Source organism: Centroberyx gerrardi, chromosome 11, assembly GCF_048128805.1.
Source record: "Centroberyx gerrardi isolate f3 chromosome 11, fCenGer3.hap1.cur.20231027, whole genome shotgun sequence".
NCBI classification, from domain to species: domain Eukaryota; kingdom Metazoa; phylum Chordata; class Actinopteri; order Beryciformes; family Berycidae; genus Centroberyx; species Centroberyx gerrardi.
The window spans coordinates 25,307,258-25,427,814 of record NC_136007.1 but is presented as its reverse complement, the minus strand read 5'-3'; the positions used below and the strand labels follow the sequence as shown (position 1 = coordinate 25,427,814).

Below are 120,557 nucleotides of genomic sequence, written 5' to 3'. Positions count from 1 at the left end.
TAGATATAAAAATAATAGAACATAGACTTATACATTCTTGAAAACAATTACTGTCCCCAAATATAGATACTCATATAACCATTTTGGTTTTCGTATATTTTCTATATTTCTCGGATCTATAATATTAAATTCTTAAAACTATTTTCTAGCATGTAGAAGATGTCCGTCACTCACATATAGACGCTGGTCTGTCCCGTGTTATAATGTGTCACTGAGGCAGACCCTACACTACTCAGTTCCCACTCAGTCTTCAATATACTTTGTGTGCATCGTATTTTTGTATACAAAAAATATATATGACAAGGTATGCTTATTTTGAAATATTATTTACACTGTGTGACAAAACCTTTTTTTTTTTTTTTAAATGTGCATCTGAAATCTCTAATGCTTCTTCACACACTCAAGTTTGGACGTCTTTATTAGGTGCGGGGGGGCAAAAGGTGATACGTGATAATATTGCAATACTTTCCTCCATGACGCTGTATTGATGCACTGATGCCGAGTATCTGCAGTGTTGTCGCATGTCGAGAAAGACGTAATGGTGTTATTTCAGATGAATTTGTTTAAGTCTCATGTTTATGATGAGATATTACTGAGGTCAAGTCTTGCTTTGTTCTCCAATTTTTCTACAGGACCGCTATTCTCATGTTCGTCAAGTATGTTTTGTGACTTAGTTCCTGGTAGAGGAATGGTAGTCAAATGATGTTCTTGAAAATGAAGAAAAAAAAAAAAAAATGGTCCATGAGTGCTTGAAAGTCTGACAGATTGACTGATATTTTGTAATTGATTCATGGGTTTTTACTCACAAGAAAAATGTATCGTGACATTTTATTAGCCTATTATTTCAGCTAGTACATGTTTTGCAATATCGCAGTACACAGCCAAAATGTCATGATATTGTGAGCAGTACGTCGATTCTGTGCCAGTCAAAATACCAATATATCTATTTATTTACAGGGATATCACATGATATGATTAAAATATACATCACAATACATCATATTGAAGTGTAATTTGCTCATTAGGGCTCAATTTGACTCAAAGTACACTGCACCATGTCTTCAAATGCTAGTCTAGGATTTATTTTGTTGTTGCTTTGTTTTTTTGCTCTTTTTTGAGGGAAGAAGCAAAAATGATTTGGCATTTTTTTTTTTTTTTTAGGTGTCAGACCCAAGGGGTTCAGAGAGCGGTGCATTTCAAACAGCAGTAAGAAAACAATTTGCTTGTGTGTATTAGCACCAGAGACTCTCCTCTCTTAGCGTATGGAATAAAAGCCTCTTATGCATGTCAAAATCCAAATGACCTCAACACTGCGGTGATAAGTCTCGCTCAATGCAACTGAATCTGGAAACACTAAAGTCCGAGCAGGACAGCGAACCCAGGCTCTGGTTTCCCTCAGCTTCAAGAGTCAAGAGTGATACAGTACTGAGATTTTCTTCACAAATGATCATTTTCAGTTAATTAACGAGCGATAAAACAATGTGCGATATTTTTTCTTCAGGTACACCACAACAATAACTATTGCTAAGCTATCTGAGAGCCTCGTACAGCACCACCAACTGCAAGTCATCACTATTATCTCAAAATATGTATCACTATCGGGGCTCTTGTGACAAAGTTATATATCTGACCAAAGTGTCAATCATACGCAGAGCTATCCTCATTTTGATCCCCCTATTATAATCCATGTAAATTCTGAGCTAGGGTATATATCATAATGAATCAAGAATCTTCTAGATTTATATCTATGTACCGTACTTACACAAGTCAGACCGCACTTTGACAAATATAGCATCAAATCGACTTGCTTGTGTTTAAACCAGAGAATATGTGAGGTTACTTTCAGCTAACGTGGACTATAAAAATATCATTTGATTAACATCACAGAAATAGTAAAGAGCAAATCTAGCTGGCCTAATGTCCAGTCCCCCTAAACACACTTCTCCACTTGTCAAGCATGTGCTTTTATTGCATCTCAACGCTACTGCAGCAAAACTCTCCTACTGCTGATCTGTTCCACAAGAAGAACAATCTTTAGTCTCTTTGTATCTCAAAGTCAAATTTCACCTCTTTATGTTATATTCATTGAAATTCAAAGTCACTAGGGTGAATATTTCAGACAGAATAAATGTCACTTTTTCAGACTGACAATCAACAGCAGGTTGAATTGTGATTGTTTTTTTTTTTCAGGGTAACATTAGTATTGTATCTTCAATTAGGAGGTTTTCTGAACTGGTAATTTTTTTCTCTTGCTTCTGCAAAACAGCTGTTTATAGTCAGTTTCAAAGCTTTGACTGATTATAATCATCATCCTTTACAATGAGCATAGCTATTTCATTGGCATTTTCTTCCAATTTAACTCCAAAGTTTGTGATTAAACAGACCGCTGATTGTTTACTGTCTCAGAGGCATCTCCCCATTTCTGTCAGTAGCATTCAAATGTGGTAACCATGCAAATAATATCTTTCACTATACACTATGTACAAGTACACGTTTCTCAGTGGCACATGAAGAGGTATACAGTACTTCTCTGTTGGGGGCGTATCTGACCTCACACTCAACCCTCGCCCTAAGCTTTGTCCGCATGTCTAACTGTCCGCGTCCAGATGCCCTCACTTCAGATATTTAAGTCTCGTTTAAAGCCCTTGGTGATGAAACACAAAGCTACGATTTCCAGCCCGCCGCTGGTTTGAAGGTCTGTCTCGGGACTTTGTGGATGTTCAGGATTTTCTCTACCTTGGTGTCCTGGTAAGTGATGGAGAAGCTTTCATGGTTTTCATTCTCTCTACATTCAGCCAAAGCATGTGTGGAAACTAAATGAGACCATTGAACCTTCACTTTGTACAGTATGAATGTACATTGCAGTGCTTGGGGGGGTTTAGTAAGAAACCCTATTTTGCCATTTTGGGTTTGGTCTCCCCCAAGCGTTTTAGTTGTGATATGGAGGTTCAACCCTGTTTATACTTCCAGTGACTTGGATCTTCCTCATGCTCTGAGGGAGACTTCATCCTCAAACTTTAACTTGGAAAATATATATTGGCTTTGTGAAAACGCTCACCGAAGCAGCCTCTACATACAAATTATTACTTCCATATTGAAATAAAAAATATGGGAATATATTTCATATGAATTTCTGTAACTGCATGCATATATTGACCAATTTTATATAAAATATGCAATTTCTTATTATACATTTTACAGTATATGACTAATTATATGTACAAATTTCAATAGAGAATCTTCCGTATATTTTGGGCCTTTTACCACTTCTGCCTGTTTTCTTCTTTCTTTTAAATGGATGTTGGGAAAAGCCATCGTGTCCTGGACTCGACAAAATGTATTCAGTATTTACGTGGCAAAGCTCCTAAATTATGATTTCACAGACGTCTGTAGCATTAATACCTCATTTAAATAAAATGAAACAACATAATAGGCATATAGGGAGAATATGATGTATGTACAAGCATATATTATGGGTGATACAATTTGTTTTGTTTTGATTTCAAACATATTAAAGGAGGTGGTGGGAGTTTTTAAAGCCTATCCTATTGACCAAGCTGATCAAGCATTAACCTTGAATCTCTTAGGACATTCAAAAACTTGTTATTGTTGTTTTTGAGAAAATGGAAATAGCATTCAAGCTTTCCAACACTTAGTTTACTTAAATGGAAAGTCTTGTATGTAATGAAAATAATTGTTTCTCTGCATTAGCTTTGCTATCAGCAACGTTTTGCTAATTTGTCAGAAACTTAAAAACTTTTTGAAAGTCCTAAGAGGGGGATCGATTAGTGATCAATAACAATCACACTTTCCTTTAAGTGTGTTTACCTAGCCTTTTCATACACAGTGTTGACAGAGAAAGTATTTCGCAATGGCCATGAATTCTGTCTCTATCCTTTTAAGAAATTTGCTTAGGCCTAGAAAGCAAAATACAAAACAGTCAAAGTTTTACGCCAAAACAAAACCAGTGTCTTCATTCGTTCAAGTAAATCTATTCTACATAGTGTTCTGCTAACAGGACCCACAGCAACACAAAGATCAGAGGATGTGCAGTGAAATATTCAATAATCCAAAAAGGTCATGTTGAAAGGAAACCGGGGCACTTTTCTTTTATCTAAAATGAAAACACCTTTATTTAAACAGCATACCAGCAATGATATTTAAGAGCAACGAGGCACAATTACACCATTCACTTATGGAGAGCTGCTTGTGTAAGTGTGCCTGCAGTTTAAATATCCATGCTGGTGCTGGTGTGCCACCCAGATGAAGAAGAGGCCCTCGTCTCTCTTCCAAAGTGATTTTGACTCCATCTAACTCCATCTAACCGCAATTTTATTGAGGCAGCGATGCAGCTTTTTGTCATTCCTTCATATCCAAAAAAAAAGTTCCTAAAATAATACAAGAATACAGTAATTATGCAACAATGTAAAAGCGATATTGGCATTTGCAGTCCTCCGTATTTAAGGACCATTCGCGTTAGTACAGTATCACCTTATGGTTTTCTTACTGGATTAGCACCTTAGGCTGCTTAGGGGCCTGTTTGACACTACTGCTGGAGCACCTGTGATGACATGCCTTCTTTTTCCATACTTTTTGGTCAGCGTAACATTTAGTAGCTTTACGTTCTATTCCTCTTTCCTAAAATCTGTTTTTCATTTAGTACATTGTTGTAAAGAACGCACATAACAATGTGGTGTTGCAGGGGGAAATATTACCGGTAATTTCTTATTCCTTTTTCATTTCATCTAAGCAAGCCAAACCCTTGTGTGTGCAGTCTATCCAATATCAAGTCATTCATGAAAGTGGACAGTAGTTCTTATTAATTAGATTTTGCCATTAGATGGGACGTGTGTGTCAATTATCAATGATCTGACATGACTAAAACTGAAATTATTCATGCTGACTTTTATGTTAGCTTTGATGGCAGAGATCATAGTTTCAGTTTAGTTAAGGTGTTTAGTTTTAGTTACAATGAACTGTGATAACCTTGGTTTAAGCCTTTGAGTCTATTTCCACAATAAATGCCCTTTGGGATGATACGGACACAGAGAAAATACCTAACTATTGGCCAACAAATGATGTAACTTTGCAGACATGATAATTACAGTGTAAAAAAGACACTGATTTATGCATGTATTTAAACATCGGGACCATATTTTTCTATTTTCTTTCACAAAAGATCACACAACAGCTAATCATTTTCATACCACATCCATCTTCCGCATTAAACCTGTTGCACATTGGTGAAAAATGGTGGCTTTTCAAAAATGTTTATGTTGTAATTAGAACTGTCACAGTATACATAAATCTTTTTTTCTGGTATCCGAGATATGGTCATGAGTCAACACGTCATGGCACGTATTACAATTTGAGCTTGTTTATTCAGGTATGATTATTTCTGCCTACATCAGGTCAAATGGGGCACCTCACTGAATTATTTATTATATAGAAATTCAATTATTTCTGTGTGTGATCCACAGAAAGACCTTGACTAAAAGTATATGAAGAGAGTTCAGACAGATTTTGGAGAAAGTATAGAAACTTTTGTGTACATTTACTGTGGAAATAGCCTTTAATCTTTCCTAAACAACCAGCTAAATTTAGTCACATAAAGGTGGTTTATCACAGAAGGCTGTGTTGGAGTTGGAGCTGCGACAGTCGTTGCTCAAAACCACAATGCCAGAAACACTTCTGTCAAACAAAATTAAGATAAAACACAAAAACTTCCCATCACCACTTGCATCCCTATGGGCGATATCAGTCCCAACACACCTCAGCGGAGCACTGACACTGTCATGTCTTATTAGGAGCCCAAGATATGTTGATATCTACGAGTGAATACACCTTCATCTGTAGAAAATTGAGCACCTTTTGAGGAAAAACAGAAAAAACAGCAACAAAAACTTGTTGTGTTACAGCATACACTTATCCTTTGTTGATTTAAAATGTGTTTTGATCTACAGCATGTCTATTGTGTGATATATTAGATGTTATGGCACTTCCCTTGCCTTACCAATAAAAAATTCTGATGTTTTTAGCCCCTTATTATCCACATTTCCTTGTCATTTAGACATATTAAGCATATTTGATCATCAGAATCACTGGAATCTCTGCTTTCAAATACTAAATTTGAGTAAGATGTAAACAAAATTGATTGTACCAGTGGAGTTTATATGGTCAGACACAAACCCATTGGCTCACTGTGTGTAGCCTTGTTATGCCACATACTGTAAAGCTCCTACATGGATCATATGTTTCTTGGGACGAGTGTCTAGATATGCCTCTCAACATTGCCATTTTAAATGACGAGCACACGAAGAGACAAAAGATCAAGGCTATGAATATAGAAAATGGCCATAAAGGCAGTTACTTCCACACACACTCAGACACACACACCCAAAATAGAAATAGAAATAAAAAAAATAGACAAAAGTGAAGCAGGCAACCAACCAGAAGTTCCATTAAGGCCATACAAAGCCGTTGTTTTGTTTAACAAATTAGGCCATCCCATATGTATGAAAAAAATACTATCATATACTATGGCACAAAATCCTATCCTCCACTCTGTGTGGTTGTGGTTTCATTGATTTAAAGAAAATCCAGTGTTTTTGGCATTACTATAGTTCTTTCTGAATAGGATTCGGAGCCCTCTAGACTACCTGTAGTACAAGAACCGGACCAGAAGATAAAAAGGGACAGACACAAATACTACGGCGATGGGCAAGATTTTGCTCCAGTGCAAACCTTCCTTAGATGAGAAAAGCTAAAGACAAAGCCGAAGAGAAGCTGGAGCAATCGTGTGACTTTATGTTGTCAAGGTTAAGGTCAAAACAAAATGGAATCTGTAACCGATTACTGGTTACCTGCTTTAAATTGTAATCAGTAATGTAATCCACTGGATTACAGGATTAGTGAAGGTCAGTGACATATTACTTTCAGTTAGTCTTCCAGAGCTTTGCCATCAAAATCCATACAAAGACACACACCGCTATCATCATTCTCTACCACCATTATAAATCCTTAATTCAATATGTGTAAAATAATGTTTGTATTCAGAATGTCACAATCAAAAGATCTTTTCCCCTTAAACAACATTTCCCAGTAATCCAACTAACAATTACCCGTTTCTGGAAAGATCTGTAATCTGATTACCGCTTTTCTCCGTGCCTATAAATGATTACTTACAAGAAAGTGTAATCTGGAATTGTCAGCTCCTGGTGAAACCCTGTGTGGTTCACTGTTCTACCCCAATATTGGCAAAATAATTCTTTCTGCACGCAAAATATTGAATGAAAATTGAATGAACTCAAAGTAATAATACGTATGACAAATTAGAATTAGTACATATATGAATGGATGACTACAACACATTGCAAGTAAAGTAGAGCACAATGATGATTGAAAAGATGAGAAAGGCTAGTTTTGTTCTGCTGGCTGATCCTGGTGGTTGTGTGGTCTCGTGTCCTGTGCTCTGAGGTATACTTGGTAGGAAGTGAGAACACCCATATTTGTGAGGCGAGTTTCTCGGCAGATAGAGACGTTGCTGGCGGAGTGGAGCCGGTGGAAGGTGCTGTAAACTGAGACCCACAGGGCTTCATGGGGGATTGGCTCAGCACAAGAAACAAGACCCGAGCCTGCACAAGCCTTTCAAACAAAAACCATAATACTGTAGTATGAAAATGAGATAAAAAAAAAACAATAAAAAAAATAAACACAAACTGGTTAAGACAGGAGTTGCTAATGAAGTATTGCCTCTTTTTTTGAATAAATCTTTTTGCACTGGAGTAAAACTTTAGAAACCTCTGGCAGCTATCATTTTGATTTAAATTGCTAGAAATCTACAGAAAATGTTAAAAGGGAATACTACTCGATTTAAGCATACACATATGATATTCTTATGCCCCTGGCCATTCCAATCAGTAGTTGTAATAATTAATATTTTTGAGATACAAGTCCAGGAACCAGGACTCTAATCTGTGACGTACTTCCAATTTGAACACAGAATGTTTGTCTGAGCTTTTATACTGAAATAAGTGTATTTCATAGTAATACAGTAGTATGTAGTATGTAGTAAGTAGTACTGTTTGGTCTCAGAAAATATTCCCTCATACCCAAAGACTGATTGTGGGTTCTGTTACAGTCAGTCTATGTATCTTTTCCAATTCTCAGAGTACATTGCTCAGCACTTTTGTATGGCACCACAGACTATGATGCAAACTCTTCGCTCTTGTGTCTGGCTATTCGATACATGGCAGAACGTTCACTACTGCAGACTGAACTGTCCAAGGGCATATCTGTAACATATCTGAATGCTGAATGTATTCCCCTTTAATGATAGGAAATTGCAAGCATCGTCAATCGAGAGTGTTGTTTGTTCCAAGTGGGATGTAGCGAGTGGCATTTTGGAGTGGGGCCTATTGCGTGTATGTGACCTTGTCCTGAAGGGCTTTCAGAGGAGGGTGGCATGGTCCAGGTCTATGTTGTCCATGCTGGCCAAAATAGCCTTCTGGTCCTCCTGGGGCGGACGGCGGTACAGCAGGGCGGAAAAGCGGGCGTACGGGTCGTGGAGGATGGGCCGTTTCTTCTTCTTGCGGAGGTAGAGAGCTTCTTCGGGCTGGAGTACCTGAGAGGTGTAGGCCTGCTGGGTCTGAGAGGTGGAGACACCTGGGGGAGGGAGGGCAAGAGGCAGGTCAGGGTCTGAGGCTGCTGGGTCAGGAAATGAGGACAGAGGTACAGTAAGCACACTGGCTGCTATTGGATGGACAATGGATTGGCGGACATTCAGAGTGAAAGAGGAGACCACTGTCAGAAAACAGAGGAGTGAATTCAGAGCAAAACTGTATTAACTGAAGCTCTGGAGGCTTTCAGACAGAGCAGTGGATTTGCTAGCTGCTGCTCATTTTCAGTGATTTCAACATTAGCAGGGCCTGTGCTGTAATGTCGCCGCGCAACACAGCATGGACAGGAAGGCTTTGTGCTCACAGGATGCAGAGCTGCACGTCATTCCCTGTATTCCAAAAAAACAGGGGCAGAGCATTTTCCTGCAGGGCCCTTTGGAAAAAGCTTTCTGCCAAATGGATACTGTCTCAGTATTTAAAAGCAGACTGAAGACGCATTTACAGTTTACAATCTACCTTACTACAACTCCCACAGTACCTTACCATCCATTTGTTTCTCTTCATTTTCTTCCCTGCACTCATTTACTTTCTATAAATGAGAGACTGCAAGCAAGACTGCAGCTTAAAAACTGTGATGCTCCTGTTCTGTATTGTTTTTCTTTCTTGTTTTATGTGTCTTTATGTCCTTTATCCTAATAAAAGATGTAGTATGTGACCAAAAGTAACTATTTGGCTCTAAGCCAATTTATAAAGAGTTACTTTCCAAAACAATTTTGGGATGAAGATACCGACTATCCTTTAAAAAGAAACATGATTTGTTTCAGTTTTGTGCTGTAGGTATCACTTTATTCAAAAAGTGTATATCTTATTTTGAAAAACAAAACTCATCAAACGAACTGCTTTTTCTTGTTGGCATTTTTGCCTTTATTGTTGACAGTGATGAGAAACAGGAAAGATGGGGATGACATACGACAAAAGTCCTGAGCCGGATTTGTACCCAGGATGTTGCGGTTACATGGTACACGCCCCATTTCTTTTAGAACACCACATCTTAAAAATATCTTTTCAGATTTATATGCAATTCCCTACATCTGTTCCTTTTCTATTTCATTTTCATCTCTGCACCTCTTAGGAGTTCATGACTGATGAATCACCAATAGTGGCTGCTCTGGGACCTGAGACCACCAACACTACTTCCATTTTGAAAACCTTGTATAAAAACCATAGAACATTATTATCCTAACGGGAGATATTGTTGGAGATTGGCTGTTCCTTAACTTCTATGGAGATGTGTGTTGACACTTGTAAAAGTCCAATACCTGTGCAAGTGATACTACTACTAATTTCAAAAACGTTGCAAATGATACTACCACTAATAACTGTTATACACCCCACACATTATAACTTTCAAGGCAGCTATTCAGTAGACAAGCAACTTCAGATGTCATGATGCGGCAAGTTTTGAAATACTGTATATCACTGTCTAAAAAGTGAGAACTGAGATCACCAGGGTTCACACCTGTTTTCTTTCTGGTCTTGGAGTTATTGTTGTTCACTGTCATCTTCTTGGCCTTTTTAATACGTTGGTATCTCAGTGCATCAATCCTCTCAGACCCCGAAAGGGCACTCTGCGCACCTCGACGTTTTCTGGATAGAGAGAAGAGAGAGGGAAAAACAGGTAACTCCAGGCTACACACCGTCAGCGGACCCCTATCTATCTGCACTATGGAGCGCCACCAAGTCCAAGACCCAAACCACCTCAGCACAGCACTGCTCGTGCTGAGCTGAGAGGTGCAGCACATTGCCAAAGGATCAATGTGAGACACCTCAGGAGCTGCAGTCTGAAGTCCAGCAACAGATTTTCTCAAAAGATTGAAAAACAGTGTGATTAAATCTACTATTAGCACAACCTTATGAGTCATCTGGATTTAGCAAGTATTAAGCTTGGATTTATGAACATTATGTTTCACGATGAGTTTGCAAAATCCAGATGCTGTGTTTAGTTACTTCTAGCATTGTGCAACTTGAAAGTTTGTTGTCCTTCAGGGTTATCAGCTATAATTAATCATAAATTTCCATACTAATTATGTGATATTTTGCTCAAATTGATCCTAACAATTTTCATCCAAAGAGAAGTAAAGTATCACATGATTTTCGAAACCATCCATTCACCTCATAATGTAGTGCACAAGGTTAAGACAGTGGTCAATGTTATCCAGTACATATAGTATATAACAATATTTGCACTGCTGGCTTCAGAGGAAAATTCTCAAAAAATGAGAATATTTTGAATAAAGAGTAAACAAGATTTGGCTATTTATGACAGTTATACTTAACCGCATAGCAGATTGGATTTTTCTTTTAAAACTGAATCTCTGAAAATAACAGATGCAAATGTTTTCGTGGTGTGGAGTGTATATTTCTCAGCTGCTCATGATAGCATCTGCAGACCTCCTTCCCATTCACGGAGGCACATATGACATGGCAGCCCACAGATTCTGCCACAAACACACACTGGGTTCTCTCAAGGCACAGAAAACAAATAGCATTACAGAGAGGCCATCTTCCCACCGCGGCTGCAGAGAGAAACCGAAGGTCGTTAGTAGAGGGGGAGAATCACAGCTGAGCAACAAAGCATCATCGATATGTATTCATAGACATGGATACTGTCTACAATGGGCTTCACCATGCTGACAGGGGGAGAGATGGCGGGAGGGGAAAATGACTACTCGGGAACAGTCACATAATGAAAAATAAGCCAAAAAAAAGCGAAGCACTAGGACAACAAATGTAACAAGAGTTTATCCATATAATTGTTTCTTTTTTTGAAACGGAAGAGCAATATTTAGCGATGGCATGCATGGCAGTTTGCACATGGAACACGACTTTAAAGGGGAATACATTCAAAAGCACTTCAAAGGGCAGTTCACTCAAAACTAAGGGGGTCCTCAGCCCGCCTCCATGCCCTCCCCTCTGCATGCCCTTGGCAAAATCTTTGTTCCTCAGGATAAAAAGAAGTGCGTCAGCAGTTTTGGCAGGACACTTGCTTCACATGGCAGTGAGAACTGTTCTGCAGTCCAAACTTACAAGTGCAATTGTGAACTTAGGTGCTTTGCTCCATGCTCTATACAGATGCTCTATACAGGGGATTAAGGCAATGTGTCCACCAGGAATCTCTTTTTTTATCTAGTAGGGCTTAACAGATATATATGGGAAGTGCGGGTCATGGCTCTCGCTGTTGCTATGAGACTGTTGAAAAAAGTCCAGTGCTCTTCTGCTAAAAGTTTAAATATTTTTAACCTCTTGGAATTGGTGCTCTGAGATCTAAAAACATGCTAAGCTTTCAGCACTGTTGGGAACATGCAATAGAGTCTGCTCAATTGTAAATGAGAAAAAGAAGCCAGAGCTGTAAAGGACAGTTCCCGGTGGACACACAGCCAAAGGTGAGTTCATAACGCCAATCTTAAAAAATATTTCTGGGATATAGGGGTCCAAAATATTTTCAATTGGTGCCGTATAACATAAGCATCTGTAAATTATAAATGGCAGAATGTGTCACGCTTGAGAAGAATGCTAAGAGTGTTTTTAAGTAAAGTAATATTTTGAGACGGCTAACCTAAATCTATATAGACAACCCATTTCATAAATAAACTGAACACTACACCTTGTAATAATCTTCAACAGTCAATAAAATATTTACAGGTTATCGAATGTTATCGAATTATCACTGGCAAACACACAACCTAGGTGTGGCATTATCTCTAGAAAAAGTGATATCACTGACTATGGTTATATGGAGACTACCAGTGGATTACCTCTTGAGTTCTTGTGTGCAGCTGTTTACATGGCTGCAGCATTTAGTTGGTGTATACTTCACTTTTTGGCCATGCACAGTTGTCGTCCTTTGCTTTTACGCTAAACGTTAGCCTGAAAAGCATGACGGTGGCACTGAGGCCTGTGTATTAGAGGGAAAAAGGTCTTTGCACAGCACGCTACTCACATCAAATTGTAACAACATTCCTTTAAATACATCATCTTTCATTCTTTACTCATTTTAACAGGTGTTTATGTGTCTACCACCTACAGTGTTCTTCATTTGCTGAACTTATTTTAAAAATGCGAACCAGGTACCTCAGTCACATCAAAATTTCAGCTAGGTTGAGGCTGATTAGGTTACTGTAGTCTAGTTGAAGTGTTTATCCGAGGTTGTTTCATTTGAGGCTTGACCAATCCTACCCTAAACCTAAATCTTACCAAGTTGCATGTGAATGTGGTCAGTTAGCAAACCACTCAAGCATGAAATCATGTTGGTGATACCTCCCTGACCTAATCTGTTATCTACAAGATGGCATATGCATACCAGTCAGAATGCATACTGTACTAAAGACTGCAGAACTCAAAATGCATAGCCACTTTGAGAAAAAGGAAAAAAGGAAATAACTGAAATGAACTACAAGGTTGACTGAAGGAAGGAACAAACTAAACAAAGTAAGACTCAAAGTCTTGTATTCCCCTTTAAAGGACGAGGTGATCAAAAAAGTCCCACCTGCTAACCCCCCCCTTTCAGACATGGATCCAACCCTTACCTATTGTGGTGTAGAGGACCTGGTCACAACAACGCTGCCCAGATAGCTGAGATCAATCAAAAACAAAGCAGGTAAGACTCCAGGAGCCATCAAGAACCACCATACTGCCCCTAATTCATAATGATGGAGACATTGCATTACATGAGAAGCGGACAGGCCCTGTGACACACTTTGCCCAACAACCTTCCCTTGGTAGTCAGACCTGGGGGTGTCCCTGGGGGCAATTGAAGGGGTTGGGGAAAGGAAGGTTAGGGGGGTAGGGAGGTAAGGTGGGGAAAGGTCTGGAAGGGTTGAAGGTTGGGGAGAATTGGTCATGCAGTCAGGTTACTAAGGACGAGGATGGGCCGCAGGGCCTGCCGAGATGAACTCTCCTTAAAGCATCCCTCTGCATGATAAAGGCATCTTCAAAGGCTTGGAAATAGACATAACAATGAGTGTTTTGTCTGGGGAATCAATTGGATGCATATTATGGGATTCCTCCTGTTAGGTGAAAGCAGGGTAAAGCATGATACAGATGGAAAAACAGGGATCCTGTGGTGATGTCTCGCTGATTCCCAGGCTTTTAGGGGCTTGTGCCGAACAAACTATACAGCGCATTGGAAATGGTATTTTTTCTTCAAAGATGTACTGTAGCCCCAAAAGGTCTGATATGCAATCTGTGAAGCAAATGCATTTTCTTGTCAAGTCACAGAGGATTTGTTCCACAATATCTATTTTTTTTGTTCTTCTTACTGAAATATGCAGTGTATTTTTCAAGGTGATAATTTTGGAACAATGCTTCACAGATTCAATGGATGAATACTTCTAACTTGATGTCTGACATGAAAAGCAGCATTGACTGAATTTAAAACTCCCAAAGCTCATCAAATGAATCAATACAACAAAATGGTATTGCAAATTATGACCTTAAAATTCTTCGACCTTCAATCTTGCACATAGGTTTTCTATTTTGCACTTTACAATAAAGTGTTAACAAAATTAAATGAGGCTTTAAACTACAAACTAAATTACAGAACTAATTTGCCATAGAGGTGATTTTTTAATTTCAAAGATGGATATTAGAGAGCCCTTTGGTAACTCAAATGTCAGAGCAACTTGACACGTCAAAGCATTATGGGCTGGGGCAGATGACTCAAATGGTATCCCTCTCTGGAAGCCTAGTGCACCTACCCTGAAGCTGATAACTGGGGTGGAGAGGGCTCAGATGGAAGGATCTCCTCCTCAGTCCTCCTCTGAGATGGCATCTGCCCAAAAATGTTGCTGCTTTCCATGGGGGGTGACGGGGACTGGGACGGGTAGCTGGTTGCAGAGGTTGCAAAGGCCATGTGGGAGCGGTAGCTGGGACTTGCTCTCCTGCTACCCTGGCCTTGGGCAGGTGAGGAGGAGGGAGAAGATCTCCTTGAGAAGCTGGCTGTGGAAGGAGGGAGGAGGCTAATCTCAGACATCTCCGGAGGTATGGGAGGGTGGACAATGCTGGGACGAGGCCGAGGACGCACTACAATCTCTGGGGAGCCCTCATGAGAAGTAAGGGGGCTTTGGGTGAGGGGTGAGAGTCGAGAGGGTTGGAGGACCACCTGATGCATGCCAGAATCCATCCTACGAGCCTGTCTGGGACTGAAACGAGGGGCGGTTTCGAACCATCGAGTGTCCAGGCTACTGAATGTGCTAGGGACTATTTGGGCCATTGGATCGGTGTAAGGCAAAACTGGCATACCCATACCGTGGCTTGTGTGTCTTAGCTGCCCTAGATGTGCCTCTTGCATAGCTAAATGCTTGGCTGGGGAGCCATGAGGCTTGGCCTTGCTGGGAGACTTTCTTGAGTGGCTCTTTGGGGCCTCCAGTGGCAGAACAGCTGGGTAGGTGGGCATTGGGAGGGAGGAGGGCTGGAAAGCACTGAGGGGAAGAACATGAGGTGGAGGAGGATAGGGGGAGTCGTGGCGGAGATGCAAAGGGTGATGTGGTGGGAAAATGAAGTGGGGCCCCTCCAGACTTGCAAACGTGAAATCCAGTCCCTGCCAAATCTCCGGAGAACGAGAGGAAGAGGTGAGTGTCAGAGGAAGGGGGAAGCCAGAGACAGCATACTGTTGGATATCACCCTCCCCCATCTCTTCAGGAATCATGGGGTGACCAAAGGGACCTTCAGCAAGGTATGGAGGGGAGGACATGACAGAGCTGAGTGGGCTGGTATCAGGCATGTAGAAAGGAGGTGGGGGATCATGATCCCCAGGGGCGCCTAGGTAGCCATAGAAAGCCCTGTGATGGAGAGAGCCTCGGATTTGCCCTGTGGCCTGGAGCCGACTGCTCTCCATGATGGTCATACCTTCCAAGGGCCTCTGGAAGCGAGGGCTGTAGGCTGGAGGCTGCAGGTAGGACTCCTGACTGGAGATGGGGGAAAACTGGTGAGGCCGAAGGGTGGCCATAACTGGGGGCAAAGGCCTGGGGTCATCATTCTCTTCGTCTGACTGCCGGAATTCAGGATAGAGGTCTGACTCTTCCACAAAGGGGAAGCCCTCGATTCGCCGGGGCTTAACAGACATTTCTGCCTCAGTGGGGTCCATGACAAAGCGTCCATCTGGGCCTCGGCTGATGAGTTCGATGGGTGTTGTGGCTTCAGCTTCGTGCTTGGAGATGCTGTACTTCTTGCTAATTATTGCTCTTTTGGTCTTCTTGTATAAAGACAATTCCTCCTTCTTCCCTGGACTTGGGGGTGTCTTTTTGCGCTGGCCATCTTCAGATGATTCTGACGGGGTTGCCTTTGAACGAATGCTCTCTGGACTCACCTTTCCTGAAGATGACCTGTGGAAAAGAATACAAGAGACATAAACATTAAATCCAGTCTTGTCTGAGTCAAATAGCCACCTGCTTAAGTTGATACCAACATCCACGCATCTCACAACTACCACGGAATTACCATGGAAATCAGCTTGATAACTAACAATTCATGAGAGACTCTGGATGATATTGTATTTTAGTTTGACATTCTTCATCTCAAAACTTCCATGTTTTCAATGTTAGCATCTCTTAAACAAAACATTACTTTTTTGTTGTGAATAAAATTTGTATGGTATTTGAGGACAGCATGGGAAATATAGCTTTTTAGCAGGCTGTGTTGCAGCAGCATATGTACCACTGATTCAAGGAGCATAGTCTTGGCATAGGCAGAAGGCCCAATTATGAAGAGTAATGACTCATTGGGATACAAGGTAAACAGTCTGTGCAGTCCCCTGCTTATTTACTTCACTAAAATGCATTGCTTTAGGAATTCATAGAGTGCATTGTTGGTGAATTATTTTGACACAAATGATACTATTATTCCATTGTACACTGTGATTGACTGTGGCCAGTCACAAACTTTGGTTAACAGTACTAGAATGTAGAATGTTAGAATGTAGAACAGTAGAATGTTTTGGCTGCAGCACACCTTATCCTTTCATTTACCTTGTCTTTTTTATATACTCCAAAGGGCAGGATTTTAAGACCACATATCCAAACCCACAAAACCGATGGTGTGAAAGGGGCGCCTCATAATGCATTTAATACCAACACAAGGCAGAACCAAGCAGGAGTAAGATACACATCATGTGCCACATTTACGCCTCACTCTTATGCCACCAGGTTGATAACTTCACCTGGAGACATAGTTGAAGACTGTGATTTAATAGATTGCAAAGGCAGAGGTCTGGTCAGACGAGACAACTGGTCTCTTGTCAAGCAGTTGGGAAGGTGCACACAAAGATAAGAGATCACACAGTAAATGACTCAGATCTGTGGGAATCCCCTACATACTCTCAAAACATGCACAATTCCGTTGTCAACAGGTAGGAAAAAAAAGACAAAAACAAACTGTATTGTAAATACACACAGAAATAGGATGTGTGTTTTCCTATGTTTGTGCATTTACACTGACAACAAAACAATTATTTTGAGGGTGGACTAATGGCTAGAGATCATGTCTATAAGACCCTGCCCATCATATGCTTAAGCACAGATTCATCTCCTCGATTCCTCATTGCTCTTCAGTAAGCCCATCTAAGGGCTCCTTCAGGGAACAAGGCTTTTAGTCTTACTGCTGTGAATTATGTCAATGTTTTTGGTCTATCTGTCTGTCTGTCTGTGAATATATCTATGACTGTTAATTCCCTTTGGTTCCCTTTAGTTGGTACATTCGACACATAGCTATGGGGGTTGAAGCATCATTCCCCTTGCAGATCTGGCAGTGAAAAAGGAGAAAATATTGTTGCACCGCTATGTCCACAACGAGAGGACAGCATGCATCATACTGGGGACCGTTACATCCAAACAGCAGAACTTCACAAATGTATATAGTGGAGCCCAGTTGTATAAGGAATATAAACAATGCCCTTGAGGTGGCAGCGTGTCTTTTTGAGTGGAGCATATACATTTCAGGTAGCTTGGTTCCTTTCCCGTAAGCCTTGGAGATTTTAGTGGACGATTTAGTGGGAGAGATACTGTCTGGATAATGCCTGACTGGGTTAGCAAAGCACACAGAGCTAGTTCTATGAGCGGAAAGCCTGTGTTTGTACATGTAGTCTCTTCACTGCTAAGAGGCAAACAGATGGAATGAGAAAGGCCGGTAACTACTAGGACATGCTTAGTACTTTGGGCGAATACATTAGGTTACAACGTAAAGTGACTATAGAACAAGAATAATTTTGTAACAGTGGGGAGAAATTACAGAGAGATCGTTGAACCTTTTCAGTGAGTTCAGGGCCAAAAGCAGGGCAGGATTTTAAGACCACATATCCAAACTCACAAAACCAATGGTATGAAAGGGACATCTCATAATACCAACACAAGGGCCGAAGAGAAAAGAGCAGTTTCATATAGTAGACTTAATGATGTAAAAACTAGGAAAATTGGTTTCTAGTCTTTTTCTATCCCCAACTTTGAGTTTGAGTTTTCTGGACAGGCATCTGAAATCTCTCTCTCGTTATGTTAACTGAAACATCCATAAGCCCTACAATCTCAATTCATCCACATCAGTCTCTACATGTTCAGGTGTTGGCACAATAAGTGGATTTGAGAACATGAGCAGTAGACTAGGTAGATCATACACTTGGAAGAGAGAAAATTCTAAGTACATGCAACTGCAATCCCATTTAGCAAGATATTCATGTTACCAATGAATATAACAGCAATTTTCTAGTAAAGAGGAAATGAATACCAGGATTTGTTTTGAAACCACAATCACTTTATTTAGTGATAAAATACAATATCTGGGCAAGGTTTGTGCTTCTTAGCTGAATCACTAAGGCTTGTGCTTATCATGACCGTGTTGTCAGTAGAGCGACTGAGTTTCATGAGCAGCTGCCAATGAAAAACAATGTTATACTCTCTGCTGTATATTCCAAGTTTTCGGCCAGGTGCATTGTTTTTTCAGGTACAGTACATGATTTTGGGAAAACCACATCTGCTTTGTTAAGCTACAGAAACAAAGCCATGGTTAAGATATATAACCAATCTTTAGCATAATACTGAAATATCAAGTAGCTTTTTGTATTAAACTAGTATGATAATACATATAAAATGTAACAGCAGCACATGCATCACAATAACTATTCACTGCAGAATGTTATTTCAAGTCTTATAAGATGATGTGCTGGCTTTTTTGTTTCTTCCCATACAAGACTGCTCATAAAATACAGCAATCTTCATTTGATGTATGCTCAATATACATTAAGTAATACTGCTCATACTATGCGATACAGATTTATTCATACTGGCTGTAGCATGATAAAAATGCAAAATAAGGCAATATAACCACATATATGTTATCGCCTCATTATATGATTAAGAATCATTGGTTACTAATGATGCTACAAAATTATAGGTCCTGACCAAACAACATTTTGATTAAAAATTATACAATTACTATATAAAATACTCAGTATACATACTATTCCATATGCTTACACATTATGTCATTAGCAGTGGTTGGCACTGATGCTGTGATCTTTACAAGCTTACAAATGCATATTAACACTAAAAACTCTTTCAATTTTCAAGTACTGCAACAGGTTAGGTGAAAATAGATAGAGTGTAGGAAAAAAATGACTGTGAAGTTATCTGAGAGGGGGGAAGCATAGTGGTGAAGTAAATCAAACCAAAAAGTGTAAAAAAGAGCAGGAGGGTTTCAGGTTGCTTGTCGGTGGAGCAGTGATTTAAAGGAGCGTTGACTGCAAAATAACAGAAAGGACACAGGCACACACAGCTCAATTTTTTTTCAGTTGCACATCTAAATGGCACATCTCAAGATGCCATGATGCCATGCCTCTTAAATGAAGAAACACAATAGGTACTTATATTAAAGGTACATTAGTGAAACAAGAAAAAGTCCCTCAGTCAAGAATAATTTGGTAATATAGTGTTTCCCATATATGGTGCCATTTCCGTGACAAAACTCACAAGAATAAGTGAGAACGTATGCTCTAGCAAGAGGGATGGCCACAAGGAAATGGCCTGTGGATACTTCTAGTGCGTGTGCCAACAGCCTGACGCAGCACATCTGTGCTCCTTCGAGTTGTGGTGTGCCTGTGCCGACACAAACTAAATAGACAGATAGTTTGAAATGTAGCCTTCATAATCAGATGGAAGTACAATAGTGAGCTAATGTTGCAATGCCATTACCTTGTACTAAATGGAAAAACTTTAGTGCCTGAAAAAAATATGAGTTACGGGGCTTGCTAAATGAAACAAAAAAATTAGTTCTCTTTGAGTAGAAAGGGAAGGAAATATGTGTGGCCTGTGAATGAGATTTTTGAGAGACTGTGGTGGTAGTATTACTAATACATGGCATTGGACAAAGGTGAAACAATAGATAGTAGCCCAGATGATGAAAACCTAAGACAAGTGAAGGTTATATAAAAGGATCCTAACTTCTCCTTATCTGTCCCTGCTGTCCTGAATTGGGATGCAGCAAAAATAGCTGAGGCAAATTAGTGGACCGATTTTCACATCCTTCCCTGTGCCTTTGCATCTTTTCCAGCATGTCAAACATGTAGTCATCAATTATTTGACATATGCCCCCAAAAGTAGGCCTGAACCTGGAGTGTCCACCAACTCCTGGAGATGTGGATCCTTCTAAATAGGATTCTTCATCTTTCATGAATGAAAGACCCCGACCAGTATTGTTGTTGCCTTGTGGGGACATTTGCCCAGACGCATGCAGCCAGGTCAGCAGCCTGAGGAGCTGGGGCTGAACCAAGGTGCAAAGGGGTGTATGTGGTCAGGGTGTGCAAGAACAGGGGACAATGGTGGGCAGACTCACTGAGGGCTGGAGGGTGGGGGCCTGTACCTGCTGGGGTCCAGCCCCTCCCAGTAGGGCTCAACGCCGGGAAGGGGGCTAAGTGGACTCCTGTAGAAGTGGGAAGATGAGACAATAAGAAGTGCAGAGAAGATGGGGAACAAGGGGAAGGCTGTCAATGAGATATGTCTAAAAAAGCAAGGGAAAGAAAGAAGAGAGGAAATAGTAAATGTATGATAGCAATAAGACTGTTGGGAAAGACAGAAATAGAATGAAGCAAGAGAGAGTCACAGAGAAGATGAGATCTGAGAGAAAGGTAAGTGAAAAAAGCTATAAGACAAGAAAGGAGGGGGCTATCATGGAGCAAAAAGAGGGAGATAAAAGCAAGGAGAGAGACATGAATAAAGATGTGACCAGTGCACTTCGAGACAGTTCGCCATTTATTGTCTAATAGCATATATCCATAAGCCAGAATATTTGAAGAGATCCAGAGATTTGTTCAATTGATGCAAGTCTTCATAGCCATCTGTAGCTTTGCTTTCATTAAGCTCACAACTTTGTCCAATGACAAACTTCCTTTGTCCAATGACAAAATTGGTTTGATCACTTTTATATTATGTCTACTGGAAGCCCTCCTTGCCAATACCATAGGTCTTGTGGGCTACTAAGAAATACATTTTAAATGAAATATGCAAGACAAGGTAAAATATCTCCTTAGTGGTGTACTCTATATATGATCTACTCTCTATAATTTAAATAATTCTGAAGTGAAAAAGCTCCTAGGTCCCGAGAACTGAGCCATACATTCTAGTTATGCCTGATTCATTGACTACTCTCAAGCTTAAATATCATCTGAATATATCATATGAAAAGGGGTCAGATTGCTTTCTGTTGGGCCCTTGGGGGTGGTAGCCTAGAAAAGCAATTGTCATTCAGTCACTCACTGAGTTGTTAAGAGATAATTAAGGTATTATACAAGACTTTCAAAGCATGTCAAAATAGCTCTATTTAGCAATTATGTTACTTGTTAAGATCAATACCAAGGATCGATACTGAGCAAGGTGTATGCTGCATGATTGAATGAATGATGTTGAGACAGAAAAAGTACATCATGAGGTGCTGCATCAGCCTGCCTGGGCCAGTTGATAATGCGAACCCTAACCTTTTCACTTACTGCAGGCCTCTGTAGTGCACTGTAGATTTTTTTCAGCTATAGTGTAGCAATGTGACCATGTAGTCAATTCAAGAGTGTGAGGATCAAGGTCTTGTGGATACATTGTTATATCAGGATCCCTATACATTGTTATACTAGGATTCCTCGTAAGTGGGACGTTTCCAATAAAATGTTGATGACCAAGCAAAGAAAACAATGTATCCACAAGACCTTGATCCTCACACTCTTTATTTTAAAGTTGACAGTAGAGATAGACAGGAAAGATTGGGTGAGAGAGAGGGGGGTGACATGTGACAAAGATGTCACGGTTATATGGTACACGCCTTAGCCAAATGAGCCACCAGGATGCCCTGCACTGTTTCTTTGATAGTATTTGAAGCCATTGCTAATATGGTGGCAGTAAAAACTATCAATGGTGGATCAATTCATCCATCCTGCCATTTTCTTGCCGCTTCTCCAGGTCAGCGTTGCAGTGGCAACAGGGCAAGCAGAGCAGCCCAGGTGTCCTTTCCCCAGAAACTCCTCTAGCTCCTCCTGGAGGATCCGAAAGTGCCCCACACAAGTTGGGAAATGTAGTCACTCCAGCGTGTCCTTGGTCTGCCCTGGTGTCTCCTCCCACTCGGTTGTGCCCAGATTTACCTCCAAAGGGAGGTGCCCAGGGGGCATCCTTAGGTGCCCAAACCACCTCAACTTGTTCCTCTCGCTGAGCTCCTCACCCTGTGGAAAAACCTAATTTCTGACACATATATTCACAATCCAATTCCCTCTGTCACTACCCAGAGCGTGTGACCATAGGTGAGGGTTGGAACAAAGATTGACAGGTAAATCAAAAGCTTTGCTTTGTGGCTCAGCCCTCTGTTTACCACCACAGTCCGATACAACGGACGCATTACTACAGCCAGTGCATCTAACTGGCAGTCAATCTCATGATCCCTTTTACCCTCACTCATGAGGACCCCAAGTTACCTGAACTCCTGACAGGCCACTTTATTCTGGGAAAGAACCATGGTCTCAGATTTGACGGTGCTAACCCTTATCCTGTGAGCGTGTCACATTCGGCTGCAAATCACTCTAATGTGAACTGGAGATCACAGTCCAATGAGGCCAGAAGGGTGACATCATCTGCAAACAGCAGAGATGCCACCCTAATGTCACCGAACTGGACAATCTCCAGACCTCGAGTCCAGCGGCCACCTTAAATGAGCTTGACTTATTGCCAAGAATGCGAACACCCCTCTCACTCCGATTATATAAGGACTGAATGGCTTGGAGCAGTGGTCCTGGTATCCCATACTCGCATGGCACCTCCCACAGGACACCTCAGGAAACACAGTCATAGACCTTTACCAAATAGACAGGATTAGCAAACTCCAATGACCCCTTGATTGTCTGTGAGAGGATAAAAAGCTGGTGCACTGTTCTGCAACCAGGACAAAGTCTTTATTGTTCGTCCTAAATCTGAGGCTTATCCATTGGCCATTGCTCTCCTTTCCAGTACCTTGGCACAGGCTTTCCCAGGGAGGCTGAACAGATCACCTCCCCTGTCTCTAAGTCCAAAGACTGTTCCCAAAATCCATTCAATATTGAAAAAAAGTGTCAACAGGGTTCCCACACCTTCTTAAACATCAAATTCAAGGACTTTTCAAGGACTTTCCAGGCCCAATTCCCTCAAATTCAAGGACCCAACACGGCATAGTTTGAGACACGGATCAAGGTTAATTACTGTTACAACACTGAGAATTTTTATAATGAGAACTAGCAGGCTTTACAGAAGCTCACAGACAATTAAAAAGAGAGAGAGGCTTGAATGTGTGAACACTTCTCAACTGTGCTGTGTTACAGTGATGGCAGACTATGTGGTCTCTTGCCTTCTCTAACACAAATATATAAATTCAAGCACTTTCAATGACCCATGTCTATTTATGTCTATTTTCAAAAACTTTCAAGGCCTTGATTTTTTTTTCTCAAATTCACAAACTTTCAAGGATTTCAAGGACCCGTGGGGACCTTGGTCAACCACAAAACCCAGACAATATCCAGACAATATCCAGAGCGTTCTGCTTTTCAGCACAGATCTCGTCCACCCCTGGTGCCTTGCCACTGTGGTGCTTTCTAATCACCTCAGTTACCTCTGCTAAGACCAGGAGTGAGCTTTGGAAGAACTTAGTCCAAGAAATGCCACATGGGAACTTTGCGTCCTACAGCGATGATGCACCCCTGCATACTGCTCCCTTTGCTACCACCTCCAAGCAAGCTGGGCTGGGGCAAAGAAATTCCTCTCAGGTGTTGAGCTTCATTGAAGCTTTTCATTGAATGTCCTTGGGATAGCTCAAAAATCCTGGATAAAAAGCAGCAGGCAAGCTGTCCCTAATATTCAAAAGTATGTTCCTACTAATGGAAACCATAATTCAGAAGTACCATGAATTTTAAAGCAAATGTAAACAAAGAAGCACAGCACCGATTCACCATGGCTGTCAGGCATGCCTACCTCTTCACCATGGCTGTCAGGCATGCCTACCTCTTCACTTGTCATTGTTTGTACCACACGTAACCTTCAGAGGGAGAGATGCCTGACAGAACGACACTGGTGACCAGCGAGAATTCTCCATAGGTATAGTTAGCTTAGCTATTAGAATTTATGCATGGTGCTTTGCAATGTTTGTCCTTGGTAGGCATCCGTAGTGCAGTGGGTGTATATGGCTTTATTTACACAGTTGTTGCAGTCTCTGTCACCCTCTAGTGGTCAGAAAATTTTGCTTATTGCAGCTTTAATCATGGAAAATGTTTAAAATCCTGGAGGGACTGCTCTTTGCACTTTCCCAAATATTCATCAAAATATGAGTTACAATGGTATAAATCTCACTTGCTAAAGACAAAATATTTTCTTTGCTTTGCTAAGATTAATTCTATTTGGATGACAGAGAACTATAGTGTGATAGAAGTCATTCATAATGGTCTGATCGCTCACCAGTAAGCGCTGAGACTCTTTGATTAGGGGTTTGATAAGAAAGTCTGACATATGGTCAAGTCAAGTCAAATTTATTTATAAAGCACATTTAAACACAACTCACGTCGACCAAAGTGCTGTACAAACCAGAGCAGGCAGTAAAATCACAATAAAAAAGACTAAAAACAAAAACACCCACATAAGCATCAATACACACAGCGCATGGGTACAAATTGACAAATCACTGGCATAGGCACATGGTGCTGTGCAACAGCCTTCCTCTCAAACTACCAGGAAAAATGAAAAGCATGTGTGTCATGTAGGGGTTACTTACGGAGTTTCCATGCTTTTTCTGCAGTGGGTTATGGAAAGAGGGGGGTCTGGAAGATGGGAGAAAAACAGAAAAGACATTACTGCCAAAAAAGCAACAGTTCAATTTTGTGCATGATACCGAATGTATGATAATCATCGCAGAATTGTCTGTCTCTTGTTTCAGTTAAATCTTGCATGAAAAAAAGTTCATGTTCAGTATCAATACATTGGTGGCTACATTCTCTTGCCCTACATTCAGACAGAATGCATAAAAAATGTAGAGGTGGCACGAATGCATGCAAGGTCAATGTAAGGAGGCGAATGGAGAGAGATGGACGCAACTTTGTTCTTCATGCAAATTTACATTTCCTTGACGCAGTAAAGTGAAAGCCAATCTGCTTCAAGCAGGACTCTATCCAGGCACCTTTACATTTTGACAATGACATCTGCACAAAAAGCTTGTAAAAGCTAGATTCCCCCAAAGAAGACATTGATGGTGCTGCTGCCAAGGCTGGCGCAAGGTGTTTGAAATGCAGGCATGATAGAATAAAAAATATAATGCTGAAGCAGAGTTTCAAGCAATCTACACTGTCTCATCATTCCTCACCATTAAAAAAAAAGAAAGATGTCAACCTAAAACACTAAATATAATGGCTGTGACTGTAGACCTGGCTGCTTTTGTTGTGTCAATCACATCAATTTCATACTTGCTTATTTTTCAAGTCAAACGATCTAACTCATGCTTCCTGTCTGAACATAATGGTAATAAAACTAAAAGGATATGATTCAAATAAAGCTGCAAAATGTTGCAGTTTTAGTACATCACTTGGATGCTGCTGTTGGATGGCAGTACATTTGTTTCTGTAAGAAGAAATTAACGTAAATTGGGTGACATTTGTGGTAAATATGCTGTGGTAAAATAATTTCATAAATTACATATTGAGTTTTCATTACTAGCTTATTTTAGGACAACGACACACACATGATTTTTGAATACCACTACTGCCAAAGATGGGTAATTGGCAGCAAGATGAGTTTGCAGATGATAAGAGACAGCTTAAACAATGGCCCTTAAATAAAGTAAGAATGTTGGTTCAGAAGGTTGCATTATACATAGCAGTCGATAAGGGCTTTTTTCCCACGTTTGTATACTAATTAATATGTGCTGGTGAGTGTATCAGATATAATTTTATTACTGCCTGCTCAGCAATTTAAGGATTAGAGTGGAAGGAGGCCATCTGAGCCATAGTTTTCATTCCATATGGTTTTTGGTATTTAGAATTTGTCAAATAAACTCAATGGTTAGCCAAATCAAAGTCAATAATGAGTCAATCCGTTTTAGCCTTCATGATGTTACTATTGTTTTCACATCATGAAGCACAAATAGCTATTCATAACAGCCATAAAGGGACTTAACCAGAAAACAATCTCTTCCATAAGAGAGAACAATGTCAAGACCAAAAGAACTGAGTTTGTTTGTTTTTTTGGCCCACTTTGGGAATAACGTGTTTGGTTTATTTAAAAAGGGCTATATGTGAAATACTGCTCCAAAATTAACCACCTGGGGAGCAGATAAATATGGTTTTCAAATTCATCACATTCAGTGTTAGTGGACTCCTAAACTTCAATGTGAATGCTCTGACTTACTGGAGAATTTTAACTGTAAAGCAACTATATCTGTATGACGTCACCATCTCTTTGTAAGAACTGATGCATACATATAGGATCCTGCCCACATGGTGTTTTACATTCCTCCAGAGGTCAAACTGAAGACATTCGAACTCCCTCTTTCACTTCCTCTGGTGGCTATTTTGTGTTCTACAAGCAACCAAGAGCTAAATTCTGGCAGTGACAAGCATGCTGTTTACTTGGGTATGGCTTTGGTGAGCAAACATGGATATCGATTGTTGAAATCAGATTCAGTTCCTTCACTGCAGATGTGACTCAAAGCCCTATGAGATTCCTTCATCTTGAGGCTGAGATTGAAAAAGGCACTGAGACATATAAGAGATTTAAAATTTTTCAGAGAGTCTGTGGGATGATGTAGGGGATATAATATGCTTATATCTCACATTTGAGAAAATAGAGGAAACTCATTTCAGTTATCAGTGCCAATAAAAATACTTGAAAACCAATGAATAAATGATGAATTTGTCATGGATGTGTATTTTTGACACTCAAGACGCCTATTTATTTGCTCCAAGCGAGTGCAGAGTTCACATTTTATTTTTTGCAAACCTTTCAAAAGTTGACAATTGCATGGAACCGTCGTTACTTATGACCAGGGCTTTCCCCTCACCTCTCTTCCTCTTAAGTTTGCGTCTGCGCTGCTTGTTGACGAAGCAAGCAGCCAGCGTGCTGAACAGGACAGCCGCCGCCAGGAAACAGATGGTGGCCACAATGCCGGCTACCACGGGCCGCGCCAGTCCACCTTCCTCCACCATCTCCGGAGGGGGGAAGAAGTCTGGGGGTAGAGAGAGAGAGGAATGGGGAGGGGAAGGAGGGGCGGAGACGGGAACATAAAGGTTGAAGTAGCCGGGGAAGTCAAACAGCAAAAGGGGAATGGAGAGTGGTGATGGAGAGGGATGGGTGAGGAAAAGAGGGCCATAAAAGTTGGTAGTAGGGGGTTCGGTAGCCAGAGAGGGAGGTTTGGAGAGGTGGAGGGGATGGAACAGAATAATGGAGACAGAGTGAGAGAGAGTGTTTGTTAAATATAGCAAACACAGTAAAGAAACAAACAAATACAGACAAAAACACTGTACTGGTATTTAAAAATAGAATATGGGCTTAAAAACTGAATCAGGATATCTTGTCTCTTTTTTGGATGGATTTGCATGTGCTATTTCCTCATAGGTGCCTTGCGACCCTCTCCAACCTTACAGAGACAGTGGGTCAATTCTAACCCAGCAATGGGTGCCTGCACAGAGGCCTTTGAAGGGCATACGAAAGAAACAACCTCTGCCATATTCAGTGAGATTCAAATCAGTGGGGGCTGACTTTGCCCACTGCAATGGTACCTTCAAAATGGCCATTTCTGCAACGTATATGACATGGTAACATCACAGAAAGTGAAGCAAGAAATTTTCCCCAAATTCCTTGTACCTAAGATCTACAGAAGCTCCTAAAGATTATACATCTTTGTGCATTTTGCTTTTCAGAACCACGGACAGCACCCATTGTCCCAGTGTAGAAGACTGGGTTAACTGTTGATGGTAGTTACTGTTTCACCCCAATGATCTGCTGCACAGCCACATGTGCACTGCAATGCTGAATGCTGCTTTTAGAAACTAACATTATTCTTGGGGGAATACAACATGGTAAAAAACCCATGGTAACCCACCCAGCCTTGCACAAGAGCAAGCAAACACACCTCTAGGTGGCAGTATCATAGCATAAATAAATGCTTAATCACCATCTGAGGCAGGAATACAGTGGCCTGCCTTACTGTGAGTCATAAATATCCTTTGCCTCAACATTATTTAGTATAAGACAAGAAGACAACACTAGATAAAAAGTATGTCCCTTTAGAAGTGCAAGCTCTTTTACAGTCTGAAGGAAACTTGAAGAGTTAATAAGATGTAAAAGTTCAGTAACGAGCGCCTCAGGCAAGCTGAAAAGATGGATGTTAAAATCCAATGGTATCAGACATATTTAGACATAATATGACACAGCTGTTCATACAAGTCTTGAATGAAATCATTATTCAGCTTGACGGTGCCTTTCAGACAGACAGCAAGGGGCTTTACCATCAATTACAAAGTATGTTGTTTCAAAAGAAAAAAATATGTCCGCTTTGATTTCCTTCACTATTAATTCATCTCTTTCTTAATTATTAATTAATCGCCAGAAATTTATTTTTGGTTGTAAATATTTCACACATGTTCTGTTAGCTTTTGTCCTCATATAAAACACCTTCACTGGCTGGATAATAAAATATTGGCCAGACAAAAATTATCCATCAAGCAAACCCTTTCTGTCTACATGCATCTTAATTTACAAGGTGTTCGGTTCTGGGAGGTTACTGTCCAAAAGAAGTTTACCTATTAGTCTTATTTTGCACAGAAATGAAAAGACTGACTGGGTTTAGTGTTACTAATGTAATCGATACTCTTTCGCAAACAGGAATAACTTGCAATACAATCTAACTTGCAGCCTTCTCCCCATACTTTGTCCGTTTGTTTTAGTGCTGTGCCAGCACCAAGACTAGGGACGAAAAACATTCTGTACTGTAGACCTATAGATTTCTTAAACCAACCACAATAACCCAGGGAAATTGATACATATGGTCTTGTGAGCTAGTGCTTTGTGCACAGATGCAGTGGCTTCTACTGCTTTCCATGACATCGAGTAGATGGGGGGAAATGTGCTCAGCTCTCTAATAGGAGACATTCTCTTTTCTGTCCCACTCACAAGCACAGTAGCTGCACCTGTAGGCGCACCAGACAGTCATTTGGTTGAGTTTAAACTTCTTTCTGAAGTAGGATTTGGCAAAACCAGACTTGGTGTTTGTGCCACCAAAATGTGTTCTATGAGTAATATTCATAGCATGGCCAACATTGTGGGTAGGGCTGCCATACTGTCTAGCTACATTACAGTGGTTGTGCATTGTCCGCATTTTACATCGGAAAACATTGGAAAACAGTTAAGATTTCCAGCACAAACACTGCACTCTACCTTATTTTAGCTTTGCGATGTACTGTTCAGTCTTACTGGCTTGCACTCTTCAGTTTGATGCAGTCTAGACATGCATCAGAGTGAGACTCACTTCCACCAAGCACATATGTGCCTTAACAGGATAAATAAGATAATGGAAAGCATATCAATGTATTAGAGAAGGCAATGTCTATGCTGTGCTACACTAACTTTTGAGGCATGAGCGACTGCTATAGAGCTTCCAGCTTCTACAAATCCATGTGATTATTGCCCAATGTACATGGTAATCTTTTCTGGAATTATTCTGGTGAGATGCATGTAAGCGACTTGAGTCATGCAATGAGGAACAGGGGGTAGAATCAACTGGTTCCACTGGTTTATATGCTGCATCTTAAGTCATAGTGAGGAATGATGCAGCAAAATGCTAAATACCTTGAGCAATGCCTGTAAGCAATGCCTGTGCCTGTAATAAATACGGAGAAAAAATAAAATACCTCTGACATCTGTGACAGTACAGGGAGTATCTGCATCATATTTTGAGCACGTCAGTCAAGATTTACAGGGAAAGGACTCAAACCAAAATCATGTCAACATTGAAATAAGCTGCAGTCTTTGATCATCACATTGCATAGTTCTCCACTCTAACCATTGGGGGGCAGCAGAGTACTTCCGGTGATCCAAAAATTTCCTGAGAAATTTTCTGCTCCTCTATAAATGTTACCAACAGCTGCTCTTAGCAAATGATGTGTACTCAGTGACCTCTGCACAGAAGCAGCATCACATCTTGAGGGGTGTAATTTCAGATTTCAATTTTGGTATTGCAAAGAAAAAAGAAAAGAAACTGGCTTGATGAGTTTTTTTATCACAAGTCCAGTGCAATCTAAGGGCAGCCCGATGATGTCATACTTTCAGGATGGTACAAAGGAGTGTGCGTGTACAGCGAGCTAAAATTTAATAGTGCTGAATGGGCAAAATGCAAAGTTGGAGTTGCTGCGTGTGCAATACATTTACAGCCCTTCTTCAGCTAAGAAATGTTAGGCTAGCCTGAGGTTAGAGATGCGGACTAGTGCCGGAGGTTGTCGGTTCAAACCCCGGCATTGACGAGCAAAGCTCCCCTCAATTTAACCAAAGCTCCTGTGCTACATGAATTTGTGTGTATGTTTGGGTATAATTTTGTGTATGTCCACAATCTGCAAGTGATATCAAGGCAGTACTCTCCTCCTTTTTTGGCTTCTGTTGCATCTTTACAAGTCCATATAATTAACGTTTCAAAATTTTTATATTCCTTTTTTTCTGTCATTGGTGACTACAGGTATCATTATCCCTGAAGTTGTAATATATGATGTGATGTAATGGCTCACCTGTGCTGGACACTCCTACTATGTTACTAGGCTCGCTGATCATGTCCTCCATGACGGCCATGACGCGGAACTCATACCACGCCTCCTAGGAGCAGGAGAACAGCGAGATCAACATTTGGCAAAGTAAAGCATCCCTCTCTTATGTCTCGTCTCCATTAGCACGGTTTAGTCAGGCTGTGGACCGCTGTGGTATTGTAGGATTTAGTTTGTGTCTCCACTGATCGGACAGCTAAGCAACGAACATCAAGATTTGAAAAATAATGAGTGCATCTCACATACCGTGAGTTAACATGTAGTTTCAGTGCTAGAGTACTTTCCTAGACCAGTGGTTTCCTAAACGTTGGTTCTCAATGTGGGGTCCGGGGACCACCAGGGGTCCTTGAGAGGGTTCCAGGGGGTCCCCAGTAAATTGATGAATTGTTAAACTTCACTTAAACTTCATTTACAAGAAGTTAACACAATTAGAGAATGTAGAAGAATTACTATTTTGATCAAGGTTTCACTGTTATCTCTCTATCTACAGTACAGATAGTCATGAAATTTTGGACAAAATCATACCTAACAATAAAAATATTCTCAGATTTGGGTCAAATGGGGGTCCGTGGCTCTAATGTGTATTAAATTAGGAGTCTTTGATATGAAAGAGGTTGAGAATCACTGTCCAAGACCATCAAAAAAGGATTGGAATGAGATATACAGAGGAAAATGCGTGTCATAGCATTAGTTACGGAAACTACAGAAGAACACGCACTTCCACACATCCTTCCTCACACATACAAGCGCAAACACATGCACACAAACACACACATGGAGACAACCAAATAGAGGGTCCCTCGTGGTCCAATTACCTCAATCAATCCAGTAAAAATTAGCAGCAGAAAAGTTGCGTTGTGTGTGTTGTGGGAGAGCCAGAGAGAAGTGTGTGTGTGGGTGTTTGCTGGGGAATGGAAGGAGAGATAAAAGCATCTGCATGGCACTGACACTGGTGGTTAGATTGAAGAAAAGCTCAAACATGTCATGCCAGGAGAATTAGCCACCATGAGCCAGACGTGAGATGTTGAAAAAGACTATTGTGTCAGAACTCATAAATCAATCAAGGGTATATTGATTGTCCATGCTGAAAATAGCTCTCCCTTTACTAAAGAAAATCATTATCCCCAAACAGCTTATTCTGTTCTAATTTATCTTAATATTTCATTTCATGTTTCAACTGCTATTCTTACGGTCTTGAGTTTTTAAGCCAAAGAAAGTAGCTTAGATGATGTTTGCAGCAGCAAGTTTGCAGCTTGCACAAGAGAATGTCACATCACACAGCATGTTGAAATTTGTCAGCTTAGTGTTGCTTTGGCTAACATACATGCTGTACCTGTAAGAAGTGTTCTGTATTGGTACACATCAAGTCCATGAAACAGCACTTACTTTGATAAAGTTTCAACTTTTAACTGGTTGTTCTGGTTCATCTGTTATGCCTACCCCACCAAATTACATAGTGGGAGGTAGTGAACAGTACAAACCAATTTGAAAAGTTGACAGTTTAGTTGCAACATGCTTTTTTGACTTCATTGACCTAATGCAATCGTTAGCTTCTTGGTAAGCTACTGATATGAAAAAGATCTGTCTACAAACTCTGAAAAACTATTTTGCTAAGCAGTTGCTGCCATTTTCACATGTGCACAGTGTGACTTTGTCTGATGCTGCTGAGTGACCAACAAGCTAAAACAGAGGTCAAACATACGGTCAACTGTCTTGAGGAGGAGTGACATAATTGATATCAGTCATAATATAGCGTTTTATACAAGTACAAGTTGCCAAATCTTTTTTCTAAATCAATTTTATAAACTTACATCAGTTTGATACTACGTACTATGAAGTACTGTGAATTTACATCATAAAGATTTATGTCAGTCTAAAACGGTGAATAAACTCTATTCTGCAAATAAAAAGGTGTTTCCCCTCCACTACATCCTGGTCCTTGCAGAAAACTCTAGCAGACAGATACAGATCTTGTATATATCTATATGTATATGTCCAGTCTTTTACCTGGATGAGGTCTCTAGCGAGCAGCTCCGTCTCCCCGGCGGGGATGCTGTCGTCCAAGACGTCCCATCGCTCCCCCAGGCGGAACTCCATGACGTAATGCTGGATAGGTGCTGTGTGATTGGCAGGCGGCATCCAGGTGAGCAGGATGCCCTGCTGCGTGCGATTGGCTGTGAGGCACCGTGGTGGGGTAAGCAGCACCAATGGTTCAGGGGTACTTATAGGAAATACTGGAAGAAAGGATTAGGGTTGAGAAGATAAGTCTTGGGGATCAGTCCCATGGCAACAGTTTAACCGCTGTACCATCATGTTCAGCACGTGGTATCAGGTGGGTAGTTCCACCAGCATGACACCAGTGAATTAGGTCCCATTTACACCTGTCATTAACATGTGTCTTGTATCTGGACTGTGTCTAGATATCATTTAGCTGGATTACAATTACAATTTATATCAAAATGCGTCTCAGGTATACAGACTTCTCTTTCCCTCAAGAATATTTAAATCCTCTAAAACTGACAGTAAACATTTTGCCTCACTTGTTCCCCAGCCACAAAAATCAATTTTGACAAGGACATTACTATCCGAGCTACCTGCTATCTGTTTGATTTGCTTGCTTTCCTGATGCATGCTAAAGTTTATTTCCATTTATATAGTTGCTATGTGTCTCTGAGTCCATAAGTAGAAACCACTGAATTACCTTTGGGATTACTTAGCACTGCATTTTGCTTGAGTAATTAAAACTTCACCGCTGCTCTCGTTCATGTGAGCATTTTATAAACTGCGCTGGGCACGTTTAGAGAAATCGAAACAGGATAACACATACAAAACCTGGCAGGAGGAGCTGTTAGCTCCAGGGTGAATGTGAGCTGGAAGTGGACTCAGTCAGTCCACTTACCACCAACAAAAACACAAACACAAGTTTGCTAATATCTTATACTGTCTACAGTTTCCCAGATCGTCCTTTTTTGTTTTGATATGCTTCAGCAGAGAGGATTAAGCAATAAGTGATGTGGCAAGATATCTGAAAGGAATTGTAAAAAAAAAAAAAAAAAAAAAAAATTTCTGAAAGAGAAAAACACAAGTGACCCTGGGCTGATTGCCTTATCTTCTTAGTTTCTCCTCACAGACACAAACAAACGTGGTGATACAGCATGGATAGAGTTATCCTGCTTTTCAGCATGCCACACATCTTGAAGTAATAATCTGTGACATTTTCATATAAATCAATGTCAGTTTTGCTTCTCTCTGTCTCCGAATGATATAACACAATAATGATTCAACCTGTACCCAGTTCAGCAAAGCATTTATATTTGCTGTTCTAAACAGCCTCTAAACAGTTCTGAACAGTCTTCCCTGGGAGAAATCCTCTGGCGCACAGAGCAAAACTGATAAAATGGCTCGCCTTCATGGTGTATTAGGGAAATCTGTAAATACAACATCATTTTTTAGTTAAAAGTTTCTAGCTGAACACTGTAGATTTGAAGGTAATTTGAAATTCATGCTGAAGATGAGAAGCTTGTGAAACATCAGCATGATCCTCTCTTTCTGAAGCTGAAGTGTAGCCCTGGCATGTAAATACTGTGGCTGAGAAACATCAACAACTCACACTGCGGGTGTTGTTGTTGTTCGGATCATTCAGGCATGAAACATTAACTTGTAAAAAATTAACTTACTCTACAACCCCTTCTACAACTATTGCTTTACTACTGTAGTGTTAATTCTAACTAAAACATTGAATTGGCCAAAACAGGGTGGAAAAAATTGTTTTACATGAACTGATCTACCATTATATTTATAGTATTTTGGCTATTTTAAGTTGCATCTATGTTGAAAAACATAAAAGTTGTTCACCGCCAGCTATTTTTCCTTGTTTTAAGATAATTTATTATGCCAAGATTAAAGCTGTCAAACGATTATTTTTTTAAATCGTGATTAATCTCAAAATTTCTGTAATTAATTGCGATTAATATCATATTTAATTGCATGTAAAAATGACATGAAAAAAACATACAGTACGCTACAGTTAAATTCTAGAAAAATGTATCCAAAACAATCCCAAGAAAATCCTGCATTCCCAACATCCAGTGTAAATTGAGCCTGAACTGCTGATGACAAAAAAAACCCAAAAATAAATAATTTAAATTGATACAATAACTTATAACAGTGCCAAAAACAAAACAGGCTGGCATAACCTCAGCAGTTTTGCCTAAAAAGTCCAAAAAAGAGCAATGGGCAGGCCTACCGCAAAAAACAGAACATATTAACAGCTTTATAAGTCTGAATACAAGTTAGAAACACTAGGTAACACTGGGAAGCTGTCCAGGGTTTGGTAACAAAATGAATATCAGGGCCAAGAAAACTACATATTGCACAAATCTTTCTGATTCTGATGCTCAATCATATGTATGTGTGTTTTGTTTTTTTTATTCTGATGTTACCCTGACATATATGTTTTCTTGGCTTTGGGGCCTTGTACAGTACTTTCATATTATTACTGTGGAGATGGAAAAGAGAAGTGGAAATATGCCAACACTTATTGGGAAGATTCAAATTGATTCCGGGCAAAGGGAAAGTTTTCTGGTGAAAAAGGGCTGTGTTGAAAGGACGTGTTTTGAAAATGCTTTATTTTCATCAGCGAAAAATATCATTTAATTTAAGTCATTTGCGGGGTAAAATATTGGCCCTTATTACCCAGTTTTTTTTTTTGTTTCTTTTTTTATAAATAACCTTTCTGGTTGTTCTAGTTGCATGTCTGCCAAAGCCATTTTATTATTGGATCTCCTTGTCCCAGTTGAGCGGTAGTGAGTGTACCCACCTAGTGTGTTCACAGTGACAACCTCGCTGAAGGGGCCTGTGCCAAGCTTGTTTTGGGCCAGGACGCTGAACTGGTATGCTGTCTCTGGCTCCAAGCCGGGCACCACCAGCCAGCCCTGGCCTCCAGGCACGGGTATGGAAAGCCAGTCATGTGGACCTAAATGCTCCCTCTTCAGCCTGTCGAGGAAGCGGGTTGAGAGGCGGGCGGGCGGACGGGAGGGATAAAAAAATAACATAAGAAATTAGTGGTGAGGAAGATGATGCTACGTGATACTGGGAGTGCCTTGACTTTTTGTGTTAGATCCAGGTCTACATCACATTGGACACTGGACAGTGTTATAAACATTTTTTAGTAGTGTACAAAAGTCTCTTGAATCACATTTCAGTGTCCTCACTTAACATCATAATCATCTATCATCACAATGTGACGTCATTTCTGCAACACTGCCGGTCCCATCGTCGCTGTAACATCACATAATTGTCATTTCAGGAACACTTGAACACATGACATTTTGACACTTTTGACACACATCATTCACTTGATGGTAATAAGCCCATGCTGCGCTCAGCTATGCAAGTTGCCCATGCCACAGATTCAGCGTTGACTGGAACGGATCTCCAAAGAAAGCAGAAAACTGTATGCATGCAAGATTTTTTTTATTAGTGTCCATTCAAACTGTTGCATGTTGATCTTGATTTGTACTTACTCCAAATAGAAACTCTGTATCACACTGTCCTAGAATACATCTGGTTACTTTTTGACTTCAGTACGTGTCTCCATGGATGTTTTTGAAATGTTTGGACATTTTTTTGGTTTAGTTTCAGGAAATGTAACATTCATCATATAGCACATCCCCAATGGAAATTATTTTATTTGACAAACATAGCTATAATAATGTTAATTGTGTGTTTTGGTGGATTTTTTTCCACAGATATCTGAAACACCTGTTTATGGCACAAGGGGTACAACGGAGCATGCGATAAGAGCGTAAATATGCCGTAGCATGTTTAAACATTAATACATCATTGTCAAATTGATAGTGATACCTTGATATAATTACTGTAAACAAATGAGACCATGGTGGAGACAATTGGTAGCCTCTATGTCATGTCGGCGGAATTGTTTGCGCTAGTGTTTCTCAAAATTAAGACCACATTTCCCATAAAGTTTTCCCATACAGTGTCCTCTGAAATCTGACCTGGTGGCACACAATGGAAAATGCAGTGTAGAGGCTGCCAATCTTCTCTGCGATGGTATACTAATGTTTTAAAATGAAGGTGGTAATGGTTTATTGATGTTAAAATGCTTACATGTCATTACTTTAAGAGTGCTTGGGTTGAACAGTAAACCCTCTGTTGTGCCCCCTTGTCTCCTAATAAGGCACTTAGTATTGGCTTTGTAAATACGCTTGTCTGGACTGTCGTAGTTTTGACAGCTTCCCTGGACTTAGACACTCTTATCCCACAGGCTGAAGTTACTTGCCAGAAAGTGCGACTGAGCATGTGCAGCAGATTGTGCAGATTTATCTGCCTGTTCGTGTGTGTAAATGAGCATGCACGGATGTGCGTGTGTATGTGTGTGTGTGTGTGTGTGTGTGTGTGAGCACGTGTGCACCAGATCTGAGCCTGTAACTTATCATAATAGCACAGCAGGCTGCACCGTTATCTGGTGTTGATATTCAATTGTAGGATGTTTGTAGCAGAGTCCAGTGGAGCTATCTGAGGATTATTTATCTCATTGCAGTGGCAGGCTTGCCAACACTGGACATTTTTTGAGTACAATATTGGTGACATAAGTCAAGGACACCAACCACTATTATGCACACACAACCAAAAATGTCATGTATTTAACTCTACCATACAAGAGTATCGTTCCTGTTTCATTTCTATGGATTTACTGGTTTTAGGATTAGATACCATGAAAATTAACTTGTAGCAATGCCTATTACAGTCTTACATGGCCAGACTAGATATTCAGTGATGATAAGAGAATCAGACTGCGCAGATAAAGACATGGAAGACACTCAGCAAAGAGAAAAAAAACTTCCAAGGTATGGCCATGGCCATGTCTCTATTGCTCCAGCCGAACAATGCATTTTATACAGTCTGCAACACACATAATGACAGCAGTCACTAAGGAGCAGCTGTTAACACTATAACAGTTAAAAGTATTCAATCTTTCCTGCTCCATGCCTGAATTTCTGGATTGGTTCTGTTACATTTTCAAAGAGTCAAAACTCTTGTATAGAGTTTTAGTTGTTTTGGGTTTTTTTTTTCTGACAAAATGAGTGACTCAAAATGAGCGCACAATTGTCAAAATGCATAGAAGTTGGCAGGCATGCAGTAGACCATGGGCATGGCCAGTTAATTAAATAGCATGATAATATCATGTAGACAGAGATGTCAGCTTATTCTGTTTTAATAAAGATTAGGAAATTTAACCATGTTTTATCTGCTCCCTCTCTGCAAAAAACAAAATTCTTCAACATGTGGCATAGATACCTTTAGTTAAATCCTCCAAAAACTGTTTTTAATAATTACAGGACAACTGAAATCTTAAGTAGTTGCTCCACACACACACCCATCAGCCAAGGTGCAGAAGACTCCCTTGCAGACCTGGGTTAAAACAGTGCTTCATACTCCTTCCGGTAGTTGAAATATACTCATTTCAGCTTTGTAATTAAGTGATATTTCACTTTTAATATAATTTTTGTCTTTAATATGCATTAACCTAATGTGTTCTGATCCAATATTGGTTGTCACAGGTATCTGTAGCAAGGTGCCATGTTTATTTTGTGTTTCCCCCACCAGATATAAATTCCTATTTTCATCTACAAAGTAAATCTTGGCAACTGATTATCACTTAAATATCACTTAAATATTTTTGATGATTACTTTGAATCATACTGTGCCAGCCATGGCCAAATCAAGCACATCTGTACTTGAAGTAAACCAATCAGTAAATACAGAAATCAAACATTTTAACCCAGGTCTTTTCCCCAGTAAAGCAGCGGCAAAGAAGCAGCAGCAGCAGGGCAGAGAGCTCTGGGTCATGTTCAGTATAGTTGCAATTTAAGATTAGAGATGAAAACTCACATTTTTAAGAGTCACACCTGATCTCCACATATTTCCATCTCTATGTTTGCACAACCGTTCTGAACACAACCCCGGAAAAAAACATTTTTAGAAAGAACAGAGGAAGTATTGGAAGAAGAAAAAGCAGGAAGCAAAGCATGCTGGGATGACTCACACATGGCCGTACCAGACTGAGAATGTCTGCTGGAAGCCTCCATCGTAGCCCGCCTCCCAGGACACATTGGCCCAGGTGGCGGACGCCACCACATGGACGTTGGTGGGGGCGTGGGGGCTTGTGCCTGGAGGGAGGGAAAGCAGAGGGAAAGGTGTTGCTAAAAGGGACATTAGTCATTAAGTGGCCAGAGACTCTATCTAACTGAGGCATTAAAATGTTACTGTCTCAACATTTACCAGTGTGGTGGGTGACCATTATTGATTTATCCATTTCCATTTTTTTGTGCAGGTGTTAATTTCAGACCATGCTACCACCTGTTCCACCACAGTATGTACACACCCACATCAACACCCTCAAACGGGATGAGAACATTTCCTGCCTAAGAAAGCCCAAAAAAGGATGCTCAATGTTTCATAACTGATCGTGGTGTAAAATTACTTATATTGAAAAAATCAATATTGAAAGCATCCTAACATCCCAAATCTGTTGGGCTGTAAACTGCCTTCCATGAAAGAGCTGCCAGGGTGAAGAAGAGGGCAGGAGGACTGCTACCGACCCCGCACACCCAGCCAGCCATCTGTTCCAAAAAGCTTTCCTCTGGGAGACGCTACTTAGTGCATCATGACCAAGACCACCTCTCCCCAAGAGCTGTTACTCTACTTAACCAGCCTGCATGTCTGTGTGTGTGTGTGTGTGTGTGTGTGTGTGTGTGTACGTGTGTGTGTGTGTGTGTGTGCATGTGATACCTATGACTAGGAGGTGCGTGCTGGCAGTGATGCTCGTGGCAACGTTGGTGGCGACACACTCCCACTCCCCATGGTCCTCCTTTGTGAGGGACTTGAACTGTAAGCTGCCTCGGGGCAGAACATTGTGCTTGCTTTTACTGGGCTTCCCTACCTTCAGTCCAGGGAGAGAGAGAGTAAACGAGAGAGAGAGGGAGAGAGAGAGGGAGAGAGAGAGAGGGAGAGAGAGAGACATGTTCGCACATCCAATACAAAACAGAGAAACAAACAACAGGTCATACATACACAGTTTACCAGCCACTAGACAATATCTATCCACAATCCCACAATAATATTGTTTTTGATGCTTAACTTAAGTATCATATTATGCAGAGAAACTCATAAACGGGAGACATAAACAATAGCTAATCACATAGTATTCACTGAGCAAGATTAAAGAAGCATCACAATCAAGGAAACAATTGAGTGGGTCTAATATGTTCCCTTGATTACATCTTTTATAAAGACATCATTAAAATGTGATTAAAAACGCAAAAAATGACATACAGCAGTTTGTGTAATTAAAATCGGAGCTCTCGCTTCAGCCTCCATCTTCAGAAATGAAGATGTCTATTGTCCCAGTGATTGTTTTTTATTTATTTATTTACATTGAAATCAATGAATGTACCATAAAGCAACATGGAGTAGAAGTTTCAAAAAGCTGCAACTCTTACTTTGAATGGGCAATGCAGCTAGCAACCTGACTTTAATAGTCAAAACCAAATGATATGCAAAGGCAGGCAGAGTGTGGCGTGTGGCGAGTCTCTTACCTTCCTCCATGTGATGTTGGGAAAGGGGTCTCCCTCCGCCTCGCAGGGGATGACCAGTTCTCTCCCGGCCTCCTGCCTGTACTCCCCTCCGGGAACCACTGAGAATTTAGGAGGGTCCTGCCCAGGGTGAGATGGCCCAAATAGGGCAACTGATATTAGGTGAGCTCTCTGGGAGATGATGGCTATGTGTTACATGGTTAGCAAAGCGTACCTTTAGCACCAGGGGAGCGGGAGGGGACCATCCCATGGAACCCAGGGCATTGTAAGGCATGCAGGTATAGGTGCCGAGAGAGTCCTCCGTCACCTCTGCCACACGGATGCTCCCGTCGTCCATTTGGCTCCAACCAGGGTACTGTGGAGGGGGAAGTGGTGGGGTGTTGTGGGTCATTGGGAGCGGGCGAGGGAGGTGATTGCCTAAATAACTTGGTAGGCCCTAGGGCTGCAACTAACAATTATTTTCATTATCGCTTAACCTATCAATTATTTTTCAGATTAATCGATTAATCATGTAGTCTATGAAATGTCACAAATAATGACAAATGGCCATCACAAGTTACCAGAGTCCAAACTGATTCTTAAAACTGCTTACTTAGTCTGACCAGCAGCCAGAAAAGTATTCATTTTATGATATGAAACAGAGAAAAGCAGCAAATCTTAGCATTTGTGAAGCTGTAACCAGCAAATGTTTGGTATCTTTACTTGATAAATGACTAAAATGACGAATCGATTATCAAAATTATTATCGATTAATAATTTACAAGAGAGAATGAAGAGACACAAAGAATGAATGGAAAAAGTGCAAAGATGGGCGCATTGTGGTCTGAACAACAACAGCTCTGATACCTATAAGATACACACAGCTTTGACCGATGAATTGACATACATGTTCCCAGTCTGAGGCAGGGGAAGTGAGCAGAACCAAACCTGCAGCGCAGCACCGTCTCACCTTTTCTATCCGCAGAGGGAGGTTGTCTTTCTTCCACTTAACAAGAGTTACAGGGGGAGTGGCATCTACAGGACAGCGGATGAAGCCGGGCAGGCCAATGGCCACGTAGATGACAGATGGCATGTTTACCACGCGGGCAGGGTCTGGGCGAAAAAACAAAGGGGAGGGGGGTGGCGGGGGTAAGCGAAACGTGCCTGGTGATTATAATAGCAGTGCAGAGAAGCTTGGGAAATAACAGAGTTTATGGGAAGTGGGCTCATCATAAAATGCTAAATGCAATCATGTGGAGAACAGCTGGTCTCAGAGCAGTGTGTGTGTGTGTGTGTGTGTGTGTGTGTGTGTGTGTGTGTGTGCGTGTGTGTGTGTGTTATGCCCAACACTGAACTTCCAAGCATACCAGGTTTATTACAAGCTTTATTCCTGAATTGCTTATGTCCTAAATCAAGGAAATGAGCAGCCTTAAAAATGTACAACATTGATAATATATCGAAGAGGACCCAATTTTAACAACAATTAATTCTTGCCAGACCCTCCTTCTTAAAAATAGAAAATCATATTCTGCAGGTCACCTGTCAAAAACCTGCAGTTAGAAAAAGTGGTTTTCTGCAATGCTGCACAGCCTTTAAAAAAAAGGTAAAATACAGATTTTCATTGAATGCAGACACAACATTTTCAGTTATCATCTTAAAGTTATGTATTGCTTGTGATGCATCAATAAATAAGGTCCTGGGTTCAAATCGGTCTTGGTCCTTTCTGTGTGGAGTGTACAGGTGAACTGGACACTCTAAATTGCCCATTGGAGTGAATGTGAGCATGAGTTTGCCTGTTTATCTCTGAATGAGTAAATCCATCAAAATAAATAAGCTTTCTTGATAAGGCCTATAAGCTGTCATAAAAATGTAATTCATGTTAACAAATGTATTGCATATGAGTATATCAAAGGTGCAAACACAAATTAATCACATAACAATTACAACTGCATAGGCTACAGTTGCAAATATAAAATGTAATATTTCTTTCACATCCTCCCCAGTGGTTCTCCAGGGGTTAGAAATCTATAAAAATAACTATTCTGAACATAGGTCACACTCTCATCAATATTATCTAGTTATTAGATAGTTATACAATTCAACAGTGACAAAAATCTTCCAATTTGGGGTTTGAGGACAAATACTTCCAATATCAAATGTGGGTCCGAAGCCTAATATGTGTCTCCATGGGAGTCCTTGACATAAAAATGTTTGAGAACCCCTGATATAACCTATTAATCAAAGGATAACATTTTAACCAAATGGAAATATTGTCATAGGTAACATAAATCGAGTACGACTTCTTACATTACATTACATCATACCCCAACTGCCTAACTCTTAGTCAGTTTAATCAGATCACTTCAGATTTGTTTAAACCTTAATACTGTATTTGCTCTACATTATTGGCTACCCTTTCCCATTTTTTCTCTTTTTACTGAAGTCTTACATCACTGGGGTTTGATTTGACTGAACTATGAGACAAAGATGGGCGCAGAGGAAAAAGGAGTCCATCTGGTGGAGGAAAAGGGCTAAGAGGAGGAAAGGGAGAAAAGAGGAAAAGTTAAAACTTCTCCTTCCTAAATCCTGAATTATGGAGAGGGCGAAAACAGCGTGGCTTCTAAATGAGGTCAAGGAGGAGAGCTTCAAAGTAAGCACTGGGTGATAAGAGGAGGAGAAATGGCGTGAGCGGAGAGGAGGAGGGGTGGAGAGAGAGGGGGAGTGAATGCTATCAGTGTGGAGATTGAAGAAGGGCGAGCGAGGATGAGTACAAGCGTGGGAAAGAGGACAGGTGAGAGAGAGAGAGAGATGGCAGTGGATGACGTAAGGCAGAGAGAGAGAGAGAGAGAGAGAGAGAGGGGGAGGGACGAGGAGGAGAGAGAGCGGAGGAGAGAGGAGGCTGAGGAAAGAATAGCAGGCAGTGTGATCAGGAACACAATAATGCAGGGAAAAGGCAGTGGAAGGCATTCATCTCCCATTACAAAAGAGATGAGATGAGAGGAAGAGCTGAAGGTGAAGGGGAAAGGGTGGACGACAGATTGGGTGTATGAATCGGAGAAACGGGGGCTGAACGAGTGAATGGGCGAGCGGGACGTCGAGCGAGCAAGCGAGTGACACGGAGAGATAGAGGGATTGAAACACAGAGAGAGATCGATTGACCACACTGTTGCCAACACAACTTTGTACTACACAGCTGCTGTCCTCCTAAGTCTTAACCGCCAAGCCGGCAGCGCTCTGCCACAAAGAGCCCAGAGGAGCGCCGCCACCAGCACCACAGACAGGAATATCAGCCAAGTTTCTAAATATAGCCCTCAGACAGCGCTATCGCTCACGACACGCTGGTTCCCACTGCAAGATGCTTTGGGGAAGTTATTCACTGGCATGCACTTCAGGGAGAAAGGGAGAAAGACAGAGAGTGACAGAGAGACAAAGAACGTGAGACAACAGACTTAATGAAAGAGAAAGATTTGAAGAGACCAAACCGAGAGAGGAGCGTGATTTGGCGAGCGAAAGGGGGAAAAACAAATGGAGAAGAGCAAGAGTCGAGGATTGAGAGGGGGGCAGCTAAAGGGCTAAAAGGGATAAAGGGAGGAAGAGGAGACAATTGGACGGGATGAGAGTAAGGGGAAAGAATAGGAGAGAAAGACAGAGAGTGTGAGATTGTGAGAGAGAGTGAGAAGGAGAGAGGAGAGAGTGAGATTGAGAGAGAGAGAGAGAGAGAGAGAGAAAGCGAGAGAGAGCCCTCTGCAGTCTGACAAAGAAAAGTGCCTGGTGTTACAGCAATGATGTAATCTCTCCTCTCTCACTTCTCCCTCCCTCGCTCTCTCTGACTGGTGTTGCCTGCCTCTGCTCGTCACATACAAGCGCACATACACACACACACACACACAAATCTAATGTAGAGCCGTCGAAGGAGGCAGGAGAGCGAGGGAATGCAAAATGTCTGTTGCCTTGACTACTGCCAGCGGCCGGTCACCAATCGACGGGGCTAAAATCTCAAAGCTCATCCTCTCTCCCTCTCTTTCTGCTATTCAAAAGTGCCAAAATCATAAACCGGTTTGCTGTATTTGGAGGTTAGCTGGGAGTGATTGATGAACTGAGTTCCATTTGGAGTTAGCGGACTGTTTTATGGGAGGAGGTGGTAACCCGCGATGAAGACAAATGGAGAGAGAGATAGAGATAGAGATGTGTTGGTGTGCGTATGAATATATATACATAAATGAGTACAAATGAGAGAGAGAGACAGAGAGAGAGAGAGAGAGAGGGAGACAAACATATGCACGCATATTTGAGAAAGCAAATGGGTGTTTGGATGGGATTAGTGTATGGTAGCTGTTTGGCTGAAAGGTGGAGCAGAGTTAGCTTGGAGACTGGTATAGTGTCCAAATCAATTCCACAGTGCAGAGGATACACTGAGTGTATTTCTTTCCACCTAAATAAGACAGTTTCTGTAAATGCAGCTCTAAGACTATATCAGATATGATTTAGATAGAAAGACAGGCAAAGATCTGTTGGTACAAGACACTCCTGCTACAGACAAAACTATACCAACTGCTCAGTTTTGGTTTAGGCTCCTCACTTAACATCAGTACAGAAACATTCATTACCAATTCAAAAGCATTACTTGTAATTTGTAAGTAAGTCAAATTTGAGGGGTTTTCACCACAAGTTTGGTATTGCGATGCTGCTTTATGTAGATGAGAGAGCCTACATCAAGAAATCTATATATAATAATGCTTTGTTTTGACACCAACTAAGTCTAAAGACACAACAGTAAAAACTGCAGCACCTTGTATAACAGCTGGACAGTAAAGAACCCCAAGCACACTTGGCACTTGGACACAGGGATACTGTAGAGCAAATGCTACAGAGCTGGGAGGCCTTGGCCTTGGCACAAACAAATCACAATGGAAAAGCAACACCTTCAAATAAATGGACATTTGTATTGGGGCAGGGGGAGGAAGCAGTAAGAGAGTGTCAGAGCAGTTTAGTGTAAAAAGAAAGATTATCTGAAAAGCTCTGTGGAGTATGAGGGCTATCCAGGTGTCTTCATCATCAGAACAACATATAATGTGCTGCTGTCACCCCAAAACCTTAACCACTGGCTAGAGGAAGGCCACACTTGTCCTCTGTGTTGAGAGCTGAGCCATATCCCGCCGCTGAGGCAGGATGCAAATGAGAAATGTATTCTCAGAGAAACCAAAATACCTTTCAGTCCCACCAGAGATTGTTAACACCAGCCTGACTTGGCGCTGTGTCCGGCTCTCAGCAGTCAGCCTACTTTGTAGAACGTATTGTGCCATGAGAAGATGGGGTGGGCGAGCCATAGGAAAGGAAGAAGCTGAGAAAAAGATACATTTAACGAGCCGCCGAGGCTGAGCAGTAAGGCTGGAAAGCCAGTCTGCAGTCTGTGGAAGTTGGGTGTCATGGATTTTTAGCAACATCTACTATCAGGTTACTCGGGCAGAAAGAGATTTGTTCTCAGGGCTTATGTCACATTATAAAGGCGAGTCTACCTGCTGAAAGAGCAGCGGGTAGCTCTGGCTGAAGAGAAGAGATACCAGCTGGGGTTCAAAGTTTGGAAATCTGCTCTGTTCGCTAATACTGTGAGGTTTCCCAACAGCGAAGGGGGTTTTTTCCTGCCAGAAAGCTAAACGGTCCCTTTAGTCTTTGACTGATGTGGTTTCTGAACAGCTTAACAGGCCATTTCAAGCCAGCAGAGTCAGCTGTCCCAGAAATTGATTAACGGTGAGATTCATGATGTTGTCAGAATTATCTGTTATGATAGTAGTCTAATTGTAGTGAAGGTGAGTGCAGAGCTGAGAAGTAGTAGAATTGGTTTTGGGACCCCCAAATTTACTGTTGAGCTTCTTGGAGTTTTCATGCGCCTAATTAGACAAATCATCCATGATGACTGATACCCACTTGGTAACCCAAATGACAAACATTCACTCTCCCACTTTCCCCAAACACCCAACAAGATTTATGCATGGGCAAGATTTGGCACAAGGGATAGTTACATCAGATACTACACTGCCAATTTGGTACAGTCATCTACATGTAAGATTTCCGTTTCCAACATTGCTAGGCTAAACTCATATCAGTTGAGCTCAGGTTTGCATGTAGGGACAGGAGGACACTCACATTGCACTGTCAGGTAGGCAGAGGCAGTCGGTGGCCGGCCGAGGCTGTTGCTAGGGCCGCAAGTGTATTTCCCAGCATCCTCAGGCTTGACTTGGGCAATGATGAGGGAGCCGTCGATGAGAATACTGACTCTGCGCTTTAGGTCACTGTGGAAGTAAAGAAAAGGGGAAGTTAGTGTTGAAATCTAGATGAGTTAAATGGGTGTGTGCAATCTGGCCTCTTGTGGATGGATGTCATTTGGAAGAATTTAGTGTTTAGAATAGGGCTGCAGCTATCGATTATTTTAGTAATCGAGTATTCTACCGATTATTCCATCGATTAATCGAGTAATCGGATAAGAAATACTTTTGCTTTATTAAAGAGCAATAGTAAATATACAAAAGAGAAAAGCTGTCCGCACGAAGCTGTCCATACGACACTGTGATTTACTGAAAACGAGGTGAAATAATTATTATTATTGATATTTATTACTAGGCCTAAATATCATACAAGTTCATAAGACTGGCTAATGTACATTTATTTACTATGTTGAAGGGTTGCCCTACACCTGCTGACCCTACTCACTGCAATCAAACTAAACTGAATATACCTGCTGTATTGGACTGGTGCATTTTAGGCTCCAATTGCTACTTACACCACCTGATATTTTGCTTTCTGGGGTATTTTATGCATCACTGTGAGGGGAGTAGGTGTGTGTGTGTGTGTGTGTGTGTGTGTGGGGGGGGGGGGGGTGTATGTGTGTGTGACTATCATAATAATAACATGAATGAAGCTCAGGCTTTCACAAATTGACTGCAGCATTTTATTTTCTGTGGTTATTTTCTTGAGCAAAACTTAGCTAACTTAGGGACATCATAACTAGCCACCATATTGATTTACGTTCTTAACTAGCCATTACATATAGCCATAATTAACGTGCATTCTTTACTAGCCTTCATCTCATCCCGTTTTAATATTAAGTGCTGACTCCGCCCACCCGGGCAGTATCGGCGTACGCCGGTAGCAATTACAAGTGGACCCTATCCTACAGTCCCTGCTCTCAGCGGAGGGAGGAGCTACGCTGTGTGGGAAGCGCTGTGACCGTCAGACCCCTCTGGATTAGACAAGCAAGTAGAGAAAACCGGCATCAGCCGAACCAATTTATTGCCAAATGCTTTGGGATTCAACACATTAACATTGCTTCCCATGGTCAGAAAAAGTCGGCAGATTTGTCGCTAGTCGCTTTTGAGAAATAAAGTCGCCAGGGGGGTCTGAAAAGTCGCTAAGTCTAGCGACAAAGTCGCCAAGTTGGCAACACTGGATCCGAAACTTTGGACACTTTCTGTCGTTTTCTCTGGCCTGTCTCTTCTCTTCGCCCCTTGCTATTTTCTCTCTCTTTCTCCAGCGCGTTGTGCAACAGTAATAATCATCCGTGCGAAACACTGAGTGTGTATATAGTTATACGGATTAAACGAAGCTTCGATGCAAAGAATTTGTATCGATGATTTTTAGTAATCGAGTTACTCGAGTTTCTCGAGGAATCGTTTCAGCCCTAGTTTAGAATACGGAAATGTCGTTAACTTCATACATACACATTTCAAAACATTCTATAGCAACTACTTTGCAGTTTAAATACTTTTCATGTAACAAGGAAATTCCCACAATTAAACAATAGGATACAAGCGTAGTTGTTGTATAAGTCCCTCTTAGTACTGCATGCACTGAATATAGTTGCACTGTGGCAAGAATTTAAAAATTGTTTCAAAAGTTCTTCTTATATCATTATTAGAATTACTTCTATCCATCTTGTCAGTGATCAGAAGGCACAAGGCATAGCCTGACAGTCATTTACTTGAGAGTATTTTTGTGTTACAATATTGTATGCCTTCAGTTCCACTTGGCTACATTTGGGAGAGAATAAGATAGATGGATAGATGCATAATTAATGCATGATGCAGGACCTCTGTGAACGCCACCACAGTATATTTTGTCAGTGCCAGATTTTCTGCTCATTGCTCTTTTTTGCTCATAGCCCAGTGGATATGTAAGTCTGTCTGTCATATAAATGAAGTTATGTACACAACTTGATTCATGATTCACAGCAGCATGACAAGAAGAGGTAGGTCTATAGGCATCAGAGGAAGACTTAAGATTCCTCCCTGCTCTTGAGGGGGATGATTTTACTTTACTGCCCCATAGCACAAAATGACCATAATATATCTGCAGGAGGTTTATAGGGCTGTTGGTCAATACCAAAGACTCAGAGATTTCTGGCTTTCAAAACTCACTTTTCGGACCGTACTCTGTTTTGGAACAAAAACTCCCTGCCCATTACAATTATATATTATATTATATTTCCTTATTATACAGAGTTCTGATACATGGATGCATAATCTGATCACTTCAGTACTGAAGCCTAACTATGTGATCTAAAGGCAAGAGATTGGTAATGTTTCCTTCGTAAGTGCTATCTAAAATGTAGTGCTGGAATGTCTTTGTGTAGTGAAGACTATCCTATGATGCCCTTTAAAAATGTGATTTCTTAATAGTCAAGATACAGTCAAATTCAGTGAAAGACAATGCAGACAGAGCAAAATTCTGGTAATTCATTGAAAAGCAAAACTTTCCAGGGCACAGGGTTTGTGCCACAAGGGTGTGTCCTTTCTCCTCTGCTGTTTACTTATACACTAATGATTGTGTTAGTCACCAGGATAACTGTACAATGATTAAATTTGCAGATGATGCAGCCTTTTAACTGATGATAAGACCAGTTAGTAGTTACAGAACCGAGATTAACCACTTTTATAACTGGTGCTCAAGTAACACACAGATTTTAAACACAAAGAAAACTACAGAAATGATTATTGATTTTAGAAGTTACACCTCTTTGTTCCGTGTAGTATTGAATGACACAACCATCGAAATTGTGCAGGAGTACAAGAACCTGGGCACTATTACTGATAGCAAGATGACCTGGAATTCCAACAGCAAAGTTAGGTTCATGATCATCATGTCGGGGGGTGCACTGTCTGTGCACAAACTGGACAGAGTTGTCAGTCTTGGGGGCAAGATAACTGGGGCACCAGTGTGCAGTATTGCCAACATGACTGACTGGTACACCATAAAACTAGCTCATAAGATCATAGCAGATCCCTCACACCCTCTATACTCTGAATATGTAGTTTTACCTTCAGGCACAACAGGCACAGGATGTGGACAAAAAGAGGCATTACCTCCTTTGTCCCACGCAGCATTCAGCTCACAACAGAGATTTTGACAGCACTGACTGAAATTGACAATTTCTTGCACTTGTACTGTACAGACTAGATGATGCTCTTTATATTTTTGATGTTTATTGTTTTTTGTCTGACGTTTTCATTGTATGCTTGTTTTGTGTTTTGTTTTTTATGTTCACTGTGCAAAGCAACTTCTCCTTTGGGCAATAAAGGTTTTCATTCATTCATTTTATTTAAAAGTGACTCACTGTCTGGAGAGGCAAGTTGTTTGCATAAACGGGGAGGTGTACCTAAAAAAGTGGATAGCAAATGTATATTAAAGCTTATATTTTAAGATATATATGTTGACAATTAATTCGCTGTTTCAAAACATGTTTATTAAGCCTTATAATATTAAAAAAGAAGGGTGCACTAGGTCAGGTTTTGTTGTGGAGTGCTGCGAGTCCCACGTTTTTTACAGCTTTTATATAGTTTTGCTTATAGTTTGTGGAGAAACCTAATTGTTCCAAGTACAAGATGGTGCATCTCTCCTTTTCTACTTCCTACATATGTGTTTTATTTGGAGAGTGAGAGATGGGATAAGCTTTGAGTCAGCCCTGAGATTTGCCTCTGCTGACTGGTGACCGGCCACTTGCAGTAGTCAAGGCAACAGACATTTTGCATTCCCTCGCTCTTCTCCCTCCGTTGCCAGTTCCAAATCAGATTGTGAGTGTGCAGAGGTGGTCTATATCAGTTGTGAGAGAGGAGGGAGGGAGAACTGAGAGAGGAGACATTACATCATCTCTGATGAAGCCAATTTCCTCGCCGTTCTAGCAGGGTCCCTTACAGAGGATATGTTTTGTGAAACAGCCATCCCTTTTAAAAGACATTAGTCTTCAGTCATAACACATGAACATCAAAGTTATATTTTGTAGATGCTTTAAGCAATAGAAAAGTTCACAAACCATTGGCCCAGGCTGTGACTTAAGAGCTCAAAGCTGTGGCCATGGATCAAACTGGCTCAAGGGAGAACACATCGATTGCCAAGCTGATCAACTGTCTCTGTGAGCAACTTGAAATACAATTTGAAAGCATCGCTGATTGCTTGGGTCTTGTGTCATTTGTGCTTACACAGGCAATCACAATGTGCATAGTAGTACGCTGAATCTGATTCACTAGTGCAGGACATTGGCTCTTTGTATCCACCACCTCCATTCACAGAGAGAAATAAGCATTAAGAATGAATTACTCAACTCCAGGAATCTGCAGCAGAGTCTGTGGACATATTCTTGTTTTATCATATCTTTCTCTTCACCTTTTTGAGCTTTTTTGGCGTTGATGTATAACTGTTTTTATACCCTTGCTATTATGGCATAATTGATTCAAGCTTTTTTTTAATCTCTGTACTTTCACTACATAAATAAAAACTGTCTGACTGGTTGATTGATTGCTTGATTGATTGATCCTGGACTATAGAGCTCCCAATACCCAGAAACTCTGGGCAGGCCTCAGGTGCATTCCCGGTGTACATCAAGAAATGTTGAGGAGCAATGACCAATCCAGCTTCATATAAGATAACTGCCGGTTGACAGAGGCAGTCAAAGAGACAGTTGGTCTCCCAGTGAACGGCCCAGCAGAAACAGCAGGGTATAAGACAGCGGCAGGTTCACCAAGAGCAGCAGGAGTAGACATCTGCCTGGTCATCCTGATGGTACTCCAGGTGATGAAACAGGCTTCCCAGCCAACACAGCAGCTTTTGCCACCGGAAAGAAACAGTCTCACAGCAGCAGCAGCAGCAGTAGCCAGTCTTCCAGGCTGGGTTGGCGCCAGGTCCTTTTTATTTCTGGATGTCTCTTCAAACTGAAAGGACCGGGGCTATTCACGGGGGGCCTACCCTTGAAACTCCATGTTTGTCCTATTTGGGGATTTCCCCAAGAAGCCATAAAAATATCAGCCTGCAATATCTGATTGTCTGCTGCAGATGAATCTTTACTTTACTGTTCAGAAAAATGCAAGTTCCTCTTTTGAGGTGATCTTAGTAACAAAGACCACAAATCAGGTCCTCAAATAACTCATCTTTTCTAGGACATTTTTTTCCTCTGTATCCAATATGTCAGAGAAATAATGACAGCTGTAATTAAGAAATAAGGACAGCTGTAAAACGGACTAAACAACAATGGAGAGCAACTCAAATCAGAATTTCACGTGAGGGGCAGAAACACTGCGAGCAGATACACTTTGAAGAAACCTGTACTGGCTAAGTTATTAATATTAAGGGACGGGAACTAGATTTTTAGCATTTCATGTGAAGGGTTTCCTTATTATTATTCCTTATTAACTATATTGTTTATTAATTCTGGGGAAAAATCTTGCTTGCTGTTTATTGTTTAATATAGTATAGCAAAAGTATAGATTAGATAGATTATTATATAATGTATAATGTTAGCATTTTGTAAGTAAATGTCTTGAAATATTGTATATATATCTTGTCAGAGCAGCGGTCCCATTTTTCAAATGGTGGATTTCTCATTTTGGAATTAATTTTTCTGTTCATATGAGCTCATATGCTGTGAAGACCATTGTCTATTCTTACCACAAGTCATAATTTAATAGTATTTTCACTGCCATACAATGACAATACTAGTAAAACGAATAAAGATACCCTTTGTTCAATCTATAGTATATTGCACATCTGCATGTGGGTTCAGTACATCCCTGCCTACTCTTTCTGCGTCAAAAACATTGCATTGAAGCAGACATTGATGTAATGTGATGCATTGTGAAAGTGCATTATAAACTCAACTCATCTGCAAACTTTTGTGGCTATGGGGCACTCTGGGGGTAAGCGGAAAGGACAAGTGCATTGTCTTTGTCCCAACAGCTTCCAACCATAAACAGTGGAAATGCCATGGCCGGGGGTGATGGAGGTAGATGTGTGTACTGACAGACCTTTCTGAAAATCCATAGCACAAGATTGAGTGTCATGCTGTTTCCATTAAAGACAAAGTTGATCTATTTTAAAGTTAAGAACATGGTGTTTCAGCCGAAAGTCATAAAAATCATATTGCACTATTTTAGCATAGGTCTGCTCAGAGTGTTCAAGCACAATCTTTTTTCTACATAGTAGACAAGACATAAGCACAAGCATGTGTACACAAACACACACACAGTCCACACACATACACACACACGTTATCAAATACTCTCCACAGTGGATTGTCAGACAGCCATTGGAAAGCATACATATACACACCTGTATTAACAGGAGGAGAAATACGTGCAAAGTAGAATATACAAAGACCATAATGGAGGCAGATGAAACGTAGAAAAAGACTGGGTCCCTGTACTCCTTGATAGAGGGAATTACGGCATTATCACAACCAGAGACCAAGACCTGCTCAATGAACTTCAATTACATTTTTGAAACAGAAGAATAATTATCTCTATTAACGGGTTTAAGGTTACAGACACTCTTTCAGAAAACTTTCACTTAATAAAATTGGGTACTTTTGTACCCAATAGTAATATTAAAAACCCACCACTGTCCATGAATAGCTTTATATTTTAGTTGTTTTTTGCTCAGGATGCCATGTGCTTGTCTTTGCAGTGATTTCTTTTGTAACCATTGGAAACACTTTACAATGGCCAATGTAACCGGTGTACTGACCTATGTATGTAAGTAAACAATATTACTGTGTAGGTACTTGATGAAATCTCCCTAATACATAATGTGCTTAAAACAGTCTGACAACAGACCATTCGAATGGGTTAATACACAGGTTAATACACTGGAAGAAGGCTACTGTAAAGTGTTACTTAACCTGTCTCTTGATATGCGTTTTATTCCCTGCATGGTAGATATTTTACATGTCGAGACAAGTGGATTTGACTTGAACCAGTAAAAAAATCTTAGAATGCAGAATGCAGTTTAAAATATACTTATTATCTTCTTGTTATATGTTTTCCCTCAACTGCTGTTCTTTCATTATTTATGGCCTGTGCTGTTTTTATCCTCTTATCAAGTCTGTGTATGTTCAGCGCTCCATGTGTTTTTGTTTCTATTCCCCCATGTACGACATATGGGGACTTTTGCCAGGTCATCACTGAGAGAAAGATTTTTTCGTAATTAAGTTGCGTGTTTAAATAAAGATTATATCATCAAATTTTGCTAGCATAACCAATGCCAAGTGAATATGTGCTACATAAACAACAACACGACGCAGGACTCTGACAGCCACTGGCAAACAGTAAGTACAGACAAGTGAGGTGATATGGCGGACAATAATGAACCCGATCATAACTTTACTTCTTGAAGAAGACGTTGTCCTCCTCCCAGAACCAGGTGTAGGTCAGGTTGCCAGGATAGGCCTCCGCCTGGCAGGTGAAGAAGGCGTCCTGCGAGATGTTCACTGTAATGTTCTCCGGCGGTGACACGATGAACGGAGGGCCTGGCGGGGAACACATGAGATGGGGAGTGAACAACATATAAATTAATATTCAGTGGGACACTTGGCCTCAGCAGGACAGCATGGATGTCAAATGTATTTAACCAACCAAGGACTGAGCAGAACTCTAACCAAATATGGACGTTATACTTTGCAGAAAACCGCCAATCAGGTAAACCTTCAAATAGTTGTTTTCATTTTACCACATAAGTGCATGACAATAAAGGCTAAAGAAAATCCCAGACAAAAGCTAAGTAAAAGACTGACGATAACCAACCCCATACAAAAGTACAAAAGCAAACCAAGCAGGTTCATAGTCTCGGATTGAGGAAGTTTGTTTTGGCATGTCACTCATGACTGTGCTTCAAAACTCCTCAAATGGTAATAAGGTCATAATAGGAATTGCGTAACTTATGCCTTTACCTCTTTAGAAAGAATTGGGATCAGTAAAACCACTTTCCTGTGGGGAAACTACAAGTAGTGGAAAAAAAAAAAAATGTATATTATATTCAATCTGCTGACCTTCTTCAGTTTAAATTTAAACCACCCACACATTCACACACAGACTTCTCACTCAACTTAATCTGAACCCATCCCAATGAGTCCTACTGATTCATTCCACACTCCCACAACACAGATTAGTAATTGGAAAAAAGTAAAAGTGCATATGTACATGAATAAAACTAGAAAAATACAAGTAAACAAACAGCACAAAATATAGTAATAATATGCCGATACATAAGTCAGAGAGTGACACTGATGGCTTGAGCTGTTACAGGATATTTAAAAAAAGACCTCCAGCCTCAGAGTAGACTAACCTGCTCAATCAGGGCAACAACGATTCACATGGGAACTTTCATACGCATCTCTAATCAGGCACAAAACATAACTCAATATTACATCTGTCATAACAGTCAAACGGCCTGAACTAGCAACTAAGGCTGAGCAGAAAACAAGCTCAGCCCTGTCTGAAACAAACCAAACTCGGACCTCCTCCTCAGTCCTCCTCACTTTTGAGTCTGCTTGGATGTTTTTTTCATTTATGTAGTGCAAACACTAAGTGCTCCCAGTTTATTTGTGGCGTTTCTTCGGGGGAACTAGTTTATGGATAAAATGAAAAGTCCAGTGATCAGTAAATATTTTGCTGTTACATCACTGCATAAAGTACAAGACCTTTTTAACCTTTGAATATAACATTTTGGGAATTAATATTATGCTGAAATAATTTGCTCATAAGCTAGTGTTTGACATTAACTGCTACTGCTGCTGCTGTATAGCAAACTGAGGAAGAGGCTAATTTCTAAAGACAGATGGAAATGTGATTTAAAAAAGTGGTCTGGGACCTCATTAGAGCTGAAGTGATCCACTAAACTAACCGAATCCTTGATATGCAAGTCCGCATGCAAAAATGTCGGAGATAGTTTCATCTTGTTCTTCTTTATGCCTAATATCACAGGACAAGAGTTTATTCTATAAACAGGAGAACACAAAAAGTGTATAGAATGGCAATTATATTATATCTGCAACGCTGATTCTTGTACTCAGACTGAAGCATGGAAACAATTTGTTGACCTGTAGTAATTCAAACAAATGACTGGACTGTCCACAAGGGGCATGGGTCAGTGCGACAGTGAGGAAGATATCCCACTGATGTCCCACCTCCCACCTGACCACGTCACATCCATCGGCAGACACAACAGGAATTAGTTAACCTACTGGGCAGAGGTCGTGTGGAGTCATTATGGGTGTGTACACATACTGCAGAGACACACAGAGATTAAGACACAATACATTCACTCTGGAGGGGCCAGAGGAGACTCTTAAAGCATTCTGTATAGAATGCCGTGCGGTCACAGACCTCATCCGCATCGCACTCAGTTTGCACTCAGCAAAGGATTATGGGACTTTATTGAGTGAACCCTGCTGTGCCAGATGGATCATCCTCTTTGCACGGAAGCACATATTTGTATCGCTATACTTGCAAAGACATTCTCATTGATTTGCAGTCATTTCCTAGCCCTAACCATGATCATAACCTTAACCGCAAAATCAAAATGCCTAACTAATGAGTTTGGTCTGGGAGCTAAAAGCAGCTTCTCATGTTTCATCTGCTTCCAGCTACTTACCACACTCTAGGTGGTTGGATTTATCTGAGAACACCGCTTTGTGTGTGTGTGTGTGTGTGTGTGTGTGTGTGTGTGTGTGTGTGTGTGTGTGTGCGTGGCTATGCACACCCCCCAAATAGGATATACCAGAGCTAAGTATTGCTTGCTAAGGTTGGGCCATTGTGTGTGGAACACCTCATTTTGAGATGTCTAGCTATGTAGGCATCACATGCATGAGGAAAAGATTTTCTAATGAGTGGATCAAATTTCAACCAATTACAGAGTGAATATCCCGATTTTGTAAACAACAGGAAAAGAGGTGTAACAAGTCCAGAGACCCATCATAGAAGGTAGGTGGGACAGTGTCACCTCTATATACTGAAATAAGGGCACAGTAAAAGGTGCAGTCATGGTCTTGGTACACATGATAAGACCAGATCCCATCTGATTTCCATGAGTGAAACATTATTCTTTAATCACAGTAAGTTTTGCTTCAACAGAGAAAATAATTTGCTGATCTCCTCTGATGGGTCTCTGGACTCGTCATCACACACTGCTGTTAATTTTGCTTAAGTGGCACCAAACAAACAGCATGATCATTTATCAAAGTGATTCAACTGGAATGACTGTATTGTAAACATTATGGAGCACTGTAAGGAATTGCTGGGCAACACTTACCCACTTGTATACCAGCTTAATATCCCAACAAGGGTTATTAAGGGAAGAAGAAAAGAATATTTGATCTTCCCACTGCATTAGTGAGCTCTGTCATACGATAGTTTCATTTGCACCCATGGTTGCAAACCCTCTATCAAACACACTTGTACACACAAATGAATGCTTGAACATATATACAGTATATACAGTATATACCCACGCACAGACACACAATTATATTCCTAATGTTTGTGAAGACATTGTGTTACATTAATTCCCTTACCTATAATAACCCTTACTACTAAATGCTGGAACCTAATCCTTTATATAACCAATCTTAAAATGCCCATCAACAAAATATCTTAATTTAGGAGGATTTTCCCTGTTTCCCTTTTTTCTTCAGCCCTTTGGTTCACACAAGCACAGACCCACAAGAACACATGCATGCACACACACACACACACACACGCACACACACACACAGACTAGTTGAGCCAGTGTTGCTACTATAAACTGCTAGTCCCATATGTTAGTTCTGATCTGCAGCCCAGGGCCTGATCCTCTAACAGGCAAAGCATTTCCATCTGCCAACCCCATTAGCAGGACAACCAGGACTAGGCCTGGGCAGGACAACTGTGTTTGTGTGTGTGTGTGTGTGTGTGCCTGTATGTTTGTTTATTTCTGTATGCTTTTATGCAAACAACCATATGCATATAAGTGTATGTGTGTGTGTGTGTGTGTGTGTGTGTTTGTGTGTGTGTGCCAGCTCTCCCTATCTGGAACCAGCTGAGTGCTAGAGATTTGTTGGCGCTGTTGTCTCTTAGCTGATCTGCTGCTCAGTGGCTTTCCAAGAAGGCCTCTATTAATCTGTCTCCCTCGTAAATTATACATGATGGGTCAACCAGCCTGACTCAGCCCTCGGCTTTTATACAGTGGCAACACGAAATACAGTATGTGATCTCTGTGAATCTGTTAGTGTGTGCGCCGTGATCAATCAAAGCGACTGCTAAGCACCACATAACTTCCTTTATCTAATATTCATTTGATGAAGGCAAGCTGACAAAAATCAGATTTTTATTAATGGAAAATGCCAGAGGAGTGGACGCTTGTATACAAACATTCATACCTAGCCAATAAAAACAGTCTTGTACTGAGTTTTGAGCAGAAGATTCAATAGTGGCTGTTGAGGCAGGGGGGAGTGCTTCTCTTTTAGAATAGCAGAAACTCAAAGAAAAATGTCAGCCATTGACAGTGTTGTGCTGAATGAAAATACTCAAATGAAAAATTATCAGGATCCAAATCTGATCATCAAAATCTGCATCAGTCAGTTGTGCTGTCAAATCTAAAATATATGTTTTTGAATCAAATGCTAACTTGCAGGCTCGCCCGCTCGCTCCACTTTGACTTTTCTATTGCAGGTATAAAGCAGATACATTAATATTATTAGCAGTTCATGTACATAAACAAAAAAAAAACGCATGCATAAACTTTATTCTTTAAAGGAGAGAGAAATAATAACATAACATAAATGTATACTACTTTGTTGACTTTCCAGTAGAATGGCAAGAATCAATAAAACTGTGAGAGCCTCAACTGCCTCCATTCAGATGAGCTCATGACCACTCAGCTAAAAGTGTTCATCTGGGACAGCTGTCTTTAAAGTCGATGACCTGGAAGGCCACCTTTGCTGCTTTATCATTTATCCTCTCTGCTGAAGCAAATCAAATCAAAGGTTGCTACACAGATACAGCATTTGACACTGAGTTTACTTCCAATTTCTGGAAAAAGACTAGTGACTTTGAGCACCGATGTGCTTAAGCATGATGTAGCACATCGTCAACAATAAATGATTAATTTGCTAAATGTGTTTTGATTTTGTGGCGGAGCATGGACTAATATAGATAGATCGCTTTAGTTTCAGTAGCTGACATTTCATTTGGAGCTGGAGGCTAGAAGCTCCCCCATCCTCTGATTCTTTTTTCTCTGCGGTCCTGTATAAATAATAAACTGCCCAAATGTATGAATACAATTGTTAAGATCCATCTAGTCTTAAATGTTCCTGATGTAAAATGCAGTTGTTGGTAGTCCCCAAGCTAACTTCAGTGTAGTCTAGTCCCAGTCCCAAACAGATTGCTGAATCATACACTATCACAAATGTTGTGATTGCATGACACCAAAGGGTAAAGAAGGTATTTTGCTTTAAGACATTTTGCTGGATAAAGAAGAGATTTCACCTTTTTATTTAACAATCCTGCTTTTAATATCTTTTTTCCTATTACATTACATATAAAGTCCCTATGTTTACAATATTTACCTCAATATATCATTCTCAAATTAATTTTGATAGCATAGTATAATGGCTGTGGAAAAATTAGCCCGTCAAACCATAAAAACCATAAGAACTGGTTAATTCTATGTGTTGCTCTGTATGTGTTTATTCTATTTGTCCCTGGATGTGATTTGGTACGAAATGAGCAGGACTGACTTATGGCACAAAGACAGAAGAGCCTCAACCAAAACAGAAAGAGGACTCATTTTGAATTGTTCCACTTGTTCGCATGGAAACAAATACACAAACAAGTGGCGAGTCATCTTTGCAACAGCAACGTAAAATGCTACGACAAAGGGACTCAAGGGGTCGCTAAAGTCATCAAGTTTTAAATTCTACTACCTTTAGTGTATATTACAGGCGCTATCATTCTGATTAAAAAGACCAAAAAATAACAACACATTGGCCGAGGGTTCAAATAGCTACTGTTGCCAGTGCAGAACAATATAGATCATGATGTGTTGTGTCCTTGCTGGTGCACAGGTCTGGTTGCTTGCTATGTGCTTTATTGATTTGTTTGAAGCAGCATTTTTGCTGGATAATAGCGCATCCCGAAATATACTCCATCTTTCTTGATTATGGGAAGGACTAAGTCTTATTCTCCTACTCCGTATATACTGCTTCTCTTCCAAACCACTCACCCTCTCCCGCTCTCCTCCTCTCACTCTCTCTATCTCACAACTATCTTTCTCTTTCTCCTTCCTTTGCTCCCGCTCTGTCTATCTTTTCTGCTCTCTCTTTCGCTGCTGCTCTCTCTAGTGTAAGTGTAATGTAGGTAAGTGCAGGTCTGATCAGTGCTGAGAGCGGCTTTAGAGGGGGGAGAGGCTCTGGGATGCCAAAACCTCCTGTTCACCTTAGTTTAATAGCACAAGGAATAGTTACATCAGATCCAGTTTCTTTTTATTTATCAAACCTTTATTTAACCCATTGTGATTAAAAATTGCTTTTTCAAAGAAGGCCTAGTCGAGAAAGCAGCATCATGAGAAACATAAATGTGGCAGACCATCAACATAAAATAATGTGTAAAGTAAATATACAAAGTCACATAAAAAAAAGAACACGGTAGAATGATGTATCAAATCAAAATACAATCAAAATCTAATTTTCTATTTAGGTGCAAAGGCAACATTCCACTACATTATCTCTTTATCTGTCAGAGCACTACTCCTAAGGCAGGTTTATTATGGAGGCTAGTCAGATTTACTTTGATATCACATTCATACCTACCTACAGGGCTGGTGGCACCCTGTAAACGTTGCTATTCTTTAGTACAACCTGTGTATATGTGGCAGTATAATATACTGTACATGTTGTGGCTTGTTAACGTGATACACTTGTCTGGCACCACAGATGTAGAGCCCTGCTTTCCACTGAACTGTCAAGCAGTCTTTAAGTCTTTAAGAATTAATTAGTATTGGGAAAATTGTTCTTTAGTGTCAGTTAATGTTGGTCATATTTCATGCTGTCTGAAGATGAAAACAAGCAGGTATGACATTACTGGGAGGTCGTGGTGGATAGATATTATATAGACAAACTTGGCTGCAAACGTCGCTATATTATTATTTATTTGACATCGCTCTTCATCACATCACAAAAACGCTTTCACCTCAAGCAAGTGTAACAAATTATTTGCAATATTATCAAAATCTGCCGTTTCCATTCAGCTTTTCTAATTCAGTCCATCATAATTCACATAAAAATGCTTGGATGAAAACCCAGCAACAGACACAAAAGACATGCCAACACACACACACACACACACAGGGCCTACCTTGTACTAGCAGCCGTGTGGTGTGAATGGCCTCTCCCTGGGGGCTGAAAGCTCGGCAGGTGTACGCCCCGCGATCCTCCCGAGTGATGGACAGCACCGTCAAACTCCCATCAGACACCTGCACACACACATAATAAGATAACTGTTTATTGATCCCTGGAGGGAAATTGCCTTCTCTCTTGTCCCCTTCCAGGGAGGTCAAAGGTCGGGGTCAGTTACAGAACAGCAGCCTGGGAGCTGGTAGAGATTCCTTGCTTATGGTCGCTTGAGCAGGGTGGATGTTTTTCCGCATCACACACAGGCTTGAACTTGAATTGAAGTTCTGAGTCAGATTAGAATCCTAAAACAAATAGAATGTACATTTAATAATATTGAGTTAACCCTAAGTACAGTGGGACCCTGCAAAGTTGGTACTTACACACATCTCCAATGGATTTAGATGTACAATATGTCTTAATATCACACTTAAACAATGTAAGATGGAACAACTCAAAACCTGAGAGAACAGAGGGAACACTGACAAGATCAAAGCATAACTCTACAGTACACACAGCATCAATAACTGCCCATCCGCTATAAATAGATGTCACATTAAGCCAAATATGGCAAACGCGTAACTTGGCACTGAAAATGATTTATATCTGTTTCTTTTCCATGGGACGACAGGAAATTGTGGATGGCTTTGAAAGATGAGCTCTACGCATCATACACTGGAACTACTGTAATGAATTACGATGCACACTATCGCCACTAATGACAAATCCAATTTAGATGCTGCACTTCGCCCTGTCATTTCTTACCCATTTCTTTCTGCCAATCCCTGATATGTCATGATTAGACAGTTGCAGCTTTAGATAAACACACAAGTGGAAAAAAAAATGCTTAAAAAATACACACTTGTCACCCGCTCATAGGCTCGCATGAATGAATGAATGAATGAATGACAGCTTTCAAAAGATTCTCACCAAAGACTCAATTTCATTTTTGGATTAAAAGCATTAAGTAATCTATGACTATTACCTTCCTCTATCAACGAATAAAGAATCGCAACAACAGTGCCAGCTCTCTGCCACAGCTTAGAGTGGCCTGTAATTGACATAAATAATAAAGTCACATTTTCACAATAGACCAGTAGGCTAGCTAATAAGAGCAGAGATCCAACAGAAACGTCTATGCAATGCAAAAATATTGTAATAATAATACTGCTTTGTCGTTTTCTTTTTTGGCTGAGAACGCGTTGCGACGCCGGGTGCTCACTTGTAGCACCGTCCTCCATTGTTGAGCAGTTGAAAATGGGAGTAGCAGGGGTCGTTTGAAGAGGAGTGTGGGTTTTGAAGGAAATGATAGGAGGTAATGTTGAAATGGAAGTGGCTGAATCTCTCCCTCTCTACTTCAGCCTGTATATGTCCCTATCTGTCAGACTCCAAGGCAAGAAGAACTCTGCCATAGCAGTCAATGGATAGATTCATTTTTAAAGCTTTTAAATACAACAATGTGAAACAGTTTCTTTAAATCTATAAATCTACAGACAACAAATTGACATTGAAATAGGAACCATGTGGCTGAATTGCGCAAGGTTTTTTCAAACCAAACAAAAAACATATTTTTATAGTGAGCATGTCAGTCATATCAAATAAACAAAGCTTAAGTCAAAACTCCTTCAAAGTACACACTGTGCTCAGCCCTTGACATCCCCTCCCACAAGATTTATATTCTCAAGCACAAGATATAAATTCATTTTTCTCAGGGAAAACAACCACATCACACAGGAGTAGAAAGAACAGCATGATGCAGCAGCCTCCAGTTTAAAAGTGATTTGACAATTAGTGTTTTTTGATTGCTGAGAGTACAAGATGTGCATTGACTGTGTTTTCATAATTGGCCAAATTGCCACCCCTTTAAAATTTGAGCACAAAAGTGCAGAGTGCAGACTTTTAGCAGCTGCAGACTTTTAGCAGTTGCTTAATTTGCTGCTGCAAAATAAGCAACCGCTAAATTTGCTGCTGCAAATTAAGCAAACTGAAGCATCCCCCACTATCTACAAACAGTATAGCGGTACATCTATTAAAGTTTGTACAATTGCTCACCAGTCTGAGAGACTACAGTATAGCCGACTTGGGGGAAGCTTCTGTCTGAGAAAGGGGCAAATTTAGATACATAACTCTTCTATGAACAAAGCTCAGTCATTTGAATAATTGATCCAGTGTGGGTGAGCGGGTTCCATTTCTGCATGCAGCAGTCAAGATATTGTATATAGTACTGTAATTCTTCACTGGAACAGTTCTCTCGCCTTTTTTCTCAATTTCCTCGATAACACATTATAACAAAAAACCTAAAAAAAAAAAACTAAAACAACTAAGCTCATGCAGTACATGCTTGGTGTCTGTATGCCTACCAAGAATTCATGCCTTTGCACACTATTAAATAGGATAGGAAGGGGATAAATGGTTAGAGATGGAAGTAGAGAAAGACAGTTTACAACTGCAATTACAATTTAAGCACTGAGCTGTTGCCCCTACAATAATTACCACAGTAGAAAAGACCGGTCTGTGAAAGATCACTGTCACTAGCAGACAAGTAAAGAGGTGCAAAGGACAATACTAAGGACTGAGAAAGAGAGTCTTTTGGTTTGCAAGATACAACAAAAAGCAAACATTAAGTTCAGTAGGGTGCAGCGCTAATCAGTTTTTGAAATAAAGACTATGGGAACAAATTAACTGCAGATAGTAGACAAAGTGCATGTAAAGAGCCATAGTCTTAAAGCCAATTCAGAGATTTTTGACATTTGAGATTTTATTCTACTGGGAGTTGATCAAATTCCCGACAGGTTGAGCACTTAGCATAGCAAAGTTGTGCCCGGCAGGCAGAGCTGTAACACTAACACATCATTCAAATTACCCTTCTGAATTAAATAAATATGCACACAAGTTGTCAAGTTCACCAAATAGTCAAAAACAAGCCAGCACCCAATCTTTTTTTACCAGAGTTGGGACAAAAAAGTCAACTCTGCTCAAGTCACAATAAGCCAAAAGTTATGGAGTGTAACGTGTCCCAGTCAAATGAGACTATCAAGTCTAAATAATGCGAACAGGGCAAGTGCAGGATATCAGCATGGAATCAGTTCAGAAATAAACAAATGACACCAAAAGACATTGGGAGCATACCTTGTACTTGGCACTGTTGACCATGAGGCTGCCTTCCCGCAGCCAGCGGACAGAGGGTTTGGGGTTGCCGAAGGCCGTGCAGGTCAGAGTGATGCTGCCCCCCTCCTTGGCCTCTACGTACTGAGGTGGCGTATCCGTGAATGTGGGGGGAGCTGAGGAGTCAGAGGGCAGGGAGAAAGGAGAAAGTTGGGAAAAAAAGTATGAAACAAGGGCCTGTGTAAATGATGTTTCACTCTTGCCAAAGGTAAGATTTTTAAGGTTTTTAAGTATAAGCATGCCAACTTTGAGTTATTTCCTTTGAGGTCTGTATTGTGGAGGAAAGACCTAATACAACACCTCCATCATGTGCAATCTGACCAAACCAACAGCTACTGCATAGTCAATTAACAGCTTATCTTACAAACACTCATTTGACAGTAAAGGCTAATACTAAAACAATGCTGCTCTGAGCACATTGTTTAAAATCACTTCTTGTCTTTTTTTCTAGATGAAAAAAATGTATTGTTATCTTGGATTTTAAAGACCATATTTTTATATCATAGAATAGGATTGTGGGACAGCATCTATTTTAAAACCATTTCTCTCCACATAGCCTACACAAAGTTAGACATTTTAAGCCTCCTTTTATACCATTTTCTCAAAACTCATTAAGTCAAGGGTCATGGAAGTAGCCCCAGTTTCCTACTTGTATGTAACATTGCCATTTGTTTGGTTGCAATGTCCTTATGATAAACTCAGAAATATACAAGTTTTCCACTTGAAGAAGACAGTTTAAATGCGCTTTAAATTGCCTTGAAATTTTTAAAAATATGGTGCAGAGTGGATGTGGCTAAATATAGCAATTCAGGGTGCTGGATTAGGGCTATGCTTCACTGTCACTGGCAATATTATCCACAAGCAGCAAGTCGGGAAACAGAAAAAACTCAAAAGCATTGAAACATCCCAAACGCTGTTCAATATTTTAAACTGAAAGTTAAAGTGCTTTTTTCTAAAAGACATGTAAACCTTGAAGGGCTTGTTACACAGTGCCAAGAGCTCTTGACATTAAGTTCTCATTCCTCCTCTGAGGGACCAGCCAAGTGTACATAACAGCAGGAGACTGGCCAATCAAACAAGTTACCAAGAGACCATTCAATAATGCATGTGTGTAAACCTTTACCTGGCTTTGACTTTGCCGCCTGGTTGGTTTGCACATGGGTAACAACTAGAACCAATGACCACAAATTTTGATTTATAGCAAGAAAGCAAAAGAGGAAATGGAGGCAAAATAGGTAGAGAGGTAGAGAAGTGCAACCCAGCAACAGTGGAGCGCTCAGGCCATCAGGTACCTGATCAGGGAGTAGAGGGAAGACCCATGACGATTGGATTTACCCCTGATGTTGCCCCACTACTCTCATATCCATTCATATGTGCATGTACATGCCTGCATACACCTGCAGTACATGCTCATGCACACACACACACACACACACACACACACACACACACACACACACACACACACACACAAGCTCTGGCCTCATATGTTAAAGGTAATATCCACCCTACAACACTTTCACACTGTTAAAAAAAAAAAAAAACAGCTATTGGCAATGAACCTTGCATTTCTGGGTTCATTTTGTTATTTGGTGGTGTATTTTTTATTCCCATGGATAACTGGCTAAACGTAGCTGACGGGACATCATGTTGAAATATTTCAAGTGCAGCTACAATGGAGTTTAAAGTAGTAATCCACAACTTTCTATCTATCTATCTATCTATATATCTATCTATGTGTCTGTTTGTCTGTCTGTCTAAGTAGCCCAAATATTTATTATACATCTAATCCTAATCATCAGTCCACATGTAATAATCAACAACAAAAACAGTAAAGACATTGGTAGGTTGATCATCAAATATATATATATGTGCTTCTGTGATGGAAATATGACCATCTACACTGTATTTCCACTGTGTATTTCTGTGAATTGAATTTTGAGTCTGAATCATATTTCCTAGCAGTAAAGTCCCCAAAATTGATAGAATACCAATCTGTCCAAAGCTCACTGTACGTGCTGCTCTGACAGCTTTTTTTTTTGCTGCCTATTCCCTCACCCCCCCACCCTCTTCCCCTGGTCACGCTGAAGAGTTCCTCCACCTTCCAAATACCAATTTAACCCCTGTGTGTAACCCACAGCTGGAACGCAACAAGTTCAGGCACCTTCTCTGAGGGCTGTCGAAAGGCATTGTAGGAAATACAGAAAATGACTAACTGAAGTAGAAGTAGAGGAAGGTTGAGGGAAAGTGGGCGCATCAAAAAAGTAAATCACAACGCTTTATTACAAAATAACTCCCGGAATACATCAAACATTTTCCTTTAAAGCTACAATATGCAACTTTTAACCTTGAAGCATTCTTCATGCTATGGGTTCCCTGCGCTCTGGCTGACACAGGGTCAGAGATACAGACCGATAATGTAATATATCCTATTTGTTTATTGTTATTTTAATGTGATAAAGTTGCATATTGCATCTTTAACAATGTGATGTTTTTGTTCTATTTTATTTTTATCTGCACGTCCTTTGTTGTTCCCTAAAGGACCTTCTGACAAACCTGTTCTGTTAAAATCGCTTTATGAATAAATTTGACTACTAATGTCAAATGCATCAGGATGTTTAAGCGAAGATCATTCTGAATTTAAAGTGGCAATCTGTCGGGAACCAGCAGACAAAAACTGGTGTTTAGCCTAAATCACTGAAATAATTCTTAGGGCTCTTGTCAGGCGCAGTTATTTTTTCTTGCCTGCGCCTGTTTGGCAGTTTGGTGACTCGCCGTGGGAGAAGGAGGAGCTTTTAAAGGGAAGGAAAAGAGGTGATTTGATTGGTCTTGATTGAAGCTAGGCCCAACACACCTGCTGATAATGTATTCCTCCTAATCCAACCCGCTTCCAACTACACCGCAGTTATGCTGGGCGCCTTTTGCCGCGAAATTACCAAAAATCAGTCACCACACCCTGTGCGCCTTTGACTGCGCTTTCCGCCGTGTGCCATTGATAGGTAATTAAGAAACTATTTTAAGGCATTTCTTCTTTAGTTAGATAGTTGTAGTAGAGAGCGACAGGAAAGATGGGATGACATTTGACAAAGCTTCCAGTTTCGAACCGACGTACTGTAAGTGCATAGGTAGGCTCCTTGGTCCAATGAGCCACAGATTATTACTTTAAGTGTATGTAAAACAACATTTTGAACTAGAAAAGGCTAAATTTTCTAAAGAAAATTTAAGTGTGCTTGCCGCCCTTGCAATGCCCCTGCCCTTAGACTTGGCGTTCACTAGCTTTGCTAAGCGGTGCAGCATTGCAATTGTTAGCATTTCGCTCCGTAAATCCGTAAACCAATTGTATTTTGTACAACCTGTGTCTGATCACAAAGAGTTTAAATAATAATGTCCTAAAATATATATTTTTTTTCCTTTATTTAAACAGGTAAGTCCCATTGAGATCGAGATCTCGTTTGCAAGACAGACCTGTGTACACAACTACAAGAAAACAAAACAACAAACAAAATCCAAGACAAGTTATTTCCAGACCATCCACATGCAGACAAAATAAGAAAGTCTACTAAGAAAAACAAGAGCAATCCCTATAAAATGCATCACCCAGCAGCACCCTAATCAAGCACTGATAAAAAGTGTTGCTTATACAATCTGCATCCTACTACTCATGGTAAGGCATTGCTTATTTCTAAAAAAAAAGAAACCCAGTTTAAATTTTACTTTCTTAGTCAGTTCATTGACATGGGACAATTTTTCATCTAACCAGATACCTAGGTAATTGTAACACTGGCCCCTTTTGAATTTGACAGACTAGACTCAGTAAACAGAGCCAGTTGCGTTCAAAGGCACTGGGAAACTTTTCTCATCACTCCACAACAACATGTTTGGTATCGAACGAAACTACAGATTCCCAGCTTTCCAAGGACCCTAAACGCATCACAAAGACGGCGCCGAGGCTGACAGAAAGCCCATGTGGGGAACTCATGGTCTCTGTCGCCATCTGCTGGCTGTGTCGAAGCACTGACATGAATGAGCTCGACCATTTCATTTTTATAGCCTAGTAAGCTCTTGTAGCCTAAATAAAAATTTTAATGGAAAAATATAGGGCTACACACCAGGGGCAATAACAGCAATAACGTTAAATGTATAGACTGCGTGTTGCAGTAGTAATAGTAGTAGTATTAGAAGTAGTAGCAGTAGTAATAGTAGCAGCATTAGAAGTAGTAGCAGTATTAGAAGTAGGCTAGTAGTAGTATTAGAAGTAATAGCAGTAGTAATAGTAGCAGTATTAGTAGTAGTAGTAGTATTAGAAGTAGTAGCAGTAGTAATAGTAGCAGTATTAGAAGTAGTAGTAGTAGTATTAAAAGTAGAAGCAGTAGCAGTAGTAGCAGTATTAACAGAGAGAGAGGGGTGCGTGTGTTTGTTTTGACTTACCACGGTCCCTCTGTCCCAAGTGCATCAAGCTAGCTGGTAAAAAACTCCGTTTGGCGGACACCCGGTGACGCATTGGCGTCGCGACCCACGCCGAAATGTCGGCCGGATCACCGGGGACAAATCGGCGCCGGCACCGTGTGCCCGAGAAGCTCCGTTAAGCGTCGGCCGACGCGCCGAAACCACCATACTCTGTGTGTGTACCTTAGCTTCAGTTAGCTTCAGCTACTGTGTGCTAACGTACCTCCCGATCTCCGCGGCGCGTCCCTCTGTCCCAAATGCATCAAGCCAGCTGGTAAGCGGCCCCTCTGTCCCAAATGCATCAAGCCAGCCGGTAAAAAACTCTGCACTAGACTTTTAATATACAGAATAATAGGCCAAATACATCCATACTGATCTGATTCTACCTTAGCTTCAGTTAGCTTCAGCTACTGTGTGGGAGCCTCCCGATCTCAGCGGAGAAACAAGATGGCGGACAAAACGAAACTTAAATTTCTGGCTCTGTGATCCTGTGATTGAGTCCACATGGTTCTCATTATTTTACAATGGGTGTGTATTGCGTCTAAAATGGCAAAATTGGCATTTAATCATTAATATCTCAAAGAGCTTATGAGGGATCTCTTAGAAAAGTAATAGCACACGATTCCTCAATGAGCCGCACGTTTTGATGTCTCACATGTGTATGTACTGTAAAAACTGTAGGAGGAGTAGCGTGCCAAACTTTTTGGCGGAAAAATAATAATAAGAAGTATGCAAGATAACAAGAGTGTGCTCTGCCTACGGCAAGCACACTAATAATCTTCTCAGGTTCATAGGTACTGATTTGCCAGGGTGTGCCGCATTTTGCAAAACCATTTATTTTTTCAAAAAATCCGCTTTTCCCTAGAGGCTTGCTAGATTATAAGGAGGATCATCATACAAGACAATTGGCACATCTCCCTAACAAAACAGACCCAAGCCCTGCCTTCTTACTGCCCCATCCCCACTCCACCCCTACCAACCCCACTCCATCCACACACATGACAATATGACTGTCAATAGTTCAATACAGATTTTGTTCATTTATAATTCCTGTTTTTTTATATTCTCTGTATAATCACCTTAGGACTGAAGCTGATCTACTTACATGTGTAATCCTGTAGCCTCTCAATCGCTAACATGTCATTCCATCTGCAATCATAAGCCAGGCCATAGTGCTAATTCCACACTCCATGGGGACATAATGGTTTGCCATGCCATAGAGATGATAATGATAAAGGACTGAAAGCAACAGAACAACCTCTTTTATAGATAGACATTTATTTCTACTTGTTTAATATTTTGTATTTTGTCTATGTGAGTAGCAGGTCAGCTAAGGGCCAGGGGTTGGTAAAGTGTTCCCAAGCGTCCATACCAAATGCAACAATTGCCAGAGGTTACTTTGTCTTCTCTGAGCTGAGAAACTGACAAAAGTTTGCTAAGTTGACAGTGCTTGCCACAAGCAACTCAATACAATTTATGTTTTTATTAAAAACTGCCAGGGGCACATTTGTTTTGACATTTCATTCAATAATAATAAGAAGAATCTTGTCTCACTCTTTGACATTGCAGGTCTAGAGGAAAATGAGTATTAGGTCTTACTGAGCTGTTTTCTTGATGATAACCTTTCATCCCACATTACAGCACCTTACTGTATGTGTGGAATATCTGCTGACTGAAGGAAGAATGGCTGAAGTACCCTTCATGGCAGGAGTTTGATAGAAAACTTAAGTCAACCAGGGAAATGTTTAGCAGTGGACCCCAAAAGCCATTTTTCTGATGTGGAAAGTCAAAGGCCAGCTGATGAATAGTGCTGTGTCAGGGGAACTGGCAGTGTGTACACTGGGCCTCGCACACATAAGATACTGCTGCCACTTACAATGTCAGGCAGGACTCGCCATCTTAAAATGATTGTCACTCACATAAGGTGACAGTAGAGGAGAAGAAGAAAATGTTGCATGGACATGTTGGAAAGCTTGAGCAAAGGGAAGAAAATCCTGGACTTCTTTGTCAGAGTGTTTCTGTAGTGGAGTCATAGAGGCGTCTCAATCACATTATGCACAATGATGCATATCAAAGAACTGTGCAAGATGTCTTGCGGGTGAATGTTATGTGAAATGCAAAGCTGTTGACGGATTTGCTTTGATTGTGCCCAAATAACACAAACATTATGCGCAGTGTATTACCCACTGACACTACACATGCATACATTCACATGCATTGTCAGCTCTTTTTTCCTCTCCACTAAGTTTTAATTAATTAACCTGAATTTGAACTGTTCTAAATTACAGCAGTTCCTTGACACCGCCATTCTCCAGTAGACTTCATTCACATCTTTTCAACTAATAAATAAGTCCTTGGCGATACACAGTATTACCGTAGTTTGGGAATGAAAAAATATCATTCTAGCTATAATTTTGCATTTATACATTCATACAGCTGTAGTTTCATCAAGAATTCTTTATTTTCTCCATCTTTATTACTCCTACCACCTCCGATCTTCAGAGGCTTTCGTTTTCGTTTATGTAGATTATTTCTCATTGTGACAAGAACGTGTTTCCTGTGTTAAACACTCAAAGAGATTTTGGATGTGGCAAAAATGACATGAAAAAGGTTGATCTGGGGCAAGTTTGCCATGTGTGCCAGTACAGTGTGTGCGGGTTAAAACTGATCGTGAGTCATACTTAACTGCATGAAAATGTGCAGCCTGGTAATGAGACGTGATTCATAAATTTACCATGGCAGTGATCACCATAACGGGGTCAGATTACCACTGACCTATTCTGAGCAGTCACATATGTGACAGCCAATGAAATGTTTGTGCTATCTGACTGCTGCCTATTTAACATGCATGTTATTAATGGCCCACATTAAAGACCTGACAGAGCGCTAAAGAAAGCAAAGTTCTCACCTCCAGAGAGAAGAGGAAGGAAATATATATATGTATGTATAATGTATGTATGTTCCTAAATCAATTGATACTGACATCCTTATGTCCTATGACAACTTGTAAAAAAAAATGCAAATTTGTAATATTAAATTATTTTTTCAGGTTTAACATTTATTTAATTAACAATGCTTACTGTGGCACATTCTGGACTTAAACATATAGTGATAGAAGTAAGATAAATTATTCTTTAATTCTTTCTCCAAATAAAACAAAACAAACAAAACAAACCCAAAGTGATAGGGTCATATTGGCCTGCTCTTTGTTATGAAAAAAGTTTGACATGGTGCGGCACCTTAATGGGGATGTATTGTGTATCAACAAATATATCCAATGTACTTGGACATTGTAGATGGAGCAGTTGCTTGTATTGTGAGTCTACAGCTCTGCCTGTCTATCGCAGACGTTTGTTGCTGCTGGAGACATCACAGCAATAGGGGGCTTTTCTCTCACTGTTGTAAGTACTGCAGGAGGTAATATGATTAAATATTTATCTACTGTGACAATAATAAACTTGTTGAGTTTGTGAGCTCACTCTACTCAGCAAGCTCACTGTTGTTATGGTACAGTAAATCATTGATCTGATTCCTCTATGTTGATGCACAGTGACAGATCGGCATCTGGTACATGTAGATGTTGTGATTCCCTCCCTCTTCCCAACATAAACTCAGTATCAACAGACACACTCTCATTGGCCTGCAGTGACACAGGTTGTGCAAAAAGAGGCTGCTCATATACTGCCGTCAGTGTCAGTACATTTGGCAAAGTATTTTTACGTTAAAAGTATTTCACAGTCATTCACAGTCACACTGAAATAAAGAATGATGCACTGTTCTTGGAGGATCTGTTTTACTAGGCAGATGCATGAAATCAAAGGAGTAAGCCCCTTATCTGATTCTGGCTCATCTCTTTACTGCTCCTTCAGCTATCTAACACATTAGATTCCACTGTGTAAAGTGGAATCTCGAACATAGCAGGCCTGTATCAAGTTCAAACAGCCATTATACAGGCATTCAAAGTCTATCACTGCAAGAAAACCAAATGCCCAATAGATAAGCTTATAGTTTTGTGCTGGGGTCACTTATTAATTACAGGGGAATTTGAATTTTGGAGTGAACTATTCTTTTAAGCAATAATAGACGAGAAGGAGTGCTGTACCATGAGATATTATGGTATAGCACGACTTTGAATGTATCATTGCTATTATACAAATGTTTAATCAACAATTGTATTGTTCATATTTGCAAGAGAAAGAAACTATAACTTTGATTTAAAGTTTTTATGCCACTAACAAATTTAACTATTACCATGTTATGCGTTAAAGTAATAAGCCCTCTGGCTATCATGTGAATAAAACGGCAGTGGGGAGTTACTTCTTTGTCCAGAGAGCTCACAGTGACCCACAGTGGCTCTGACAGCAGCGAGAAGGTGACACTGTAGATACACCAACAGGAATACTGATAGAGATTTGAATTTATCATTGGTCCGGTCTGGCCTTGACAGCAGTCTAGCCAAGGGGCTGTAACAGCATGGAGTGTCAAGCTACCAATGCAGCCAATGCATCAATACAATGTAAACAAGGCGACTGATACTGATACTTTAGTGATAAGGTCTGAGAACGGGCACTGCTTGGAATGCCTCAGCCAATAACAATGTGCGGACTGGAGTACGTGTTAATACGTAATGACGGAGGATATTTTTATTGGCGTGGGCCAGGTATGTAATATGGTTTTTATGATGTGTTTGATGCTTTCTGATACAATATACATTTTGCTTATGTTTTGTCTACTGTGTTTTAAATGTGAGACTGTGAAATTCTGCTTCATGTCAGCATATACTAGTAAGTATACTAGTATAAGTATAAAAGCATAAAAGCACTGGAGGAACTCTTCATACAGATAAAAATTTGCCCCTGTTGGAGAGAAGCAGATGCAGCTTATTTCTTGCATGGGGTACAAGCACTGGTGAAGAAAAAAAAAAAGAAGCTTTTGACACTCTGAAGATCAAGCATGATGGGGGATAAAAGAGAGCAGTTGATGGAGAAAATATTTCACTATCTCCTCAGCATCTGCATGACTGCATGCACTCTCAGTCTCATGCATAGGCAAGCTAATGGACCCTATAACAGAAAATTAGTTGATTCAAACAAACCTATTCGAAGACCCTGATTAAATTTAATTGGATAATTCAACTAAAAAAGAAATATTTCATTTTATTCATGCATTTTAGATATTGTGGGTTTCTGGTAATGTTTGAAGGGACTTGAGCTCAGAATCCTCTGTTTTAGAATTATTATTATTATTTTTTTTTTTTTTCAAAAAATGAATACAGTAACTTTGGAATAAGACAAATTAAAATACCTGTGCCACCCTTAAAGGACCATAGCGGTGTTTTTGCATGTCTTAGCCTACTTACTACAATTCACATATACATTACATTATTACTGAGCATTTTCCAAAGAATACCATACACCAGGCTTACTCAATTGTAGGGTATCAAAGGTTCATGTAAACAGCTTAATCCAAATAAGACCTTAACCCGAGTATCGCCAACAGCTGGGTGACTCCATGTGTGTAAACAGCCAGTGAGGAAAATCCTCTGATTCCATGCTATAGATGCTTTTGACATGAGGACACTGCTCTGATCAAATATTCACAGCCATGACATTATGTCTCTGTCGTGTTTATTTTGGTCTATTTGGCTATTTATACTCTCAAGGAAGTTCACTTTCAGCAAAGTCAAATGCAAAAATAAGGAAAGTTGTGGGTAAAATGTTCTTTAAAAAGCAATATAATCCTGTTGTTACATTTCAAGATGAGTATAATGTCCTTAGTAGCATAATGCAGCATTTTGTCTTGGGCGCTTTGGAGCTGCATTCTGGACTCTGTTCTTTAATCCTATAGGGGATGAGCAGTGGCCAGTGGTCGTGTGTAATTCTGTTTTTAGACCATGACGGGGGAAGGGGCACAATGACATTTGTATCCCCTTTTCCTCAAAGACCTCAACCTGTGCTGAGAAAGAGGGAGAGGAACACAGAGAGTGCTGCGTGTGCATGTGCGTGTGCGTGTGTTATGTGTGTGTGCACATGAGTGCCAAACGGAGGATGAGAGACAAAAAACAGAGAGAAAGACAGAAGGGAAGAAGTAAAGAAGTAGAGTGACAGGGAGAAAGGCAGAGGGACAGAAAGGGAACAGAAGGAGACAGAAAGAAAGCGACACCAAGAAAAAGAGGGAGAGAGAAAGAAAGAGAGGGAGTGGGAGAGAGAGAGGGATTGGAAGGGCTGTTGTGCAGCTTACAGGCACTGCAGAGGTCTGCTGCAGAATAGAGGGATGGGAAGCGGGAGGGGGTGTTGGAGCTATTTTAGGGGGAGCGGTTGAAGACTAACCCTGGGAGATCTGAACCTTGCTTCCTTGGCATCACCTCACATTGGAGAGGGGCCTGAACTGTGAGGGAGAAAGGGGCAACAGCGGGAGTCTAAATCACCTTAGAAGGAAAGAATAAAATAAAAGTGGACAGTAACATCCCAGGGAGGCAGAAACTGGGAAACTGCCCATTGTACTGTGAGGATTTTGAATGATGCTCTTTATTCACAGTGGGTAAAGCATGCAACTGTATGTGCCGATTCAGCATTTCACGTCTAGTAACCACCTAGAAAATCTTAGGCCATACCTATAGCACTGGGCTAAGGATTCTGTGAGATACTAGATTATTAGTTAGCGGGCACTACAACATTCCAGCTGCATTCCCTAAGCAATGCCTTTCACTTTGACCTACAACTTTATAATCAGCAATAATGACATCATTCTCACCAGCCCGTCCTCTTTTCCTCCTTCCTTCTAGCAAACTCACACTCCGACAGGAAGGAGTTTGCGGGCGATAAAAGTTCACAGGAATGAAGCAGAAGTGTCAGTTCGTAGGGGAGAAGCAGGAGCGTGGTATAGCACTCTCTCCCACAATCTATGCATCACTTACTTCCTCAATGCCAGCGACGCTGACGGCTAAAGTGCTCAGACTAATCGCTGACAACCCCCAACGTTTGACAATGATAAGGAGAGGTGGATTGCAAATGGGGGACTATAAATAGAAGCACTGCCCCGAACTTCATCCGGCATCAGTATGCGCCAAGGCCCTGAACCTTGAGGATTCTGTCAAGCGCAAGACGCTCCTTCAGAATATTAGCCAGGCTTCAGAACGTGCGTGCTGAGAGAATCACGTAATCAACGGCTGTTTTTCGGGTGACATGTAATGGTTAAGGAGTAGGTCTTCTCCGGGATGGTGGGAGTCATGCAGTTGGTCCAGCTACATCATCCAAGGACGTACCACATTGCATCGGTTGGTTCGTGGTAGTTATGTGTTATCTACAACCTTCCAGTCCCGTATTTTCCACCGAATAGACAGAAATTGTTTCTTTATAATAGCTCCAAATTCTAGGCCAGTGATAATTACTTGGCAATTGTCAAGAAATCATCGGTAGCTTGGGATTGTGTGTGTGTGTGTGTGTGTGTGTGTGGGGGGGGGGGGGGGGGGGGGGGGGCAGGGGTGGGTGGCTTGACAGGCTATAGGCTCGACTGCAGCATACCTGTTCACTTGTTCACATTAAACCATATAAAAAGATAAAAGTATAATTTCTATAATCTAAGTTTAATTGAGTTTAATTGAGCAATTTAACACAGTCACATGTTCTACTATTTTCAGAACAAGCTACTATAGCTTACAGTTTTAAAGGGCATTGCACCACTGCATTCTCAAGAGTTTGTTCTCACGTTGTCCTTCCATACCCGCTCTGTCCCTGGCTAGTTCCTGCTTTGCCTTTCTCTTCTTAGTGAAAAACTGAAACACAACAAACTCAGCTGCAAATTCGGATGAGAGTTTATCTGATTTTACCACTTGCTCATCACCGAAACTCATTTCCTTGTCAATAGAAGCATCAACTTTTTTTTCACCCCACTAATTTTTCCTAGTGAACTCTTTGGGGAAATCAACAGGGAGGACAAATTGAAGATAAAGATGTACATCTCATTCTTGAAGCTCTGCAGCAGGATCATGTTTCACAACTATATAGATTGAAAACTCAGACCGTCTTGTTCACCTTAGCAGTTTGCAATCTGTTGATTCAATATGTCTGAAAGTACTGTATGTATAAAGCATTTGGGAATATGTCTAGATATTTTATATTTTATAAGCTTCGGACAGGCTTTTCACCGCCTCACTAGTTTGAATGACTGAGAGTCTCATTTTAGTCCTTTCACAGTCAACAATAAAATCAGTTTTCTTTTTTTACCACATCCCTGACCAAAATTGAATTCAACAGTTTGGGACAATTAGCGGACCAGTTGGCTGTGTCCTGTACAACACCCCATCGACAGACGAAATTGACTTGTTATGCCTGTGCCACTAGCTTCTATTAGCCCTGTTTTAACTGATAAAGTGCTGAGAGTTGTGTCTGACGTGGCAACCAGACAACTAAAGGACGGCGGAGGGGTGACAGACAGGGAGACAGACAGATAGGCAGAGATGGAGAAAACAGAAAAGAGGCAGAGGACGCAGCCCGAGGCCTCTAAGGCACTTTCTGAGCCGGGAGAGGGAGGCGCGAGGCGAAGTCAAACAGAACAAGAACAACACTGATGAAACTGAGCTAATGTGCTGTGACCGCGAGGGGGATGGGGTGTGGGTTTGGAGGGGGGTACGGGACCGTGTCTGGTGTGTCTGTTACCACGGCAACTAGCGTCACTGTATGTTGTCTGATTAAGTGACTCGATGAATGCTTGAGCTACCGAGTGAGTGCAAGGATATTCTTAGTGTGTGCTTCTGTGACAGACTTAAGTCCCATGAGTGTTTGTGCTTGTGTTCAGTACATTTTTACATTTTAGGCGTTTAACCGGCGCTCTTCTCCAGAGCGGCTTTCAGTGAGGCAGCAGTTAGGGGTGCAGTGTCTTGCTCAAGGACACTTTGACACGGCATGTGGCTGTGGTGGAGATTGAACCTGCAACCTTCAGGTTACTGTATATGTATAAGTGTGTGTGTGTGTGTGTGTGTGTGTGTGTGTGTGTATCAGGGTTCAACTGCTGTGGGATTTTGAAGGGCAATACCAGTATCACTATTTTTTGGATTGAAGCCATCGAAAAATAGCCGAAAAATATCTTGTGCTTTGTTCTTTGAATTTAAATTTAACAATTTTCATGCCAAAAACAATCCCCAAAATAACAAGTATTCACTTTTATGTTGTTGTAATGTTGTAATAATAATAATAATACCTCTGTATTATTATTATTATTATTGGAATTTGATCAAAATGTTGCATTAGAATCAAAGGTTTTTGCATAGACAACCAGTGATCAATTATACAATAAATATGTGATCAAACAAACTGCATCATATCCATCATATCAGAGCCTCGATACTGACAGGCAGGTATCTAATTTCTACTAAAAGCAAACCGATATACCAGTCTAACCATAGCGTATATGTGTGTGTGTGTGTGTTGCTACACCAGTGTTTTAGCATCTTCTGCATCTTGTAAGCGCATCTTTACACAAGTCTGTTGTGTGTCTTGAGCCATTTGAACGACTGCATGCTCACGGTCCTTACCGTTGACGGTTAGATGCACCCAGCTGCCGTTGTGGAAGGTGTCATACTGCTGCTCCAGCATCAACACCTTGCACTCGTACCAGCCCTGGTCGTCCGAACGCACCTTCTCTATCCGCAGGGAGGACTTGCCGTGCAGACTGGCCCGGCCTGGCAGAGGGAGACGGGGATGAAATGTCGGAAAGGAAGGAACAGAGGGAGGTGAGAAGGATGGGTGGATTGAATTTAATGAAGGAATGAAGGGAAGGAAGGAAGGAATAGAGAGAGGAGAAAAGCTGTTAGGGGAAAATCCACCTTAAAACAGATATAGCTTATATATGTGCTGTATATATCTCCCTGGAATATTACCCTTCACATTGCAACAAGGCCTACAATATCAGTCTCCTCTTTACTGTCAATGAGACGTCTCATTTGATGCCATCACACACTAGAGTCTTGACTCCCATTTTTCTAACATGGGTGAGCCAAGCTGTGGTGTGTTAGTTTAGAGGCGTCAGCGTAACATCTCTGAACCTGCGTGATACAGCCCTGTGGTGTAAACTCACTACTAATTTCAAATATCGCTGCTTTGCCATTTAAAGTGAACTGGATAAGACGGTGCTCATACAGCATACTCGGCCACGTGGTGCTGCTGAGCGGACTGTTTGCGGTTCACGCAAGGCCGACATGATGAACGTGAAGTGTTTACCAGTGGTCAGTGACCATCAGTTACACTAGCAAAACATGATATTCAGTGACCTTTGTCAAAGCTGTCTCAAGTCATCGGGAGCATAATTTTCTGTTAAATGTTTGGCAAAATGGATTTTGTTTTCAAAAATGATTTCCACTTATGAGTTTGACATTTTAGGCACTGAAGATGACCAATATGACGTGAAAGGGACAGTTCTAAAAAAAATCTGGCATAAGACCTTTTTCTCAATGAAAACACTATGGTGAACCCGGATACCAAATGCAGCTGTACATGCACAGTGAAATCTGTCACTTAAGCGTCACTGCCGGGTTGTCCTCTCCTCCACAGCCATGTGTGTGGCGGTCTATTTTGGAGATGCACTGAGGCAAGGAGAGGTCATTACTCCCTGTGAGGAGTAGGAAGTGGCCAACATGACAACAGAGAACCCTCGGGGTCATTCGGGAGTCACAATCCATTATAACAGATACTGCGTTTTGACTTGGTGAGTACAGAGTCAGGAATAGCTGCTTTTTACTTTTACAGATCAAAAGCTGAAAGAGGGGGATTGATGATGTTGCTCCAGGCAATCTGGCAACTGGATCATAACAGATGGCGGCTGGCAATATGGGCTAAACAAAGGGCTTTCAGGGAGCACACGCCAGCTCAAAACGTCAGCATTATCAAAGCCCGGCTATCCCTCATTAATCCCCCCCCTCTCCCCTATACTCTCCACTTAGTGAGTATTCCTGACTAATTTTTTGTTTGGCTTCCTAAATCCCTTCTGCGCCACGACACACCAGGTAAATATATCAGCTGCATTGCCGGCTGTCTCGGTGAGTTAAGGTAGAGAGTCAAAAAAATGTTTGTTCCCTAGCCTGTGTATGTGTGCATGTGTGTGTACGTGCGTGCGTGTGTGTGTACGTGCGTGCGTGTGTGTGTGCATGTGTCCTGGTCGGGCTATTTATATATCAGATTATATTTGTCCAGCTTCCAACCATGTCTGTCTACACTCTTGGCTGACTGGAAGGAACAGAGAGAGAGAGAGAGAGAGAGAGAGAGAGAGAGAGAGAGAGAGAGGGAGCATGGTGACTGAGCGTGTGCACATGAGCATGTGTGTCTATGTGTATATGGATCCCTAACTGCTCCTGCATTTGTTCATACCTGTTTATTTTCCTATTGCATTTCTCTGTGTGTCTGAGTGTAAACAGTCTGTCCAGTTTACTAGACACTCCTCTTGAGCTGATGTGTTCATGTGCATATGCCAAAGAAATCATGGGAAATCATGCATGAGCGTGTCTGTGTACACAAAGGGCACAATTCCCACCTTCACTTACTGTAAGTAGCATGGCAGCGCTTCATTTTTACACATGCACCTCTCATTGTGCACTACAACCTTGGAACTACACAGAAGTCTCCAAGAAGAGTTTTTGTGAATTTTGCGAATTTCAAACTTGACTGAAGCCACTCAAAATCCCTTCAGACTGTGTGCATTTAGAATAGTTTGAAGAGGTGTGCAGTGTGCATGTTGGACAATTTGTGCAAAGTGCTGGAGAGCCCTAATGTGGAAACAAATTCTTTCTCCTTTGCATATAATTCTCTGCACTTTGCTCTGTGCATAATAATCAATGACAGGCCATGGTGTGTAACTGGACAAACTTGTCAATCAAAGATATCTTGTAACTACAGTAACAACACACTGCAGCTTAAATGGAGGACCAATGTATGGCGCTTGTGGAAAACTTGTGAGAGGAGGCCTCAAGAAGGGGATTTAATTTGAGCCGACTGAAAAACAGCTTTGAGGTAAATAAAATTAGGTTGGTGTTTGAGGAGAGGAGTTGCCATGGTCGATCTAAAGAAGTTATTCACGTCGCACCACAACAATTATTTGTAGACACACCAGTGCGCCCAAATTAAATTTCCAGGTTGTATCATTTCAATTTTGGGTGCATTTACAACCAAAATAGTCTCACTTTGGAGCTCTGGTACATAAACTATCCCTAAACTTCCTGCATTGCCCACTAGATGATCTTACCTTCTCCTTGTGGCAGTTGTTACATAAAAGGAAAATAAGAAAACATTTGCTACCCCACAGAAGGCCGAGTGCCATACAGTATGATGCCAAAAGCAGGGCCTCTGTCCAGCATGATGTCTCTCAGCCAAGATATCATTTGACAAAAGCGAGGGCAAAGGGAAGGCCCCATCATCGATATAATTGCAGCCTCTCTGTGTTCCACATAATATTCTATTCACCCTCCATCTATGTGTTGCCTCATTGTACTTCATCATTTCCCCTACTGTTCACCCTCCAGTTCCCCCTTGGGAGTCCCCTCAAATCTGCATCCTAATTAGGTTCTTGACCAGCTAACCCCCATTCACAACTATCTGATTTTATTTGATCTGTCTAATCTGCCCCCTGAATCTGTTGAGAAGACCCCTCCTAATGCTAATATGGTTAGTAGCACACCACTGCATGACCAAATGCTTGAGAAAAAAAAAAAAAAAAGTTGAACACAAACGCACTTCAAAGTAATTTGTGTATCAGTTTTGCATGTATTGTCTTCTAGTTGTGAATAACAAGCTTTGCGGATCCCTCTCATTTCACACACAATGTCTCACAAAGCTTCCGCTGGCTTTGGTCTAATTCTGTATGGTGTAGTACAGGATTTGCCACATACTTTTCTTCTCTGTCTTAATTTGTTACTCACAAAGTGTTACACGCTTCAAATGCACAGGACAACAGACCGGGCTGACTACATAATGGAACTGCTTTAAGGGAAACCCCGCCGTAACACACTTGGTCCATTTAGAAGAGAATGAAGCTGTCATGCAGATGGCTTACAGAGCTGAGCAGAGTGTATTCTCATCAAAACCGTCTTTCTAGCAGCCTTTTGGATTGCAGGCATGGATGATGTCATTACGATGCAATCCAGCCCATACAGATTATCTGTTGAAACTACAGCAAGAAAGGGGAAGCCACTGTGGAGCTTAAGTCACAGTTATTTGTAGTCCTTCCTTATTCATAATTCATAATTTCACTCAATGAATGTCTCTTGATAGAATTGGCCAATTAGGCCCATTCTTTCCCTCTTATACTCTGTGGGGCAGTGACAATATGCCACGTTGTTGTTAAGCCCTGCAGACAAATTTCTTTTTAAAGATTTTAATTACACACAATTCACTGGCATGGTTATCTCCGTGGTTACACACATAAATGCTCTGGGGAAGAGCCCCAATTTTTCAGGGGCCCCCAACCAGAGTTGGGTGGTTAAATGTTGCTCAGTAATGTATTACTGTAATATTATTACTTTTCCCAGTAACAAGTGTAACAAATAACTATTTAAATTTTGGTAATAAAATTACAATCCAAAAATAAGTTGTAACTTTGATATCACCGCCCTCTAAATATCAAATCTAAGTTGAATAATTCAAAAACTATGCCACCATCATCACCCGATTTGTTTTCCTCATAATTAGATGAGAAATGGCAGAAAAGTTGACTTTCTCTGAGAGGAAGCATTTCTAATCCCTTTACTTTGATTTGAATAGGATGACAACATTGGCCATCAATGTAATTTGGTTTCCCTGATCATTTAAAGTTGAGTTATGCTGATTGTTCTTCTTGGCAGCAGTGCTGGTAGGGATGTATTCAACAGTAAGTGACTGTAGGATTTTGATCAAGCCTTTGTTGTACTGTGTATGTCCAAACTGACTGTACCCCCTACTGTATACTGCAGAAGGCGCTGATTGACTACTTGAGGATTATACCATCAGTGAGATAGCGCCCCATGTAACTGTGAATAAGGGCTATGCAAATAAACTTGACTTGACTTGCTGAAGTTGCAATCTCCTATTCTGGGGGGTTTACCGGAAAAGTAATGTAAAAAATTACTGCTCCCATGTGAAGTAATAACATTACTTTTGAAATGAGTAGCAAGTAGTAATGTATTAGTTTACAAGTAACAAGTCTAACACTGGTGGTTACTGGCTGCCACATAATTTCACTGAATTTCAGCTTTTTAAGTGTTGCTTCCATTACCTAGGACAACATGGACTGTATTACTGAGCATTTACTATGGTTTGCAATAGTGAAATGAGAGAAGAACATATCCTGACCCTTAACAGTACTGTCAACTTCATAACAAAACGAAAACAGGGAAAAGATGACTGTAACAGTATCCAGGATTATTTTCTGGGGATCAGGGTACATTTCCTGGATCAGATTTATTTTGTCATACAAAATATATGGAAGAAAGTCCTGCACACATAAAATAATCTCCACTCCGTCAGTCTCAAGACAAATTTTGTATGCATAACATTCAGCTGTGCATATACACTAGGGATGGGTCATAAAAAACAAATATTTGATTATTCGTCCATGGGAATCAATGTCGACTTTAATGATTTAGCTGTTAACGTGTTTTTTTAAATATTGAGCTACGTCATTAAAATAATGTTAACAAATTGGAACTAACTAACTAATGTAGAGATCAAACAGCTGAGTAGGAACCACTAGAGGGCTTCTGTGGCCATTTAAAAAAAAACTTCACGCTCTCTTTTGACGTCTTTTGTACTCATTCTCTGGTAACTGCTTTCGGTAGCAATTATGTCATTATCAAAGCCACACAAAAGCCCAGCGTGGGCAAGCTTCATGAAAGTCAAGGGCAATCTTGTTCAATGAAAGGTAAATGGAACAAAGTTATCATACCTCCACAACAGATTGCTGTTGTGGAGGTACGATAACTTTGTTCCAACTTTGCTCATCTCAAAAGGCATCCAGCTATTTGTATAAGTGATAGACCTAGCCAAACTAGCATGACAACATTTGTGCAAGCTGCCCTCATTGCCAACATAATTGCTAAATATATGCAACCAATCAGTACTGCAGAGAACAGAAAGTGATGTGATTGTTTTAGTCGTAATCTGCTTTAGCCTTTGTAAATTTCAAGCATACACAAAATATTTGAACATTCGTTTAGACTGCACACTGAATAATCGACCGTGAGAAAATGGACTTATACAAATCCCTAATATTTACATATATTTACCATTACTCCATGGCCACCACCTGTGATTTGGTGAGTCTACAAAAATAGATCACAGGAAGAGCATAGGAGAATTCTTAAAGTGAGTGGTATCCTCATTTAAATCCCTGTTTTATTCACAGTTCCGATGCATAACATTGCCCGGTCTGAGTCGTGCCCATAGAGCGCTGTGGTAAGTGAACAGTACATTATGCCTAAGGCAGAAATAGCAGCAGTCAGCAGGACTTTCTTCACTAAACTAACTATGACACAAGTCCAGCTGTTCCTCCAATCTAGTTGCATTCAATCAGCCTAACCCCACTTCTCGTCTCTTCTATCAACTTCCCGCTGTCAACAAATGGCGATCTGTCACAGCGCTCCACTCCTCATGATTGGCATTAACTGTGATAACATAAGAGGACTCGCCTTGGGTCCAAAATGTTTGACTTCCAATCAAGTTGCTTTTGCTCTTGAGTTGACTTTCCATGATAGCGGGGATGCTCCTCAAAGGCGTTGCTCATGATATAGTTTGCATACCCTATACTTCACTTTTAATTGAAGTATGAAAGATAAAATACACGATGAAGCGCAATTGTTTCTATTCTATAAAGCAATCTGAGCCCAAAGCCTTCCGCATAACTTTGACAGAAGAATGGCAAAGCAGATTTACGAGCTTTGGGGAATGTCTGCAGGGGCAGGTCGTTTTAAAATGTCACCATTCTTTTGGCCCAGCCTGGAGATCCTACGTGATGATAGGAGAAACTTGGCAATGTAATCTGGGCCCTCTTCCTGCAGCATATTTCTTTCTTTCTCTCTCCCTGCATTTCCACATTCATCTTCAATTTCCCTTGCTCTCTTCCTGCCTGGCTATCACTTTCTCCCCACCTCTCCCCCGCAACTCTTTTTCATATTAATTTTCCATTTCCTTTGTCTGCCTCTTTTCCTCCCACTGACGTTCTCTCCCTCTTCCTCCCTCTCAAAAAAAAGAGACAAAGAGTTGGTTGAGACCAAGGGCAGACGGGTATCTAGGAAACAGTGCCCCTGTGGTTGGCTCGACACATCAGCCCCAGACATCAACCCAATCTAAAGTGCGCACAATGTAAGTCATTATATAGATGGGGGCGCAAATTAGCCCAGCAGCCTTGACCTTAACCTCTAACTTCATTCCATGATGCAATATCACGGTTACACTGAACCGCACTGGGAGGTTGGTGTCAGTTGGCAATAGAACTTTGGAAATTCCAGTGGTGCAAATTGAAACAAAGAGCTGCCTCTTAGCCTGTTGTACTGCAGGGAATAACTGGCTCAAGCTTAAAGCCAGTGCTGTCTCACTTAGAACTGGCAAATGTAAAATGTAGCAGGTTGTGAGTGCAAATGGAATCTTAAAGCAGCACAAAGAGAAAGATGGGGTGGACTCCATAAAAAGTCTCTGATCCTTATTCTCCTTATTCATTGAGTATTGTGTGTATATCAGATGAAAATAGACATCATTCATATCATATCTTCATGTAATTATATCTAAAGCTATAGAAATGATGATATTTAATGCCTTTATATCGTGTCACAGATGACTAACTTGTATCTTATCTGCCAATGTTTGATTGATAGAAAACATAATTTACTAGAATTAAACAGTGTCTCAGAGGAAGCTAGAGCATCTGCTCAGCTTCGTCTGTGGGTTGCAATGGGCATGGATCTTACTGTACTCATGGGCCTAACTCAAGTATCCAAATCAATAGTGAATTTGCAAAAACATCCCTAAAGCTGAGGGGTGAAGCTCGCCAGTAATACATCAAGCTGCAACAAATGGATTTGCAACTATTCAAATGATACAAGTGGACTGTCAGATTAGCAGACAACCCCAACTAATCACACTTGTAAGTTAAAATAAATCATGAAATAAACATGTTGTCCTAACTTTGAGGTCTCAGGGTGTAACCATCCTGTCTCTACTATATATATATATAAGTTTTGTTGATGGTTCATGGTACCTTCCCAGACTTAGTGGTTTGCTTGTTCCCTTCATCAGGGAATCTGGGTTACATATGTAATCTACTGCTCTCTTTTGTTGTGGCTGTCAACCTGTAACCCTAACCATAGCTCCCCAGAGTGAGCTGGCTTTCCCGGCAGGTTTTGGTGCTCACTGATCAAATCAGGGGAAGACAAAGTGTGTGCAGATGCTAAAAGATTGTACTAAGCTTCTGTATTTTTACCACAATCTCCTAGTCAGTGAGACTATTTTTCTTCTTGCTGCAGCAGGCACTTGGGATAAGAGGTGTAAAGGACACTTTTAAAAGAAACCTTTTCCCTTATCTGATGCAGACTGCAGCCAATCAATCAAGTGGCTGCTTAACAGATATTGACTACTAGAGACTAGCATGTTAATGGTATATTGCCTCTAATTGGAATAAGAGCGTTTTTACAAGATTTGAATGTTATCAGATATTGTTAAATTTTATTGCAAAATACCTTTCATGGCTTGGACCCTAATTTGTGCAGTTTATTTCTACAGGCTTTTGGAGAAACAGCAATGGCAGTGTGCCATTTGTTGAATTTTCTACAGGGTGTATTTTACACAAGGGGATAAGGCAGAAGACACTATAAGACAAGATCCCTGCTATACATTAATTACATTTTTAGAGATTGAGATTGATTCATCGAAGTTGAAAAAAGTATTTCTACAGAACAAACTTGAAAACAGTGGCAAACTGTCATCTGTTACCCTGGGCCTTTGGTGATACCAAACTTGACACAAAACTGTCTAAGAAAATAATCAGCATTTTAGTCCTATCAATCACATACAGTATACTGTACATATTATATCCAAAAATACCTTATAATCACAGCATTCGAGCACCAGATTATAGAGAAAGTGGTACACAGGCACATGACATATAAACAACACATCCAACAACATACAAGGTAACTGGAGAAAGCATGGCAGAGCCAAGGTCAAAAGCTAACTGCCCCATTAGCCCTGGGCTACCTTGGCTCTAAACTCTGAGCTAACAAGCATTTAACACAGGCTAACTCCAAAGTGGCTTGTCCCCAAATTCAAGCCGCAGGTTATCTGAGCCTGTTCTGCAGCAGAATTAGCCCCAATTTCTTGGGATTATCCCCAGAAAATCCAGTAAACCCAGGGCTAACTGTTGTCAGTGTGAATTGAGTTTAGAACTGAGGAAGACAATGATGTTATATTTATGTTGTCAAATCATATGCTTTCTTTGACCCATCACTGTGCTCATGTTTTTGTGGTAGCTACCGTCTGACAGGATATGTGTAAAGACCTTTTTTGTCATTATTTTCCATTAGCCATTCAGGTAACATGGTGATACCTGCCAACCCTTCTAAAGCTGGGGTATTTGTGTGATGGCGATTGGTGGAAATTACTAAAAGCCTACATGGAGCAAAGTGTAAGATGGAACTGAAATTGTTATTGTCATTAAAGGATAATTCTGGTTATTCATGGTTATAATTCTTATTTTCCTAGTTTTTCATAGTTTGATTGATTTTGTTCAAAATTCATCATTTACTTGTCAGGAACACTGCTGTCCAATACACACTCAAGGGCCAAAGAAAGTTCCGTTGAACCCATAAAGCGAATAAAACACGTCTGTTCAACACAATAACACTCACACTGCAGTTACACATATCTTTAAATAGCTGCGATTGAATGACATTTCAGTAACAATAGTCCATTTGATACTTTTTTTGCATCGCCCACACACTTCCTTGTTTACTTGTCTTGCTGCTGGTCTTCTGCCCTGTTCAGGTCATATCAGAAGAAACAACAGGATTTCATTGCTTCAGCTTGAAATTTTTATTTTTGAATTTTGGGGTTCAACTGTTGGAGCTTCCTTTGGCCCCGGAGTGTGTATTGGAGAGCAGCGGTACCAGGGAACTGAAGCTATGTCAAGCTGCACAGTCAAGTAAGTGACAAAATTTTTAACATAAACCAATCATGATGACAAAAACTAGGAAAATAAGGCCCAGGTTGAAAATAACCAGAATTATCCTTATAATTATCCTTTAAATTATTACTGTAACTGAAATTATATTGCCCTAGGAAGTAAAAGAAGAAAGGAAGTAAAACTCTTTGGGTTATCCAAAACTAATATACAAAAATATTACTTGCGGCGTCCTCTCATTACTCATACTTGCGGCATTTTTACATTGGGGAAATTCATTTATTTAATTTGCGATGGCAGAATGAATGCATGATAAACACATACCAGAAGGTGGGATTATCCCCAGGGGCGGTTTTAGTGATTTGGAGGCCCCAGGCAAAGACCAATGTGTGAGGCCCTTCTCCATTTTGCTTAACGCAATCATAGCTAGTGAACAAAAACTATTTGGAGGCAGCTCTTTTCAGTTAAAAAAGCCACAGAACTAAAGGACAGACCCAAATGAGAATTCTAACTGTTCTAACTGAAGAACTTCAAATGACCTTCTGTCACACACACACACACACACACACACACTCAGAGCTCTTCATCTGATGCACAGCACCGCGACCGCTAGGTGTGGAGAACAAGATGAGGGAAGCAGAAAGGGATACTATACTACGGAACAATACATTGGCTCTTGTACATATGAGAATTGATAACTGGGCCGAGGTGCTATGAAAAATGTCCTAGTGAGATATTACGAACAATGTGCATCATGCAAGAACCACTCGTACTAACAGATTCGTTCTTAAATCACTCGTACGAGCGATTTAAGAGAACTTGCCGCATTCACCAATTTAGAATTTTCTCTTAGGTACGAACAAAATCTATGAGTGGTCCAGACCTGTACGAGTCACGTACAATCAACCTGCCGTTCTCCAAAACAAAAAAAAAACTTTGTTGTTGACTAATAGATTGTATCTCTGTCACTCTGAAGAAATTTTGAGTTTGAATATATAAATGACACTGTAATGTATAATCATGTTGAGATTAACTACAGTGGTTATAGTCACAGGAAAAATAGCAATCTCATAAATATCCATACATAGTAGCCTATAAGTGCGCTCAATACAAAGACAAAACAAAAAACACTAATAATTGTCAGGTTATTTGATAAGTAGTCAGGTCAGACAAAGGCAAGGTTAGATTGTATTGGGGAAAATACATTATAGAGGGAGATGAATCTGATTTAAGCTATTTTACTCCAGTTGATAACGTTAATGTGGGTAAGTGCAAGTGAATCTAAATTTTAAAAAGAGAAATGGCTTTAGGTCTTACCATTAGAGTCATGCATAAGCCTACATCATCACATGCTGCAGCAGCTTGCAAGTCGCTGTCCAGGGCAACATCCTCTGCTGAACACCTGACGCAGCCACATCGCCAATTATGGCAGGTATAGGCCTATTCTTTCATCTGTCTTTGTAACGGAGAATTCCTCTTGGCCCCCTCCTGTTGCAGTCATGGATCGTCTTGCTTTTTGCATCTAATTTCATGTCAAGCCATTTCTTTTTTTATTTCTGTGACGGTGCCCTAACGACAAATCATTATAGTCCTATAATATTCCTATAATACTCCGATAGGGACTTAGAGTGTCTGTGATACTCACTAGTTTATAGTGACCATATCATGGTATTTTCATCTTCTGTAGTATCACTATAATATTCCTATAGGGAATTATAGATTTGTTGGGATATTAGTATTCATCTAAAATGTAGTATAGGAATACTAGGCCTATAGTTGATTTTTGTAAGGGAACGCACAACAGACAACACTGCATTAACAGCACAAGTTATTTTTTCCCATTCCTTGGCTTTAGCAGGGCCTTTGATTCCACTATTGAATTATATTAAATATTATATGCTTTGGTTGACTTATTTCTGATACTTCGGTCTCAGAGCTGGTAGACTTCTCCTTAGTCTTCCGTGTCATTTTTATGAATGAAGCTTCCCGACATATGGGCCGGACCCCTAACCTTATATGGCATTATTGGGGCGTCAATTATGCAAATTCCCAATTCTCATGAATGCGCATTCATTTAGAACAGGTGGAATTTATAAAAAAAAAAATTCGCAAGGCCCTTTGGCAGACAAGGCCCCAAGCAATTGCCTACCTATGCCTTATGGCAAACCGCCTATGATTATCTCTAAAATTTAATGATCAGTGGAAGGAAAAACAAAAGCAGAGGAGGGAAAATCCCCTTCATCCCCCCAGCAAACCTCACCTTGAGCATAACACAGAAAACAATCTAAGGTGGAAGAAGGAAACGTCAGCGCATTGTAGCTGTCTAAATTAGTCACTAAACATATTGATAACAGTCTACATTGGTAAGCACACCATTGATATATGATTGACAAAAAAAGTATATATACGGTATACCGTCCAGAATTAATGTGTGCAAACATCTTTGTTTGGATCCCTTTCACCAAAGAGGATAAAGCAAACAGAAAGTGGAAAGAGTGTCACTCCAAGACTTGCAAAAAACTGATTCCATGAATCAAGAAGTATAGACATTGGCTGACCCACTTTGGTCATCAGGCCAGCACATTATCTTTGGGCAGAGACAGATGTGTGAATCAACATGGAGCTGCGGATCGCAAGACGGGGAAGTTTTTCCTCTTTGAATACATTAACTGGAATACATCGATCTCTTTGAATGTATGCCTACAAATCATGTTAAGCACTGAAAAAAAAATCCTTAAAAGAATGTGTGATTTTCATTGTGATAAGGGGAAAATTATAAGGTATTCAAAGACAAATCTTACAAAAGGTTTAGCTGAACACTGATTTTAACTACTTCATGTACTTTCCCCCAAAGGGCCACTAAATATGTGATTGTTTTTACTGACCAATAAAATATTGAAAAAGTTATAATGTGATAATTTTGGACAGAAAACATCACATTCCTTTCTCCTTAATGTAACACATTGATTCCAATAGTGTCATGACATTACCTTTCCAACCGTTTAGAACTGCAGTAATTTCATATGGTAAATAAAACAGATAGGTTGTCTCAAGAAAGAAAGGAATATTTAAGGGAGCGGCCTGAATGAGATTGCATTCTCCATCTTACCGGCGTATTCCGGGTCCACGTGAGGAGGGTAGAAGCGGAAGTTGATGAAGAAGGGGATGGGCATGCCATACTTGAACCACTCCACCACGTAGGGCTGGCCGTTCAGGGGGTGGGACACGTCGCATCCCAGGATGACGTTCTCTCCTGCACGTGCCGTCACAAACTGGGGCTCCTCTCGCACTCCGTGGGCACCTGGGGTAACGGTACGGAGCGGTCAGGCTGAGAAATACCAATGGAAATCTGGGCCACAAGGTAACGATGTTAAGTGTCCACTAAACTAAAGACATGTCTCAGCATATTATTTACTTAGGGTTTGTTGACGGAGTACAACTGCTATTTCACAGCATCGTCCTGGGGCACACAATTCACAGAATTACATTTACATTTTACGTTTACATTTAGCTGATGCTCTTATCCAGAGAGATTTAAATTGAGGGCAACCTTAGAATAAGCTTCAATTCCTAGATCATCACCATTACAAGTAACCACAAAACAGAGTGCGGTCAAGGCCTTAGTGCCCTTACAATATTCCTGTGACCATAGAACAATCATGTAAGAATGAGTGCTAGTAAAGAAACAGAATAAGAGTTGAGGAGACACACAGGAGGGATTTTATTAAGAGAGAGTAAGTAGAGTGAATATGGAGGGGAAATTACTGTTTACTTTTGTTTTATTATTACTGTAGGGTATAGTAGAATTACTACCAGTACAACCACAGTCTTCTACTGCTGTCCAGTGAGCAGCTCCACTGGAGCAGTTAGGACTTAAGTGCCTTGCTCTTGACAGTAGTCTAGTTGTTGAGGGAGGAGAGACTGTCTCTTTTGAACTTCCCTTCTCCATATTTTTTGAGCCGGCGTTGGGGTTCCGACCCTCGCCCTTCCATTCACAAGCATGCCTGTCTAACCTTCAGGCTATCATAAACACTTTAGGTCTCTGGTAGGACGATTTCACCAGTTCCACTGAAATGCCACCATACGCCTTAAAGATGGTTCAGCTTAGAAAAAATACTGCAAAAGGGTCGCTAGAAAAACAACAGCTTCACACAGTGAGTGAGTGTTTGTGTGTGATGACACAACCATGAGCTACAAGTATCATCACTCAGAGTGGCAAAGTCTGCCAGTGACAAATTCAATATGGAGCCAAGGCCAATGGGTTGGGAAAAGAAAGATTAACGGCACTCGCAGACAACTGAATGTGATTTGTCTTGATAGAATCTTTTTCAGCTCATTCGCCCAAGATAATGTGGGTAGACAAAAGCTTTTAAAGAGGTAATGCCACAGTAATGCAATGATGTTCAGTAATACTTCAGTATGTATGCACACCTTTAACCTTTTGTAAAAGGAATTCACTCTATTAGTTCAGTGATAAACCAATCCCATTGAAACTGTGTGTCTGTGGGATAGCTGTTGGACCGACACATCGATCCCAGGCTAATTACTGTGTAGCTTGCCTTTATGAGCGGAAACCCGGTGTGGTAGCATTTTACCAGTCGATACGGCTAATCAGATGTACTCACTGCTTGTCCCTCTGTGGCCTGTAGGGAAGCAGGGGAGCGCTGGGTTTGTCTGCATAGAGATGATGGCCTACTGTGTGCCTTACATCTCATTAGTAAAAATTAATAGTAACAGGCACTTTTTCCTAGTTTGTGTTCAAAATTCGTCATACCTCCAGGTCTAGGGCTGGGACAAATCACTAATTTTGGTGTAGGTCCACAAGTGACTAAGCGTACCAGGTGTGAGGAGTTTTCTGTGACAGTTTTCTGTGATTCCAAGCAGTCATTATGAGGCTTTTTGAGGTTGCTTGTTTTAATCGGTGGCGTCAGAGGGATTATTGACGACTTGTTATTGACGTTTCCTTTAGCAAGCCCAGTAACTCATATTTTTTCAGGCACTAAAGTCTCTTAGTCTAGCATAAGCTAATGACATTGCAACATTAACTGACTATTACACTTTCATCTGATTATCAATGTTTCAAACCGTCTTTCCATTCAGTTTATGTCGGCACAGACAGACCGCGACTCGAAGGAGCACAGATGTGCTGCGTCATAGTTGCAATGAATTATGGTAATTGTAGTTCACTAAAACGCTTTTGGCGCTTGCCTTGGCAGCATTAAATCTTGATTGTTTGAAAACTATACTGGCGAGAACCACCTGCTTCATGCATCACAACATCTGAAATGACGGGCTGTTAATTTACCTGGGCGGGCCTCCCAAATATTAACACTGTATGGGAAACACTGTTTAAATTGGTTCATGTATTGGCACCTATTGCAAAAAGAAGGATATTTTCACTAGGCACGCTGCAACGCTATCAAAGTCAATCTCTGACCGACCTTTGGGTTGCAACCCACCAGCTGAGACACACTGCTAATTCTAATTCCAGTACAGTAGATACAGTATACTTATACTGGACAGTTAGAATGTCAGGTAGCTGGCAAGATAAAAGTCTGGACTACATTATGCATCATAACATTCATATAATCCATCATTTGAAAACTGGAAAAATAGCAAATGTTATCATCCATGATCTGACAGCTAACAGAAATGGATGGACAAATGTAATGAATGGAAATGTTCCTATAACAATTCTCAGTGTGGCATTCAGCCACATTGGGACACACAGGCACACTCAATAATCCTATATTTGTTGTACATGAACTTCAAGAGATCAACTGTGTATAAAGGCATCTGAAAGGCCAGATTTTTTTCACCAGATTTTTTCTTCAGTCAGGACATAAAAGGGGATGATGAAAGCAACATATACCATGGCCTGCAAGTAGTTCCAAGCCAGGACAAGTAGCAAGAGGAAAATGAAGCACACAAGAAAGATCAAGAGGAATATGAGAAAGTGAGGCAGTGATATTTGTAGGCTATCTTCCACTGTCCCATTTGTTGCAAGCAGCGGTGCTGCAAGCAGTAGTGAGGGATGGGGCAGGAAAATACAGACAGCTTGATAGAAACCCAAATATTCATCTTTGTAAAGAGTGATACTTCGCTGAGCTTCAATGCTGACACTTGATATTTTTCCACTCTGCAATTAGCCTACCAGAACATGCAGTTTTGTAGAGCAGACCTAACAAATTACATCGCTGTAATACTTCACCATCCTTTCAAGACCAGCCATAAATTCTCAGTAGTGTTACCCAAACCCAAATTATCCATCTTGAGTTGACAGCTTGAGCTTTCAAATGCATATTGAGGCTGCTGTATGAAGGCACGAAAAGCCTCAACAGTCACCTTGAATTGAGGTCAAAATGAAAGAACTTAATTATCTTAGTTTTTCACTAAACAGAGGATAGTTATCTTATCTATTATGCCTAATTATAAATGTCAGATGAATAGAATGAAAACACCTTCATACAGAGTGAAGTGTACATCAACAAATAGCAGAAAGCCATCGGAGAGCAGTGTTCCCCCAAATCCTGGGCTGAGGTACAGCACACATCCAGAAGCATTTCAGTGTAACACTGCAGTAATCTTGTAAAACACTATGCACAAAATGGCAAATCTGTGTATTCATCATCACCAGCACAGGCCTATAATTTGCAAGCGACATACAGTATATAACACCGTGATGTGCTATATATATATTCCCTTCTTACATTGCTAAGAGGTTGTTCGGATCAGAAAAAGCCTGTGGATTCGTGATTTGACGGGCATGTGTGCTCTCATGCTTGCTGGCAGAACCAGAGATAATAACGGAGCAGTAGTGCTTTTCCCAGTAGTGAACCCCCCCCCTTCGCTCTCACACACACACACATAGACACGCACACACCACCTCAAGCAGCACTACGTGTTGATTGGCTGCTGGTGACATCATCGCAGAAAGCACAAAAACAGGCCCCTTGGAAGGTATGACTTCACTGTTTATACAGATGAGAGGGAGAGAGAGAGAAAGAGAGAGGAGAGGTAATATGCTCATCCTCTGCCCCATAAGGGTTTAGCTCATTTACAAAGAAAGACCCAGGGGAGAGGCACCATCACAAGGTACAACCACTGAGGTGCACACACCGCCGAGGCTGCCGGTTGGTGGCTGGGGGGAGGGGCTTGGAGGGTATGTATGATCGACATAGGAGTAAGTAGAGTAGAAGGGATATCATGTTATGTAGAGGCTGCCACCTGCGTCACATACAGTGGTTACATAAAGTATTCACCCACCTTGACTTGCTGCAAAAATTGGTTTCAATTTTCTTTGGGATTTTTGGCCTATCTATGCAAAGCAGTCTTTCCTATCAAAGTGGTGTGGAAAGTCAGGAAATTTATGTTAAAGTACAAAATTCCAATAACAGAAACATCTAGTTTGCCAAAGTATTCACCTCCTTTACTCACGTGGATTACTGCCTCAACGGCAAAATATTTCATAACATAAATGATTCATTCTTCATCCTTAGGTAAGACATTTGGAATATATTCTCTTCTCAAAATTGTTCTCATTTTACAAGAAGACTTATACCAGGTTCCTTAATGCATCTTAATGGGATTTTAGCGTGTTTAGGGTGTATTCTGCTTGAGCATGCTCCAGCACAGTATGACTTAAAAACCTATGTGATTTATGGATGACATCTGATTTCCGGTCCTGGGGTCTTAAAGATAAACTATTTTCCTTCCATCAGTATTTATGAAAGTACAGAAGGTGCACAGTCTTCTCTAATTTTACTATGGAAGTCAATGAGGAAACTGGACAAAAAAACCTACTGAAAAGTTCACCCTCTGCCCTCTGAAGTCAATTAAAGAGACCATTTGTTTCTTCCCCATTACTGTTCCATTTCATGTTGTAATTCCTTACTACAATCAACTTTAAGACAGCTGTTACCCAGCCGGAGCGGGACTCACTTTCATGTTGCAGCCTTGCTCATAAAACAGTACATTTCTATAACCTACTTATTCAAGGTGACAAATGAAACCATGCATGATAATTTGGCGTGATGCAATAAATGAACAATACACATATGACGCATAAATACACAACCCATTCTAACATTTTATTCCAGCCGGGACTGTGTTGGCACTTATAACATTGAATATAATACAGCTTCCACCTATCCTGTCTAAGCTGGTCCCTTGGCTTGTCCCTGGCACTTCCCAAGCAGTGACAACTGGCAAACTTTGCTAAGTGCCAACAAAAATGAAAAATAAATGAGATTTTTACACAATACAACATAAATTATTGATGACTTAGCAAGGTCAATGCATTATCGCACAGCTGATTATTCTTGCACCTGCACTTCGTAGTCTTACTGTATCTTATTCCAAAGTTGAACTCATATTGTGGCAGTAATAAAAATAAAAGCCCTCTGAAAGTGTAACTAATGGAGGCATTAATAATTTTGCCAGCCCAATAAGTCAAGGGGGTCTACAACACATTGGGGGCATGTAATATACAGTAAATGGCCAGAACATTGTAAATTGCACTTCTTCTTTGAGCTACACTTTGCTCACCACACATCTGCTGTACCTGCAACTGCCAAACAAAAAGGGGAGGCACGCACACACACCTCCGGCAGCCTGGCCAGTGTTTGCAGCAAGGTAACTTGATCAATTTGGAAAAACCATTACAAGAGTTTGTGCCCAAACACTGACTAGACCAGTGAGAAGGATTTGTCCCGGCGCTCCCCATTAACCATTCAGGCTCTGACTGTCACTTCCTAGGCCTCTGAACTACACAGATCTTGGGGTGGTAGCTATACAGACAAGCAGTCACTGCATTATAAAACCTCTTGAAGTGGCAAAATGTGAAATTAGTTATAGCTCAATTCCTGTTTTTTCACTCTTAAGGTAGCTAAGTCATAGGACCAAGTGTGTAATTATTGGACAAATCATCTGAGAACATAATTCAACAATAATGATTGATGATTGATGTTTGATGTATTTGCACAAAATTTGAAGAATCATGGTTTGACACCCCTGCCATTAGCATTAGCAGTGGCTGAAATGCTGACATTTGTATGGCACCAGAGCACCAAACCCTGCATTCTAATTTCACCTGGTTGTACTCTAATTTTTCTTTAAATGCAAATATTTTATACTTCAAAATAGCACAGTGATAGTCCAATGCAATTTGGGAACTACTGTATACCGTCAGCTTGGATTCAAAGCACTAAAACTCGATCCAAGCTGGTATTTTAAAACATGACGTCATTTCCTAAAATAAAGTGGTATTTAATCTAAACGACTGACTATTAATTAGATGATTGAGCACAACCAAAAAAATGTCTGCATTTGTAAGGCCAAAGGGGGAATTAAAAACAGCATCAAATATGCCTCCTAACCCAAAAAGCATTACAAGAAAGAAGCCATTAAGAGCTTATATTCCCCCACTTGAGATCAAAGGCAAGTACAGTAGTTTTAAATCAATAAAGCAAAATCTGCAAAGCCATAGGAACTATATTCATTGTGCAATTACCCCTTGAAGGGAGAGGGAATCCATTTGGAAAGAGCAGTTGAAAATGAATTGTGAAAGCCGGCTTGTGTGTTAGACAGATCAGTTTAAATGGGGAGGAAAATAGAAAGCAACGGCCGAAAAGTGAAATTATTTTGCCTATATGCTTAGGCTAATTGCATTGCTCATCTGTGTTTGTCGGCTTCTGCTATGACCCCCTAATATAGCAGCGTGGCTTGAAAATCTAATGCTACACCAAAGGGTGTGGGAGAGTTGACCTAATTCTGCTCTCATACCCTCAAACGAACATCCCTCATCATTTGGAATTCAAAGGAGATCGTTCCTGAGTGTGTGCTGCGTCTGAGCCCTCCTGCATCGCCTGTGAAGTGAAGCCACAGCTATAGGTTATGATGGTAGTAGCCTTAACTCATATTGAGGTGTTGTGAAATTTGGTCGAATTATTTGAGCAAATGGATTTAACGAGAACAATCCTGATAGCCTGACTTTTTTAAATTAATTTATCAGATTAGCACATGAGAATTACATAGGTTGACTTTCAAAGGCCTTTAACCTTGTATGTGGTTTCCATTGGTTGTTCGTCCATGCAACCAGCCGAAGCCACTGGTCAAGGTGACTTCTGACAACTTTTAAACAAGGACTTCAGGTCAGCCAGCACTGTGGTGTTGCTGTCAACAAAATATGCACTCAATATTAGGACGTCCATTAATCCTGCCCTTCTCCATGGCCTACTTTTATTGGGGGTACTGATGCTCATCGTCAGAGCCCTGGCAAATTCCTTAATAAAATTCACTCTTTTTAATGTTCTCCCCTGCTGCCACAGTGTAGACAGCTCGGATGCTCCTATAAGTATCCACAGTAATAACTACCGAGTTGTGTGTTAATGCCGATAGACCTGCAATTACGAAGGAGCGGAGGCAGCGCATATTTCAGTGGCAATCATGACAATTAGCATTTGCCGCCCAAAAAAGCTGCTTATTTTTTAGGTTTGCTGATAATTCACCTTAACCTGTCTGACGCCTCCGCAAACGGTTCCTCCTTTACAGATATTGCTACTGACAGTTCTTTTAATGGTATCTCCATGGCCCTCTGCCCTCTGGTTTGCCCTGTAGTCTCCTTTGCCTTCTTCCTTTGCCCACCAGAAGTGTCCCACAATTGAAATTCATTGCCTGTGACATCTTTTGTGGTTGCAGGAAACCCAGAGAGAACAGATGGTTCAGACAAGAATAGGTGAAAATAGGCAAAGTCATAGCGCAAGGGCCTTATCTTCGAGCCACACTGACCGTTGTGTTGATGTGACAGCCCAGTGGCAAAGATAAAATAAGCAGTAAGACTTTTATCCTACCAATGATATGACAATGACATGAAACAAAACAATACATACATACACACACATCATAAAAGCATTATAACATAAAATTAAGAAAATACAGACACAACACAAAAGTAGAATTACATACGAGTTTAACTGCTGACATTGATTACTGCACTTGCAGGTGATTATTGATGTTGTGGCTGGGTTTAAAGGGTACATCGCAGTTTTAGGCTAATTGCGGCACATATTAGAAATCTCCTCCCAAGAGGAATTCGGAGAAGTTCATGAATATAAAATACTTTCCTTTCGGCTGATATTTTAGAGATCAGAAAAAATACATGGGGCAGTCTTTCATACCCTGTTCTCAGAAATTTCATAAGTTAACCGAACTCAAAATGTAGGGAGAAATTAAGGGATTTTTGGAAGTGTGGTGCTTCAACTTTTGAACCTGTTGCAGGCTTCTTAGATTTTGCCATGGGTTAGTATCTTTGAACAGGACAAAGAACTGTGGTTTGAGCCTCTTACCTCCTGGCGACTGGCTGAAATTAAGGTCAGATGGCTAAGGGTGGATGAGCAGCCACTCAAGTTCAGGAATGCTCACAAGGAAATCTATAGCTGTCTCTGTACAACTGATTTCTCTGTAATTAAAACTAAAGATTTTTGTTTTACTCTGGTTTGTTAAAGCTGCACAAGGCAACTTACTTTGGCTGCCGCAAGTGGCAAGGGGAGGGAAGTGTTAATTTTTTTTGGAAGTTTGAAGGACTTCATTACCCAAAAATCATGTAATGTGACATCCGCAACCTGCACACTCCTCAGACTTAAATTTCCTCTTCATAGTGGCTTTTAGAGGTGGAGATGGTGAAAAAAAACTTTTCTCAGCAGGCTAAACCATCGTAGATGAGTCTAGCTTTCTCTAAGTGGAGCACTGGCTCCCTGCTGTTTAAAAGAACAGCAAGAAATATGTCACCCTACCCATTTTCAATAGTAATTAATATATTGAATCAGGTACCATGTGTTAATTTAAAACTCACTCACTTACACAATGGATCAACTTTGTAATTCTTCATGAAGTGCAACGGAACTGAATATAACCAAGGCGTTCAAAAGTTATCGCCAGCCAATGTGGCAGGTGGTCATTACTGATTTAACCACTAAAAACAGATTTAAACCGGCATTTGTCGCTTGGCAGGTGGTAAGTTCGGACCCTGATCACTACCATCAGTGTAATTGCAATACACAGCTCCAAGATTTTTGCCGTGTAAGTCCCTTAAGTAGGTTTGCTTTGCCTTTTACCTGCTAAATTCCTGACCAATGAACCAAATACATTTGCAAGCACATGGCTTTTGTTTACAAATTGTAGTCAGCTTTTTTGGAGCAGTATGAAAACGATTTTGAAAAAAGTAAACCATGTATCAACCTCACACAGGATCGGACTAAGCAAACAGACTATTAGACACCTGAAATTAATTTGGACAATCTACAGCTCTGCTCTTGCCTAGTGCAGCTTTAAAAACAGTTTTGCAGACATATAATTTAAGTTAGCACAATTTGTCTGGATTTTAGGCTACCTAGATACTGTCATGACAATTCAATTTCAGCTTCTTAATAAAATATACAGCAGGCTATATTATAATAAAGAGGTACTGGTGTGAAACTGTAAACGGTGTTGTGATGAGTCAAATTACATGGGTAGTTCATTCAGTTTGACCTCTACAATTACTGGGAATTGTGAGATAACGTTTAGTTCTCTGATAGGGCTTGTGCGTGCATTACAGGATGTTACACTGCAGTGAATAAAGCCAGGGGCTGAGAGCAAAAGCAAACCAGTTGTTGTGATAAAACGTAAAGAGCAAATACTTCTCAATTTAAGAATTAACATACTATATGTCATTCTTATGGATGAGGACAGTTTCATCAGAAAGAAAAATCCTCTCCCAAAGGTAATCTCTCCCAACAAATAGTCTGGAGGTGCTCTACTGAAACTGAATGCTGAATACTGAGACTGACTTTGTGGACTTCTGCAATGTCTGAACTTTTGCATCCAAATGAGCTTCAGATCATAGTAAAGCTATTGATAATAAACCTGAAAAAGTACCCTGATTGCTTTCACTTTAATCTTTACCATACGGGATGTGATAGGCTGTCTTTCCAGCTTCTGGTTATAGGAGATAGGAGCCAAACTGTCCTAAGGCAGAAGATATTTCACAGCTGAAATTTATTGTATAATTTAGCGATAGTGAAATGTTTAATTTAATAATTACATTTCATTAGAATGGCTACTGTATCACATCTCGTTCTTGCATTTACATTCCTTGGTCTTTCACAGTGAGCGCTGTGACCAATCACCACCATTTAGGGCATAGTGAACGGCTTATTTATCTCTATTCCCATCCACTGTTCCACATTACGAAAGCATGCATGAGCATAGCAGACGCTGAGCCGAACAGAGTGATGTGCAGAAGATATGCAGCTCAGTGCTTGAACTTCAGATCAGAAATAGCTTATACTGACTGATTGGCTGGCATGTTTTAGATCCAAGCCTCAGGTAGGAATAGGCAGACTCACAGATGACAGAAAGGCAAATCTGTCCTCCAAAAAAAACCACAAACATTGTTTTAGTAGCAAAAAAGCATCTTTGGAAATATCTTGCCTACAAACCAAATGGCATCAAACAAGTACAAAACTGTGCAAACAGAAATTGTGGCTTGGGGTTGTTGCTATACCTCAATTATATGACCAATTTATTAATCGCAATAATCATCACAAAATCCAGTACTACATGAGTACATGGCAGCTACAGCTGCTGCAGCTTTTTGTCCTATACCTAAATGTCAGACAGAAACCTTTATTTTGTGACATATTTAAGCATTTTAGGTTATGGATAATGGTGTGTATCCCTGATTAAATCCCTGATTAAATATGTCACAAAATAATCATTCTGATTTTATCCATAACCTAAAAAATAATAATTCAGCTTACAAAACAAGGCTGGGTTGGGAAAACCACAAGGGATCCCAACCACGTCTTCATTCTCATGTTATGATTGTTAAGAATTCCTTTTAAAAATATCAATGTAATCCCACAATTTCCAAGGATGGGACCTTTTTGGTGCTGCTATAGCAAAATATTTTTTGTGCTTGATAAAGATGCTAATTTCCCCTTATGACAAAGTCAGAAAGTCACTGCACAACAGGAGACACTGTCATGGCTTCCTGGACAACTGTAACAGAAGAACATCATGGTTAATTTTCTGCAGACCTCTCTCCTTAGTGGCCTGAATCTGCTCCGCTGAGGGAGATGCATGAAGCAACCTCTGTAGCCACAAGACTGCCAGAGCATTTGCTCCTATAAAGGACAGAGGACGGTGTGTGTTGTCTTTGAGGTGAACAGATCTACATCTGCCCTGCCAAAGCTCTCCCATATTTGAGACGTAGCCTCCATTCTCCTGGTAGAGGTCCCTTGGAGAGAAGGTCTGGGCCTGTATTTATCACTTTCTGGGACATGTGTGGCCTTAAGTGGCAGAAGACATGTGCTGCTCCAAGCTAGCAGAGTGTTGGTCATAAAAAAAGGTAAGGGAGAAATCATCGTCCTCCCTATGCTTCCAGTAATTCTGGTGCACTTTAGGGCAAGGTGAGCCACCACTAGGCCTATAATAAGGCGTTCCTGTAGCAGTAAAACTGTCTAAAGTAGAATGTTTATGTGGTGGGGTGCCCTGCACCACTGACAACACTCCATTTATTGATTTGTCTTTGCATACAGCTCCCCAAATTCAGCTATCAGCCCCTTCCTGGAAAGCACTCAGTGCCCAGTGCTCTCTGCAATAGGACTGCTTGTTTTCTCTACTCCAGACATGTCAGCGTTCCACAGAGACTTTTTTTCTTTTAATTTTATAACTTAACCCCAGCAGGACAAGGTTGGCAACCTGCAAGTTTTCTTGGCTACCCTACGTACTGAATTTCATTTTGCATATTTCCATCAATCCATCCATCCAATATTTCAATATTTCCAATATTTTCTAACCTCACCATCAATCTCAACAGCAACAGATGACCATTCCAGCTGGAGACAGCCCAATCAGCAGTACAGAAACCACATTGTACCAACGATCATAGGTTAAAGGGTCAGCTGGGCAATTCCCATCTTAGTCATATTTGTTTTTCCTTTGGGGCTCAACTGGTGTCCTCTCTTTTCAGCCAAAGCCACTGGCTGCTCTTTTTGTCTGCTTCTGAAGATGGCTTTATGGCCTGATGTAAACCCTGACCAAGAATCCCTGAATAAACTGGTCGATGTGGCTACAAATCCACAGCACTCAACTTCGAAAAGTCATAACTTGGCTTTCCAGCCTCGCTGTTCAGCCTCAGCTGATAGATCAATGTATCTAAGCTTCTTCCTTTCATATGCCTCATCTACCATGTCTTCCCATGACATAGTGAGCTCTACGAAGTAAACAGATCACTGAGTCTTGGACTACAATACCAGGTCAGGCCTTAGGCTTGCACTGATTATCTCTGATGGGACTATAAGTTGCTGGCTAACATTTTCTTCATTTGCCGATCCCTCACCTCATCTAGCTGCCCTATAGTGCCTATACCAGGGCAGGTACAGTGCAATAATATCACATTTTACTATTAAAAATGTATTGTGCGAACATAAAAGTGAATCCAATCGGTCGCGTGCGAGAGGTTGCTTTGCTGGTTCTTATTATTAGTGTGAACATCAGTGAGAGTTCCTCAGGCAAGTTACTCTTTTCCATTATCTAGGCTACTTGTCGTGGGGTGATATTGATTTTTGGTACATGAAATTATCGACTTGAATGCGTCTCCATTCCTTTAACACCTGAGAGAAGTGGACTAATCCAGTTGTGCATCAAGCCAATCACATAGTCTGTCTCTTCAATGAAGCGTAATTCAAAATGACAGTGAAAAATTAGTATACTTAATAACATGTAAGCCTGTAGTGTTATCATAGTGTTATAAAAAGAAGCGAGGGAGAAACTTTCTTCCCCTATGGAAGACACAGTTTTATTGGGTAAAGTTTGATGCCTCCATCAGTCTCAAAATTGGTGAAAACACATTTCGAGTAGTGCCTGTGTGCGTTTGTTTATGTAAGCGGAGACACAAAGCTTGAAGGAAGTGAAAGTGAACGTAAAACAAACACACCTCCTTATCTCCCGCCAAACGAAAACAAAGATGAAGAAAATGTGTCTAAAAAGGGAGCACCCTCCATCACGTGGGTGTGGTTTGGTTATAAAAACAGAAAACTATCATCTGCGAGCTTTGTAGCGTGACTGTTATTGCCAGGGGAGAAAACATCAGCAGCCTATTTTACCACCTGAAGACCAAACATGTGAATAAGAGTACTGTAAGTTTTTATTTTACCAAAAGTTTAGGTGAGTGCTGCAAATAAAAAGTGTCAAAATAGTGTGATACCTGCCCTTAAATTAAAACAATGTTAAAATAACTGCACTGTTAAACCCCAGGCAAAAAACAGGCAGTTCCACAGCTGTCTTACACTTACCATTTTTCAAATTACATTACCAGGGAAAGCAAAAAAGTGCGTGTCGGGGGAGGCTCAAAAACGCTGGAAATAATCACATTGTAAAAAAAGAGAGAGCATCCAGGTATAAAGTCGCAAACTAGGTTTTACTGAAGTAATTGTACATGCTATGATTTATTTGTCCCTTGAGTATTAGTTATCTTAAGATGTACCACGTTTGACACAACACTTATGTGGACACTCTTTTTTGCATTGTCCAATGACATTACCAGAAAAACTAGTGTCTAAGCTAGACAAGTTCATAACACTAGACCTACCCATGGGTCCTTGGTATACAGGGTTAGCAAATGTGGCCCTACTTTACATGTAAGAACTGGACTATTAAATATTTCTCAAACTATTGAATATTTCAATACAGGCATATTATTTCACAACTTTGAAGATGCTGAGCAGTACTACCATTAAAGGAATAAAACATGTTTATTATTAATGTATTCATGTGTGTGCTACAAACTTTTTCTTTGTGCTACAGAAATCTTTGACCTTAGCACCAGTGCTACCAGCCAAAAAAAGTAAGCGTACAGTCCTGCCTATACACTGTGTTCTGGAAGATATCATTATCGTAAGTTTTCTGCAGGAACAGCAACCCACACACCATGAAGAACTGAATGCCCTGAGTAGACTTAGACACACACACACACACTCTCACACACTCTCTCTCACACACACACACACACACACACACACAACAAAATTAAGCTATATCAGGACAGCTTCTCTTAAACTGCCAAGAGTGGGCTGAGCTGAGACAGCTTTAATGTATTTGCATTCCTCAAAATTATCGAACAGCCCAATCAATATTTGTGAAATTAACAAGTCTCTCCCAAAGCCAGAAACCAGGAAACTAAGACTTAAACCTGTGATGGTAAGATGTGAAATCAGTAGCTGCTCTATAGAAAATGCAGAGAATTGGCCAGTGATCCTCTGGACCGACAGAATGTTTATTTTTATTGTTATACACAGTACTGTTTTAAATTTTGAACCCAAAACGGTACACTTATCCCCAGAAAAGCCTCCTGAGCTCTCTCTCAGTAACATCGTACCCTCTTTCCCCAATTCATTTTTTATAGAGCACCTCCAAAATTTACATCTTACAACACAGGTTCAAGTTTTAGTTCTCTGGTTTCTGGGTTTTGGCAAGAGTTGTTCAAGTTTATAAATATTGATTGAATTGTCCAAGAGAAAACATGAATTCTTAAATTGACTGATATTCCGCTTTAACATCATTATGGCCCTTCCACAAACTCTTACATGTTGCATGTCTTCTGCTCTGAAACAGCAGAGGTTAATCTGAGCTCCAGATGAGAATGTGTGCTGTGTGATTAAGGTGCAGCAGCTCCGCTGATCTCTAAGCCTTATATCCTCCTCTGCATCGATAATGCATCCAGTACTCTCATGCAAGATGTAATGCTTCCATGGGATAAAGATGTTAGAAGGAGCAAACTCGATACTGGCTCAAGACAAAAGAACCAAAAACCTTGGATTTCACCTATGAGGCCTTTACATGGTCCTCCTCATTCCCTTTTTTGATTGTCCGCTGGTAACTAATAACTGAATGTGCTGCATGTAGGGACACATCTGGATGCAGGACATGCAGTACAGATGCAGGATAGATGCATGTTTGGGGTTTTCTACAATAGCTGCCACTCTATACAGAGAAGAAAATTATAAGACAGCAGTGAACAGTCTTTTCTAAAACTACAGCATACTAACAGCATATAGCATCACTAACACAGTCACTGGCTGAAAGATATTTGTACTTAGGTTCTACAAATTTGCACTGCAAAAATACTTGAGTTGGATTCATGAATCAAAAGTCTGGGACAGATGTGCTTCTTGGAGGAGTGAACTGTACTTCATTAAAAAAGTACTACCCATCTGACAAACCTGTTCACAAACCAATTTTTACTGTTGATGGTTGTGTAACCAATTTTGTACATCTTGGTAAATTTGAACGCATGATTAGATGGGTTATTTATTTAACTGTGTAGGCATTTTAATTTTCCACAGGGTTGGTGTTGAATGGTATTGAATGGTATGGTTTGGTCATATCTGATCTTGCACTGATAACATATCTGTCAACACACACCAATCACCTGCAATTGCTGTTGCCATGCCAATAGTTCTGCCTTCAAACCTATAATTTAGTAGCAATCCACTTCCAAAGTGACATTTAAACAATTGAAGGGAGTCAGCCTTTACGTCGAGCAGTTGACATTTGGCAAAAAGCAGAGGGAACGCTTGCTTAAAAATTTCCTCTGTAGCTATATGAGCTATCACTCTGATTGGCCACCATCTGCCTCATCAGAAATGACTTGTATTTGCCAACCACAAATCAATAAACAAATGTCCGATCAAGATGTGACAAAGGAAAAGGCAGAGAGAATCTCTTTCATCGTGATGCTCTGTCATTTGAGCATGGGGGCCACCAGCCATCTTCAAGCCTCTGGCTGTTTAAGGGATTGCTCAAGGACGCAAACATGCCCGGGTAGTCACGGCTGCTTATTAGGCCGTAATGTGGTGCCTGTCACTGCTCTGTCAAGGTCATGGCATCAGGTCAAACAGGATGACTGAGGGGAAAGACACCCAGAAACCACAACATAGGAAATAGGATACCAAATTTGACAATGGTGCAATAATTCTGTTACTCATTTTGCCCTAACTCCCTTGCTCTCTTGGTACAAACTGATAAAAATTACATATTCACACATCATGTTGCAAGTTTGTACTCAATCTTGCAATTTAAATTACAAAAAATACTAGTGGACGCCTCATCATTACATCACACTCTCTGGCAGAAGAAGACAGGAGGGGGGAGGGAGAAACTGCAAACCTCACAAGTGTGGCAGAGATACTGAACATACTCTCCTACATGAGATTATAAACTATGATTGGATCTATGGCAGATGCAGGACAGAAATCCTGCATTGCTGGCAAAATGTTGCTGTCCAATCTTCATAGTAAGCAAATTTTACCTGGAGGTAGAGGAGACACATTTCTAACTCTCTTAACACATCTCTATTTATACATGACAGGTATTCCCTGCTCACCTCCTGTCCACGGTGCACTCTACCTTTCCAGAACACAGGTAGGCATACATTATACATGTATATGATTTTCTTTCATCTCTACTTTTTTTCCAAGAAGCATACTCTTTTGCTCACCCTCTCTCTCCACAATCTTCATCTGCTGCACACATACAAAACCACACACTCTTGCTTGGCATACAGTCTCTTCCAGCTGCTCTGTGATATTTAGTCATTTCTGGACTTTACTGAAGAGTCTGTCAGTGAAGCCTCACATGACATGCATGGTTTCTTTTCTGGATAACAGTGATGTGACCTTTTGATGGAAAGATTTAGAACAGTTAATGTCAGCAATACGCTAAGTAAGTTGTTACTTGACACCTTGAAACCAGCCATGGAGGCAAGCAAGCTGATCTACCAGCCTGTAGGGGTGATGGAGAGTCATGGGTACTGCCATAGGAACTTGGCCCGAAACAACTGCATTCCATAGCACAAATAATTGTAATCCATGTTAAACGTTAAAGAGGATACAGCAATTTTAATGACAAAGTGTTTTTTAACCACAAAATTGTAAAAAGGATAAAAAATTAAGGCAGTTTACTTACTGCTCCACCCAAAGAGACATAAATAAATAGGCCTATATTATATTTTATGAAAAGGCATTACTGAATTAGCAAAGAAGGCTACTGCTTGTTACCTACCAAAGTGCTACAGCTGCTATAGCATTGAGCTACCCGACCACAATTACTTTTCTATTTATTAAACCAAACATGATTTGGTTCACATGACCTAAGGGTGGTGACGTGGTGTATCCAGTGGTTAAATTTGTTTTGGCATGTTCTGTTCCACCTCCACTGAAAGCACAGTTAAATAAAGAGGAAACTGCAAACATGTTGGTAATCATTAACTACTCTTATTAACTAAATTATTATTTTAGACCTAATTATTGCAAACCGCAACAATGATGTATCTGTGGTATCCACTGCAGTGTGTATCAATTCATGTACTCCAACACCGCTGCCATACAGAGGCGAGGAGATCATATATCATATAGTGTGCTACAAAGGCCAGCACCCAGACTATAAATCCATCCGTCTACCCAATGCATTTTGTAGTGTCCCTTTCAACAGGGCCCATCTGCAGCCATGCCAATGGAATTTGCCTCGTCGCTTGCGGTAGGGGGTTAAGATGTGAAGCTAAGATCCTGGGATGAATTTGGAGTAGCAAAGCCGGGGCTACGGTGAGGTATCTTATGGCCCTGGCCAATGAATGTTTAATGGGTCTGGAGAAGTCAGCGTGGAGGAAGCTGACTGTGCTGCATCAGTGGGCCAGGCTGTAAGATGAGACAGGAGAGGAAGCCAGCCAGCTCAGGGTGCAGGGAGGTGGAGGGGAGGTGGAGGGGGGGGGGCACGATGGAGTACAGTGTTCTGAGAAAGCACACAGTACAGGAGAGTGCAACCGTTATGTATGTTAACAGAGAGCCATTACCAAAACCCACATTAGGGACCACACTGACACATTGAAAAACTGTGTTACCCTCCAAATGAAAACATGCATAGAACAGTATATTGCAAAAAGTCTGCATTCAAAACATGCACAGATATGCAGCACAGAAAACCACGCTGCACAGTATAAACCCCTATGTCCAACTCCTTGACATTCTCAGTCGCAAGTTAGCCATGCTGCACTGCCTAGCAAAGTGGACACATGCATTTATCCAAGTGCTAGTTCAAAGTCCCATCTAACTGCCTCCTCTGCCTGACAGCCTGTGTATATGTCTCTACATCTGTAAGACTGACAGTGGCTGAGCGCAACAATAAAGAAGCCTTGTACTGTGGACACCAAGTGTCTATCTGACTGGGATCTCTAAGCAGAACAGGAAAACACTGTCAACTCAAGGAAAGGCTTTTCTTTGAGCACTTGGGTTGAATGTGAGTGCAGACACAAACTGGAGGCAGAATGCACTTGCATTGTTTACGAGCGATGTCAGGATCACTTCAGGAGCTTATTGTAATGTCATCCATATACAGTGACAAGGCCAAAGGAAACGGCAAGCCTAAAGAGAGACCGTAGGCCTGCCATTCGACGGCCATACTGTTGTTAATGAGAGAGCCGCAAGATCTCAGGGTGGTTGGAGACTGAATGGGGCGAACTGGAGAAGTGACAGGCATTGGAACCTGAGGGCTAAAGGGCAAACAGAGGACCTTTTCCGCTCAACAGGTATTCACCCAACCTCTAAATCAGACCTAGGTATTTTTTAATGGAAAACCGGGAGCAGCTATTGGCACTGAGAAGACAAATGTCAGATGTGAGACTAGGTGTCCCTAGTGATGTCTGGGCCAGTCTGGCAACGCCTCCGGGCATCTGCACTAAATGTTAACCTGTCAATATGTTAAACCACAGGGCAGTCCAGCCCAGCCCGAAAAGCTGATCTTTTAGAAATCTTTTATAAGTATAGAAAACAAAAGTTGCCAAGATGTTCCAGTAGCTTCATTAGAATTTCTCATGTTCCTGCATGTGTCCTTCACAGGTCCCTACTCACTGATTGGAATAAAGCTTTCTCTGCCCATCAGGGACTGCGTTACTGTGTACATCTGTCTTTCCATATGCCCAATTGCAAGCCCCACGCAGCTGTGAACGATGTGCTAATGAGGCCTATAATCTACGGGACATACAGGGAAAAAAAGACTCCATTCCACTTCACAAAAAATAACCACTTTCTCCCAGAACTGCCAGGAAGAAACTAGTCATTGTGCACAGAGCAAATTTAACACTATGCATTTCCCTTTAATCACCCTGCAACACAAGAATTCATACAAACCAAAGGAGTGATTTCAAGCAACACCAGTAATCTAATTTAGGCAACATTATAAAGTGCATGACTGGCCAGTTATATGGACAAGACACAATGCTGCCATAAATAAAGAGAACACCAAGCAGTAGCATTTGAAACTAGAAAAGGCTAAATTTTCTAAAGAAAATTTAAGTGTGCTTGCCGCCCTTGCAATGCCCCTGCCCTTAGACTTGGCGTTCACTAGCTTTGCTAAGCGGTGCAGCATTGCAATTGTTAGCATTTTGACAGAGTAGACTCAGTAAACAGAGCCAGTTGCGTTCAAAGGCACTGGGAAACTTTTCTCATCACTCCACAGCAACATGTTTGGTATCGAACGAAACTACAGATTCCCAGCTTTCCAAGGACCCTAAACGCATCACAAAGACAGCACCGAGGCTGACAGAAAGCCCATGTGGGGAACTCATGGTCTCTGTCGCCATCTGCTGGCTGTGTCGAAGCACTGACATGAATGAGCTCGACCATTTAATTTCAAGTCATTTTATACAGTAAGGTCAAGTTTAAAAAAATGCTGTCATCACATTGAAATGGTTACTATGAGGCCATATTTCATCACACATGAATGCAATTGGGCTCTTTGGATTCACAAGAGTCTCAGTTTTGTAGCCATACCCAATTTCTACAATTCCATGACTGTTTAGGTACCACAGTGTGCAGAAATAGGGAAAGAAAAAAAGGCGAGAATAACATCTTTTCACTGCATGCAGAACACTGTGTCTTTAGTACCCTGGAGCTCATATACCCTATGTAGCTGACATATGTCAGATATGGCTGTAAAGCTAAGACTCTTGCGGTTCTAATGAGCCCAATTTCATTCAGATATCTTGATGTGAGAGGTCAAGGGACCCGTTTGAAAATAGTCATGCCCATTTACCTTTGTCAAAAACTTCGCCGACTTTGGAGCTATGTTACATAACATGGCTGGTACCTACGTATTCGTCTGGATGTCTACTTTCCGCTAATAAAAAAAGCTCCGCTCTAGCTTAAAAACTGAGCTCGTGAGAAGCTCCGTTAAGCGTCGGCCGACGCGCAGAAACCACAATACTGTGTGTGTGTACCTTAGCTTCAGTTAGATTCAGCTACTGTGTGTGAGAAGCCAGCTAACGTACCTCCCGATCTCCGCGGCGCGGTCCCTCTGTCCCAAATGCATCAAGCCAGCCATTAAAAACTCTGCACTAGACTTTTAATATACAGAATAAAAGTCCAAATACATCCATACTGATCTGATTCTACCTTAGCTTCAGCTACTGTGTGGGAGCCTCCCGATCTCCGCGGAGAAACAAGGACAAAACCAAACTTAAATTTCTGGCTCTGTGATCCTGTGATTGAGTCCACACGGTTCTCAGGTTCTCATCCTTTTACAATGGGTGTGTATTGCGTCTAAAAATGCCATTTAATCATTCATATCTCAAAGAGCTTATGATGGATCTCTTAGAAAAGTAATAGCACACGATTCCTCAATGAGCCGCACATTTTGATGTCTAATATGTCTATGTACTGTAAAAACTGTAGGAGGAGTAGCATACACAACTTTTGTCCATAAGAAGAATAAGAATAAAAAGAATAATAAGTATGCAAGATAGTAAGAGTGTGCCCTGCCTACGGCAAGCACACTAATAATTCAAATTTCAAAATTTGGTAGTGGCCAGCATTTCTCAAGAGACACAACCACTCCTCTTTAAGATAAATGTGTTCAAACAGTAACCAGCTCTTCACAATTGTTAATTGTATTCTAATGTTTTAAATTATTGCACATTATCTTCTAAATGTTTATTGTACAGTTAGGTTGTGCTTTTCAGCATGGGTTTCCAAAATTCACATGCAGATGATGCATACTCTACTCACCTGACAAAGTGAGAACTTTTCCATTCACACTAATGACAAAGTGATATCTAACTTATATTTAAGTGCCATGTAAGTGATCTTTTTTTAATATGCTTATCTGGTGTGATTTCATTAGCCAGCTATCTCCACCATTATCAACTAGACTGTGATTTTCTCTCATCATCAGTGCATGACAATAACCCAAGCATGACACGCTGGTCACGCCCATCTTCCACACACTACTTAAGCTGAAGCTGGCATCCACAGGAAACATACTGATTCACTTCAAAAAAGTCAGTAGCAGCAAACGAGGGAGATGCCTCACACTCACAAACTGTTCCTTCTCTCTCTTAAGTCACATTGCTCTTTCGCTTTGCTCATCAATCAATGTGCTCATCAACATGGAAATCAAAAGCTTCATAATTCCATGCCTGCCTGTCCCTTATCTGAAGCATGAATGGGGTAGCATGGCTAGCATGGCTTAAATAATTACCCATACCACCTAGCCAGATGGGTCATGTCAATGGGTGGAGAGGTGCAACAGACAACAAAATCCAGTGGGTTACATCACTAATGATTACTGATTACAGGGGCAGCTGATGTCTCTGATTGAATGTTCAAGGAATTACTGGGGGACGCAAGTACAGAAAAATGTTTGTACAACTTTAAAATGATACCTATTTCACTTTAGTAGAATATTTATAGGTCCAGGACCATGTTCAGGCGCAGTCGATATCTGCTGCCCTAGGGATCCATTGTCATCACCGGCATTCACACTCTTTACCATGACTCTCAATATTGACAACTGCACACAGACAAAATTACTTCTTGAAAAGGTTGATCTGGGACACAGACTGAAACAATATCATCTACTCTACTTTTTCTTGTTTGCAGACTTGTATTCAAATTCCAAATTTTGGACTGGGTTTTCAAAAATGAAAGTAAGAAAGTGGTACTGTCCCCAGAGTGACCAGTCACATACCTTAACTGATGACAATGTTCTTCCAAAGTGAAATACAACTTTGTACAAGTACACATTTCTAATCAAGAGAAATAATTATTGAGGAAACTTTTTTTCAATACTTCCTAAATTCCAAGGCAGTAGAAGATGCCAATACAACTCAAACGGTCCCTGAGGTTTTGATGATGTGCCCATTCTGTATTCCCGGACTGCAGCACCAGGGCTCCAGCAATTACTAGTTGGACAGCTTAAAGGTGAGTCAGCAAAAGGACATTATTAGAGATAGTCAGAACACATAAAAGAGAGCAATGCCCTTCTGATAAAAGAGCTACACCTAGTAGTGTAAGAAGCCTAAAGCAAGTGCCGCTCCAAGTCAAATCCCTTAATGTGGTTGGGGATTGGCGGGCATTGTCGAATCTTATTCTGATAACTATACCATACATGTACTGATCAGCAGCTCCCAACTATCGTGCCTTTTCAATCCTTCAAAGATCTGAGGAGTAGCAGTGGGGGAGTTGCAAGAGAGCGTGCCCAGGATAAAATAGACCAGTTGTCTGTATATGAGCCAAGAGACTACTAGAAAGCTAGTGTCTTCATCCATGCTACATTATGCCTGTGCACCCAAACATTCTTCCCTCCCTGCTCCTTGCTGGGTTGATACATAATTAAAGTTACACAGGAAGACAATACTAGATAAGCTAGTTCCTCCCTACAGAGACTTAACTGATAACCCCAGGACACTGAATGATGGCACAGAGCAATCCAAACGCAGAGTGCTTCCAGCTACTAACTGAAAACCTCAGGCAAAATCATCTGCTGTGTTTACGGTTCTGTAAATTTATAATTGAAGATAATGCTTATCTATGGGATATAAAAAAAACCTATGAACCTACAATTTGGTTGATATCGGTGAAGTTTTTAGACATTTTGACAACTTTGAAGATACTTTACAATGCAAACATCAGTTCATTCGACATTTCTATTCCCAACTTATTGAATTGAAAGTTAGGAATTGAAAGTGTACATTTCTGAGTCAACAGTAATAAGTAGAGGGCAAATACTTCAAATTCCATGACTTTACACCTCAAACCGGCATTTATATTCTGGATGATGTTTTGATGGCGTGACCATTCTGTATTCCCTGACTGCAGTAACAAGGCTCTAGCGTCCAATCTTATCTATGATTCATTACACCTGTAAATGCATAAAAATGGAAACTTCTCTCTCAGTAAGCTTGAGAGCTTTGAAGAATTGGAAGACACCAGTGACAGGTAATGCAGTTAATAGTTTGTCCACCCCTGCAACATGAATAAAACATGTGGGCTATTTACTATCTTGCAAATATGAATTAGGTGTGTTTCTGGGTTGACAGGCCTGAAATAGTAACACAGTGACCTTAGTACTACACCAAAGCTCTATGGACTCCTCATACATAATTGACAAGGCTCCACAAGGATCTACATCCAGCTACACATGAAGCATCTCTTGCCGACAATCTCTTCCATCAGTTAATCCAGCCAAGCACCCCCAACAGACTAAAAAACCAAAATGGAGGATGCTGGGGCCTTGGGGGCCTGACGGCAGCCCCCAGTCAATGTTCCTTGGCCCAAATACCAGGTTGATTGACATCTGAAGGTTGGTGACTTTTATGGAGTGTGCCATTTGCCCCGAGCAACAGGGGTGCTACTTTTCATCAAGCTCAATCAGGGAGAAGGCTTCCCCCCTACATGCAACATGGACCATCCAAAGCAGATTACCATGTCACTGCATAAGCACCCATTAACTGTGGATGCTGAGTATAAATAGAAATATTAAAAGATGCTGCAAGATTATTCAACTGATTTCACTTCCATTTTCAAGAACATCTCCATTCAAGAAAAATATGTGGTATTTACTCTGATATAGTTTATGCAAACTACTAAATTATTGATTCTGAGAAGAGATTAACAATTTTGACTCCTGTGATTCTTGCACAAATGGTAATCAACAAGGTTTCTCTTTCAGACATTCTCTTACAACATCAACAGCCAAGAGTGTTGTGTCAGCGTGTCCCATGCGTCTGTGTTTATTAGTGTTTGTTCAGGAACATTTTTTCAACTTCAGCATGTTCAATTGGCATTGATTGGAGTTGCGGAAAGTAGGAAGTGTTCTTACTAATGCTGTGTGTTGCAAAATGGAGCACCCAGGTGGGTGAACAGGAATCAATACGTTCAATTATAATATTTCATCATATCCATTATATTATTTACAAACCAAACAAATAAAATCTGTGGTAAATATGAAAAATAGATGTCATCAATCTTCTTCATCTTCTATTTTATATAACAGAATAATCTCAAAACAAACAAGAAATTATAGCACATGCAACGAACATACAACCACTCTCCAACCACATCAAGATGGTTAGAGAATGTCAGCTCAACATGGATGGAGTTGACATTGAGAAAATTAAACGTCTAAAACTAACAACCAACAACTGCCAACTTTAGAAATGTTGAGGTCTGTTGGAAAACGTTGGCTCGGTGTGCAAGAGGCTTTAAGCTGAGACGCATCCTCCGATTTTTACAGGATGTGTGACCTCAATCCAGGAAGTTGAATACTGGTATTAGAGAAACACTTTATCTGAAGCCACGGGGCTCTGTGTATGCCATCTTACTCTGATTAAAGTTTAAACTCGTCTCCAGTGAGGAGAAATGCACACCTAGACCCACACACAGACTCCCAGTCTGGGAGGCTGGGCGTGAAAGAACATGTACACTGCACACGGGAAGTGAGCCTTTGAAGTCCCAAGAGCATGGAAATGGACTCATGGACTCTGGGATGCAGATAAGATTTACCCTGATCCAAATGGGTAGGCAGATCAGAGGCAAAGCGCACCACAAAGTAGAAGTGGAAAGTTGGCCTAAAACCTGGGAATTCACCTTAACTATGAATTAGCCAGTGTTTGTGTCATGTGTTTATTTGTGTGATAAATTCAGGAATTGCGTATATGCTCTATAATACTCATAAGGTATTTCAACTCATTCTACTGAGTGTAACTGCCTCGTTTTACACTGGACTAATGCACTGCTGGACACTTTCTCTACAGCTGCAACTATACTGTCTGTCATAATTCTTGAATGCACATATTGAATGCTGGATGTACAGTATATATGTAGAATGATATGTATAGTCTACTGTCTATCATCTGTTTTGCACTGTTGTCGTTGTACCATGCTGCATGTAATGTGTTTACTACGGAAGTTGTCAATGTCTCTGCATAAATAAATAATAAATAATAAAGTGATTCTGATTTTTCATTTTTAAGCCATTTTGAGGCGGGAAAGGAACTTTTGCAATTTGTCAACTGTGCTGACACTTCAGAGATGACTGGCTAAAATGTCTAGTTCTAGATGAAAACCAAATGCGTTTCAAACCACACTGAACAAACACTCGACACGCAACTCACTCAGAAAACACTGACCACCCACGACATTAAACTCCATGCTGTGAATGAGACAATCTAGAGCCTCAGTATTCATCTTATTGGTCAGCAGCTTTGTTTTTGCCAAGCAGCCACCCACTTACAGGGAGAACACTCATTATGTGACCATACTGTAGGGATCATCAAAAAGCACGGATACAAACAAAGTTTATAGGACTAAATTAGTGGGGCACCAGCAGTCCTTGCCAACCCCATTCACACACAACTTATTAAAAAAACACATACTTTGACACAATCACAGAGAGAAGTTAAAAAAAAAGGAAAACAGAAAAAGGTTGCATTGCACTTTTTTGTAGCTTAAGAGCTCCAGATAAATCTAATTTAACTCAAAGAAACATAGACTCCCTTTACACCTGGCATTAATATGCATCCTGGCTGATCGGATTGTAATCAGATTGAGCAAAAAGGCAGAAAATCCAGGTGTAAATGCAGCCAAGAAGCATTAAAGATCCGATCACCCAAACCAGCTTCAGCGGTGGTCACAGTGCGAATGTAATCCACATATAGATACTATGTAAATGGAAATAAACTTGCATGTATGGATCCAACCAGGAAGGCATGCGAATCAAACAGTCAGCAGAAAGCTCAGATAGTAATATACTTGTCAGAAATGGACTGTCAGGATACTCGTGGATGGGTAACAAGTGAGACGGGGTGTTCACTGTCAGTTTTAAAGGATGTAAATGTTAGGGGAGGAGGTGACGTTCATGGGAATCTGCATTTTGGCGCACGAGAAAGAGAAGTCCACATGTCATGTCATGTCATGTGTAAATGTAATACAGCTAAATCATATCTAGACACAATCCAGATACAAGATGTGCTTCCACCGTTCCTATCTACTGTACCTCCCACTTCCAAACAACCCAATCACCCTCCCCCCACACACACACACACACACTACCACCCCACCCCCACCGGTGCCCAGCCCTCTTGGCATGTCGTGGCATATGTATTTATCGAGCATCACTGTGGCATTTATCTCACAGCTTAGTCATAATTAGTCCAACTTAGTCTGAGGCAGACAGCCTGTTAGCGGGCATATGTTCACATCCTGGTTAAAGACACACTGTTCCCCGAGGGGATGGCTGTGTGTTGACACGTGTGTGCGCGCGTGTGTGTGAGAGAGAGAGTGTGTGTGTGTGTGAGCGCGTGTGTGCGTGGGTAGGGGTAACAAGTGTGTTTGCGTATGGCAGCAGACGGTTGCTGTGGAGCGCGCCATTAACACAACCCACCATGTTCCCTTCTCTCCGCCACCCAGCCATGCTGAGAGAGGCCACTTGAAACCTGGGGGGAAGCGAGTCCATCCGAGTGTATGAGAGGAGGAAGGCGGCAAGACGGGACAGACAGACGGGAAGAGGAGACGAGCAGGGGAGGGCGGCGAGGACCTGAGTCAGACAGCAGAGAAAGCGAGAGGAGGGAGAGATGAAACAAGTACAGGCAGAGAGGAAACAGAAGAGGGGGGGAGTGAGGAGAGGAGCCGGGCATAAATGGAGAGAGCGAGAGAGAGAGAGAGAGAGAGAGAGTGAGCGAGAGAGAGAAGGCCGTCTGGCTCGGGTCCAGGGTTATCACTGGCAAAAGTCGAGGCATTTGGCAGCTGCCAGCTTGAGACAGCAGCGCTCGGGCAGAAGGATGCCGCCCTGCGCAGCTACTGCTGGTGTGTGTGTGTGTTTGCGTGTGCGTTTGTGTGTGTGTGTGTGTGTGCCTGTGTGTACACGCATGGATGCTACAGAGTGCTGAGAGCTCCATCGATGTGTTAAAGCATGGGACAGGGACCATATGCGGAAACCAGTGGAGCTGGTTTGACTGACTAAAGGGACCATATCTACTCCCCAAAGCACCAAAAAAAAATCACAGTCACTCCTCCCCCGTTCCCTCCAGCACATCCTCCTTTCCTCCTCTGCCATCCAGAAGTTGGCGTTCACTCTGCCAAGTCGCCTGCCACGGAGAAGACGAGGGAAGCCGCTTAAAACATCTCCTTAAGTCTCCCTCTTTTGGCGGACGACGCTCAAGTGTATCCTCTCTCTAGGAAGTAGCCTGCATTACATAATTGTTTGCCCAGCACACACCAATCACATGCCAGGCTACAGATAAGTACAAAAACGCAATCTATGTATATAAACCTGTAAGATTCCGTTTCTTGAACGCTGATGACAACTTCTAGTTTACACACAGCGATGAAAACGCCGCTTTTAGAGAACATCTGTCTGTGTGAATCACCATCAACTGGCATCTCATGATGTGATGCTGAAGCGCAGAAGCTGTCCCAGTTTCCTCCTCCTCCTCCTCTCTCTTGGTAGGAGATGAGTGGTAGTGAGGGAGGGGGACGAAAGTATAGCAGTAGTGAAAAGTTTTTAGGGTGCACAGGCAGTTCAGTGTGACACCACTGCACTGTCACTACGATGTAAGAAGAAGGCGTTGTAAGTAGTACAGGCACACATCTGGAACATTAAAAGGTGCCAACACTTGTTTCTATGCATCTGTGTTTTCTGAGTAAGACTGCCAAATTAGATCCACTGGGTCATTTCATTTAATGTGAAAGGTGAAGCTGATCCTAGCTAGGTTTGTACTCTTTTACTGAGGTGCTGGCTGAATGAGAACCACTAAGGTGATATAAACAGGCTCTTTAAAAGAATCTTTTCGCTTTTCCCGCCTCCACAACGAGGTCAAAGGTCAGGCTCAGCTACAGAACAGCCTCCCTGGAGCTGGTAAGGATTCAGTGTCTTGCTCAAGGACACTACAGCAGGGAGGATGGCTTGAACCTGGGTGAAGAGTGGTCTCTTTGAACCACTGGACCACCGAGTCTCTAACTACTGTTTTCAAAAGGCTAGGTAATAACTTAGGACGATTTCAGGCTCACAATAAGTCAGCAAAGACATCAGCAATGTTGCAGCACACATGCCTGTGCCCTGATACCCGTTTTAATTCACCATGATGCAGTGCTTGCCCAAGAAGTGCTCCTCCTAGTGGACAAAACTGGTAGCGGTGGGCTACAGTGGGAACAGCTCCCTAGGAAGAGGTAAATCCACTCACAGCATTTTAATGACGTCTACACCAGCACACCATACTAATCACATTTGGGTTCACATTTGACGAAATGTTGGCAGCCAGCCAGTGTGTAGCTTATTAAGTGCAGGCTGCTGCAGCCCAAATACCCGCAAAATGTCCTAAGCTAAACGAGAGAAAAACTTGCGTCTTATGAGGCCAACACATCAGTCCAAATATCTAAAATGTCACAACTCCGTTACTGCCATTTATCACTCAGAATCATGCATTTCAACGATTTCATGTATCACAGTAAGTATAAGTAGGCTGTCCTATCTTTTAACAGGTTTAGCCAGAGGAGTTTCTGCTTTCATCCACGGTAAAGCTCTATTATAATTCATTACACGGTGAACCGGCCCATTTCCCTCTTCATATGCCGGTTACAGTCAGGTGCGGTGATAAACACAGATACACGTATGAACTTCATGATGTAAAGTGTGAAAAATGTAACGTGCAAGCGGTACATATTCAAAGTTATTTAACAGACAAGCACGACACATTTAAAAAAGCTCCTTTAAAACTTGAGCAGAAAGAGCCGTTGGAAACAGATACTGCACTTCGACTCACCTTGAGCTGCCGTTCCTCGGGTGCTGAATACACTTGCTATCAAAGTGGCCACATACCAAATCATAGTACTATTGCCGACCAGAAATAAACCTCATCATATCTCAAAGTGCCCCTTTCGATGAATCTGTCATCGCCGAGTGGCCCAGGACGACTGAAGCGGGCCGGTATCCTGTTTTCTTATTAACCGAGCCCGGTACACTTTTCCATCGGCGCTTTCCCCGCTCTCTTCCCCTCTCCTCCGCTCTCCTCTCGCATCCTGAGACAGATCACCTGCGCCAATGGGACGAGAGCGGACGACGCTGTGAAACCAAGCCCGAGCATTTAGATAACCACGGTCCCGCCTCCGCACTCTTTTCATTGGGGGACGTGGGAGGGATTCGGCCAGGGATTGGTTGTCTGTGCTGTCGGTTTTCCTGCAGGAGCACTAACCAGTGCTGCATTCAGGTTTTATGGGAATAACCGT

The 120,557-nt window shown here is 40.9% G+C and overlaps 1 protein-coding gene across 1 annotated transcript; it reads right to left on the bottom strand.

Annotated features, from left to right (window-relative positions):
* Positions 1–8,449: 8,449 nt before the first annotated feature.
* On the bottom strand, positions 8,450–120,158 carry igsf9bb (immunoglobulin superfamily, member 9Bb). Its single transcript, XM_071924514.2, has 20 exons — positions 120,095–120,158; positions 91,073–91,264; positions 78,368–78,514; positions 64,354–64,505; positions 61,190–61,307; positions 54,189–54,330; positions 46,689–46,834; positions 41,515–41,657; positions 40,780–40,920; positions 40,569–40,685; positions 39,763–39,913; positions 39,029–39,140; positions 35,768–35,943; positions 32,956–33,182; positions 30,916–31,000; positions 27,201–27,365; positions 24,924–24,969; positions 14,375–16,000; positions 10,138–10,265; positions 8,450–8,664 (listed from the first exon to the last, which is right to left on the bottom strand). The coding sequence occupies exons 1-20, from the start codon at positions 120,156–120,158 to the stop codon at positions 8,450–8,452; spliced, it is 4,293 nt and encodes a 1,430-aa protein (XP_071780615.2).
* Positions 120,159–120,557: the final 399 nt, after the last annotated feature.

Coding starts and splice junctions, on each gene's coding strand:
- igsf9bb (XM_071924514.2), bottom strand. CDS start 120,158: ATGATTTGGTATGTGGCCACTTTGATAGCAAGTGTATTCAGCACCCGA. Junction 46,835..54,188: donor GACAACGTCTTCTTCAAGAA/GTAAAGTTATGA, acceptor TTACTTCCACAG/TGACCTAAAGCGCAGAGTCA. Junction 40,921..41,514: donor TCCCTCTGCGGATAGAAAAG/GTGAGACGGTGC, acceptor CCCCCTCCACAG/TACCCTGGTTGGAGCCAAAT.